The sequence below is a fragment of the Dendropsophus ebraccatus genome, chromosome 12 (genome assembly GCF_027789765.1).
Source record: "Dendropsophus ebraccatus isolate aDenEbr1 chromosome 12, aDenEbr1.pat, whole genome shotgun sequence".
Taxonomy (NCBI): domain Eukaryota; kingdom Metazoa; phylum Chordata; class Amphibia; order Anura; family Hylidae; genus Dendropsophus; species Dendropsophus ebraccatus.
This window is the reverse complement of record NC_091465.1, coordinates 60,775,215-60,919,393: the sequence shown is the minus strand read 5'-3', so window position 1 is coordinate 60,919,393 and position 144,179 is coordinate 60,775,215. Positions and strand designations below refer to the sequence as shown.

General features: G+C 44.8%; 2 protein-coding genes across 4 annotated transcripts; one reads left to right on the top strand and one right to left on the bottom strand.

The window, feature by feature from the left end:
* Positions 1-69,239: 69,239 nt before the first annotated feature.
* BCL9L (BCL9 like) lies at positions 69,240-116,305 on the top strand. Of its 2 annotated transcripts, none has more exons than XM_069947222.1 (8): positions 69,240-69,636; positions 97,021-97,325; positions 105,513-105,635; positions 106,459-106,624; positions 106,735-106,819; positions 109,152-110,703; positions 112,158-112,319; positions 114,958-116,305. In XM_069947222.1, exons 2-8 carry the CDS (start codon positions 97,067-97,069, stop codon positions 115,866-115,868), a joined length of 3,258 nt encoding a protein of 1,085 aa, XP_069803323.1. In that variant the 5' UTR covers positions 69,240-69,636; positions 97,021-97,066; the 3' UTR covers positions 115,869-116,305. The 2 variants fall into 2 exon arrangements, with proteins under 2 accessions (XP_069803323.1, XP_069803322.1); XM_069947221.1 differs by having other exon boundaries at positions 106,420-106,624.
* Positions 116,306-120,731: 4,426 nt separating this feature from the next.
* CXCR5 (C-X-C motif chemokine receptor 5) lies at positions 120,732-143,680 on the bottom strand. 2 transcript variants are annotated; one of them, XM_069947487.1, is made up of 2 exons: positions 143,630-143,680; positions 120,732-122,266 (listed from the first exon to the last, which is right to left on the bottom strand). In XM_069947487.1, exon 2 carries the CDS (start codon positions 122,222-122,224, stop codon positions 121,202-121,204), a length of 1,023 nt encoding a protein of 340 aa, XP_069803588.1. In that variant the 5' UTR covers positions 122,225-122,266; positions 143,630-143,680; the 3' UTR covers positions 120,732-121,201. The 2 variants fall into 2 exon arrangements, with proteins under 2 accessions (XP_069803588.1, XP_069803587.1); XM_069947486.1 differs by lacking the exon at positions 143,630-143,680 and adding an exon at positions 139,343-139,451.
* Positions 143,681-144,179: the final 499 nt, after the last annotated feature.

Sequence of the window (144,179 nt, the reverse complement as noted above, 5' to 3'; positions counted from 1 at the left end):
GTGATTGGTGTTGGGCACTTCCGTAAGGCTTATGCCAAACATTCATGTTTTTGTCTGTATTCACAGTTTGCGGTCTGAAGCGCTCTGAAATGCAGGCCTACGCGGTTTTCCAGATGTCAGTTACAAGAGGTTATATTGGTAGTGGTTATGCGGTATTGCAGCTAAACGGAAGTGCGGTTCTCCAGCGGAAGTCAATTAGAAAATGTGACCGCAGTCTGTTATGCAGATTATGAGCTGGCGTGGAGCCGCGCCTTGTTGTACTGTGAGGAAAAGGCTCCGGCATTACAATTATTCGGAGAATGACAGTGAATGTTAAAAGTCCTCACAATGGAGTAAACAGCCCAACATGGAACCTGGACATGATGAGACCCAGGGACTGTGCACAGTGTAAAAGATGTAAAAGATGTGTTTGGTATCACATTGACTCTTACGCCAAAGCACTGTGTAATGGGACTTATAGGGGATATTCAGCCTGATGATTACACTGCTCTGGGAATACAGTAGGTTCTTTACCAGGCCAGAAAAACCATTGCCTCTAAGTGGACACACTCCGACTCACCAGTAATAGGAGAATTTATACATAGAATGAATGCTCTGATTAGGCTTGAGAGGGGTGTGTATATGAAATGGAAATGTCTGAAAAAATATGGGGAAGGTGGATAGACACCCACGGGCTGCCGTCATCAATATTACATCGCATTTTTAGAAACCCATTTCAGGCGTCTTCTTTTACTGGAGTCATCTGCTTTTTCTTCTCCATCCAGCTGAACCACCACAACAATTTCTAGCTGCATCTGGTCTCTGCAGAACCTAGCAAACATCTTTGGCTGGATCAGCCTGTATGCAGTGAGTTCCCATAGTTCCAAATGCCAACTAGGACCCCTTCACACGTTCGGAAAAACCATCCGGATTTCCAGACCCATAGACTTTAATTAGTCACGGACACGCTTCCGGATTTTTCCGGAAGGGTGTCTGTTCCGGAAAACAGCCGGAAAAAATAGGACATGTCCTATTTTTGTCCAAAATTCCGGCCCGGACGCTCCCATAGAAGTTTATGGGAGCGCCATAATCATGGGCACTTTCCTGATGTACATAAGGAAAGTGCCCGAGATTCCGGATTGCCTGTGCACCCCCCACCGCCTGTACCCCTCTCCCCCACAATTCACCGGCCGTCATCCTGCTGCTGCCGTCCCTGTCTGCCCAGTTACCCCCGGCCTTCTGCTGCCTTCCCCCCGACCTCAGTTTAGCGGCCCCGGACCGGACCTCACGCCCAGCAGCTGCTGGGTCATGATGGGAGTTATACTTCTGCAGAGTGTGGCCATCCAGGTTGCAGAAGTACAATTCCCATCATGACCTGTCAGCCAGGCATTATGGGAGTTGTAGTTCTGCATGCTGTGACCATCCAATTTGCAGAACTACATCTACCATTTTTTTTTCTGATCAGGAAATCCCGAAGGTTTTTCCTGATGGTTTCCTGAAGGTAAAAACATATTACTGTCAGGAAATCCTGATACTTTCCTGATGACATTTTAGGTCTCCTGATCAGGATTTCCTGACAGTAAAAACTGACACGGAGGTGTGAATGGGAATATACAGAATATACAGTACACAGGAGAAGGTGCAGCAACACTTGATCAGCCAAAAAATGTGGCCTGTAATATCTTCTGTCTTCTTACCTGCCATATCCTCTTGTATGCCTCACTGATAAGCCTTTCATATTTCTATTGCATATTCACATTACTAACACATCATTTACAGCCAAAACTCAAATTTGTTTTTAAAATATTTATTAAAATAAGAACTTTGCAATAATTCACGCTACACTTTACAAAATCAAAGATTAAAATCAAGGTTGGTGCAACAATGATCTTCATTCACAAATTTATTAAAAAAAAAAAAAAAAAAACCCTTCCCAGAGAGTTATACTTTGCATTAGCATTATGGGGAGAATTATATCAAATACTATTTACATTCAGCATGCTGGAAATATTGTTACTGTCACTTAAAAAAAACCTTTGAAAAATCACACAGACATGGCACCTACAGCCAAACTGGAGACAAGAGCGGAGCTATCTTTATAAGAAAGTGGCCATGTTTTTCTAACACTGGATAACCACTTTAAGGCCCCACCAATTATTCAATACAGTGGGGAGAAACACGTTGTGGGCTTCACTTTACAGCTCATCACTTAATCTAACCCCCCCCCCCCCTCTACTATATCTAGCGATTGGTGAGACCCAGACTGTGACATTTCAAAAGTTTTCTTTGACAGGAATGTTTTCATGCTCTCTAAATAGACACAGTCCTACAGAGTGGGGTTTGGCATTGTAAGATGCTTCTCATCTTTATTTCACTCAAGACGACAGTTCCACAACTGGTATTAAGGTTTTGTTTCCTGATCAGCTGTAAAATTTTCAGAGCTTATTTTTTGCCTCGGCCACTCAGCACCAGCACAACAATAAGTCCGACAAAGAGCAGTAACATTGCAATGGATAATATCACTGTTATCACCACCATTCCTCCACTACGTGCAAACCCAGTTAGTGGTGCTGGAGAAACTGTAAAAAGAAAGAAAAAGACAGTCATGTGATTGGGGTACACACTGTGCATGTTATGTAATCCGCAATGTGTCAGTGTACTAGACTCTGCTGTCTTACTGACCACCAGGGAACATATGCCAATTTTCACTGCAGAGTGTTGGGGGTAGGTACACTGTATAGGGGCAAGGACAGGTACAATAATTTTAAGGGGCTCTGCATTATTACAAAAAAAATGGCTAATTTAATCTAAAAATAGTTCCAAACCTGTATACAGCTGTTGTGTTGCAGTTTAGCCCCCATACACTAATTATGTGCAACTCTACAAAAGGAAACTATCAGCAGGTAAGGCGGATCTAACCTGCTGATAGCTCTCTATTGCGCAGGAGGTGTAAAGGATGCAGTAATGTCTTACCTTTATCATCAGCGCTCTTCCCATGCACTTAGTCATTTACTCCTTTGCCCAGTAAGGCTGTTAGGAGCATTGTCCCTACCCCCTAACGACGATGCGCCCCGTCCCAGGCCGCCCCCCTCCATTGATGATCATTAAAGGGGGGATCAGCTTTATGGGAGCAAGGCAGTGATCCAAGTGGTCTTACCGGACCATGGAGTAAATGACTAAGTGCATGGGAAGGGCGCAGAGGATGAAGGTAAGAGACATACCTTGCTTCTCAGCACCTGTGCAATAGAGACATATCAGCAGGTTAGATTTGTCTGGTTCCCCTTTAAATCTTTACCATGTGACCCTGGTAACAGCATCCAAGCTCCTCAACAATATCTGATAGCTTTTAATTAGTCCAATTGAGCTCTATTAACCCCCCATTGCCCCCATAGCCTTACTTAGTACAGTTTATGACCTTGTTATCTACTTTTATTTATAGCCTTTTAGTTTGCTGTATCAAAAAGCGTGGTTTACTTTGATTTTTGAGCAACAGAAACATATACATTCTGGAAATGTACTGAGCATGGGGGGTCAGAGGTAGAAACAGTTGTACAGTTCATTAAAGTAAATGGCGCACTGTGAGCACATTGCGTTATACATTTTCCTGCTAATGTACACCAGCTACATACTACCTCCATAAAAGTGGTACTCCAGTGATTTTTCTTTCTTTCAAATCAACTGGTTTCAGAAAGTTATATTGATTTGTAATTTATTTCTATTAAAAAAATCTCCAGTCTTCCAGTACTTATCAGCTGCTGTATGTCCTGGAGGAAGTGGTGTATTCCTTCCAGTCTGACACAGTGCTCTCTACTGCCATCTCTGTCCATGTCAGAAACTGTCCAGAGCAGCAGCAAATCCCCATAGAAAACCTCTACTGCTCTGGACAGTTCCTGACAGGGACAGAAGTGGCAGCAGAGAGCAATGTGTCAGACTGGAAAGAATACACCACTTCCTGCAGGACATACAGCAGCTGATAAGTACTGGAAGGCTTGAGATGTGTATATAGAAGTAAATTACAAATCTATATAACTTTCTGAAACCTGTTGATTTGAAAGAAAAAAAAACATATGCAATGGAGCATAAATCAACATTACTAGAGATGAGCGAATCGTGTTCGAGTCCATCCGAACCCGAACTTTGGCCATTTGATTAGCGGTGGCTGCTGAAGTTGGCTAAAGCCCTAAGGCTATGTGGAAAACATGGATATAGTCATTGGCTGTATCTATGTTTACCAGACAACCTTAGAGCTTTATCCAAGTTCAGCAGCCACCGCTAATCAAATGCCGAACGATCGGGTTCGGATCGACTCGAACCCGAACCCAGTTCGCTCATCTCTAAACATTACTACATGTGGCTGAGGATCTTGAATTGTGGTTTATTCCCTTTGAATATGTATTCAAGGTAAGGGATGTAAGCTTGTTATTGTTTTAGAAGGCCTTGCAGTATTCTTGCATTATGTGAAATTAAAGGACAACTCCGGCGGACCCCCCCCCCCCCCAAAAAAAACCACAGACACCATACTCACCATCCCTCCGGTGACGATCGACACTCCATTCGCCCGCCGTCCGCCTCACCGTCACCTGCGTCCGCCGTCCAGCGATGTCTCTTGCTTCCGGGTCCATAAGAGAGAAAAGGCTGCCGCCCGGCAGCCTTTTCATTGGCTGGAGCGCATCACATGGCTTCCAGCAAGCTCAGCCAATCAGGGCTGAGCAAGCTGGAAGCCATGTGATGCGCTCCAGCCAATGAAAAGGCTGCTGGTGCGCATGTGCACCAGCAGCCTTTTCTCTCCCATTCACTCTCAATGAAGACGCCGAAGAGGAAGAAGACCCGGACCGCCCCCCAGCTCTGACGTCAGAAGAGGACCGTGACGACCGTAATAGGTAATGTATACATTCTTTAACTTCCGGGGTGGGGGGTCGGGGGTCAGAAAGTGGGGGAAGGGGGCCAGACCGGGTATTTTACCACATTACAAAGTTATATAACTTTGTAATGTGTGTTAAATAAGCCAAAATTTTTTGCCGGAGTTGTCCTTTAAGTATTTAAAGGAGAAGTCCGGCCAAAATTATTTTTTTATATGTTATTACTTATGGAAAGTTATACAATTTTCTAATGTACATTAAAGGGGTATTCCCCCCAAGAGCTAAAAAAAATGAAATGCTCCCAAACCTAGCTGGTCTTACTCACCAAGTCCCTCTGAGTATTTTGAGCCTCTCCCATCTTTCTAGCTGCTGCCCTTCCTGAGTTACAAGTTTTTCTAAAAGCCGATCTATATCGAAGATAGAACACTACATTTCCCATCATGCAATGCTTCTGCCTGATGATGGTGAAGTAGCAGAGCTGAGACAATGAAGGAGATGATGACAGTGTAGCAGAGCTGAGATGGCAGTGTCGGTGTAGTAAAGCTGAGTTGGAAGAGACGTTGTAGCAGAGCTGAGTTGGAAGAGACGTTGTAGCAGAGCTGAGTTGGGGGTGACATTGTAGCAGAGATGAGTTGGGGATGACAATGTAGCAGAGCTGAGTTGGGGATGACGGCGTAGCAGAGCTGAGTTGGGGGCGACGGCGTAGCAGAGCTGAGTTGGGGATGACGGCGTAGCAGAGCTGAGTTGGGGGAGACGGCTTAGCAGAGCTGAGTTGGCGGTGACGGCGTAGCAGAGCTGAGTTGTCGGTGACGGCGTAGCAGTGCTGAGTTGGGGGGAAAGGCGTAGCAGAGCTGAGTTGGGGGAAGGCGTAGCAGAGCTGAGTTGGGAAGGCGTAGCAGTGCTGAGTTGGGGGTGACGGTGTAGCAGTGCTGAGTTGGGGGAAGGTGTAGCAGAGCTTTGTTGGGGGGACGGTGTAGCAGAGCTGAGTTGGGGGGACGGTGTAGCAGAGCCACGGACGATTGGGGGGCGGAGCTTGCTGCGGGCGCTGGGGGGCGGAGCTTGCCGCGGGCGATCGCTGGGGGGCGGAGCTTGCCACAGGCGATCGCAGGGGGGCGGAGCTTGTAGCGGGCGATGGGGGGGCGGAGCTTGTCGCGGGCGATGGGGGGGCGGAGTAGTACCTTTTGCTATCCCTATCACCGCCCGCTCCGCCGCTCACACTGGGGCTGCTTTTCATGCCCCCCGCCGCTCCCCCTCCTCCTCCCGGATTCAAACTTACTATCGCGCCGCTGATTCCCCGCCGCCCGCGCCGCTCCTCACTATCTGGCCGGCCGCTGACTCCCGCCCGCCCTTTGCCCACCCACCCGTTCGCACGCCCCGTTCCTCACACTATCTGGCCGCCGCTTTCTGCTCTTGCATGCCGGCTGCGTCAGCCCGCCCCCACCCCGGCCGGGAGCACGGCGCTTCCTGGTGTCCCCGGCCGGGGTGGGGGCCGGCAGACGCGGCTGGCATGCAAGAGCAGAGAGCGGCGGCCAGATAGTGTGAGGAACGGGGCGAGAGGGCGTGCGGGAGTCAGCGGCCGGCCGGATAGTGAGGAGTGGCGCGGAATCACTGGCGCGATAGTAAGTTTGATGCCGGGAGGAGGAGGGGGAAGGGCGGGGGGCATGAAAAGCAGCCCGTGTGAGCGGCGGTGGCGGAGCGGGCGGTGATAGGGATAGCACAGGTACTACTCCCCCATTATCTGCAGATAATGGGGGAGTAGTACTTTGTATATGTTTCCAGCACCGAGCAGGGAGGGGGGAGGTAGATGGCACCTCTCTCCCTCCCTTCTCGGTGCCCAGCAAGTGTATTCATTGAATACATTTATGGGATACTTTGGGGAGCAAGGACACTTGCTCCCCAAAGTATTCCATAAAAGTATTCATGAAGTCACAAAAGTACAGTGCATAACATTACATTACATACACTGTAATTCCTATGGAGTGTCCAGCAGGGGCGCACTATATATAGAAGTCAATGGTACTCATTGACTTCTATATAGAGAGCGCCCCCTGCTGGACACTCCATAGGAATTACACCCTTCGTCGTGACGTCACTGGATCTGAGAGAATTCTAACACTTCCTGATACACTAAATTAAGGGAAATAGCAGTATATGAGCATTTCCCATAATTAATGTACATTAGAAAATTGTATAACTTTCCATAAGTAATAACATATAAAAAAAATAATTTTGGCCGGACTTCTCCTTTAAAGGCTTTTGGCTTTTCCATAATGATAAATATAGTTACTGTTTGCATTATGTTTTGTCACATTCAGCTGTTCTAGTGTGCACTTACCAGTTCTAGTGGTGAAAGTCGTTTGATTGAAAGTCGTTGCGCCAATCACATACTGAGCACTGCAAAATAAAATCATTCATGTTCCATTTGTATGTTTTTTTAAAGAAAAAATACAGAATGATAAGTCTGAGTGTCAGAGGTACTCACGTGTAAGTGGTGCTTTGATTCAAGCCTGGCACCTGGTAACCAACATTTACGGTCTGCGTGTTGCCATTTTGAGGGTCACTAATCACAATAAGGTCACGCTTGGGACGACACTGTGGCACTACAAATGTATAAACTGCAACCACAAAGGTAACCGTTGTTAGAAGCACAATATTTCCATTCACAATTAAAATAGTAACCGTGGGATTAAAGACATGGAGATAAATACTGGTTATCAATTAAAATAAAAAGGACTAAAACATCCAAAAAGATTCCCCAACATGGCCTGTCCTTTTCAATAGATTGCAAGCATTTCTACCTGTTGTTATGGATAACGCCATAGTATGCAATGAAATAGGAGAAAGCAAGCAGAGGTGGCCTGTATGTGCAAGTAATAAAAACTAACTGTATACTGCTGAAGAAGTAAGAGTATATACCTTGACCATTTACAGTAAGTTGTGCTGTCTTTCCGGAGTATGAACATGAGGCTGGTATGTCTATTATCACAGAGGTACTAAAAGGATTCGCCACAAGGCCTTGGCTGAGGGCTGTGTCATCTGTAAAGAAAAAAAAGGGAACATTTAACCTAAAATATTGTGCACAACAACGAAATCTAATAATATGTCCGGGCTGAGGTAGTGATTGTCACAGCGACGTCCTTAGCTAATTCCATGCTGATTCTTTCTATTATCTATTATAGTAATGATTGTATCCGTTGACGCCTTTTTATGTGAAGGCAAAAACAAATACCCTTTCTAAAGTCTCTAGGTTGTAATTCTAAGCGTAAGAACACACATTGCAGATACACTTTCTGTGGCAGAAAATACACCAACGACAGAAGTGGATCCAACTAGAAGGGGCATGTATGACATTTATTTATTATAACCATTTATAACATGTATAACATTTATTTATTATAACCATTTATAACATGTATAACATTTATTTATTATAACCATTTATAACATGTATAACATTTATTATAACATTTATTTCCCTTGCAGATGTATAAACTTCTGTCCTTGTTATATTTTCTAACTCAGAAGTCTGCATTGTATCTGCAACGTGTCCTCCCGACCTAGGGCTCTGTGCACACAGCATTTCAGATGTCACAGGTATACAGCCCCCCTAATGTGTACTTGCACTGCACTTTTCTATATAGCTGAAAAAGCTATGCTGCCATACTTGGGCTGAACAGAGGTAAAAGAGAGACCATTTTGACCTCCAATGGATGAGGCCTTATGGATACGTTTTCTGTATACACCTGAAGCTTTACCTTCCAGCATCTACAGTCAACATTAGACTTAGGTATAATGTGCACAAGACTATTCTGTAGTTTAAGTATTTCCTAAGTTTTATTCAAGTTTGGTGAAAATATAATTTTTTTTAAATAGCTGAAAACCTGAACATGAAACTGTTATGTTGGCATCTTTCCTCGATCAGCCCTAACTGCTTCAATCCAGTATGTAAGGAATACTTCAGACTTACCTCCACATGAGTTAGAAATGAGAAGAAGCAAGGTAGAAATTGCCAGGAGTTTCATGGTGTCTCCAGTGAGTCGCTGCACTTGTTCCCAGTTTGTACATAAAATGCTGAAAACACAGATACCTGTCTTACAAGTGAGTTTCACCTGCAGCGGACCCACCAATCAGAGAGAGGCCAGGGGAAAGAATGTGGACATGCTGGAAAATCACCCCTCCAAACACACCCTGACCTCAGACAACATACCTCCCCCCTTATCTTCTATGTATGTCTATCCCCTCACACTGTTATGGAGGATCTCAAATAAGTTATACCTTTACTAACATAAAATTCAGCACCATCAAACTGTTACTTACAAAGGGGCATGGGTCAGTGATGTGGGATTATATAGAACACTAAACTTACAGTACAAAACATTTACATCCAAAGTCTAATAAAAGAATTGCAAGTAACATCCTCAGAACTAAGAGGCCTTTTACACAGTGTGGTTGTTGGGAAATTGTTTTTTTTTTTTCTATCTAAAAGACTATCGACCAGATGCTGAACAAGCAATTATTTGTCAGATGATTGCTGGGGGAAAAAATTACTCCCCAGCTCACTGCCATCTCCATCTAGTTGCAGAGGACACACAGCTGGGCCAAGATTGCAGCAAGCCGAGAAGTATAATGCACAGCCATGTGCTCCTTCCAGCTGGTTCTGATGATCAAAACTTTTCAAATGTTTGTGTGACATGTCAAAGGTTTTTCTTAATGACAGGGAACAAGAAGAATAGAGGAATTATTTGTGGGGCCCTCATAAAAACTGAGCCATGTAAAAAACTCCTTAAAGGAGACCTGTCACCCCCGCTCCTGGACCCACTCCCGCCGCCGAGATATCTCAGTCCGAAACCTTACGCGCGCGCCAAGAGGTGAGTCCAATGCCCATAGAGAATGACGGCTCCAGTCATTCTCTATGGGTATTGGACTCATCTCTGGGAGAGCGCGCGGCTTCGGACGGAGATATCTCGATGGCAGGAGTGGGTCCAGGATTGGGACTTCTCTGAAGCGGTGAGTATATGGGTCTGCATCGGGGGGTCAGCCAGGTTCCCTTTAAATGAGGGCGGATCTGCTAGATCCACACTTGGGATGGTTATGGGATATCTACACTTGGGATGGGGATGGGTCCTTTCATCTAAAAGAAAGTCCCCTAAGTGAAATTTGCAAATGCCACCTAGTACAGAATGTGACCAAAAGCATTCTGATATTGTGAATGTACATAATCGATTCCTTCTTATTGTAGAAGTAGCCGGAAGGGGCAAGGGGGAATGTAATAACCTATACTAACATACCCCTCCCCCGGCTGGCGATGAGTGGCAGGAATGGCCTTGGGACCCACGCTGGAAGGCATTTTCCCCAAATTTTCAAAGAAATCATCACAACTTGGGGGAAAATGCCCATCCTGGCTGATGGAGAGCCCGCTCAGTGTCAGCGTCCCGCCCCAGTCACTGACTGAGTGAGTCCATCAGCCGGGTCATGACGTGTGCCTGATCCCAGAGCCGGGCGTGGGTCCCAGACTGGCGAGTTAATACTCTTTGTTACTTTCTCCCTGTGCCACTGCCTTTTTTAGAAAAAAAAAAAACGGATGCCAGACTACTCCTTTAATTACTGTAAATGGTAGAAATGGGTTGTACAGTCACTTTACATTTTATGATATTGCCAGTGAAATAAAAATTCTTGTAGATCTATGTTGTTCTTGCCCTTTATTATTCTTAAAGGAAAAGTCTGGCGACTTTGATGTGATGTGTACAGTGATGCCTTGGATTACGAGCATAATTCGGTCCGGGACCGTGCTTGTAACATAGAAACATAGAAGATTGTCAGCAGAAAAAGACCACTGGGTCCATCTAGTCTGCCCTTTTAGTATTTTCTTTCTTATTATCTTAGGATAGATATATGTTTATCCCAGGCGTGTTTAAATTCTGTTATTGTAGATTTACCAACCACATCTGCTGGAAGTTTGTTCCAGGTATCTACTACTTTTTCAGTAAAATAATATTTTCTCACGTTGCTTCTGATCTTTCCCCCAACTAACCTCTCACTGTGTCCTCTTGTTCTTGAGCTTAGTTTTTTTTACTAAAACACTCCCCTCTTCAACCTTATTTAGTCCCTTAACATACTTAAGGGTGCCTTCACACCTACCGACTCGCAGCGTTAATAACGCTGCAAGTCGGCTAGGTCCTGGCAGATCACTGTCAGTACATACACGCAGCGGTCTGAACGACCGCTGCGTGTATGTAAATCTGCCGGCTGCTTAACCCCTTCTGATGCCGACCGGCCGCCTCCCGCTTCTCTCTGTATACATTACCTCCTCGCTCCACGGGGTCCCGGCGTCCTGCTCTCCCGCCTGGCCAATCAGTGGCTGCGGCAGGGCAAAACACTGATTGGCCGGGCGCGAGAGCAGGATGCCGGGACCCCGTGGAGCGAGGAGGTAATGTATACAGAGCTGAGCGGGAGGCGGCCGGCCGGCATCAGAAGGGGTTAAGCAGCCGGCAGATTTACATACACGCAGCGGTCGTTCAGACCGCTGCGTGTATGTACTGACAGTGATCTGCCAGGACCTAGCCGACTTGCAGCGTTATTAACGCTGCGAGTCGGTAGGTGTGAAGGCACCCTTAAGGTTTCAATCATGTTCCCTTCTTTCCTCCAGACTATACAGATTCACACCCTCCACCATTTTTGTAGCTCGTCTTTGGACCCGTTCTATTTTATCAATGTCCTTTTTTAGGTGAGGTCTCCAGAACTGGACACAGTATTCCAGATGTGGCCTCACCAGAGCTCTATACAGAGGGATCACAATCTCCCTCTTCCTACTGGTTATACCTCTAGCTATACACCCCAGCATACGATTTGCTTTCCCCACCGCCTGGTTGCCCTGGTGACTCATTTTAAGGCAGAAATCACTACCCCTAAATCCTTTTCTTCTGAAGTCTTTTCCAACACAGTACTGCCGATGTGATACTCGGATAGAGGATTCCTCCTCCCCAAGTGCATTATTTTACATTTGGAAACGTTGAACTTCAATTTCCAATGTTTGGACCACTTATCTAGCAAAGATAAATCATTTTCCATATTACTGACATGTTACTGTAATCCAAATCCACTGTTAAACCAAAGCAAATTTTCCCATAAGAAATAATTGAAATGCAGACAATTGTTTACACACCCCAAATACAATGATTTTTTTTATTCTGAATAACCTGTAAAACAGATGAAACAATAATTTAGAAACAGCTGAATATGTCATATTGTAAGTTACTGTACAGTAATGGAGAGGATGGGAAACACAAGGGCAGAAAGAGACTCTAGGTAGCATGAAGGAATGAGCAGGGCAGATGTGGGCACTTAAATGCAGCGCTCTGTCTGGTGAGAGAGGGGTTACAACTATGGTGAGATTACCTCCACAGTCCTGTCCCCTGATGTAAGCCCCAGCCTGAAGTGAATCTGCTATGATTTGGAAGGTGAGGGAGACTTCCTGGGTCAGAGTACAGTGCTGTAGACCCCACTATGCAGACCATGCCTCTCCCCCACTCGCACTCCCACCCAGTACAGGAAGCTCTTAAACCAAAGAAATGCTCTTCAAGAAAGTGAAGCCTTGATGCAGTAGTAAGTGTAGGGAGAAAAGCACTTTATGTGCATTTCCCGTAATAAGTGTATATTGGTGATTTGAATAACTTTTGGGGGGCAATACAATACTTTAATAAAAAATGTTCGCTGGACTTCTTTAAAATGTGAAGAAATTCATAAGTAAATAGCCAACTGGGTGGTACCAGTTAGGGGTGTGTCCCTTTATAGTCTGAGGCTATTAAATCAAACCTGTCAGTATTATATGGTAAAACCTTGCTGACTACTTGGTCATATATTTCTAGTAAAAATGTCAAATAGCGCAAGACAGAGTTGTAAGAAAAGATGTTCCAGAATTATTTCATAGGGAATTCAAGGATTTAGTAAAACAGACAGGTCAGGAGAGGCCACAGGTCAACCTCTGGGGTTCAATAAGACTGCATTTATGGACTCTGTAGGAAGACACATGGAGTTCTTCCATAGTGAAATGTATTTACTTACATTCACAAGAAGGAGGCACGTTTGCTATATAAATGTATTTCAAAAGGAAAACAATTCTCTTGAGTTATAAGTATAACTATATCAGTTGATATGGAAATACCCCTTTACGTTCCTCCCTCTTTCTTACAGCTGTATTCATTTGCACATGAACTGTGTGAGCAGTTTCACATAGAATGGGTTTGTTCAACTTTCTTATCTACCCCCTACTGCAAGATTGTCAGCATTGCAAGGAATGTCACCACACCAGTCCGTGCAGCCACATTCTCCTAGTCAGAATGTGACAGAGACAGTTCTGAACAAATATCTGGAATACCTACTTATGGGGGAGTTTGGTAATGGACAGGATGCCAACCTGATTTTTTAGCAGCCTATTAAAAATGACAAACAGTATACATTTTGTATGTCCCAGATTCAAACCTAAAACAAGTTGTAATGATCATAGGTAATATAATCTATAACAATACTGTTATAAGTGTAAAATCAAGGTTTAATTATCTCTATTTTAGAATCAGAGGAAGCAGGGGCTGTGCACACAGAACCCATAGGTACACACCCTGTGGCCCCTAACTTCACTCTTCCATTCGTGCACTGTGTCTGTGTACAGCAACCAATTTGATTAGTTCATTTTGTCTTTATTTTATACACCATGGATTGGTCATCAGTCCATTTTTCTTGGAAAACCCCTTTAAATGTAGACCAGACAATCTTCAAACACATCTTATTTATCTAGCAGCCTTATACTTTCGATAAATCTGGCACATTTGAAGACTATCCATCTATCCATGCTCTTAGAATTGGACAGTTTTAGTAAATCTGTGCCAGTGAGTTGGGGGGCAGACTTGTGAAATGCCGCTGTCACTCCATCACTTTTAACCATCTGCTTGTGGTTTCTGTGACTTTTCTTTTATACCTCATGGTCAGAGTAGTCTGCATGATTCTCACTTAGGGCTGGGCGATTAATCAAATAAATTTGATTAATTCGCCCAGACTTTTAGAATCAATTAGATTTTTAGTGAAAATCGTAAATTCGATTTTCACCAAAAATCTTTGAATGCGGGCAATGCGGCAGTGGATGCATGGACAGACGGGCGGATGGATGCACATCAGGATTGGGGGTCCTGTACAGCTCCAGCACCCGCAGCGACACTACAATCTCTGCCCCAGTCACCCGAACTCGGCCTCCTCCTCCAAAGACGGGGGACCTCTGTGTGCAGCTGGGAGGGTGCCCGGGGTGAGCGAAGGAGGAGGTGTGTGCCCGGGTGGAGTGGGAGGGGGTGGAGGTATACTGGGTATGTGCCCTCCTGCCCTAGTCATCCACAGTCTTCCCCAGCTCCCACAGTCTGCCCCGACTCCCCCAGTCACCCACAGTCTGCCCCAGCTCCCCCAGTTTGCCCCAGCTCCCCCAGTCACCCACAGTCTGCCCCAGCTCCCACAGTCTGCCCCAGCTCCCCCAGTCACCCACAGTCTGCCCCAGCTCCCCCAGTCACCCACAGTCTGCCCCAGCTCCCACAGTCTGCCCCAGCTCCCCCAGTCACCCACAGTCTGCCCCAGCTCCCCCAGTCACCCACAGTCTGCCCCAGCTCCCACAGTCTGCCCCAGCTCCCCAGTCACCCACAGTTTGCCCCAGCTCCCCCAGTCACCCACAGTCTGCCCCAGCTTCCCCAGTCACCCACAGTTTGCCCCAGCTCCCCCAGTCACCCACAGTCTGCCCCAGCTCCCCCAGTCACCCACAGTTTGCCCCAGCTCCCCCAGTCACCCACAGTCTGCCCCAGCTCTCACAGTCTATCCCAGTCACCCACAGTCTGCCCAAGTTCTAATTGCGCATCCCCCAAGGCCCCTGCTCCAGTTGTCCACTCTACACCCCTTGACTCCTGGCTATGCCACTGTTCCTCATCTGTTCCTGTACTTCTACTACATCCCTCATTTATACCTGTACTACTTCACCCCTTATGCACTATACCTCCACTACTACACCCCTCATCTATACCTGTACTACTACTACACCCCTCATCTATACCTGTACTACTACTACACCCCTCATCTGTACCTGTACTACTACACCCCTTATCCACTATACCTCCATTACTACACCCTACCTAGATGGAGGCACAAAGAAGATCTCCTATAATATATGGGGGCACAGACGTGGCTTGTATACTACATGGGGGCATACAGAGAGCTCTGTTACACTGAGAAGCAATACAGTTGTTGCCTCAAACATAATTAAAATAGTATCTGACGCTGCAAGGAGAAAAATGTTCTGTTCATTTAGCAAAAAAAAATAAAAAATGGAGATTTAAATCGAGAATCGTCCCGAAAAAAAAATTAAATCGAGATTTTATTTTTTTGGCCATATCGCCCAGCCCTACTCTAACTATATCTTAAGACTCCATAATTTATTTTGTATTATGTTAATTTTATATACATGTTTTAGTTGTGCCACAAAGAAAAAACACAGTGAAAATGTTAGCACTGGGACACTGGCAAGATAGGCAGACAAGACAAGAACAGTGAGCCCTAAGCTGAGCCCACCTACTGTCCCTGCCTACTTGCCACAAGACAGCCCCAGACTGCGGGCAACCACGGTGCCAGTCCATGCACTGAAATAGGTGGATAACAACACAGGCAACAGGCAAGAGGAAGGTCTAGATACAGGCACGAGCTTCAGGGCAGGCAGCAAACAAGGATAGTCAAAACAGAGAAAGCTGAGGGTCAAACACAGAATGAGAATACAATAACCAGCAAGGATTGCTGGAGCTCACTACTATTTATGGAGGATCAGGGACACAGCTCACCTGCATTGCAACAGGTTAACCCTGAAGCTGCCAAGACATAGCAAGCAAGACGGGTGGGGCTGATCAAACCTAATATACACCTGTGTTCAGACAAGGTTCAGAACACTGCACAAAAACACAAACTCATAAAACTCACAAAATCAGAAGCAACCTTTATAGACACATTTATGATATGGTTAGACAAGCACTGGACTTTTCAATCAATTGCCTCTTTTTTTACCACTTGAAACTACTGGCATGCATCACCTTTGCTATAGAACAATTAACAGCAGATACTTTGTTACTGACTGATTTTTCCCTCTCCTTTGTACTCCTTTTTGGCTCTTTACTATGAAGGTAAAAGAGTAGATAAGCATATAGTGATATGTGAGTGTTTACTGGCCAAAAAAACTTGTTCTTCATGATGATCGTGTTGAGCAACATCAGGTATAGGAATCAGGTATAGGTTCTTAGATTTACCCCTCCCACTTCTATTTATCCATATCCTCTCAACTCTCTACATTGAGACTAATGAGCACATACTTCTTCTTCTTCTCCTTACTATGTAACTATATAAATATGTCTTAGTACTCACTTGTATATAATCACATATGGTCACATCTACTGTATATAGTCAACTTTCAGGAGATGTCCGGCTATTTTTATTTTATTTGGCAGGGGCAGGGGGAAACAATATAGAATCCTAACTTACCTTTCCACGTGCTGGCGCCACTACACAGGCCCCGGGACCGCAGCTGCACAGCATTTCCCCTCCTGATTGTGTCACGCTCAGCCATCAGTGACTGCCGAGGTGTCCTGCCTCAGCCACTGATTTGCTCAATCAACCGGGTCGTGGCAATGGCTGAGAGAACAACCCGGAGCCCGGCGGGAGACCCAAAGTTAAAAAAAAAAAATCCTCCGATACTGCTGTCGGATGGAACAATGTTGAGATCTGAAATATATTGTGTTAATGCTACTAGGGCTCACAGACTCAAAAATACTGAATTAAAGGTGCCCCTACACATGAAATGACAGGTACCATGCTGACTATCTACATGGGCTTGTCCTGATCAGGGGTGGACACAGACTACAGAGGGTCCCTGTGCAAAAAATGTGCTTGAACCCCCCCATAACCTATCCGTACCGCCACCATTTTTCCCATGAGTCACATACAGTGACTCAAAGGTTCTCTCTGAGTCAATGAAAGGTGATATCTGGCTCCAGTCATCAGGAAGACTTTTAACAGCCTTAAATTATCTCAGAAAAATCTGCCCACATATAATATGCCCCTTCTATGCTGCAATATAGTAGTTAGTTCCTCTATATGCCCCCAGTGTTAAGCCCCCTCTATGTCTTTGTATAGTAGTTAGGCCTCCACTGTGCCCCCATATAGTATATAGGTCTGTTTTTTGCCCCCATTTAGTATGTAGGTCCCCTGTGTGACCCTATGTAGTATGTAGGCCCTTCTCTATGTCCCAACACTCTCTTCACTAGAAGTCCCTGGCAGCCTCTATCATTCATCTGTGTGTGTGCCTTAAAGGAACACTAAACAGATGAATATGGCCATGCAGCACAGCACAGCAGGTTGTGGTTACCAGAGGATTCCCTGCTGGTCCCCAACATCAGTGCAGTACTGCATTCCGAGCGGGTCCCAGTGTTGGACTCCCAGCTGAACTGTTTCTGGGGGCCCGCCAATAAGGAACCAGTGAGAAATGACATGCTCACCTGGTCCCATCCTGGATTGATTTCTATCTTTGATCCAAACTCTCTTGTGAATTACAAACTTTTAGCCTAATCACAATTCTTCCCCTATTACAGCCTCCAGTCTTCTTGATTATAATGCCACAATGTGTGCACATTTGGATTTGGGGACTTTCTGCAATTCTTTTCTGCAGATTCTCTTACGCTCTGTCAGGTTGGTTGGGGTCCACTTGTGGAGCCATTTTCTGGTCTCTCATAAATTTTGGGTTAAAGTCTCTGCTGGGCCACTGTGTCTTTTACTCACTTTATCCTTACCCGTGCCTGTTTCTCCGATTTTGCTTGCCTCCCTGACCCTTTCTGTACAGTTTGCCTGAGCCACTGCTGACGGGATTGTCTGACCTCCATCTGAAGCCGCCTGCCCTTATCTTAGGGCCCTATTCCACTGGGCGATTAACGTTAAGATTATTGTTAAATCCTTTGAATCTAACCGATAATCGTTTGGTTGAAATGCAGTTAATGATTAACAACCGAACGAGAAATCGTTGATCGCTTTATAAGACCTGGACCTATTTTTATTGTTGCTCGTTCGCAAAACGTTCGCAAATCGTTCGCATTGAATAAGACATTGTTCGGTCGTTCGCAATAGATACGAACGCAATAGCGAATAAATAGCGAAGAAAAAACTATCGCAGTTACGATCATAAGTAACGATTATCGTTCCATGGAAATGAGTGAACGTTTTCAGGTCTTTCGCAATAGCGGTCGTTTGAAATCGTTAATCGTTAACGATTATACGAACGATAATCGTCTGGTAGAATAGGGCCCTTACACCTGAGTGATTACACTTCTGTTTTATCCCTGATACAGTGCTTATTCTCTGGTTGATGGCCCAGCTGGCTGACTTATTTGGCCTATTCTCCAATGCCTCACACCAGTACTGTCTGGTCCTTGGGGACCAACAGCAACCCACCAGGCCCACCCTTATGAAGCGACCGCATCTAGCCACAAAAGTCCAACTTCCGCATCCTGGGGCGAGATAAAGGTTGAAGACCTAGAGGGAACTTACACTCCTCGCCCTGGTGTGGCCCAAAGACAAACCGGTTTAGTAGCACAGCCGGTTCACATCCGCTGCTCATTACACAGATAAAGTATGTTAGGAATCACATCGGCTACCAAAGAGTGAAAACAAAATGTGAGTTTTTCCTTTTCTAAAACATTTCCAAAAATCTTTATTTTCACATTCTGGTGGTACTGAGGGTAGAATGCTGGGAGGGGGGGGGGGTCCTTAGTTTTTTTTATTCTTTACCTTTTAGCAAAAGATTGCAACATAACTAAATGTGAAAAAAGTTAGAGTCTGAAGACTTTCTGAAGGGATTTTAGGATATGAATGTGAATACTTAATACTTAAAGGGGTTGTCCAGCGAAAATCAGAAAGTTATATAGATGTGTAATTTACTTCTATTAAAAAATCTGAAGTCTTTAGTAGCTAATATTAGTAGCTAATAAATGTCCTGCAGGAAATGTTGTTTTCTTTCCAGTCTGACACAGTGCTCTCTGCTGACATCTCTGGCCTCTGTCTCGGTTTTATATGAATCCCCATAGAAAACCTCTCCTGCTCTGGACAGTTCCTGTCTCGGCCAGAGATGTCAGCAGAGAGCACTGTGTCAGACTGTAAATAAAACACTTCCTGCAGGACATTTAGTGGAGTTTTTTTAATAGAAGTAAATTGCAAATCTATATCATTTTCTGAAACCAGTTGATCTGAAAGAAAAAGATTTTCGCTGGACAACCCCTTTAAATTACCCACTCAAAAGGCACACAAATTGACTCAATTCAGAATCCTCCACAGACGCTACTATTCCTCTCTCTGACTTAGTTGAAGGGCCCGCTGCCACAACCGTGGCAGTAATGGGAGAAATGAACAGTGTCATTGAGGACAAAAATAAGCCACTGCTGGTTAGATGTCTATTCTACGCTAGATTGATAATTTTGAGAAAATGGTTGGCACCTTCTGCCCCCTCGCTAAAGGAATGGTGCAATTTAGTGAACTTGATCAAACAATATGAAGATGCTTGGTATAGAGGAAAGGGGTTTAAGGGAGAGGATAAATTCAACCAATTGTGGTAAGGCTGATAATAAGTGCCACTGGGGAGAGAATGTCTTCTCACATTATGAGCGTAGTAGTACTCCTCCTGGATTAGCTGTGAATCAGGTTGTCCCTCCTGCTCTTTGGTATTATTATTCATTGTTATGAATTCATTTTTTCCTCCCTTCTTTCTTTGTGGTCAAGCTCATGGTGGTGGTGGTCCTGAGGGGGGTGGGGGGTGGGGGTGGGGGGTTGTTGTGAGGGTTAGAGGGATCCAGGATGTGTTTATTTAACTGTCAACTGTAACAACATACATGGAGATTATGTGTATTTGTAAAAAAAAAATAAAAAATTACTCATTTTAGTTCATCAAACTCACAAATGTTGTTTGGTAAACCAAAATGAATAATAGTACTGACATTTATACATACAATATAAGAAATATCAGTACTTTAAAATAAATCTATTACCACAGCAAAATAAAGCAGAGAAGGAGTAAGGTTTAAGTTTCCTATAGGTTTTATGATTAGTTTAAGGCTCCATAAGACAGATCTGGGCTTGTGTGGCAACATAAGGAATCTGAATTCTCAGTGGCCCTGGAAGGTTATTATTTCCATATAATTGAAAACATTTATCCCATTGTAAAATTGAAGTTAGTTGGATTGAGAGCACTTTACAAGAAGAGCTCACAGTTTTTTTTAAATTGTGACTTGGTTTAAGAGCATTGCTTTGGTTTAAGAGCTTCCTGTACTGGGTAGGAGTGGAGGAGAAGCATGGTCTGCATAGCGGGGTCTACAGCCCTGTACTCTGGCCCCCGGAAATCTTTCTCACCTTCCAAATCATAGCAGATCCACTTCAGGCTGGGGCTTACATCAGGGGACAGGACTGTGGAGGTAATCTCTTCACCCCAGACAGGGAGTGCTGCATGTATGTGCCCACATCTACCCTGCTCATCCCTTCAGGCTCCCTGCAGTTTCTGTCAGCCCTTGTGTTTCCCATCCTCTTGATTACTGTACAGTAACTTATAATATCACATGTTCTGCTGTTTCTAAATCTTTGTTTCATTTGTTTTACATGTTATTCAGAATAAAAAAAATCAATATATAGGAATTGTTGTTAGAAATAGAGAAGATTCGACAGAAAAAGCCCACTGGGTCCATCTAGTCTGCCCTTTTAGTATTTCCCTTCTTATTATCTTAGGATAGATATATGTTTATCCAGGTGTGTTTAAATTCTGTTATTGTAAATTTACCAACCACATCTGCTGGAAGTTTGTTCCAAGTATCTACTACTCTTTCAGTAAAGTAATATTTTCACGTTGCTACTGATCTTTCCCACAACTAACCTCTCACTGTGTCCGCTTGTTCTTGAGTTCAGTTTTTTCTAAAAACCCTCCTGAACCTTATCTTATCGTTTAACATATTTAAAGGTTCCAATTGTGTCCCCACTTTCCCTTCCCTTCTTTCCCCCAGACTATACAGATTCAAATCCTCAAGTCTTTCCTGATATGTTTTATGCCTGACACCCTCTACCATCTTTGCAGCCTGTCTTTGGACGCCTTCTATTTTTATCAATATCCTTGTTGTTAATGCAGTTGCATAATATTCATGTGCCATAGATGTCATTTATTACAATCACTTTGATTTATGGTGGTTGTGTTTTACATGCACATTTCATGCTTTTAGACACGTTTGAAAGACCTTATAGCCATGGTGGCATCTCTCCCCCTTCCTACGTCTCATCTGTATAGAATCATCCTTTCCCAGTTGTATTACTAAGCATTGTTTGTTAGTCTACATTTATGTGTCTTCATTTCCTTAACACGTCTCTCATTGCGGTTTCCGCTTTCTTGTTTTCTCTTTCTCTTCTCCCTGCTATGATTTTTGTCCCTGGCCTGTTCAGTTGTTCCAGAGTAACAGAGAGAGAGAGACAGAGAAAAAGAGAGGAGGTGCCTGTGTCACAATAAAAGTCCCATTTGTCTGTAGAAGCCTGCAATGAGCCTGCCATTCCTCAAGACTCAGGAAGGAGTCAGAGGTGCATCACTGCGAGGAGAGAATAGGAGAAAGAGAAAAACACAGGAGACAGCGCAAGACGACGCATGAGGCAACCATATAACCTGACTGGCAACAAGGCTGCTGTCATACATTTATTATAGCATATAATAGTAGTAGGAATATATATAGGAATTATAGAGACTTCATTAATGCCTTCTACTACCGAGCAACCAAATTCATTATATAGTAACTCATATAGCCATGATATATAGTAACTCTTATAGTAACCATGATATATAGTAACTCTTATAGTAACCGTGATATATAGTAACTCTTAGGCTGCGTTCACACTACGTATATTTCAGTCAGTACTGCAACCAAAACCAGGAGTGGATTAAAAACACAGAAAGGATCTGTTCACACAATGTTGAAATTGAGTGGATGGCCGCCATATAACAGTAAATAACTGCCATTATTTCAATATAAGCCGTTGTTCTAAAATAACAGCAAATATTTGCCATTAAATGGCGGCCATCCACTCAATTTCAACATTGTGTGAACAGATTCTTTCTGTGTTTTTAATCCACTCCTGGTTTTGGTGGCAATACTGACTGAAATATACATATACTGACTGAAATATACGTAGTGTGAACGCAGCCTAATTATAGTGTATTGTACACTAATACAACAAGTACACAGTTGCTTGAGGAAGCGTGCAATAGCGAAACGTACGTAGGAACGGCTCGTGCGGTGTCTGATATTATGGGTAGGTGCAATATGTTCTAAAATGTTAGGATGGCCATTTGGTCTGTGCAGCCTATGTGTTTATTGGAACTGAGGCAGTATTAGAGCATTAGGAGATTCAAAGCACCTTATATATTTATATATTCCCATATAGATAAACTGTTGTGGTTAATATACTTCACTGCAGACACTTGTTTTATATTTGATTTTACTGTGGTCATACTTTTTAACTTCATTTAGTATTCAAAAAAGTTTTTTATGTATTGGTACTTGTATTTTCATGAACTAAGCCCATTTTTTTCTTTTATTGTATTCACTAATACAACAAGGACTTTTAATGGATTGTATAATACAAGCACAGATAATATAATATAAATTATTGTAATATGTTGTAATAGATGAGCAAATTTTAAACGGAGGACTATATTAAGGATACCTGACAGAGTAACGCTAAGGACTCCTAGTAACAATATAATTTTAGGGTAGCTTTACACGTACCGGATCCGCAGCGGATTTCACGCTGAGAGTTTGCAGCGAAATCCGCTGCGGATCCTGTAGTGTGAAGTTGAATGGGTCCCATACGCGCAGTGGAAGGGCTGTGTGTATGGGACCGGGCCCCTTTAAACCCCCATCCCCCCCCCCCCCCCCCCCCGCTGCCGTCTGCCGCAGCCCCAGCCCCGAGCATACATTACCTGCATGGCGCAGCGGCTGTGTGTGACGCTTCCGGCTCCCCTTGCTGCCTGATTGGCTGATGGAGAGCGAGGGGAGCGTCACACACAGCCACGGCGCCAAGCAGGTAATGTATGGGCGGGGGTGCGGGCGGGGGGTTAAAGGGGCTGGGTCCCATACAGCTTCACACCACAGGATCCGCAGCGGATTTCGCTGCAAACTCGCAGCGTGAAATCCGCTGCAGATCCGGTATGTGTGAAGCTACCCTAAGGGTTCTCTTTGCTGTTATCGAGCCCCTGAGACCCCCCTCCATGGTGCACAGCTACTTCTCAATCTCTCCATTTCAGGGAACAGGACGAGAGCTGAGCTGTTGGCAAGTACTACACATCCAGGCACTTCCTTTTTCTTTATTTTTCTTGCCAATCACAGCACCTGCACCTTGCTGGTGAAAGTACACAGGACTGAGCAGGCTGCCCTGTCCTGGGGGAGGATTTAGAGTACACTACTATAGATGGTATGTGGGAGGAGAAGAGGTTACTGATACACTCAGTGGCTTATTAAGGGGCTATTTGAGCAGATATGAAGGACACAACAGCACTGCAAGGAAGGGATTTCACTGAATTGCTGCTGCTGATGATGATGATGATGACGACGGCAAACTAACCTAACATGTGCAATAACAATAAGGGTAGTATTACACGGGCCCATAATAACTGTAAACGAGCGCCGATCTGCTAGATCAGATCCATAATAGTCAGGTTTATAATCCAAAAATCTGACACATTTTTGTCTCAGAAAGATAGCAACCATTCACAGTCCATGAAAGCTGAGCAGTTACCAAAATAAATAAATAAATACCACACAGAATTAAAGGTGCTGTCATTACCTTTTTTCTGAATTGAACCACAAGGGGTCACTATAGTGGTGGCAGCCCAAGATTACATTCATAAATGGAGAATACAACCTGTCTAAACAGAAACGTTATATTCTCCATTTATAATTGTAGCATTGGTGTATCAGCACTATAGTGACCCCTATAGTGACTATATTGAATCCAGGAAAGGTAAAAAGTGCTCCTGTAATTGTGTTATAGTGTTCTTATTTTTATGTTATCAGTACAGCAAAATATATGTATATAGTTCTTTTTGCACATTACAAATTTAGGCTATGTTTTTGGCTGTTTCACTGCCATCAGAGCAAGTTACTCTGCCATCAGACCGAGTTATTTTCTGCTGTTCTAAAAATCCATATAATATATGGTCCAGAGATAAGGGAAGTATCAGATATTAAACTGATAAGAACAGATAAAGCTTTAGCTATCCAGGCATGATGGGAGTTGTAGTTTTGCAACATCTGGAGAACCAAGGTTCCTTACCCCTGTCCTAGTAAGCCATATACTAGTCCACACAAAGCTCCAGTGCAGTGCTCTAAGTGGTAAATAAGCTGTAATGTTATTACTGGGACAACTTTAATCAATAGATTTGGGATATTGCCCCAGCCAAACCTAGTCCACATCCTGTGATGGACGGATGAGTAATGAGGGTCCATTTAGACACAGCAATTATCGTTCAAATCTGAGCGATAATGATTGCATTTCTGCGATTATCTGCTTGTATAGGTACAGCTAACAGTCAAGCGACGAGCGAGAAATTGTTTATCGTGGTCTTTCAATATGTTCTCAAATCGACGCTGGTCGTTCGCTGATAATTGGCAGATCGCTGTGCCTAAGCAGTCTTTCAAAGATTCACCCAAGTGTGTGAGATGGCCTTAAGTGATCTGAAAGCGATTTATTTCCTCGTCTAAACGCTGATCGGTATAAAAACCAAATTGTTGCTCCTAAATCGTTAAACGATCAACGTTCTTTTCAGCCTGGGCGGCATTGCACTGAAAGTAATGCAATGCCGCCAGTTCCAATCACACGCCTCCCCGACAACGGCAGTTGTTTGGTGCGGCCATGCAAGAAAATGATCAGCCATGAATAGCGGCCATTATTATCGTTCAGCGCACACATGGATGCAATCTGTTCATCAATGGTATGGAAATGAATGCTTTATTCCAGACACACCCTGAATGGGCCCAGAAAATAAATGTTCTGATGGCCCCAGGAACATAAGACACACCGGACGGTGTTTGACCAGTATAACAACAGTCGTTGCTAAGCAACGGCCATTGTTATACAGTGTGTGAACTTAGCATAATGGTGCAAGACACATTAAAAAAGGTATAAATGCCACCTGCTGGATAAAAGTTGTATTTCTATACTTTTTTTTATCAATGCTTTCTTCTGGAACACCTTTTTCTATCTGTTACAGCATTTGGCGTGGGATAATCTCCATATTTGTCATTGTATAATGCTAGATACTGTTCTACATTTCTCTCCCTGTGTCTGCTCTGCTACTTCAACCAGCTACTCTGCTCACACACATGCACTAGCACCAAACCTCTTAAACGGGAAAACACTAATTTAGGGCTCAATAAAACATGTGCCTTAACCAAGCACATCAGGGGCCCACCGAAGGTAAACTCTGTGCAAGGAGCAGGCTCTAAGGTTACAATCCCAATTTTTACACTTCTACCTGGACATTTTAAAGGATTGGCTTATGCCACAGATAGAGGAACACCTGCCAAACATAGTCTATCAGCAGGATGGGGCACGTCTACATTTCCATTTAGATGTTCAAATGTACTAGAGCTGAATGTAACCTGAGCATGCTCCGATTGTTTGGCATTTAAATACTGGTGGCTGAAGTATTTGGATGCAGGCTTAGGGATTCCAGGAAAACATAGATACAGCCATAGGCCATAGGTTATATCATGTTTTGCCATTCTCCCTAGAGCTGCATCCAACTTCCTCAGCTACCAGTGTTCAAATGCTACATGATCAGACTCGAGCTTTCTGAAGTTGAGCGCATCTCTAGTCTATACTTAAATGAAAATCTCCTGAAACGTTGGATATAACAAATATATCTGTATTATTCACTGTTCAGCAATGTAGAAATGTTTAGTTGTATTTATTGCATGTTTTTATGTTTTGTGCCTTTCTTTTAAAACTTTAAAGGAAAAAGTAATTCATTTCCCGTGTTATTAGGGAATTCATACCCCAGGCCCTCATATAAATCCTTACAGCAGACCCCTGAAATACGTTTTTACTTTAGACCCTGAATAAATTCATACCACAGACTCTTAAATAAAACCATACCAAAAACCCCTGAATAAATGTATACCTCATATTATAGCAAAAGGTACGGCGAGCGAGCATAGCCTAGATAGCTAATTCAGGTGCAAATGGGTGATATTTAAAAACAATTAGAATAGGCCAACAGAGATCTACAATAACCACCCTCTGCCGTCTGTCCCAGATCCGTTCACATCCACCAGCGTTTTTGCTCCTCTTTGACTCTTCTGCTTTCTTCCAGCTGCCGCTGCTGAGGATTTGAATGGGTATTCCCACCCCTTCTGAATAGTTATACTCTAATTAGAGGATGCACTGGATGTGGCATAACTAAGACATCGCAAGGGGTTTGATCAAGGGGACCCTGAATTCTCCACAGAACAGAGCTCCATGCATTCTTTATGAGAGCTGAATGCAGCTTTTGACTCTCTTCATTGGCTCCATAGAATGAATGGAGTTGCAGCGAGCATGCATGGCCTGCAGCTCTATTCTGTGAAGATTTTGCGGTTGGACACCCTGTGATCTCTTGATCATGCCCTATCTATCGCATATCCTGGATAGGGCCTAACTATTTCGGTTAGGAATATCTCTTTAAAGGGCCACATATTTGTGCCTCCACCAATCTTGTACCACCTTCACCTTAAAGTTGCAGCCTGTTCCTCCTTGCCTGATCATTGTGTTCATAGCAAAGGTGTGATCCTGTACTATACAATTTCTTACTTAGATTATGCCTACTCTATTGGTACCGTTTGCCTCTACCATTACCAACTCAGACTGTCTGACCTGTATCTGAAGGTGCTTACCCTGATCCTGCGCCAGATTGACCATGCTGCTGTCTCATTCCTGGTACCCTGCTGTTTCACTCATTGAGGTGCTTAGAATCAGCACTGTCTGGTTCTTGGGACCAACTACTACCCACACTGGGACCACTTTTGTGGAGCAACCTGGTACCGTTTAACTGCATTCCAAGAGCAGGATAAAGGGTGACTTAAACTAGAGGGAACTTCAACCCCTGGTGTGACCCAAAGCCCATTTGGTAGCATAGTTGGTCCACATCCTCTGCTCATTACATTCGTTCTGCAGACCCCCAATAGACCACCAATAAACTTTTACCGAAAACCCCTGTACTCCACACAGCACAACCCCCCTTAAACCGCATCCCTAGGACATGTCAAAAGTCTTGTGAAAGCTCAGTGAACCTTTAAGCTACTTTTGGCAGCTACTTTTCATCAGCCTAAAGGAGCCCTACAGACGTGCTATGTGTGTACATAGACAGCTTTTAGCCATGATGTGAACACAGGCATACATACAGAACTGGCTCCAAGTTTCAGCAGGCCCTTGGGCAACAGAGCCTTAGTGGGACTTTTTCATCACAACTCACCAGGCAGCAGTAAAACAGCAGACACTAAATGTATTTGCTTGGTACCTGCTGGAATCGCACCAGGTCTCCTGCAGCTTTAAACCTTTGCATTGTAAAGTAGTATGTAAAACCTGTCACTTTGCACTGTGTTTTTTTTTTTGGTTAGTTGCAGCAGTACACTGCTACTGTAGATTACAGTGAGTTAGTTGCTGACAAATCCAGTATACCTGGATTAGTATTACAAATAATACCAGTATACAAGCAACAAATAATACCATTACACCATGACGACTGCTATTACTACCATACTGTTACTGAATATAATCTTATATTATATAATGTCCCCCTTGCATAGATACCAGCTCTACACAGTCTCTTCAGAACATACAAATGATAACAGTGCACTTATATCCAGTGACAACAATTGATCACTTTTCTTTTTCTTTTCCATCTGGCCCGAACCACTACTTTTCTCTGTAGAATCTGGTATAGAAACATTTTATGTTCCTTACTCCAGCACATATAGTATTTGGTCCCCCTGTGCCCAACATATAGTACTAAAGCCCCTCTGTGTCTTCATATAGTAGTTAGGTCTCCCTGTACCCTCATATAGTTGTCAGTTACCTCTATGCCCCCATTTAGTAGTAGGGTCCCTTCTTTGCCCCAAAAAAGAGTAATTAGGTTAGCTCTGTATTCCTATATAGTAGGTAGGCCCCCTGCGTCTCCCTGTAGTAGTTAGAACTCCTCTGTGCCTCCATATAGTAATTAGGTCCTTTGGTGCCCCCATATAGTAGATAGACTTCCTCTATGCCCCAATATAGTAGTTAGGTCCCTCCGTGCTCTAATACAGTAGTTAGGTCCAGTCTGTGTCCAGATATAGTAGATAGCTTACCTCTGAGCATCCATATAGTACCAAGATCTTCTTTCTGTCCCCAAATAAAGTAGTTAGGTTCCCTTTGTTCCCTCATATAGTAATTAGGCCCCCTTTGCCCCCATGTTGTAGTCAGAACCCTCTGTACCTCCATGTAGTAGTTAGGTCCCTCTGTGCCTCCTTTTAGTAGTTAAGTGCCTTCTGTGCTCCCATGTAATAGTTATGTACCACTATGCCACCATATGATAGTAAGGTCCTTCTGTGCCCCCATATAGTAGATAGATTCCCTCATATAAAAGTTAGGTTCAGTCTCAGTCCTATTATAGTAGTTGCATTTATATAGTAATTAGGCTATCCTCCCTGTAGAATCTCCAGTTGTAAGTCTGTCTAGTAGTTAGTATCACACTTGTAGGTAGTGCTCCTGGTAGTAAGGTTAGCCCACCCTCTAGTTAATGATATCCTCTATGTTGGTAATCCTCCCTTTAGTAAGTCTCCCCATAAGTAATCCATTTGCCAGTAATGCTCCTGTAGAAACCTCCCTCCCTGTGAAGGTTGTTCCCCCTGTAGTAACAGTTAAAGGGATAGTCATAGAACCCAGTGACTTATGGGCCTCACAAGACCAACAAGCTCCAGCACCTGCCTGGATTCACCCTGTGCTGACACTAGCCCTGTATATATACTGTATACTAGCTGGACTCTGGGCCCCACCACCAGAACAACAGAATAATTGTGTACAGCCCTATTTTTATATCTGCTATTACATGGTCAACTTTGGTTCCTTGCATGCAAAGAAAAAATGTCACATGAGCAGTAGTTACAACACAAAGTTTCACAAAAAACAAATAATTCCATTATTTTAGAACTCTAGTAGCATATGGTTCCCTGACAACTAGCATGACAATTTTAATGTAGAAACGTGAAAACAGTTATACAAATAACAGACAATATTGGCACTCCCTATCTCCCCCCCAAAAATAATCCTTAGATTTTAAGTAAAATAAATAAATAAATAAATAAAACCATGAAACAAGACATTTGTTAATGTGTACAACATATTACAACATAAAAAGAATCAGAATCAAAGATCATAAGATTGAAACTTGTTTAGTCTTTAGAAAAAAATCTTTAAAACCCTGTATTTCCGCTGTTCCCCATGTGGTAAAACTGATATGTTATCTATGTTCCTCAAGTTAGTACAATTACAAGGATAGGCAACTTATATAACTTTTATATTACTATCATTTTTTGTGTCTTAAATTTTTTGCACATATTTCTTGCACATATGTCACTTTTTGATCACTTTTGACCAAAACTGACCAATTTTGCACTTTGTTGGGGTTTTGCGCTTACACCGTTTACTGTGGGAGATGAGGAACGTGATAATCTCTGGAATACTGCCTGTGCCATGCGCATCGCAGGAAAGACAGCGGGAGTGTCAGGACTGGCAAGAACAGACAGGACAGAGACAGTGGGCCCTGAATCTGAACCCACCACTGACCCTGCCTAATTGCCTCGGTCGACCCTAAACGGTCGCGGACAACCACGAAGGCGTTCCCTACACTGCGTAAGTGAAACACAGAACAGCACGGACAGACAAAAACACAATAAAGAATCGTAGAACAAGCCGGGTCAAACCAAACAGACAACGCAGTACAAAGTCGGTAAACAAGGGATAGTCGGGAGTCAGGCTGAGGTCAGAACACGAGTAGTCAGGCAGAAGGGATTAGGACGGGATACGCAGGAAAAGGACAGGGGGAGCTGGGATCAGAATAACTAATAGCCAGCGATTACTAGCTGGCTTTCACTTTACTTTATACTGAACCAGGAGCCCGGACCAGACACTGATTGGCCCGGTCTCCTGATCCAGCAACAATACAGCTGCGGCGCTGCAGACCAAGTGGCAGAGCGATCTGCCACTCAGCCTGCATGAAAGCCGCATCAGCTGTGCCGGACGGCCGGCTGACTATCACGTGAGACCGCGGCGTCCCCGGTTACTAGGGACGCCGTCGGGTCTCCGTGACGTCACTCGGCTCCGGCGGGCGGAGCTCCGGCGCGCTCTCGAGCCGGCCGCCGGAGCAGAGCCCAAGGAAGACGCCGCAGGAGCCAGGTCAGGTGAGTTCCTGACATTACCCCCCCTCTTATGAGGGGCCTCAGGACCCTTATCCACTGGACCGGGTTTAGACGGATTCTGGGCATGATATCGTCGGATTAACTGAGGACAGGCCCGGACTGGTAATCTGGCAAGGCGGGCAAATGCCCGCTGGGCTGGCCAGATTACCAGTCCGTGGGCCGCCCGGGCTGGATAATGAAAAAAAAAAAAAAGATCACCGCTGCGGCCCGCTCACCTCGGCCCGGCTTGCCCGCCCCTGCCCGCTACTGACGTGCTCCTCCAATCTAATCAACGTGGGGCCGATGCGGCCGGCCGCTCGTTAATTGAAGGAGCACGTCAGGAGCGGGCAGGGGCGGGCAAGCCGGGCCGAGGTGAGAGGGCTGTGGTGGCGGGAGGGGGCTGCGGTGGTGTGTCTCCGCCCCTCCTGATCCCCCCCAGGTGCCTAGGCCGCAGACGTGCCGCGCACGCAGGCATGTCTGCAGGCACCTACATCACCAGGCCCCCAGCGGCTGACGTCACTTCCCTGGCGCGCCGCTGAGGACCTGGAGGACAGAGAGGAGAGGGGTCGCTGCCGCCGCCACCGCAAGATGATACAGCAGCAGTGGACGTGGACCGAAGATCCAAGCTGAGGAAGAAGCTGCTGGGGAGCGAGGTGAGGTGAGAATGTTTTTTTTTTTTTTAACCCCTTCACATGTGGCCACACACCGGGAGGGGGGAGGCACGCAGAGGGGGCTATTCTATGGGTGTGTGTGTGCAGGGGGTCTATTCTATTTAGGGGGTGTGCAGGGGGTCTATTCTATTTAGGGGGGTGCTTGGGGGCTATTCTATTGAGGGGTGCGTGTGCAGGGGGGCTATTCTATTTAGGGGGGTGCAGGGGGGCTATTCTATTGAGGGGTGTGTGTGCAGGGGGCTATTCTATTGAGGGGTGTGTGCAGGGGGGCTATTCTATTGAGGGTGTGTGTGCAGGGGGGCTATTCTATTGAGGGGTGTGTGTGCAGGGGGGCTATTCTATTGAGGGTGTGTGTGTGCAGGGGGGCTATTCCTTTGAGGGTGTGTGTGTGCAGGGGGGCTATTCTATTTAGGGGGGGTGCAGGGGGGCTATTCTCTGAGGGGTGTGTGTGCAGGGGGGCTATTCTATTGAGGGGGGATGTGGGGGGGCTATTCTATTGAGGGGTGTGTGTGCAGGGGGGCTATTCTATTGAGGTGTGTGTGTGCAGGGGGGCTATTCTATTGAGGGGTGTGTGTGCAGGGGGGCTATTCTATTGAGGGGGATGCAGGGGGGCTATTCTATATGGGGGGATGCGGGGGGGGCTATTCTATATGGGGGAATGCGGGGGGCTATTCTATATGGAGAGTTGTGCAGCAGGAAGTGGGGGGGCTATTCTATAAAGGGGGATGTGCTGTGGGGGGCTATTCTATATGGGGGATGTATAGCGGGGGGGGCTATTCTATATGGGGGGATGTACAGCGGGGGGGCTTTTCTATATGGGGGGATGTACAGCGGGGGGGCTATTCTATATAGGGTTATGCAGGGGGGGCTATTCTATATGGAGAGATGTATAGATGAGGATGTTGCTGGAGCATGAAGCCTAAAATATCTGTCTGGCAGATCCCGTGGAGAGGAGTCATGGCCAGAGAAGCCTTCATGATGGTCGGAGCCAGATGGAGAAGAAAAGGAAAAGTGGACGTCTCTTCATGCAGAGAAGACTCCTACTGTGAGTGACAGGATGTAACTGCACTATAATCACTTATAATGTCTGCAGAACCGTTACACAGCTGGGATCTACCTCAGTATCAGGGGTGTCACACTTCGGCCCTCCAGGTGTTGCAAAACTACAATTCCCGTCATGCTTTAGCTGTCCAGTCATGATGGGGATTGTAGTTTTGTAACAGCTGGAGGGACGGAGTGTGACACCTGTGTTCTATGGTCACTGCTTTGGGAGAATATTGGTGTTTATATGATGGCTGTTATTTGGTGACAGTATAGTGGTATTATCCAGTCACTGTATGGTGAGAGTAGTGGGCATGGTGTGATGGTATAGTGGTATTATCCAGTCACTGTATGGTGAGAGTAGTGGGCATGTTGTGATGGTATAGTGGTATTATCCAGTCACCGTGAGCATGGTGTGATGGTATTACTCGTCCTGTGTATTCTGGTATTATTGGTAATATTAGTGTTGTATATAGTGGATTGTATTCAGTCACAGTGTAGCAGTATTAGTCATTATGTGGTGATAATGGCCGTGCTCATGGTGTGGTGATATTATTTGTTACTTATATACTGGTAGTATAGGGAATAGTGGTGGGTTTGCTTAGTAACAGTATGGCAGTAATGTGTACAGTATGGGGATAATATTTGCTTACTGGTGTTAACACCTATGACAGTATTATCATGCACAGAAAATTCTTACCTATGTTACCCTTATATATCCTAAAATTTGTCCTGGGGCCCTACTTATACCTGAGATAGATAGATAGATATCCAGTAGGAAATAGCTATCTAGCACCTCATTACGTATCTTTGATTACACATGAGATCACAACCAGCAGACACATTTTAATAATTAAAACCTTACTACTTATACAGCCATTATATGGAGTGCAGATATAGTCAGGATAAAAGGGATTTAAAAAATATAGTAACTTTTGTCCAAAAACAGCACCACCCTGTCCTCAGACTGTGTGTGGTATTACAACTTGGCTCCATTCACTTCAATGGAACTGAGCTGCAATACCTCACACAAACTGAAGAAGAGTGTGGCGCTGTTTCTGGAAGAAGGTGGCCATGTTTTTCCCCTTTAAAGGAAAACTGTGAGGTCCGTACCAGGTCTAGGGTTGTAGATCTCAGCAGACAGGTGTGAGGGAGATATCACTGACAGGATCTTTAGTCCAGTGTAAGCTTTTATAATTGTCCTTTTCATTTCCAACTAAAGTTTCACAACAGCAGCAGCAGCAGCAGCACTAACCTATACATCCATCAGTCAGAGCAGGAAGGGTTGGGGGCAGAAGGTGCTGCTGTGGTTCCACCTCTGTGACACTTCAGGGGTAATGAAAAGAATGGTTACAGAGGTTTACACTAGACTAAAGATCCAGTCCCTGACCTGTACGCTGGGATCTACAGCCGTGTACCTGGTATAGATACCACAGGTTCCCTTTAAGGGCACGTTCATACCTAATCAAATGCGGATTTGATGCTTCTGATTTAATCAGTTGAAATAAATGCATAAATATGCTGCATCAAATCCGCAGCAGATTATGTTATAGCATTATTTTTAGGTGCTGATGGTGGGGTTCACTACTAAGGGAGTAGTGGGGACACGGCTAAATGAAGCAGAATTTGCTACAGTGCGTATTTTACACCGCTATCCATGATATATAGAAAAGGATATGGTATGTGGGCTGCTGGGGTTTGATTGCCAGGGCTGACTTTAAGTCCCAGTCCGGCCCTGACTGAGGAGCGTGTATATCTCTAACTGCCACCCATGTACGCTCTTCTGGTCCAAAACCCTTCCAGTGGACTAGGTATTGCAATGAACCCTGTACCCACCGAGAGTTTAAAATTCTCTCTACCTCATACTCCAGTTCACCCTGGACGACTAGTGGAGCAGGAGGAGGTGACGGGAACACCGGTGGCACATATTTTTTCAGCAAGGCTTTATGAAAAACAGAATGAATCTTTAGGGACGATGGTAGTTTAATCCTGAAAGTTACTGGGTTAATAACCTCTACGATAGTATATGGCCCAATGTATTTGGGCGCCAGTTTTCCTGATTCGACTCTCAATTTCAGGTTTTTAGTTGAGAGCCAGACTTTTTCACCTACAACATATTGATGGCCAGATATGCGTCTTCTGTTGGCATACTTTCGATAGGTTTCTTGGGCTTTAACCAAGCTCTGATGAGCTTGGGCCCAAACTGTGCACAGTTTCGAGAATATATCTTCAGCTAAAGGGTTTACAGATTCGGCGGAGTGGACGGACGAGTATCTGGGATTAAACCCATAATTACAAAAAAACAGCGACATACTAGTAGAGCGCTGTTCATGGTTGTTTAGGGCAAACTCAGCGAGTGAAATGAAGTCACGCCATTTGTCCTGGGTATTAGACACAAAACATCTTAGAAACTGCTCCAATGACTGATTGATCCTCTCGGTCTGTCCATTCGTTTGAGGGTGGAACGCAGAAGAGAAAGACAATGAGACCCCCAGTTTACTACAAAACTCTCTCCAAAATTTAGCAACAAATTGAACACCCCTATCAGAAACAATGTTCTCCGGTATCCCATGCAAGCGTAACACATGATTGACAAACAATGTGGCTAATAAGCGGGCACTGGGTAGTTTACGTAGTGGAATAAGATGACACATCTTAGAAAAACGATCTACCACCACCCAAATGACAGTTTTGCCCCTAGATAGTGGTAGGTCCGTGATAAAATCCATGGATAAGTGCGTCCAAGGCCTCGTAGGGACCGGCAGAGGGTGTAACAACCCCTCCGGTAGCCTACGGGGAACCTTGGATCGAGCACAGACTTCACAGACTTCCACAAACGATTTAACATCTCGGCCCCAGGTTGGCCACCAGAAATGACGTGAAAGCAGATATTTCGTTCCAGCAATACCAGGATGTCCTGCCAACACAGAACCATGAATCTCTTCCAATACTCGGAGACGGAGATTCGGCGGTACAAAGAAGAGAGACTCAGGAGTGTTATGGGGGGCCATACTCTGAGACTGCGTGACTAGAGTCACTAAGTCTGGTTGCAAAACAGATATTATAACCCCAGGCTTAAGTATCGTATCGACACGGTTTTCGGGCATAACTTCAAAATCAAAGCTGCGGGAGAGGGCGTCAGCTCTGATATTGCGAGAACCGGGTCGATAGGTGATTTCAAAGTCGAACCTAGAAAAGAACAACGCCCACCGGGCCTGCCGTGGAGAAAGACGTTTAGTAGTATCAAGGTAAACTAAATTCTTGTGGTCGGTGAGTACCGTGACTTTATGTTTGGCCCCTTCCAAGAAGTGCCTCCATTCATCAAAGGCCATCTTGATGGCCAACAGTTCTCTATTACCGTGTTTCCCCGAAAGTAAGACAGTGTCTTACGTTCTTTTTACTCCCAAAAGTCCCACTATGTCTTACTTTTGGGGTATGTCTTATATTGGACAGGGGTGTATGACTGTATAGGGGGGGGAGACAGGGGTGTATGACTGTATAGGGGGGCGGACAGGGGTGTATGACTGTATAGGGGGGGGAAACAGGGGTGTATGACTGTATAGGGGGGCGGACAGGGGTGTATGACTGTAGTCCCCTCAGTAACAGTGCAGGACTGTAACATAGGAGGAATGGATGTGCTGCAGCTGGCAGGATAACACACACAGCTATAAGTTATCCCGCCTGCTGCAGCCCATTATTCCTCCTATCCTGTACTGTTACTGAGGGGATGAGATGACAGGTCAGCTGTCACACGTTGTCCTGTGTGTGCAGGGAGGCGGCCATGTCAGAGCTGGAGGAGCAGCAGCACGTGAGGGCGGCTGTCCTGTACTCCCCTCAGTGAGCAGGGACGCCGGACCGGACGGGTGGTGGGCGCATGGACGGTGCGGCAGGACGGGGCCTCAGAGAGGGCGGACAGGTGCGCGCACGGGGGGTGGGGGGAAGGTCGCTTGGACCAGACGGGGGCGGTGCGGGCAGTCACCTGGGCCCTGCTGCTCCTTCAGCTCCCGCACCAATACCGGCGTCCCTGCACATGACGTGCAGCGCTCGTGCCGGGCCGCGCGTGTGTGTGTGTGCGCGCGCGTGCGAGCCTCTGACAGGACGGGCGCAGGGACATAAAAGTACAAAAATACTGCCCTATGTACTATGTCTTACATTCGGGGTATGTCTTACTTTAGCCCAGCCCCCGAAAGTCCAACTATGTCTTACTTTCGGGGGTGTCTTACTATCGGGGAAACACGGTACCAATATCATAGTTGCGTTCTGCCTGCGAAATTTTTTTCGAAAAGAATGCAACCGGCCGTAGGTGGGTAAGGGTGTCTGACCCTTGGGACAAGACTGCCCCTACTCCCACCTCGGACGCATCTACTTCAACAACAAACGGGCGTTCGAAATCTGGCTGGGTCAGTACTGGAGCTTCTGAGAAAGAATGCCGAAGTGTGTCAAATGCCTCAATAGCCTCTCTGGACCAGTGTACAAGGTCTGCTCCCTTCTTGGTCAAATCGGTAAGAGGCCTAGCTATGATGGAAAACCCCTTAATAAATTTCCTGTAATAATTAGCAAAGCCTAAAAACCTTTGTAAGGCCTTCAGGTTGTTAGGTCGTTCCCAATTTTTTATGGCCGCCACCTTGACCGAGTCCATACTAAACGAATGGGGAGTAATATTATAACCCAAGAACGAGACCTCCTGGAGGCCAAACTGACATTTCGACAACTTGGCATAAAGATTATTTTGTCTGAGAAGCTCCATTACCGTACGGACATGCAACACATGGGAAGACCAATCTGGGGAAAAGATTAAAATATCATCGAGGTACACCACAACAAACCGTCCCAGATACTCCCGAAAAACATCATTTACAAAGTGCTGGAAGACAGCCGGAGCATTGCATAACCCAAAGGGCATGACGAGATACTCAAAGTGACCCTCTGGGGTATTGAATGCGGTCTTCCACTCATCACCTTCCCTGATGCGGATTAGATTGTATGCTCCCCTCAGGTCCACCTTAGAAAACCAATTAGCTCCTATGATTTGGTTAAACAGATCGGGAATTAATGGCAACGGATGCTGATTCTTAACCGTAATCTTATTAAACTCCCGGTAATCAATACAGGGACGGAGACCCCCGTCCTTTTTCCCGACAAAAAAGAACCCGCCCCCATGGGAGAAGAAGATGGGCGTATATGACCTTTATGCAGGCTATCCTTTATATATTCCCTCATAGCTTCCCTCTCTGGACAGGACAGATTGAAAATGCGACCTCGAGGGTATTTGACACCAGGAAGTAGCTCAATGGCACAATCATACGGTCTGTGTGGCGGTAATTCTTCTACTGCTTTTTCGTCTAATACATCAACATAGTCTGACAAAAATTCCGGAACCTCCCCTTCTCCGGAGGAGCATTCCGCAAGAGACACAGCATTACACTGGGAGGCACACCCAGGCCCCCATCGTACCAGCTCCCTATTGGGCCAGTCAAAGACAGGGTTGTGAGTCTCCAACCAGGGCAACCCCAGAATCACGTCAGATAACAGGTTATGCATGAGTAAGAAGTTGAGTCTTTCCACATGGACACACCCCACCTTGACCTCAAGACAAGGTGTCACATAGCGTACATTCCCCTGGGCAAAAGGGGCAGAATCTGCTCCAGTGACATTAACAGGACGCTGGAGCAGCAGGGGACATACCTCCAAACCAGAAAAAAACATAGGATTAACAAAGTTGGTCGAGGATCCAGAATCAACCTGGGCATACCCATTAATACTTTTATTCCCCACAGACAAAGAGATTGGCAACAATAACTTATTTTTGAAGGTTACCTGTGCGCCTGAGAGACCCCTTCGACAATCTCTCAGGCGCTGAAGTTTTCCAGCGATGGGCCCGGCCTGGAAGGGCATTGCCGAACTTGGTGTCCTGCCCTTCCGCAATAAAGACATAAGTTATTCTGCAGGCGATGGGCACATTGGGCTTTAGCATCGGTGACATCCAACTGCATTGGCTCTTCGGGTGATGGTAAGACTGGGAGGGATGGTTTGGGGTGTGAGAGCGGTGATACGGGGGCTCTAGGGTGGTAAAGGGTACCCTTCTCTCTCTGTCGGTCCCTGAGTCGCCGGTCAACTCTGATGGCTAGAGTCATGCTGTCCTCAAGCGAGTCAGGAGTAGGATATGCCACCAACATATCCTTCAATCTGTCACAGAGACCCACCCGAAACTGATATCTGAGAGCCGAATCGTTCCACGTGGAGAGACCGCTCCACTGCCGGAATTCTGAGCAGTAGTCCTCTACTGGACGTCGGCCCTGTCTCAATCCAGTCAGCTGTCGTTCAGCGTTAGCTGCACAGTCAGGGTCATCATACAGTAGACCTAAAGCCGAAAAGAACTGGTCGGGGCTCTGTAGGTCAGGGGAGTCAGTTGGTAGAGAAAATGCCCACTCCTGTGGTGGCCCTTGAAGGAGGGACATGATGATGCCTACCTTCTGAACCTCATCCCCTGATGAAGTAGGGCGTAACCTAAAATACAATTTACACCCTTCCCTGAAGGAACGGAATTTCCTCCTGTCCGCAGAGAACTTATCAGGAAGCTGAACAGGTGGCTCAGGAGGTGTGGGGGAGGTCACCGTGAGCTGTCGGGGTGCCGTCTCCTGTTCCTGGACCCTTACAGCAAGCTCCTGAACCATTGTGTTGAGTTGCTGCATCTGGTCCACAATATTAGTCAGGGCTGTCCGGTTGTCCATGAGGCAAATGGCGGTAAGGGCTGGCTATTCTGTCAGGACTGGCAAGAACAGACAGGACAGAGACAGTGGGCCCTGAATCTGAACCCACCACTGACCCTGCCTAATTGCCTCGGTCGACCCTAAACGGTCGCGGACAACCACGAAGGCGTTCCCTACGCTGCGTAAGTGAAACACAGAACAGCACGGACAGACAAAAACACAATAAAGAATCGTAGAACAAGCCGGGTCAAACCAAACAGACAACGCAGTACAAAGTCGGTAAACAAGGGATAGTCGGGAGTCAGGCTGAGGTCAGAACACGAGTAGTCAGGCAGAAGGGATTAGGACGGGATACGCAGGAAAAGGACAGGGGGAGCTGGGATCAGAATAACTAATAGCCAGCGATTACTAGCTGGCTTTCACTTTACTTTATACTAGACCAGGAGCCCGGACCAGACACTGATTGGTCCGGTCTCCTGATCCAGCAACAATACAGCTGCGGCGCTGCAGACCAAGTGGCAGAGCGATCTGCCACTCAGCCTGCATGAAGGACGCATCAGCTGTGCCGGCTGGCCGGCTGACTATCACGTGAGACCGCGGCGTCCCCGGTTACTAGGGACGCCGTCGGGTCTCCGTGACGTCACTCGGCTCCAGCGGGCGGAGCTCCGGCGCGCTCTCGAGCCGGCCGCCGGAGCAGAGCCCGAGGAAGACGCCGCAGGAGCCAGGTCAGGTGAGTTCCTGACAGGGAGCTTAGGGAGTTAAATGCATGGCTCAAGTCGTGGTGTAGAGAAGAAGGGTTTGGGTTTTTAGAGCACTGGGCTGAATTTTCATTGGGTTACAAACTGTTTTCCGCAGATAATTTGCACCTTAATGGAAGGGGGTCCGCTGTGCTGGGGGAGAGAATCCTAGAAGGGGTGGAGAGGTTTTTAAACTAGGGATGTGGAGGGAGGACAATGTAGTATGTAATGTAGTAGCAGATAGGTTAGAGAGGGGACAAAACATTAATGTGGGAGGAGAAGGGTCCTGTGGGGGGAGGATAAGAGCAGTGCATAGGGAGATCCATATGTTGCGGATGAACAGTGGGGATGATTGTAGCCACAGCACAGTAATAAATCCTATTTCTTATAATGACGCAGTTAAACATGATGGTAATATAAAGTGTATGGTTACTAATGCCAGAAGTCTAGCCAGCAAGATGGGGGAGCTAGAGGCCTTGGTTCTGGTGGAGTCCATTGATGTGGTTGGTGTGACTGAGACATGGCTGGACACCTCACATGACTGGGCTGTCAATATTCAGGGATTTGCGTTGTTCAGAAGGGATCGGGTGGGCAGAAGGGGAGGAGGAGTATGTCTGTATGTCAGAAATGATATTAAAGTGAGTGTAAAAGATGCAATAGTGGGCGATGACTGTGATGATGTGGAAGCATTGTGGGTAGAACTACAGAAGGAGGTAAAGAGTGAAAAAAATATTCTTGGTGTAATCTATAGACCCCCCAACATTACTGAGGAGGTAGATGGCCAGTTGAATAGACAAATAGAGCGGGCTGCCCGGGAGGGAACAGTAGTGGTAATGGGGGACCTCAACTACCCAGTGTCATGATCGCGCCTGAAAAGGCATCAGTGCCACCCTCTGCTGCGAAGTTTCGACCTCTGCGCCAAAGACAGCGCTTTTGGCCATGATCCGTTCCTTGTTTTACTGTGTTTTCTGCTTATGTCATCTGTGTTCCGGTCCATGTTTTCTTAGTTCTCCCTGCACTTTCCTTGCTGTGGTCTGTTCACTATTGTGTCTGCTGTGGTGTGATTAACAGGTCTCTTCACCTCTGGCTTTGTGTGATTTCTTGTGTGTTTCTCCTGCTCCACCTATCCGCTTGGAGTCCGGGACTTCTGTTCCCTTATAAGCTTCTCCCTCCCTTCACTCAGGGCTCTTGATAGTTTTGCAGCTTGTCTGTCTGCTAGATCCTGCCTTTGTGATATTGTCTGTATTTCTGGTTTCCTGATCCCTTGCTTGTTTGTTAGCTTCTTTGTCTTTTGGTTCAGTGTTCTCCTTAGTCCTCAGTTTACCTTGTTTAGTGCTCAGTTCTTCTTGCTTTATCTCTGGCTTTGGCTTCACTGTTCTGGCTTTGGCTTCACCGTTACCTGGTTGCATCTCTGGCTTTCGTCCTCCGTTCGTTTGGTCCTCCGTTCCTTGCTGCTTTCTTGGTCCTTTCCTTCTGTGTGTCTTTGTGACTTTGCCTTGTCTCCTGTCATTGTACCTTGTTCTTCTGTACTGTGTCTTGTCTGTGTTCACTCTTATTTGAGTGCAGGGATCGTCGCCCAGTTGCGGACTGGTTGTTTAGGACCTGCACTGCAAGTAGGTAGGGAGAGTGTGGGGGGTCTTAGCTATAGGGCCCACTTGTCCTGTGTGTCTTTGTTCCCGGGGGCCCTGACACCCAGATATAGATTGGGGTCACGGTTCAGCTAAATCCACAAAGGGGAGGGAATTTCTTAACCTCCTGCAGGATAATTTTTTGGGCCAGTTTGTGGAGAAGCCAACTAGAAGTGATGCCTTGTTGGATCTGGTTATTTCTAACAACGCTGAGCTGGTTGGGGATGTCACTGTCCATGAACACCTGGGTAATAGTGACCACAATATAGTGACTTTTAGCTTAAAGTGTAGAAAAGAAAAACATGTTGGGAGGGCAAAAACTCTTAATTTTAAAAGGGCCAATTTTCCTGGGTTAAGGGCTGAACTTCAGGGCATAGACTGGGAGCGGCTGCTGTCACATACTGATGCAGCTAATAAATGGGAAATCTTCAAATCCACATTAAATAACTGTACTGCCAAATATATTCCTATGGGTAACAAATATAAACGGTTAAAATCCAATCCCACATGGCTTACAACCGAGGTTAGAGGGGCTATAAATGAGAAAAAAGGGGCATTCAAAAAATATAAATCAGAGGGGTCAGCTGTAGCCTTTAAACATTACAAAGAAGTCAACAAAATCTGTAAAAATTTAATAAAAGCAGCAAAAATTCACAATGAAAGGCAGGTAGCCATAGATAGCAAAAGAAACCCCCAAAAATTCTTCAAATATATTAATGCAAAAAAACCAAGGTCAGAGCATGTAGGACCCCTAAATAATGGTGACGGGGAATTAATAACTGGGGATCAGGAGAAAGCTGAGTTACTTAATGGCTTCTTCAGTTCTGTATATACAAAAGAAGATGGAGCTGTGGTGGGTGGGGCCAGTACTGAGGTGGGTGGGGCCAGTGCTGCTAACACATGTAATGTACTGAACTGGTTTACTATAGATATGGTCCAAGATAAATTAAACAAACTCAATGTAACCAAAGCTCCAGGGCCTGATGGATTACACCCCAGAGTTCTTAGGGAACTCAGTTCTGTAATTTCTCTACCCTTGTATGAAATATTCAGTGATTCTTTGCTTACTGGTATTGTGCCGAGGGACTGGCGTAAGGCAAATGTAGTGCCGATCTTCAAAAAGGGCTCTCGAACTTCCCCAGGTAACTATATAGACCTGTAAGCTTAATGTCCATTGTGGGGAAACTATTTGAGGGGCTTATAAGGGACTACATCCAGGAATATGTAGTGGCTAATAGTATTATAAGTGATAACCAGCATGGTTTTACTAAGGACAGAAGCTGTCAAACCAACCTAATATGTTTCTATGAAGAGGTAAGTAGAAGCCTGGATGGCGGCGCGGCTGTGGATATCGTGAACCTGGATTTTGCAAAAGCGTTTGACACAGTTCCTCATGGACGTCTGATGGGTAAGTTAAAGTCTATCGGTTTGGAAAATTTAATGTGTAACTGGATTGAAAACTGGCTTAATAATCGTACCCAGAGAGTGGTGGTCAATGATTCCTACTCCGAATGGTCCCCGGTAATAAGTGGTGTACCCCAAGGGTCAGTACTGGGCCCTCTTCTGTTTAACTTGTTTATTAATGATATTGAGAATGGAATTAACAGCAATGTTTCTATCTTTGCAGATGACACCAAGCTTTGTAGCACAGTACAGTCTATGGAGGATGTGCAGATGTTACAGGATGACTTAGACACCTTGAGTGTTTGGGCGTCCACTTGGCAAATGAGGTTCAATGTGGATAAATGTAAAGTTATGCACCTGGGTACTAATAACCCGCATGCATCATATGTCCTGGGGGGAGTTACTCTGGGAGAGTCGCTGATGGAGAAGGATCTGGGTGTACTTGTAGATAATAGACTACAGAACAGTACACAATGTCAGTCAGCTGCTTCTAAGGCCAGCAGGATATTGTCATGCATTAAAACAGGCATGGACTCACTGGACAGGGATATAATATTACCGCTTTATAAAGCTTTGGTGCGGCCTCATCTGGAGTATGCCGTCCAGTTCTGGAACCCGATTCATAAAAAGGATGTTCTAGAGCTGGAGAGGGTACAAAGACGGGCAACTAAACTAATAAGGGGAATAGAGCATCTTAGTTATGAGGAGAGATTAAAAGAATTACATTTGTTTAGTCTGGAGAAGAGACGTTTAAGGGGAGATATGATTAACTTATTTAAATATATAAATGGCCCCTACAAGAGATATGGGGAAAAGATGTTCCAGGTAAAACCCCCTCAAAGGACAAGGGGGCACTGCCTCCGCCTGGAGAAAAAAAGGTTCAATCTCCGGAGGCGACAAGCCTTCTTTACCATGAGAACTGTGAATCTGTGGAACAGTCTACCACAGGATCTGGTCACAGCAAAAACAGTAGAGGGCTTCAAAACCGGCCTAGACAAGTTCTTAGACCAAAATAATATAAATGCATATGTATAGAACCTATCACCCCTCCCCCTTCCCTGTATCCATCCCCTCCTTGGTTGAACTTGATGGACATGTGTCTTTTTTCAACTGTATTAACTATGTAACTATGTAATAGTTTAGGCAATTCTGCACACAACAGTACCAAATTTAAGTGACTCTGTACCCACAATCTGCCCACCCAAACCGCTTGTACCTTCAGATAGCTGCACTTAATCCAAGATCTGTCCTGGGGTCCGTTCAGCAGGTGATACAGTTATTGTGCTAAAAAAAACAACTTTTAAACTTGCAGCCCTGTGCCCAACTGGCGTGGTTTGGATTGTCTGTGCATTAGGCTGGCCCTGTCCTTTTCATTAGGAATGCCCCAGGCAGGTATTCTCCTATTTATCAGCTGTGTGAACACTGCACATGGGCTGGATCTTTAAGGCTCCTGTGCAGTGTTCAGTGCAGAGGAATAGGAAAAATCCTGCCAATGGCATTCCTATTGATGAAGAGGGTGGGGAGGAGGGACGGAGGGGTGGTACAAGATTAGGGCACAGTTACTCTAGGCCACGGCAGTTTGACACAGGGCTGCAAGTTTAAAGTTGTTTTTTTAGGACAATAACTGCATCACCTGCCAAACGGACCCCAGGACAGATCTTGGATTAAAAGCAGCTATCTGAAGGTACAAGTGGTTTGGGGGGGGGGGGGGGGCAGATTGTGGGTACAGAGTCACTTTGAACTTTTATTACAATTTATTCATATGTTTAGAAACTAGGTTTTTTTTGTTTGTTTGTTTTTTTACACATTTTTGTCATCTCCCTAGGGAACTTCTATAAGTAATACCATATTTGCTCGAATGGATCAATGCTGTACCCATGTACTGCATTGATCCATCATTTCTGTACTCTATTGCCCTCGGCAGCCTGTAGCAGTTGCTGATCTCAGGCAGCCCAGAGGGCCTCATAGAGGCCTTAGACTGAACTGAGAACGCATCTGCTCCACACAATCTCGCTGCTGGGAGCCAATCCCCCTACTGGATCACCAATTAAGATAATCCAAACTATATAAATGCTGCAGTAAGTTTTGACAGCGACATTTAAATGGTTAAATATCCAGCACAAACATGCTCTATACATTGTTGATGGCACCAGGATAAGCATGCTTGTCCTGTGTCGTCAACTGGTTAGAGGGAACATGATCAACCTATTTTAAGGGGTATTCCACTCAGGTAAAATACATGTTGAATGCCATTCCTTCCTAGAGATTAACAATTTGTTCATTACATGTTTTTATCTATTTAGTCTCCTTTTCCTATTTCTGAGCTGCTGCTTTGTGGTGAAGACGCAAAAAAACTGTGTGTGCTCTGTTCTCTCCGTCTTTGCTCTGAACCCCCTCCTCCCCTTTTCCTTCCGGGATAGCTCATGTAAACAGTGTCCCTGGATGGCTTTCTCTGCACTGTGTAATGCTGGAAGGGTTAATCACTCTAAGGTCACCAGATAAACCCTCCCAGCATCACAGAGTGCAGAGACAGACAGAGAGGTACGCTGTTTACATGCGCCATCTTGGAAGGTAGGGGGAGAGGAGCGGAGGGAGATTGGAGCGGAGATGAAGTGAACAGTTCACACACAGGGGGAAATTTATGAAACTGGTGTAAAGTAAAATTGGCTTAGTTGTTCCTAGCAACCAAGCAGAATCCACTTTTCATTTTCCAAAAACCCTGTGAAGAATGAAAAGTGGAATCTGATCGGTTGCTAGGGGCAACTGAGCCAGTTCTACTTTACAACAGTTTGATAAATCTCCCACACAGTGTTCTGTGTCTTTACCAGAAAGCAGCATCTCAAAACTGGGAGAAGGAGACTGAAAAGATAATGACAAGTATAGAAGAAATTGTTAGTCTCTAGGAGGGGGGTGATTCAACATGTATTTTACCTAAACAGACTACCCCTTTAAGTATATAAATATGGTGAAAAGGAGAACAACAAACCTAAGTGACCATGAATATTTTCATTTTTGAAATTCTACAGAGCCATATGAGAGTTTGTTTGTTATGGCACCAGCTGTATTTTGTAATGACATAATTTATTTTCCCATAAAATGTATGCTGAATATAAAAAAATATTTGTGGAGTTAAATGAAATTATTTTTTTATTTTCTTCTATTTTTTCATCTACAGAGCTGTGTGGGGGCAGGCTATATTAGTACAGTCTACATGGAAGGCATGGAGACCTATATAAGGCTTCCATCTGCCATGGTACTCAATCAGCACTACACAATTACGCTGCCATAATTACGCCTGACAGTTTCCACACCTGTCTACATGCTGCAATCCCTATTGATCTGGCAGTGTGATTCTAGCAGTTGCAGGCAAGTGTCAGCTATAATATACAGCCAGCACCTGCCGCATGCAGAACTCCTGAGCTCCACTGTAAAAGGCATATTGGCATTAAGGTGTTAAAATCAATGCTACCAAAAGTTAAAACTAAAAATATTTGCAGATGTGTCAGTCCTCACTATTCTGCACAATTTTGTTCAGTACTTTCAGTGCATTCATCTGCCGTGCTGCAATTCACATGACAACCACAGAGTGATCACCAACAGAATATAAAGGACAGAAAGAGATCTGCTAATTCAGATTAAAGCTATAGGTAAGAAAATTAACTACCATACTATTTACTTGATCCTTTGCATAAACTGATTTGTTTCCTAGGACTATATCTTTAATAATAAATCATTATGCAGTGAGTTCCAGCAGTGGCAACAGGAGGAATGTAATACTGTTCCCGCACTGGGGAGATTTATTAAAACTGGTGCAAGCTAATGAATGTATTAGAAGGCCCGACTGGTGGGTTAAGTGATCACTGCCAATTACATGGCTCGATAATCGTGCAGGCAGGGCTGCACGGACATTGCTAGCAAAGTCTGTGCAGCCCTTACTTTAAAGTGGTACTCCTGTGTCTGTATATAGAAAATAATAAAGATGTTATACTTACCTCTCTACGCTCCCCTGGTGTCCTTTTACCATGTCTCAGGTCCTCCATTGACCAGTGCCACCACACCAACGCAGGGGAACCCCTCTCTTCAGTGACAGCTTGCTCAGTCCGAGGCAAGTCAGTGCTGCGACCAGTGATTGGCTGACCAGGCCGTCACTGCAGAGATAGGTTCTTCTGCGCAAGTGGCAGTAGTCAGTGAGGGACACAGAGACATGGCAAGAGTACATCAGGGGAACGTAGAGAGGTAAGTATAACATATTAATTATTTTTAATATAATGACTGCGGAGCGGGGAGTTACTGCAGAGATGGGCTCTTCTGCGCAAGTGGCAGCGGTCATGGGGGACCCAGAGACACGGAAGGGGCACATCTGAGGAGCATGCAAAGGTAAGTATAACTGTGGTGTCCCACCACAGGTGTTGCTATTGGTTACACTCTTCGTAAAAACCTGTACCAGTGGCAATGTAGTAGTACCAGAGTTTTGCCACAAGATGTTGTTATTGCAAGTATGTATACCTAGATATTGCATGGCTGTAGTACCCAAATGGTTATTTTTTGTTTGTGTACCACATGGATCTACGCACCAATGAGAGTTCTTTCTCCTCTTCACCTATCATCTTTCTCTTTACTTTCACATATGCACTGCTCACCCACTCACAGCACACCTTACAGGGGCTATAGGAAGGAAGTCACATGGATGGAGGAAGTGTAGGGTCTTTTGCCTTTGGATTCTGTAGAGGAAGGACGCAAGCCAGAACGCTCTCTACAGCAGTCAAGTTGGGCCCTGGCTCCTGCCAGGTCCCCAGTCTAAGTTGTGCAGTCTAGACGTAGACCAGAGCACATGCAGCTAGATACAGTTGTCGCTCAAGTAAACTCACTCCACACTATGCAGTGTTAAATTTCAACTAGAGAGGACAAGTCAGGGATCATCCTACCCCTTGCCGTGGACAGGGAGGAACATAGTGCAGGACAGGATCCATAACAAAGTAAGGAACTAATCTGGATAGAGCAAAGTTGCTAGAAGCCTATGAACTGTATCTTGCAGTATGGGTGTCAGCAAGGAACCCTCAGCATTCCTCTCATCCCAGGTAACAAAGTCTGGGGCTTGCGTCACCTTCTAGGACAGGTCACTCGACACTGGTAGGCAATAGGTGGTGCAAAGACCAAAGAGTCAAAACACAGGCACAAGTATTCTATCTACTTTCAAGTATTCTTCTATTTCTACCTCCGAAGTTCCGGCAGCGCACAGTACTACATTGGGTTGGGACTCTCTCGACATCCTCCTCTCTACTGTTCTGATCTTCTATTTCACCTCTCATCACGCAACTCAGTCAGCACGACTGTATCGCTCCTTCTACTGCAGATCTGAACTCTACAGTATTAAGTAGCCTTTTGAGGGTAAAGTATCATATCAAGGCAAAGTTGCATTATCTGCTGCCTACCTCAAGTATCTTCAGAGTAAACAAGATTGTATTTATGCTAAAGAGACTCTGTGATTCCTTGTCAAGCACCGACACAGCACACACACCTTCCTTGGGTCATCTCCCCTTTCTGTGGGTGGCAGTATCAATAGTCCGGGTGGGTCACGACTCCACTCCGGACCACCGTGATAAGTACCCAATGGACCCCGCAAGAACCCGGCGGGTCACTGTACACAGGGGAACAAGGTATAACCAGCCCATTAAAATAAAAGCAGGTGTGCCACCATACCTGTGTGCCCAACCAGCACTGGCGCCACAACACAATACCACAAGGCAAGGCTATATCTCGGCCAACCACCATAGTGACCGGCCGTCTGTCCCTGCTCACCGGTGGGGCAGTCACCACTTGAAAAATTTATTATTTTCTATACACCCACTCCGGAGTACCCCTTTAATAAGCCATCGGCTATGTCTAAGCTATTACATGGTGCGATGCATGGCCGTCAGCGGGTGACAATGATCAGCCAACAAGCGAATGATTGCTCGCTTCTTAGCTGATGCTTGTCTTTATTACATGGGGTGATAGCTACCTGATTGGGCACATAATTTTTTTTTTATGTAATTGGGCCTAAAGAGTGGAATGATTTCTGGTAATAAAAATAGGGGACATTTATTCAGTGTCCATTGAAGAAAATGGATGCATCCGTGATTACTTTGTAGGTGGATGAGCGAGTAGAGATTATAGTGGTTGTAATTCTTATCACAGTGAATTCAGGCCACTGAAATGAATGACACCTGCTGCTGTATGCCACAGTATAGACTAGCATCTTGTGCTCATTCGATGTATACATGTGACAGACTGCATAAACCCAACACTTTCATTTGAACATTCCGAGCTGTAGAAATCTAGAACTACCCTCCTTTATGATTTATTACGAATTGCAGGTTTGAGTGTACAAAATATTAGCTGTCCGTGCTTTTTTTATGTTGTCTAGGCAACCCTGATGGCAACCAATCAGATTTCAGCTTGGATTTCTCAGAGGCCCTTATGCATAGTAAGTACAATTGAAAAAAACATACCTGTCCCTCAAGCTAAAGCAGGGAAGGGAAAAGTTGTGCACAAAGTGAAGGGGAAGACATTTGCTTTAAAAGGAAAAAGTGGCATTATTAATGTGTAAACAAATAATCTCACAATTTACAAAATGAATGTTAAAACTAGATTACAAACCCACATGCATAAAACACAGTATAACACAATATGTCTTTATACTGATAGTAATGATTTTTATTTGAGTTTGCAACAAATTTTTTAACATTAGGGATTTGACACTGTCTTGTCAGGTAACTAGGGGAAAGAAATATATGCTATAATTGGATGATCTGGAATTAGAAAAACATAGCTGCTGTTTTCCAGGAACAGCGCCACTCTTGTCCTCAGTTTGGCTGTGGCATTGCAGCTGAGTTCCAAGTAAATTGAGCTGAGTTACCCCTGAGGTATCTGCTTCTAATGTCAACTGGTCAATTAAGATAGAAAGACATTCCGATTAAAAACATGAGTCGTTCGGTAAAGACAAGAAAACGTGGGCGCAATGGCTTGATACCCTGGGTCTGCCCCCCCCCCATGCTTACTGTGAGATAATCTATTACAGAATCCAACTACTGACTACAGTATTGGGCTAGGAAAATACAGATGTGCATAGAAAGAGAACAGTTAATGCCCATGACAGTGTGATGATCCCCCTCCTCTGTACCGCCATGACAGTGTGATGATCCCCCTCCTCTGTACCGCCAGGACAGTGTGATGGCCCCCTCTTCTGTACAGCCAGGACAGTATAATGGCACCCTCTTCTGTATAGCCAGGACAGTATAATGGCCCCCTCTTCTGTACAGCCTGGACAGTATAATGGCCCCCTCTTCTGTACAGCCAGGACAGTATAATGGCCCCCTCTTCTGTACAGCCTGGACAGTATAATGGCCCCCTCTTCTGTACAGCCAGGACAGTATGATGGACCCCTCTTCTGTACAGCCAGGACAGTATAATGCCCCCCCCCTCTGTACAGCCAGGACAGTATGATGGCCCCCTCTTCTGTACAGTGTAATGACCTCCCCCTCCTCTGTACAGCCAGGACAGTGTAATGATCCCCCTCCTCTGTACAGCCAGGACAGTGTAATGACCCCCTTCCTCTGTACCGCCAGGACAGTGTGATGATCCCCCTCCTCTGTACAGCCTGGACAGTGTGATGATCCCCTCCTCTGTACAGCCAGGACAGTATGATGGCCCCCTCTTCTGTACAGCCAGGACAGTATAATGGCCCCCTCTTCTGTACAGCCAGGACAGTATATGGCCCCCTCTTCTGTACAGCCAGGACAGTATAATGGCTCCCTCTTCTGTACAGCCAGGACAGTATAATGGCCCCCTCTTCTGTACAGCCAGGACTGTATGATGGCCCCCTCTTTTGTACAGCCAGGACTGTATGATGGCCCCCTCTTTTGTACAGCCAGGACAGTATTATGGCCCCCTCTTCTGTACAGCCAGGACAGTATAATGGCACCCTCTTCTGTATAGCCAGGACAGTATGATGGCCCCCTCCGCTGTACAGCAGGACAGTGTAATGACCTCCCCCTCCCCCTTTCTCTGTACAGCCAGGACAGTATGATGGCCCCCTTCTCTGTAAAGCCAGGGCAGTATGATGACCCCCCTCCTCTGTACAGCCAGTACAGTGTGATAACCCCTCTCCTCTGTACAGCCCGGACAGTATGATGGCCCCCCTCCTCTGTACAGCCAGGACAGTATGATGGCCCCCCTCCTCTGCAAAGCCAGGACAATGTGATGGCCCCCTCCTCTGTACAGCCAGGACAGTGTGATGATCCCCTTCCTCTGTATAGCCAGGACAGTGTGATGATCCGCCCTTCTTTGTACAGCCAAGACAGTATGATGGCCCCCCTCTTCTGTACAGCCAGGACAGTGTGATGGCCCCCTCCTCTGTACAGCCAGGACAGTATGATAATCCCCCTCCTCTGCACAGCCCGGACAGTGTGATGATCCTCTCCTCTGTACAGCCCGGACAGTGAGATGACCCCCTCCTCTGTACAGCCTGGACAGTGTGATGACCCCTCTCCTCTGTACAGCCCGGACAGTATGATGGACCCCCCTCCTCTGCACAGCCAGGACAGTGTGTTAAACCCCTCCTCTGTACAGCCAGGACAGTGTGATGATCCCCTTCCTCTGTATAGCCAGGACAGTGTCAGGGCCGTCTTAACAGCATTATGGGCCCCTGGGCAGAGGTGCGAATTGGGCCCCACCCCCCGCGGCCGCCGCCATCAAATCCCCCTCCCCCCATCTTTGCAACCCCGCCCCTAGCCAGTACAATTACGTACAATAAAAAATAAAAATTATTGTTAACATAAACTTTAATTCACAACACAGTCTTTCAGCAGCGCAAAAACAAAAAATAACCGTGCGTGCATGCCTCACCAAACCAGGCCAGGTTGGCTTTAAAGTATCCAAAAAACGCAATGGAGACAGCACTTCCAACAGCAATCTGCAGGGTTTATTGTCACACCAGTGCAACATGTCTCATATATACAGAGGGGCAACAACATGACTATTATATATGAGAACCATGTTGTCTCCCTGTATGTATACTGTATAATACAATATACAGGGAAACAACATGGCTTATATATAGAGGAGGGCAAAACAACATGTCTCATATATACAGAGGGGCAACAACATGACTATTATATATGAGCACCATGTTGTCTCCCTGTATGTATACTGTATAATACAATATACAGGGAAACAACATGTCTTATATATACAGAGGAGCAACAACATGACTATTATATATGAGAACCATTTTGTCTCCCTGTATGTATACTGTATAATACAATATACAGGGAAACAACATGGCTTATATATAGAGAAGGGCAAAACAACATGTCTCATATATACAGAGGGGCAACAACATGACTATTATATATGAGAACCATGTTGTCTCCCTGTATGTATACTGTATAATACAATATACAGGGAAACAACATGGCTTATATATAGAGAAGGGCAAAACAACATGTCTCATATATACAGAGGGGCAACAACATGACTATTATATTAAATATGAACCATGTTGTTTCCCTGTATTCAGAATACAGGGAAACAACATGGTTCATATATAATATAATAGTCATGTTGTTGCTCCTCTGTCTATATGAGACATGTTGTTTTGCCCTTCTCTATATATATGCCAGATAACAAGCAACAAATATTACCATCACATACTGACTAACACCACCGCTGCTACTGACTAATCCACTGTACACAGATCACTATCACCTCATCCAGTCATATAGAGGTACCCAGCTCTACACAGGTTCTGTACACCATATACATTACAGTGCAGATACATCAAGTGACTCACATGGGACGTCTTCTCTGATCGGAGTTCTTCCCTTTTCATCTTCTTTTCCATTTGCCCTGTGCCGTTATGAGAACTTCTCCGAGCCACGAATCCACAGAATCTGCCAGACAGACATATTAGGCTCCACACTCTGTCACCATCCTCATCTCTCTACACACTGCACATCTGTATTGGCCCCTTATAGATAGCTCCCCCTGTATTACCCCCTTATAGATGGCTCCCCCCTGTATCCCCCCCTTATAGATGGCTCCCCCTGTATCCCCCCGTATAGATGGCTCCCCCTATATTACCCCCTTATAGATGGCTCCCCCTGTATTACCCCCTTATAGATGGCTCCCCCCTGTATTACCCCCTTATAGATGGCTCCCCCCTGTATTACCCCCTTATAGATGGCTCCCCCTGTATTACCCCCTTATAGATGGCTCCCCCCTGTATTCCCCCCCCCCTCATATAGATGGCTCCCACCTGTATCCCCCCTATAGATGGCTCCCCCCTGTATCCCCCCTCGTATAGATGGCTCCCCCCTGTATCCCCCCCCTCATATAGATGGCTCCCACCTGTATCCCCCCTATAGATGGCTCCCCCCTGTATCCCCCCCTCTCGTATAGATGGCTCCCCCCTGTATCCCCCCCCTTATAGATGGCTCCCCCTGTATCCCTCCCCCCCTAGTATAGATGGCTCCCCCCTGTATCCCCCCCTATAGATGGCTCCCCCTGTATCCTCACCCCCTCGTATAGATGGCTCCCCCCTGTATCCCCCCTATAGATGGCTCCCCCCTGTATCCCCCCCTATAGATGGCTCCCCCTGTATCCCCCCTATAGATGGCTCCCCCCTTTATCCCCCTATAGATGGCTCCCCCCTGTTTCCCCCCTATAGATGGCTCCCCCCTGTATTACCCCCGTATAGATGGCTCCCCCCTGTATCCCCCCTATAGATGGCTCCCCCCTGTATCCCCGCCTATAGATGGCTCCCCCTTTATCCCCCCTATAGATGGCTCCCCCCTGTATCCCCCCCTATAGATGGCTCCCCCCTGTATCCCCCCCTATAGATGGCTCCCCCTGTATCCCCCCTTATAGATGGCTCCCCTGTATTCCCCCCTGCACAGCAGATAAAAAAAACAAACACCCAACTCGCCTACCAGCGCTCCCCCGTCGCTGCTTCCTCTCCTCTTCTGCCCCCGGCTGATGCGTCGCTCCCTGGGGGATTCTCCGGGAGCGCACACATCCGGAAGCTCAGTGTGCGCCCAGGCCGGGACTTCCGCTACAGGAAGCCCCAGCGACGCGCACTGAGGTTCCTGATGCGTGCGCTCCCGGAGAATCCCCCAGGAAGCGACGCATCAGCCGGGCCGGATTTCCTCTTGCGACCGCAAGCAAGAAAGTGCTTGCGGTCACAAGAGAAGGGGGGGCGCGCAGGGCCGTCTTACCCATTGGGCATGGGAGGCGGCTGCCCGGTGACCCTTGCGTACTAGGGGGCCCCTGCCCGCTGTCACAGCGGGCAGGGGCCCCCTAGGACGCAAGGGCCCCTGGACAGCCGCCTACATGCCCAATGGGTAAGACGGCCCTGGACAGTGTAATGACCCCCCTCCTCTGTATAGCCGGGACAGTGAGATGACCCCCTCCTCTGCACTATGTCACCTGTAGGTCACGCAGTCTCACAGTATCTCACAGCAGCCCCTCAGCTCAATAATATAAAGCTGTTACATGTGATGTGAGTGAGGGCTGGTGTTTATAAGGCTTCGCTGTTCTTACAGCTGCCAAGCGCCATCAGTTCTTTACATAACTGCTGCATGGATGCTGGGGACAGAATACTTGTAATCTGGGGCAAAGGGGACACCTAGAACTAAGAGTCATCTGTATGGGTACAATGGGCTGTATTTCAGTGTAAGCCCCTGTTCTTGTCATCTGGGTCACACATAAAGTAAGCAGCATCATTGGAAAATAGCAGTGGCACAGACTTTACTCACCACCATGTCATACCTCCCAACTTTTTGGATGGCCAAAGAGGGACACTTGTGGTTCAGTCTAGGAAAATTTTACAGACATTTCTATACTTTTTAATTCAAGGATGCATCCACACATACAGGATCATTTACTTACATTTACTTACATTCATATCTGCAAATCTGCAGCAAAGCCACAATGCAACCTGACTGTGTTATATAAGAGTAGTCTTAGGTAGACCTTAGGGTGTCCACTGCTTTTTTCTAGCAAGTATAGGTCGGTACTATGTGTGTATGTTTATACTCTGAGACTTAGGGCTGTGGTATGTTACTCCCGCCACTTGGTGTCAGTGTCTCACAGTATACTATTCAGGTTCAGCTAAAGTCAAGCTACACAAGGGTCAACTGTTGGATTATGTGTTTTGGCCTTTCAAAAGGTTCTATCCTAAGCTGTCTGAAATCCAATCCCTGTTGAAGGTACCTCTAACAACACCCTCCTCTCACACCCATTCTATCAGAGGCTTTAGATCCACTCACACAGTGTTTCCCCCAATCCTATAGCTTCCTGGGGATATACGAGTAGAAGTAAGTTTCAGTTTCCATTAATAACCAGCTACTAGTCTGAGGAGAGAGCATAGACTAGGTTCCAGTAAGAAGTTATCTAGTATTGCTGTCTAGAGACTGTCAGAGGAGTAAAAAAAGAGGATTGTCTAAGAAATCTTTAAGTCAAGCCAGCAGTTAGCTGAGTTCACTTTTCAAGCCAGGACTCTGCAGCAAGTTGCTAGTTTTCCTGAAGGGTCACCCTGACAGCTAGCTTACCTGTATTTCGGGCCTGCATCCCTGATCGTGTGTCACTCAGTGCCCACAGGATAGCTGTTAGGAGCCAAGCTGCTCGGGCTCCTAGAGATGCCGGCGGTGTTCTTGGTAATATGCAGGGTCCGTTGTTAGGGGTGCGCTGACGGTGTCCCTAGCACCTGGCCTGCTATGATGCGCTGCGGCGCTTTTGATTTGTTGCTGTGGCCGGGGTTTTACTAACCCTGGTCGATCAACGCTAGGTGTGTTAGATTTGGTTGATTGTAATTGACAGCTGACACTGCCAGTCAGCAGTCAATACTGGGAGGCTAAGTGCTATAAGTTCCTCCCCAGCCTGCTATGCTTTGCCTGTGAAAGTTCCTTGCTTGTCTGGTAATACTTGATCTAGCTTCCCTGCATTTCATATTGTGGTTACTTGACTTCTGGTTTTGACTATTTGACTATCCCCTTGGACACGACTTGATACTTCATTGCTCGGCTGGTTTTGACTCGGTTTTCTGACTTTCCCTTATTGTGTGTGTATTGTCTTGTATTGTTCTGTGTATCTACTTTAGTAAGATCAGGGACTGCCTCTAAGTTGTCCGTTTGCTGCTAGAGCATCTGAGGCAAGTAGGTAAGGACAGCAGGGCAGGTGCTAGGTTCAGGGCTCACCTGTCCCAATCCTAACAATAGCCAAGGCGGACATTCATTCCTGTGGCAGCATGTATTTTCTATCACCACTTCCAAGGTGGTCAGGGCCCTTTGTTGTTGAGAACCTTTGGGTCTGGATAAGCCCCCTTCCCCTGAGTAACTACACTGCACCAAGCTAAAGCCAAGTCCTACATAAACCCTACAGCATCTGGCAGCTGCTTACACTACAAACTTATTCAAGTATACCCAAAGGTCAAGCTCCATCCATGGGATCTATTCTATCTACTGTACCGATTACACTTGTAATCAATAATTGCATAACTTGTACTGCACTACAAAGTTTTCTTCAGTAAAGACTTTACCTATTTAACCCCTTAAGGACAGAGCCTCAAATTACCTTAAGGACCGGGCCAATTGCCACTTTTGCGTTTTCGTTTTTCCTCCTCGCCTTCTAAGACCCATAACACTTTAATTTTTCCACCTTCAGGGACATGTGAGGTCTTTAAAATGAATTACGGAACCCCCAAAATATCATTTATGGGTTGAAATTGGGTCAAAAATTGCAATTCAGCAAATTTTGGGGGGCTTCCATGTTTACGTAATGCACTTTATGGTAAAACTGGCATTTTTTCTTTATTCTATAGGTCTGTCTGAACACAGCGATATGAATGTTTACTAGGTTTTCTAATGTTTTACTATTTTTATTAGGCTCTATTTGGCTCTATTGTAACTCCTATAGCACTTTTCTCACCTACGGGTTGTATGGGCATCATTTTTTGCGCCATGATCTCTAGTTTTTATTAGTAAAATTTTTTTCTAAATCAAACGTATTGATCGCTTTTTATAAAAAAATTTATACGTAAAATGTAATTTAAAAAAAGCAATCTCGGCTTTTTTTTTTCACGCCATTCACTGTGCGGGAACAATATTGTTTTATTTTAATAGATCAGACGGTTACGCATGCTACAGTATATGATATGTTAATTAGCTTTATTATTATTATGTGTTTTATGTATAAAATGGGAAGGGGGGTGATTTTCACTTTTATTGGGGGAGTAGCTTTGGGACATTTTAAAACTTTTATTTTTTTTTTACACTTTTATAGTGCCCTTAGGGGACTTTTACATACATACATTAGATCAGTAACACTGACCACTGCTATGCCATAGCATAGCAGGGATCAGTGTTATCGGAGATCTTCTGATAGAGCCTGACTGTGGCAGACTCTATCAGCAGATTGAATACCTGACTGCACGGAGGAAGGTAAGGGACCTCTGACAGTCAGGCCATGCGATCGGGACCCCCGCAGACACTCTGCGAGGGTCCCGATTGGTTAAGTGACCGGAGATGCTCTATCGCTCAGACCAGTCGCGGTGCAATCACAGCATTTAAGGGGTCAATGGTGGGGGGGCTTCATGATCGCAGCAACCCGCCATTGAGGGTGAGGGCCTGACTGCAGATAGCAGCCGGTCCTCACCTGCTATCGGGAGAGCTCAGTTTCTGAGCCCGCTCCATAGCCTGGTACCCCAGCGGGGTGTACATTTATGTCCATTTACGCCAAGGCCCAGGCTGCGGGGGCATAAATAGGGTACAGCCCGCACAGCTCGGGTCGTGACATCACCATTTTATCCAGAAAGTGAAGCCTTGATGAACTACTAAGTGCAGGTAAAAAGCACTATATAAGCATTTCCCGTAATAGGTGTATATTGGTGATTTGTATAACTTTTGGGGGGCAATACAATACTTTAATAAAAGTTTTCACCGGACTTCTCCTTTAAGTTATTGGAACCCAGTATGCACTGCTACCCCTGCACTACACCAGTTCTATTCCAAAATACAAACAGCTGTGTGTCAGTTTATCCAGGGCTGGGCAAACATACCACTCCTGACAACCGTGACAAGTGCCTTATTTGGTACTACAACAACCAGCCCAGCCACATTACACCTGCCCCCCCACGGTTGCTGCAGTAGCACTTATTATCTAGCGCCATGGGCTTGACTTTGTTTCCGATGCAGCACAGCAGTTAGTGGTAAATCACAAGAGCTACCCGTGGTCACTAACACTGCATATGTGATTATAAGAATAGAAGGGCAGGCTTCACAGATGCATTCACCACAGGAGCCTGCTTGCTAACAAATCTGTTTATCTCAAGAATGGCTGGTAAGTGTAAACTATGCCTCTATGCAAACAACTTTTAGAAGCCCTAAAAGGATTTGTTATAGACATGCCAGAAGCTGAAAAAGGCCACAAAAGCTTTGCAACATAGATAAATTTAGCTTCAGAACTTAACGTGCCACTGTTGTTTAAATTTTTTTTTGCAATAATCAATAGTACAGGCGATTTTAAGAAAAATGCATTTTTATCATGAAAAAGCAGTTTAAAGCTCTCCCCCCCCCCTGTCTTCATAGTTCTCTTATGGATAGGGGAGGGGTGGAGGGAGATGAGGCACCAAAACAGGACAACAAAGAGTTAATTTACAGCTACATCACCGGCTATCTCCTCTGACAGTCAGCACTGACCTCTCTGACCTCTGAATACTGGCTTTCACACAGTTCCACACCGTGTAATCCTTTGTTCTCTGCTCTTTGCTGCCGACTAATTTCCCTCCTTCCTCCTCCCCCTCCCCTCTCCATAGCACAGGCAGGATCTGACTGATGTAAAACAGTTGAGATTTCCTGATTATGAGCAGTGGATGAGAGAGAGGAGGGAGGGGGGACCTGGGGAAAGGGTTTTTAAATGCAGATAATGGCATGTTTGCCTAATAAACCCAATTACAAAGTTTCTTAAAATCGCTTTTACTATTAATTTCTGCAAAAAAAAATTTAACCGCCAGTGACACTCTAAACATACACCAGCCTTAAGCCCCGCTCACCTGATGGGTGGCCTCCTCCTGTGCCTGATTTACACCTGCTAGCAGGCTCAGGAACAGGTGTAGGTTTCTGCGCCTCTTAGTAAATCTGATTAAGTGAATGGTGGGTGGCTTGATTTAAGACTGGCATACTCGTATACTGGCCTTAATAAATATCCCCCTATTGACCCCAGAGACTTACAATGAAAGTCTGTCTAAGTCACCAACAGCCCCATGACAGCCGCTGCGAGCGGAGGAAGCCCCTGTTCGGAGGGAGGAGGCAGAGCAGAGAAGTGTACCAGATGGCAACATCCCCCGACTCAAGGCAGCTCTCCACCAGCACCCCCAACAACCCCCCCCCCCTGAACACAGTTCGCCAACAGCGCTGATGTATCGCTGATTTTGGGGGTATCAGTCATTCTGAGATCCGCTGCTTCGTTCCCAAGTGACAGACTTGTATGCTAAAATACAATAGTATATGCAGAAGGCCGTAACTTATAGCTTTGCTTGCAGCCCGGCCCAAGGAGGTAGGTGTTGTCTATTAACCGCTATCCCGCCGGGCCAGGCTGTGAGCTGAAGATGCTGGAATGGGGGAGTTACTTTTTCTTCCCTGTGCCTGCATCTTGCCTTCCATCTAGCCCAGCAAGGAAGGGGGGCATTTATAACCTATCTTGCTGGTATAGGTTCAGTGAGAGATCAGTGTGGCTCCCAGTAGATCCTCACTTAACCCCCTAGGGGTCACATTGTTCAGTGTGGTACCCAAAGGGTTAAATAGGGATGCAATGCATTCTTACTTAACCGCATGTGTGTCAAACTGTCTGCAGCTAGGTGTAAAGATGCTGCATACTGTAATAAGCAGAACACCTGTAAAAATGATGGGTGTTCTGCACCTGCCTTTTTTGTTTGTCTCTTTTTGTTTTTCAGATATTTGCATCCAGAGGATTACGTGGAGTACGTCGATGACCAGCGGATTTTTTTTTTAATAATATGGTCAATGAGGGGTGTGGGGTGTTATTTTTTAAATAAAAAATATTTATAAAATATGTCTTGTTTTTTTTTCTTCTTTGCTTTGTAGGCTTAGTGCAGGAAGCTGTCTGATATCTGATGTCTGAATCCCGCTGTTTGCCTGCTCCGTGGAGAAGGTGGATACAGCCTGAGGACCGCCTGGAAAACTGTGATACAGCTGTAGCCATAGGCTGTATCCTAGTTTTCTAGGCGGTCCTCAGGCTGTATCCACCCTCTCCACGGAGCGGGCAGACAGCAGGAACCAGAAGCCGAGAGTTCAGGTTCATACGAACCCGAACCTCGGCCGGTTTGCTCATCCCTACCAGGTACCAGTAGTCCCAAAGCATCAAAATTGGTGCTCCTGGATGGGGCGTGGCCTACATGTACAGCTGCCACCCCCAAGATGGCCCCCCCCATCAGCTACTTCCATAGTAGTTGCCTTAGATCATAATAACAGAATTAACAGCACCGCTGTTAATTGTTTTTGGTTATAGGTTATCTTTAGGTTATCTTTAAGCACTGCAAGATAAGCTATGTCCCTGTGGCTTTTCTCTGCCACTGATAAGCTTGATTTTCTGGTTGTTCCCAGGCTATTCTTAAAACTTTGTCTAAAAGACCAGAGTACATACTTATTTTTTCATGGCCTTGTCCTCAGAGTGAGTGCGTGTATGTGTGTGTGTATCTGGTTATGCAGGTCAGTTCCAGGAGCTGAACTGCAATACCACACAAAAGTTGTGGTGCTGTTTCTGCAAACAAGTTTCCTTATATTAGATAACTCCTTTAAACAAACAAATACCAACTTAGGCCATGTTTCCACACAGTCTTTTTGCTCAGTATTTTGCAACCAAAACCAGAAGTGGATTAAAAACATAGAAAGGCTATGTTCACACACTGTTGAAATTTGCATATATTTGCCATTATTTTAAAACAATGGCCATTATTTGCTATTTTATGACGTCCACCCACTCAATTTCAACAGTGTGTAAACATATTCTTTATATGTTTTCAGTCCACTCCTGGTTTTGGTCGCAAAATACTGACCAAAACACTGAGCAAAAATACTGTGTGGGAACAAGCCTAATAGTAAATCTTTACCTAAAATCTGCTTAAGTAGATAAGGTAAAGGTCCTTGTTAACTTTATACTTACATTGTTCCATAGTTAATAAGGTTGAAAAAAGACTTCATCAAGTTCAACCTTCAGTCTACCTTGTTGATCCAGAAGAAGGCAAAACCCCCCATGAGGCAGATGCCAATTGCCCCATCGCTGGGAGAAAAATTCCTTTCTGACTCCAATGGCAATGACAATAAATCCCTGGATCACTGTCCTATCACATGAAATCTAGCGCCCATAACTTGTAAAGCACCCAGGCCTCCCTTGCGCTTATTTAATCAGCCATGACATCATATAGCAGAGACTTCTATAGTTGCACTGCTCCTGTCTATGCTGATGTGGAACCTTCTTTTGTGTAGACATGGAGGATGTCATGGTTACAGGCCTAGGTGTATAAAGATATTTGTACTGTCCATTCATATATTTAAACATCTGTACATTTGTAGTATACAGTGTATGGGGCTCTCCCAACACTCCACCAGAAGGTTTGGCTGTGTATGGAGAGGACATGAGAGATAACTGTTGGACGAAAAAAGTTTGACCAAAAGCTATTGAATGTGTATGCCCACTTTAACATTCCACCCTCACTCTTGTCTTCCTCCTCGTTGCCTCTTCTTATTCTCTTATTCTCTTGTCTTTTGCCTCAGCCTCTCTTCTTATCCTTGTAGTACATACACTGCTCAAAAAACAAAGGGCAGTGAGACATGTTGAACGTGGATGTCACAAAGGAGGAGGTGGCAGCTACCACACTTATGGCACAGGTGTCGTCAGTGTTAGCAGATTATTTTACTGACATATTGCTTACAGAAGTTATCCCGACCACTGCTAGGCTTGCCCATATTAAGGTCCTCCCAAAGCCTGGGCAGGACCCTTTAGACCTGGGATCATATAAGCCCATATCCCTTATAAACCAAGATGTCAAAATAATATCTAAGATTCTGGCAGACAGGCTGGCCACCTTACTGCCAGAATTGGTGGGAGACCATCAGGTTGGTTTTGTGAGAACAAAGTCGGCAGTGACCAACATCCGTAAGGTAATCAAGGTGCTGGATCATGGTGTCAGGCACCGCCCCTAGCCAGGACAAAGCCCCGCTATGCTAACATTGGATGCGGAGAAAGCATTTGATAATGTACAATGGGATTGGCTGGGATCGGTGCTGGACAGATTTGGAGTCACAGGGGCCTTCTGCGCCTTTCTGAGTGGCCTGTATACAGATCTCACAGCACGCATTCACACCCAGAGTCTTCTATCTGCACCCATCATGTTGGAAAAGGGGACGAGGCAGGATTGCCCCCTGTCTCCTCTCCTATTCGATCTGGCCATAGAGCCCCTGGCTAGACACCTTGCCCAGTCCACAATATTTGAGGGGATAGCAATTGGCACACAATAAGTCAAACTAACAATGTTTGCTAACGACCTCTTGCTTTTCCTCGGTAGATGGGACCAGCATCTTCCAAAGGGGCTGGATTTCTTGACCTACTTTGGTAGCTTTTCTGGCTACAAAATAAACGTGACAAAGAGTGAGCTCTTACCTTTGGGACCAGGCAAGCCAGATTGGCCTAATTTTAAGCATCTAAATGGTAAAGTTGTCTCCTCCTCCGTGACCTATCTGGGTTTAAAAATAGAGAAACCCGCAGACACCCTCTACTCTCTAAATTACTTACACCTTATTAAGAAAATAACCACATAACTGAAGAATTGGGAGAACCTGCCTTTAAATCTGTCTGGTCGTTGTCATCTGATAAAAATGATCAGTTTCTCCCGCCTGCTTTATCCGCTTCGGACCCTTCCCCTTCTACTTAAACACAAGGACATCACCGTGCTTAACAGGGCTTTCACTAAGTTTATTTGGAAGGGGAAGGGGAGAGATTGTCCAATCTCTTAAAAGAGGCTCTTCTATTTCTTCCTTATATACGGCTTTTCGCAATGAAGTTCATGCTAAACGACCTGACAAGGATGCGCTTTTTAAAACTTGGGCAACCTGGACGCGTGACCCTGACATTGCAGGCACTATTTTGGTAGGGTGGGCTAAGGTTAGGAAATGTATCCTTAGGGTATAAACCCACACACCGTATATGCAGCGTATTTACTGCTGCGATACGCAGCAAACTCGCAGCAAACTCGCAACAAACTCGCAGCAGATTAGATCTAAATAACTGAACACAGCATCAAATCTGTACCAACAAATCTGCTGCGTATTTGTTGCATATCTGCTGCGTATACGGTGTGTGGGTTTATACCCTTAATGAGAGATGGCGGGAAACCTTTTTTAAACTTGCCCATGGGGCTCTGTATGGTTTCAATATACTACCGTCCCCCTCCTTCACGGACAGAATCACTGCCTGCCCCAAGTGTCAGATACCTCTGACAAACTTATGGCATGGGGTGTGGAGCTGCCCCTCCACTGCGCTCTTCTGGCACCAGGTGACTGACTACGTCCACATTTACTGGAAAGTAAGGCTCCCACTAACCCCACAGGTTCTGCTGTTTCACCAACCCCGTCCCCCTGATGACAGCGATAGTGTCAGCTATACTCCCCAATTAGTTCATGTCATACTGGTGGTAGCTCTCCGCTGTCTGTTCTTCCTCCCCTCCGGACATCCCCATGGTCATAGAACAATTAAACATTTTCCAGAGTAATGGTGTGGGGTGGCATTACTTTGGAGGGCCACACATCCCTCCATGTGCTCACCAGAGGTAGCCTGACTGCCATTAGGTACCAAGATGAGATCCTCAAACCCCTTGTGAGACCATACGCTGGTGTGGTTTGCTCTGGGTTCCTCCTAATGCCGGACAATGCTAGCCCTCATGTGGCTGGAGTGTGTCAGCAGTTAGTGCAATATGAAGGCATTGAAGCTATGGACTGCCGCGCCCATTCCCCAGACCTAAATCCGATTAAGCACATCTGGGACATCATGCCTCGCTCATGTTGGACATCATGCTGGGAGGAGATCCCTCAGTCGACCATCCGCCACCTCATCAGGAGCATGCCCAGGTGTTGTAGGAAGGTCATACAGGCATGTGGAGGCCATACACAATACTGAGCCTCATTTTGACATGTTTAGTTGTTTAGTGCGGCGCTAAACAATTATTCACTAAATAACACACATTTCAAAGTTATACAACTTTGTAATGTATGTTATGTTAGTGAATCGCCAGACCCGGAAGTGTAGTGCTCTATACATACCTGCTTCTTGCCGACCCCCGTCTGCCATTGGCTGAGCACAGTTATGCTCAGCCAATCACGGCTAAGCACAGTTATGCTCAGCCAATCGTGGGTGAGTAGCTGATGACGCGGCAGAGGGCGGCCGGCACTAGGGGCGGTTGGAGTGGTTTGGCCGGTCGTCCGAACATGACATCATTGGCACAAGATGGCGGACGGGGGTCGGCAAGAAGCAGGTATGTATAATGCACTACACTTCCGGGTCTGGTGTGGGTGGGAGGAAACACGGGGAAGGGGACGATTCACTAACATAACATACATTACACAGTTGTATAACTTTGTAATGTGTGTTATTTAGTGAATAATTGTTTAGCGCCGCACTACCCCTTTAAGGACATTACATCAAAGTTGGATCAGCCTGTAGTGTGGATAATATGGGTGCCAAAAAATTACAATAAGTACAAAAATAGCAGATTTCATTGACTTCTATTGGTGAATCCGTAATAAAATATGATCATGTAACTGACCCAATTAAAATCAGTGGGCAATAACTCAAGTACGTAATTGCAGATCTGCAATTGCAGATACAATAATGGGATGTGTGAATAAGGCCTCAGACTCTTGTCTTCCTCCTCAGCCTCTCTTCCTATCCCTTTAGTAGCTAGTCTTCCTCCTCAGCCTCTCTTCCTATCCCTTTAGTAGCTAGTCTTCCTCCTCAGCCTCTCTTCCTATCCCTTTAGTAGCTAGTCTTCCTCCTCAGCCTCTCTTCTTATCCCTTTAGTAGCTAGTCTTCCTCCTCAGCCTCTCTTCCTATCCCTTTAGTAGCTAGTCTTCCTCCTCAGCCTCTCTTCCTATCCCTTTAGTAGCTAGTCTTCCTCCTCAGCCTCTCTTCCTATCCCTTTAGTAGCTAGTCTTCCTCCTCAGCCTCTCTTCCTATCCCTTTAGTAGCTAGTCTTCCTCCTCAGCCTCTCTTCCTATCCCTTTAGTAGCTAGTCTTCCTCCTCAGCCTCTCTTCCAATCCCTTTAGTAGCTAGTCTTCCTCCTCAGCCTCTCTTCCTAGCCTTTTAGTAGCTTGTCTTCCTCCTCAGTTTCTCTTCTTACTCCTTTAAAAGGGCATTTCACCCCAAATCTTTTTTGCAGTGTTAAATAGCCCACATATAGCTGCATATATTGCTCAAAGCAAGTAATTACCTTTTCTGAGTGGTTTTGAGGCTATTTCTGACTCACCCCCTCTCCATGCAAAAATTTAACTAAGCAGAGTCCACTCCGTGACGCTCCTTCCTCCTGGACCCCACCTTCTGAGACATGGATCACCTCTGTTCAGTTGGGATGACAGCGCCAGCTCCCTCCCTGCTGCTGATGTGGGGATCAGCTCTGAAACATCATGTGAGGATCTGCTTTGTGGGGAAGCGCTGCCAGCAACTGTACGGGGGGATCCTACCCATAGTGGAATACATATTGGTGATGTGATGCACATTAATAAAAAAAAAAACAGTCCCGTGTTTACTGTGCAATAGTAATGACAGCAATGAGCAGGAAAGAAAGCTAAGGGGGTGGGTATGCAAACAGACCAATCAAGGAGAAGGACGGCATGATGGGAAAGATAGTTTCCTAGCTGGCGCCATATTGGGTATAGACTGGCTTTGCTTTTAAAAAAACTTGTATTAGTTTTCCTTCCTTCTTAGCTTTTTTTTTTATCCCCGTCCTCCACCTCAACCAGTTTTACGCCCCTTCAGTCTTTTCCTTAACTGCCCAGCTGATTCCTCTACCCTCTGCCTCTCTTTTTAGGGCTGTAGAAGAGGGCCTGAGTCTGTCAGTAAATGAACACGTCTTGCTGATCTGTGCTCATTTACAGAATCTTCACACGGCTTGAAGGGGTTGTCCAGCGAAAATCTTTTTTTTTTCTCAAAGCAACTGATATCAGAAAGTTATATAGATTTGTAATTTACTTCTATTAAAAAATCTTAAGTCTTCCCATACTTATCAGCTGCTGTATGTCCTGCAGGACTTACAGCAGCTAAAGTATGGGAAGACTTGAGATTTTTTTTATAGAAGTAAATTACAAATCTATATAACTTTCTGATATCAGTTGATTTGAAAGAAAAAGATTTTCGCTGGACAACCCCTTTAAACGGTTGTGTGGCCCTTTGTGACTATCAGCTGATGGCTGCACATACCCTATCACACTGGGAGATGTGTGGCCGCGACTGATGATTTCTTAGTGGGTCAAAACAAGCTGATCAGCGAACAGTTGCTCATTACACAATCAGTATCAGTGTATGTAATGGCATCCTTACTCCAGTACACTCTTGATCACCCCTTCAACCACCCTTCCCATTCCTGAATTCTCTTGTCTTCCTTTCAACCTCTCTTCTTATCCCCATAGTCTTCGTCCTCAGCTTATCTTCCTTTTCCCTTAAGGCCCTTTTACATGGGCCAATTATGAGATAAATGAGCGTTCTTAGCAATAACTGTCCAGCAAAAAAGAGCCAGTAATCAGCCGATAAACTAGCAAACGTTCATTCATCAAATGACTGAATCTTTTGTGTGGCCGTTATTGTCATTGGCTGCACATCCTCCTGTCTAAACAGGATATGTGCAGCCGATAACAATGAATTTAAATGGGCTACATGATTGATTGAGCCTTATAGGCTGTACAGATAAATGGCGTTCTTGCTGCCTCCTGTCACACAGCTTTAAAGGACCCTAGACTTCCCTCAGCCACTCTTCTATTGTCTTCCTCCTCAGCTTCTGGTCCTACTCCCTAGACTCTTATTTCCTCTTCCCAGCAGCCTCCCTTGTGTTTCTCCTCTGTATCTCTTCTTATCCCCGTAGACTCCTCTCTATCTTCCCAAGGAATTTCTTATCCCTGTTGATTATCCCTCTAGTCTCATCTTCCCCATCACCCTTTCTTATTGCTGTAGACTTGTCTTCCTCCTCAGCCTCTCCTCATATTCCTATTGCTTATATACCCCTCAGCCTCTCTTTTTGTTATTGTAATATATTCTCTTTCGCTTCAGTCTCCCTCCTTATCCCTTTAGACAAGTTTACTTCCCAAGTTTTGTCCATCTTCTTAATTTTATAGTCTCTTGTCTTTCACATCTTCTTCTTCTTGTAGTGTCTTGTCTTTCTCCACAGCCTCTGTAGTTGTCCCTGAATTTCTGGTTCTCCTCTTTGGCCTCTTTTCTTATCCCTTTGAACTCCTCCTTAAGTCTTCTTTTCCTGAACATCCACTTGGCCCTTCATCCCCATCAGCCTACTCTCTGATCCTTAGACTTAACTTCCTCTTCTGCATCTAGTCTCATCTTTGTAGACCATCTCTCTTCTTATTCTCATAGGCTCTTGTTTTCCTCTTCAGCTTCTCTTCTTATGCTTGTATCTCATCCTTCTCCTCAGCCTCACGTCTTATCCTGTATCTTCCCGCTCTTTTCGTATCCCTATAAACTGTTGCCTTCCTCCTCAGCCTCCATGTACCCTCTTCAGTCTTCTCTCCAGCATGCCTCACACCTCTTCTTATCTTTGCAGCATCTCCTGCTCCTGTCTCTCTTCTTATACTTAGTTTTCTTCCTCTGGTTCTTTTCTTATCCCTATATTCTCTTCTCTACCTCTCAGTCGCTTCTCTTATCTCTTAGCGTCATCTTTCCCCTCAGCCTCTCTTACTTTTGAAGTGTCTCATCATCAGAATTCTTCTTACCCCCACAGACTATTGCTTCCTTCTCATCCTCTCTTCTCTCTTACACCGGCCTGACTCCCCTCTTCCCTCGTCTTTTTTTATTCCTGTAGTCTTATTTGCCTCCTATTTGCCTCAGCCTCCCCGTCTTCCCTGTCTTCCCCCTAGTCTCTGACATCCTCCCGTTTTCCCTACAGCCTTCCCCCAGCCCAGGGCTCCCCCCCCCCCCCCCAGCCTCTGACATCCTCCCTAGCCTCTCCTGTCTTTCCTTAGCCTTCCCTGATTTCCTTTCAGCCACCCCCCCTTTAGTCTTCGCTTCACACAGCCTCTCCAAATTTCCTGTCCTCTCTCAGCCTCTCCTGTCTTCCTCCACCCCCTTAGCCTCCCCTGTTCTCCCTCAGCCTCCTCACCCACCATCCTCCCACAGCCTCCTCATCCCCCACCCCCACAGCCTCCCCTGTCTTCCCCCAGCCTCGCCAGTCCTCCAACCTTTTCTGTCTTCCCCTGGGCTCCTCTTCCCCCATCCCCTCAGCCTACCCTGTCCTCCTCCAGCCTCTTCTGTCTTCCCCCATCCCCTCAGCCTTCCCTGTCCTCCCCAGCCTCCTCTGTCTTCCCCTGGGCTCCTCTTCCCCCATCCCCTCAGCCTCCCCTGTCCTCCCTCAGCCCTTCAGCCTCCTCTGTCTTCCCCCGGGCTCATCTTCCCCCATTCCCTCAGCCTCCTCTGTCCTCCCTCAGACTCCCTTGTCCTACTCCAGCCCTTCAGCCTCCTCTGTCTTCCCCCGGGCTCCTCTTCCCCCATTCCCTCAGCCTCCTCTGTCCTCCCCAGCCTCCTCTTCCCCCATCCCCTCGGCCTCCCCCGTCCTCCTCTTACCCCATCCCCTCGGCCTCGCCTGTCCTCCCTCAGCCTCCCGCGTCCTCCCTCAGCCTCCTCTGTCCTCCTCAGCCTCCTCTTCCCCCATCCCTTCAGCCTCCCCTGTCCTCCCCCAGCCTCCTCATCCCTCATCCCCTCAGCCTCCCCTGTCCTCCCTCATTCCCTCAGCCTCCCCTGTCCTCCCTCATCCCCTCAGCCTCCTCTGTCTTCCCCCATCCCCTCAGCCTTCCCCTGGGCTCCTCTTCCTCCATCCCCTCAGCCTCGCCTGTCCTCCCTCAGCCTCCTCTGTCCTCCCCAGCCACCTCTTCCCCCATCCCCTCAGCCTCCCCATCCCCTCAGCCTCCCCCATTCCCTCAGCCTCCCCCATTCCCTCAGCCTCCTCTGTCTTCCCCCGTCCTCCTCTTCCCCCATCCCCTCAGCCTCCTCTTCCCCCATTCCCTCGGCCTCCCCTGTCCTCCCTCAGCCTCCTCTTCCCCCATTCCCTCGGCCTCCCCTGTCCTCCCTCAGCCTCCCGCGTCCTCCCCCAGCCTCCTCTGTCTTCCCGCACCCCCTCAGCCCCCCTCGTCCTCCTTTTCCCCTATCCCCTCAGCCTCCCCCGTCCTCCTCCTCCCCCATCCCCTCAGCCTCCTCTTCCCCCAGCCCCCCGTCCTCCGTCAGCCCCTCGTCCTCCCCCGTCCTCCCCGTCCCTGGCTGCGTGTCCCAGGTGTGCGGGAGGCAGGGAAGGACTGAGCACAGGAGACAGGAGGAGGGAGGGAGGGAGAGAGCAGGAAGCAGTTAGAGGGGAGAGGCTCTTATTTTGACAGCGGGCAGGCTGAGCGGCTGTCGGCTCCAGTGTCTTCCCACATCCGAGATCAGAAACCCCGGGGAGCTGGGTTATCAGTCCTGCGCCGCCGGGAGGGGGGTCGTTCTTCCCGGGGTCCCCCTCCGTTCTCTGCCGACACATGCCCGGACTGTAAGCGAGGAAGTAAGCGGGGCAGCCTGGTTACATGCCCGCCGTGCCCTGCAGCTCGGAGGAGGGGGCAGGATGAGAGGGGGCACCGTGCTCGCCGCCTCGGCTGCGGCTCTCTCTCCCCCTCAGCCCCCGAGCTGCGGCTGCTGAGAGGGAGAGAGGGGAAGATCCCCTACAGGAGGCCGGAGACCGAGACCAGATGGGAGGCCGCAGGGGAGAGCGCTGAGGAGAGGTAAGCAGCAAGGACAAGCCGGGCAGGTGTAGTGACTGGCAGCAGGCACCGTGCCCATCTGTCACCACCTGCTCACCACCCATCTGTGCCGCCTGCAGACTATCCTGTCCCAGTGCTGGTGGCATCCCATGCACCACAGTCACCACACACACCAAATGACCCCCATATTATAGTATCGCCATAGATGCCAGGGACACAGGACGGCTACGGGATGGGCTAACTGGGCAGATGGTGCAATGGTTACCAATTATTCCGTCTGTGGCCTCGGGACAGATGGTAAAGGTTATGGAAGCTACATCCAAGCTTTAGGGCCAGATGTGTAGGACTGGCACATGGGATGTAACCATTCTCAGTCACACATGGGTCCGCGGAGTAGTCATGTGACTATTAGTGCCCCACTATTCCCCATGTGTGAACAAGGCCTGAGGGTCACGCTGACAGCTGGTACCTGGTGTTGTGGCCAGCACTGAATCATCATTGGGACAGTACCCACAATGCATCAGCCAGTGCTGTTATGTATACACCACAAGGTACTATTGTAGCGAGGGATCATCGTACTTACAGGCCTAAAGATGGGTCTGGTCTGTGGTCATCACATCCTCGCCACAACGTTTTATCCGAGTCCTATATGTGACGTGCGGCCTCCACAAATCCGACTTTCCAGCACAACCCACATGGTGGATGGGACTGAGGTCTTAGGAACATGGACACCAACAATTTGATCTCTTTGTCATGTTCCTCAGAATATTCCGGAAAACTTGTGTTGTGACTGGGACATTTCCCTGCTGCTAGAGGTCACAGCCATTAGGTGATACTGCTGCCATGGAGAGGGGTTCTTGGTCTGTACAATGTTTAGGTGGGTGGTACATGTCACAGTAACGTCCATCTGAGACCTAGGACCCAAGGTTTTCCAGCCTTCTCGTGTTCTTCCCATAATACATCCTGCTGCCATCTCTACCCTTTGTATGCAGGAAATGCAACGCACCCAACTTTAAGAGTAATTCAGATCCTTATGTATGCCCTGCTTACAACATACTTAAAGGGGTTTTCTGGTAAAAATGGATTGATTGGCACCAACACCTGGTACCCGCACTGATCAGCTGTTCAGTGTGTATTGCACCAAACAGCTGATGGACTATCCTATGGATAGGACATGGGTTCATTTTGCAAGGAAAACACTGTCTTATGGTGTTTTTCATCCGGATTTGTGGCTGTTGGTGCAGATTTGCTGGTAAGAATTTTGATGTGGCGTCTGAGTAGAAAGAAAATGAAGAAATGTTAAAGCAGTATATCTAACGGCAGATTTGACTTCATCTTAGGGTCCTATTACACGGAGCGATTTTTAACAATTAATGACTAACAAGATTGTTTATCGTTTACCTGAAATCGTTCACCATATTACACAGAACAATAGTAGTTAGTTAAGATCATTACTGCGATCGTTACTATGATCGTTTACTCCTTCTGATACCAGCAAAGCAATGGGCAATGTGCAATTACACTGAACGATTAGTGAACAAATGTGGAACTACAGCAAATGAATGTGGAATTACAGCGATTAGCGAACGATTAACGATAATTTTAGGTTCAGATCTAAATAAACGATCAACGACATAAAAACGGTTTTTGATCGTTGCCTGCAATTACACAGAACAATTATCATTTATGTTCGAACGATATAACGATTTTTTGCACAATAATCGCCCCATCTAATAAGGCCCTTAGATCAAGGTAGTTAAGGGTATGGGTAGGTCACACACTCCACAAATATATAAATGGACAGAACAGAGAACTTTCTAGTGATTTTGCTTTTCTTAAGATTATAAGTTATGGGCACTAGATTTCTGTTGATAGGACATTGATCCAGGGATTTATTCTGATTATGTAAAATTAAAAAGCAAATTTTCCTTCCCCTGTGGTATGGGGCAATCCGTATCTTCCCAATAAAGCTTATAGTTAGGTTATAGGCTGTCTTTTTTCAAGTCAAAATGAAGAAAGTTAAAAGAAAGTCTATCTATCATTTAAACAGACATGTCAGAGGTTTGTATTAGTAGGGTCTGGGTGCTGAGACCACCGCCAGTCACTAGAACGCTCTGCCCCTTTATTTCTGCTCTCACTGCTAAAGTACCGGTGGACAGTGGATTATAATGGAGTCTAGAGAACTTCTGGTAGACACAATTGCCACAAGTTTCATAGGCTCCCATTAGGCTCACTTTAGCAGTGAGAGCGGAGATGAAGGACCAGAGCTCATGCTACTGCACATGTCTGCCCCTTCATTCTAGCGATCGGCAGAGATCTTGATGATCAAAGTTCTGATATGTCACTATGACTTGTCAGAAGTTTGTTTAAATGATAGGTTCACTTTAAAGTGACTCTGTACCCACAATCTGCCTCCCCAAACCACTTGTACCTTCAGAAAGCTGCTTCAAATCCAAGATCTGTCCTGGGGTCCGTTTGGCAGGTGATGCAGTTATTGTCCTAAAAAACAACTTTTAAACTTGCAGCCCTGTCTCAAATTGGCGTGGCCTAGAGTACCCATGCCCTAGGATTGCTACACACCTCCGTTCCTTCTCCCCGCCCTCTTCATCATTAGGAATGCCCCTGGCAGAACTTTTCCTATTCCTCACTTGTCTGAACACTGCAGAGGTGCCTTAACGATCCAGCCCATGTGCAGTGTTCACACAGGTGAGGAATAGTAGAAAACCTGCCTGGAGCATTTCTAATGATGGGGAGGAGGGACGGAGGAATGGTGCAAGCCTAATGCACAGATACTCTAGGCCACACCAATTTGACACAGGGCTGCAAGTTTAAAAGTATTTTTTTAGGACAATAACTATCATCTGCAGAATGAACCCCAGGACAGATCTTGGATTAAAAGCAGCTATATGAAGGTACAGGCGGTTTGGGGAGGGCAGATTGTGGGTACAGAGTCACTTCAAGATCTCATCACAGGATATCTGCCCCAGTGTGAACATATCCTAAAGTTTATAGTGCTCAGTAAGGACTGAAATGGTTTATTCATAGAGGGCCACAAATATAGAAACAAATTCTACTACAGTAAAGTGCTGCAAGTAAGGTTGGTTTCACACGGCTGTAGCAGTGTCCATCGAATGCACTGTGTATGTTGGATGGACTCCTCATCACTATAGATGAGCGAACCAGGTTTGGGTTCGAGTCTATCCGAAGCCGATCGTTCGGTATTTGATTAGCGGTGGCTGTTGAACTTGGATAAAGCTCTAAGGTTGTCTGGAAAACATGGATACAGCCAATGACTTTATCCATGTTTTCCACATAGCCTTAGGGCTATATCCAACTTCAGCAGCCACCGCTAATCAAATGCCGAACGTTCGGGTTCGGATGGACTCGAGCATGCTCAAGGTTCGCTCATCTCTACTCATCACATTCTTCTGTTGTATACCTTCAATGAAAACCAAAATAACATCATTTCTTCCTCCATCAGGTAAAGGGGGACTTAGATCTGTTAAATGCACGTCATGACCTGTCCTGGTACTTCCTGCACACCTGCTTAGTATGCCTATCTGGGACACTTATGGCATACTCACTGGAGTGAGTATGTCCTCTAGATGCGATGCAGGTTCCTCCCCAGGTTGAAGGTTTTCTGGCACCCTTTGGCCTGTTTGTGGCCACCAAATGTGGTCAGAAGGCCACAAATAGCCAAATCTGGCTAGTTACACAATTTGTGTAACTCCCATTCACTTTAATGGTAGCTGCATAAACCTCAGAGTTACCAAAAGGGCGTAGCTCATAGGTTATAGCATTTGAATAACTCCTATTAAAGGCAATGGGAGTTGTGCAAAATGCATACAGGCCAGAGGGGGCTGAGGAGCCCTCTATCTAAAGATAAGATGCGGGTCCCATTACTGGATCTCATGAAGGGAGTTGCATCTCTAGAAATGTACATGAGGCGAAAACTATATGGTCAACAAAAGTATAACGTGTATGGGGACCTTTAAACATGTCAAGAACGTCGCCAGCCCAACCAGTGGCCATTGATCAGAGTGACAGTTCTTATGCTCACGTTGATAAAGTACTTTGTGGTGATCTGTCTTCCCATTAACCTCTTAAGCACATATGACGTACCCGTACCTCATATGTCCTCATTAGCACTTCAAAGCGGGGCCCGCTTTGAAGCGCCACGGTCCCGGGTGCCGCGTGTAGCCCGGGACCGCCGCTATTAGCGGGCACGGTCTGATCGCCGTGCCCGCTAATTAGCTAATCGGAGGCAGCTGTCAAAGTTGACAGCTGCCTCCGATTACCGGAGGCAACCTTTCCCTGGGGTCTAGTAGGGGAGATCGCTCCTCCAGGACGTTGTCCCGGAGGAGCGATCTCCCTGTCTGAGGCCGGCCGGGGACTCATCCAAGATGGCGCCGTCCCCTCCTCGGCACTCGTTTGTTTCCGGCTGCAGCAGCCGAAAGCAAACGAGTGCCTATCTCGTTGATCTTTGCTGTATATCTATACAGCAAAGATCTCAATGAGGGATCAAAGTATATATACTAGAAGTCCCCCAGGGTATGTGTAAAAAAAAAAAAAAAAAGTGTTGTTTATAGTAAAAAGCCCCCTCCCCTAATAAAAGTCAGAATCACCCCCCTTTTCCCAGGTTTTAAATAAAAGTAAACTAATAAATAAATAAACATAATCGCCCAAACTATTAATTAATCACATTCCTGATCTCGCACGGTAAACGGCGTCAGCGCAAAAAAATCGCAAAGTGCAAAATTGCGCATTTTTGGTCGCATCAAATCCAGAAAAAATTTAATAAAATGTAATAAAAAGCTATCAAAAAGTTGTATATGCGCAATCAAGGTACCAATAGAAAGAACACATCATGGCGCAAAAAATGACACCTGACACAGCCCCATAGACCCAAGAATAAAAGCGCTATAAGCCTGGGAATAGAGCGATTTTAAGGAACGTATATTTGTTAACAATGGTTTGAATTTTTTATAGGCCATCAGATACAATATAAGTTATACATGTTATATATCGTTTTAATCGTAACGACTTGAGGAACATGCATAACAAGTCAGTTTAACCCCAGGGCGAATGGCGTAAAAACACATTTCCCCCAAATAAAAGAAATGCGTTTTTTTTTTTTTTCAATTTCACCACACATTGAATTTTTTTCTGGTTTCGTAGTATATGCAAAAATTCAGCCTGTCATTGCAAAGTACAATTAGTGACGCAAAAAGTAAGGGCTCATGTGGGTTTCTAGGTGAAAAATGCAAGTGCTATGGCCTTTTAAACACAAGGAGGAAAAACCGAAAACGCAAAAACGAAAATGGGCCCCGTCCTTAAAGGGTTAATACAATCACTGGGTACCAGTGAGGTTCCTTGGCACTCAAGAGCCTAAGGGTGCCTTCACACATACCGTACCGCTATGTATTTTATCGCTGCGAGTTTCTCGCACATAAATCCACAGTGATACTGATTGCTATCAAGTCAGTGTATTCTCATTGCGTGTAAATGCAATCTTTACATGCGAGTTTTGATTTTCACAGGCAAGTTCAACACCACAGAAAACGCAGCTACTTTCATGCGAGTTCTGTGCTAGAAATACGCAGCGATACGACTCGTGTGAAGGCACCCTTAGGGTTCTTTTAGACGGCTCCCAAGGAAGCAAACGAGCACAGATTAGCGAGACCGTCGCTCATTTGCAGTGCCTTTACATGGCACAACCAATTAAACTGCTAGACGACAGGAACAATCTTTTTATGGGCCATTTAAATGAATAGCTAATGGCCGCACACCTCTTGTTTACACAGGGATATGTGCGGCTTGTAAACAATGATTTGTTGGCCTGCTTACAAGCCAGCGTTTTCCTGTTCCTTGGCTGATCGATGACACTTTTACACGGGCCGATTCTAGTCTGAATGAGCGTTTCTAGCAACACTTGCCAATAATCTGCCAGTGGAAAGGGCCCTAAAGAAGGACCTCAGGTCTGCCATGTCTGTGCCCTTACCTGGTAATGCAGGGTTATGATAACTGGCATAATACACTGCCTTACGGTTGTGTCAGTCAGGACATCACTTTATGGGACTAATAAAAAGTAAACCAAATCAAGTTTAATAAAATAACATAAAAGCCCCAGAATTTTCCCCTAGAAAAGCATTTTTTTTACACAACACGTAGAAAAAAATGACACTTATTTAGCCACCACATCAGTAATGACCTAAGATGTCTCATTTATTTTACACAATAAAAATATAAAAACAACACCAGAACTGCTATATTTTGTTAAACTGCCTCCCAAGAAAAAGAGGGAAAAAAGCTAACAAAGTAATTTAAAGCAAAAATGGTAGAAGTAAAATCTGAAAGAAATAAAAAAAAAACATACACTATGGGAAGCGAATCATAAAAGAGTTATGGCACTATAGGCAAAAAAAAAAAAAAGGTCTAAAACTAAAAAACTATATAAATTTGGTATCACAGTAATTGTACAGACCTAGAGAATAAACTTTAATATTACTGGAGAGTGAATGGCATACATTTTAAATGTAACTATTATTGCCGTGGATTTGTGGTACATATTTCACTGTTTGCATTTCACAGGGTAAATCTGTGGCATAAAATTTGGCTTTATTATTGAAATGTCCATCTGACCATCATTATGTCGATAGATGTAATGATTCAAAAAAGAAGCTGAAGTAACATAAATAGCTGCCACTCCGATAGGTATCATTTTATTTATTAAAGGGGTTATCCAGCGCTAAAAAAAACATGGGCACTTTCTTCCAGAGACAGCCCCACTCTTGTCTCCAGCTTGGATGGGGTTTTGCTGCTTAGTTACATTGAAGCGAATGGAGCTTAATTTCAAACTGCACCTGAACTGGAGACAAGAGTCGTGTTGTCTCCAAAAGAAAGTGGCCATGTTTTTGTAGTGCTGGATAACCCCTTTAACCCAAACAACACACACACACAGTTAAAATCCTGCATGCAGCAATAAAGAACCTACACCCCTCTCTATCTGGAACATATACAGGCAAAAGACCCCAAACCCCCAAAAAAACATAAACAGAGACAAAGAATATGATGACTCTTAACATGAGCACAAAGTGCAATATAAAATAGAAAAAAAAAGATATAAATTACCAAAATATAAATATATCTAAATACCAAATAGAACCATATGCATAATAAATGTGAAAAATGGACAACATTGAAAATTATATCCACCAGTAATTGTATGAAAGCTTATACTGTTTATGTTTAAAGCAAATGCACCAGTTGAAGTAGTGAAAAAAGTTTTCACTATTACTTGGTGTCTGCGCAGGGATCCTGGTGGTGCGGTTTATTTTTCAATACAACTCCAGGTTTCTGTGATTTGTGCTGATTTCTTCACCAGTTTTTTTTAGTAAAATATACCTATACAAGTCTCTGGTAGAGTATGGTAGTGGCACAGCATATATTCCTGCCCACGTGCTTGGTGCTTGGCCTAGCTTTCTCAGGGTCTTCTACACTTAAGCATGCAGATTTATTCTATATCTGCAGGGACTCGGTTCATTTGGCAGCCATACATGTCCATGCCATAACATTGCCTCCACCATGTATGACAGATGATGTGGTACTCTTTGGATCATGAGCTCATCTTTCCTTCATCAGTTTTCTTTCCATCATTCTGTGACAATTTTTTTCTGGGAATTTTACATTCATAGCCTATAAACACTCACCAGTAGTCGCTCTGACCAGTTCACAATTACATACCAGTTTGTTGTTCACCAATTCATTCCCCAAATGTTTACGAAAGTCATGAGGGGGTATCCACTATACACAAAATAGAATACAGTGTTCCCTCAACATATGATATCATTGGTTTCAGGACGACCATTGTGTGTTGAAAATATTGTATGTTCACACCAAAATTCTATGGAAAACTGTTAATTGGTTCGAAATTCACTAAAATGTCATCCCAAAATAATATTTAAAGGAAAACAAGCAGATAATTAATATGGATAAAGCAAATACTTAGAAAGAGCGACTGGAGATGCACAGAACACTCAGGGTCCCAGAAATATAAAAGGAAGCCGTCCTCACCTGCTGCCTAAAGGAGCAGCTCAGGCTGGCAAAGTTAATGAGCAATACAGAACATGTAGTATCACATTATTCTCTAGAGAATCACTACTAGACAGCCAACCAGTGTAGGCACTTCACTAATAGTTTTACCAGTAAAATGAACAGTTTCATTGGGTGATCATCTAGTTATTCCATGTGCCACAGATCTGGACTGTCTGTAACATTGTATGTTGAGTCTAGTCTCAAGTTACAATGGTCCAGAAAGGGACATTGTATGTTAAAAAAATATTTCATCTTGAGGCCATTGTAAGTTGGGGGATCACTGTATATATAGATGTAAACTGCCCCCCCACACACTGTATATATAGATGTAAACTGCCCCCCCCCCCAAACGAATAAAGCACTGTATGGGGGACGATTTATCAATCCTGTGCCTGGCATATGTCTACAAGAAATCACAGATTTTATGGCAAAAAAGCAAAGATATAGTGTAGATTTCTGTAGCTGCCGCACAGCAGCCTCAGATTGGTGTGGAAGTATGCTGCTCTTGATAACTCCCCCCTGTGTGCGCACAGCCAGTAACCCATTACTTCTCTATAGGGATTTCAAACATTGCCTAGTTCAGTTGTTGGATTCCCACCAGTCAGCTTGTTATTCCATGTCCTATCCTAGAAAATAACATTCTAAGTTGTGAATGCCCCTAGTCAAATGCCAGGTTTTCGGGTTTGGAATAACATTGCTGAACCCAAAGTTTTGGCATGCTGAACTTTCCACACTGTGTCAAACTAAAGAAAATATTCCACTTCCTGCAAGGACATGACTTGATATTTTAAAATAGAAGTAATTCACAAATCTATATTTCTGGAACCAGTTGAATTAAAAATATTTTTTTCTCCAGAGTACCCCTTTAAAGGAATTGTCAAAGGAATACTTTTGAGATTATTATGTGGCTAGACTAGGGTAAAAAAAAAAAAAAAAAGCAAGAAAAAGAAGTGTACTCTCCAGCCCTGCTTCCACACACCCATTCTAACAGGACCCAGTCCACATATACAACACTTATTTGATATAGTACAAGAAGGTGCTTGCTGATTGGTAGATTATGTGTGATAGACGATGTCCAAATGCATTAACAATAGGTTTAAAATATAACTAAATAAAATGTTAATATCTTGTTGGACATGATGTAGAGATTTTAAGCAAGCAATACCAAGGTACTCCAGTTCCCCACAGCACTTTTATTTCACCACCTCTTAAACAAACCATCTGTCTTATATAAATTTACATCCAAAAACATGAATACATTTGCCCCCAAACTAAGCTACAAACCTTAGGGGACGTTTACTATTGAGTCTAAAATGTGTGATTTTCCGTCAGAGTATTCGTATGTTTTTTAACCCAGCCAAATAGGACTAATTTTACAAACGTTTCATAAATTTGTGAATATTCGCAAGAAATTGCACAAACATATTCACTTGGTACTGACCAGATGTAGGCCTGCACTAGTTTGCCGCAAATGATACATTTGGCTTATACTAATTTTTGGGGGTGAATACTTCCCCCCCCCCCCCCAAAAAAAAAATAAATAAAAAATAAATTGCATTAAAAATATTCGCCCGTCGAATGCTGGTTTATAAATAGAACCAAAAATGGGCAAAAATCAAATTATTCACCTAAAAATAGGTGCAAAGTCCCTGATAAATGTCCTCCCTTGTGTTTTATAATTTTTTATGTAATTAACATGTTCAACGACATCTCTTTCTTCACCCGACTATTATCATGTACATTTCTATGTATATGTAGACTATAACCATAAGTGCATGTGCCGTAGAGACTTATTAGAGATGTTATTAATAAAGTTACTTTCAAAGCAGATTAGCCAAAGAGGTTCCCGTCATTGTTCCAGTATGTTGATGTTTTTCTACCATTGTCATATTGTATTCTAATATACACATTTTGCGCATGCATAAAGGCTACTGTAACTTCTCATATAGAAGATTTTATACTATTTTAGGTAACTCTTTAGTATTGGCCGAATGATGGCATACTTTCCTAGGTATGTAACAAGCAATACAAATATAAGGTCAGGGAGGCAGTAAGCAATCCAAAACTTGCCATGAACAGATGCCCAGTGCGATTTTCAAAATTCTTGTGTAATCAATGGGTTCATAGGATATAATCAATGTTTTAGATAAATTACCAGTTCAACAACCCCCTTTAATAAAGATGGTAATGTGTAATAAAAATAAGATGTATATCCTTTCTGTTAGGGGCCTCTTATATGAGCGGATGCATACCCTAAACAAGCATCAGTCTCATGGGTCAGCACTCCTTTAAGGAGCCCATTACATGGCTCCTTGATTGTTAATACGGCCCTTTATTTCCATAATTTGTTGGCTTAACATCCCCATGAATAATGGCCCTATTCCACGGGGTGACTGGAGGGGCAAACGAGCGATGTCAACGCTCATTTGCCCCTCGTTCCCTGCTCGCTGCCGCTGAATGCAAAAGGGTGAGTCCGGGAGGGGGGCCCAGAGAGCTGTGAGGGGGCTGCCCGGGTGATCGCTAGATTGTCCGGGCAACCCATAACATATAGCAGTGGTCTGCTGCTGCTGCTTCTATTCCACGTAGCGACGGCAGCATTTCGCTTCTATATGATTCATTTGTCTTTTAACATGTTGAAAGACAAACGACTGCAACGATCAGCCGACATCGTTCATGTCTGCTGATCGTTGCCTTCTATTATATGGGACGATTATTGGCCGAATACGGCCAATAATTGTTCCGTGTAATAGGGCCTTAAGATCAAATGACAAGATCACCCAGCGATCGGGTGTTTTCTCATTTGTCAGCTGTTCCCTGGGCCTATTAAAAAGGGCAATATCAACCTATAATTGAATATATTTAAAACCACACCACTTATAGTTGCTTCATTGTATTTTCTTATTTAAAGCATAAAGTCTACAGGCATATTCACCCACAGCGCTGAAAAGTCACTAGGATACAGTCCGAGGCAGTTCACTGGGGTCTCAGCGGTGAGATGACGCCACATATATTGCATACTAGAAAATGTACCCGGCGCTGCCCGGGTATAAAGTGTCAGTGTGTATAGAGGGTCCTGTATACCTGTAGTATAGAGTTGGTGGAGGTGCTGTATACCTGTAGTATAGAGTTGGTGGAGGTCTTGTATACCTGAAGTATATAGTTCGTGGGTCCTGTATACCTGTAGTGTATAGTTTGGGGTTCTGTATACCTGTAGTGTATAGTTTGGGGTTCTGTATACCTGTAGTATAGAGTTGGTGGAGGTGCTGTGGTAGTGTTATCCAGTCACAGTATGGTGGTATTGGTCAGGTCTGGTATGGCAGTGTTATCCAGTCACAGTGTGGCGGTATTGGTCAGGTCTGGTATGGCAGTGTTATCCAGTCACAGTATGGCGGTATTGGTCAGGTCTGGTATGGCAGTGTTATCCAGTGACAGTATGGCGGTATTGGTCATGTCTGGTATGGCGGTGTTATCCAGTGACAGTATGGTGGTATTGGTCAGGTCTGGTATGGCAGATTCATCCAGTCACAGTATGGCGGTATTGGTAAGGTCTGGTATAGTCGTGTTATCCAGTCACTGTATGGCGGTATTGGTCAGGTCTGGTATGGCGGTGTTATCCAGTCACAGTGTGTCGGTATTGGTCAGGTCTGGTATGGCGGTGTTATCCAGTCACAGTATGGCGGTATTGGTCAGGTCTGGTGTGGTGGTGTTATCCAGTCACAGTATGGCGGTATTGGTCAGGTCTGGTATGGCGGTATTATCCAGTCACAATGTGGCCGTATTGGTCAGGTGTGGTATGGCAGTGTTATCCAGTCACAGTGTGGCCGTATTGGTCAGGTCTGGTATGGCAGAGTTATCCAGTCACAGTTTGGTGGTATTGGTCAGGTCTGGTATTGCGGTGTTATCCAGTCACAGTATGGCGGTATTGGTCAGGTCTGGTGTGGCGGTGTTATCCATTCACAGTATGGCAGTATTGGTCAGGTCTGGTGTGGCGGTGTTATCCATTCACAGTATGGTGGTATTGGTCAGGTCTGGTGTGGCGGTGTTATTCATTCACAGTATGACGGTATTGGTCAGGTCTGTTATGACGGTGTTATCCAGTCACAGTGTGGCAGTATTGGTCAGGTCTGGTATGGCAGTGTTATCCAGTCACAGTGTGGCGGTTTTGGTCAGGTCTTGTATGGCAGTGTTATCCAGTCACAATGTAGCGGTATTGGTCAGGTCTGATGTGGCGGTCTTATTTCGTATGGTATGACAGTGTTATCCAGTCACAGTATGGCGGTATTGGTCAGGTCTGGTATGACAGTGTTGTCCAGTCACAGTATGGTGGTATTGGTCAGGTCTGGTGTGGCAGTGTTATCCAGTCACAGTATGGCGGTATTGGTCAGGTCTGGTGTGGCAGTGTTATCCAGTCACAGTATGGTGGTATTGGTCAGGTCTGGTATGGAGTTGTTATCCAGTCACAGTATGGAGGTATTGGTCAGGTCTGGTGTGGCGGCGTTAAATGTGACGTGTGGAGCTATTACCTACCTATCCTGATGCTAATTGGTGAGTGAGGATGGGGCGTCCTCAGGTTTAATGCTTAGGGCAGCAGGAGCTGGTAATACTGCCCTGTATACCTGTACTGTATAGATGGAGTAGCGGGTCCTGTATACATCTACTGTATAGATGGAGTAGGGGGTCCTGTATACATGTACTGTATAGATGGAGTAGGGGGCCCTGTATACCTGTAGTGCCCTGTATATACATGTACTGTATAGTTGGAGTAGGGGGTCTACCAGTTATTTCTGTGGATGTTGGGAGGCAGCTTCCCTAGCAACCACAACTCCCTGTGAAAATGAAAGCAGTAATCCTATTGGTTGCTAAGGTTCCCAACTGCCGTTTACTGCTGGAGACATGCAGCTAATTATATCACCTGTGTTTGCAGTGTGGAGATTTTCCCATTCATCTCTATGGGGCCCTGCTCCTCCCCCTCCCCCTCCTCTCCTGTACATCTGGCAGGGACGGGATGTATCTGTGTGCCAAATTTGGGGTCAAACTGTTCAGGCGTTTGGAAGTCTATATGGGACAGACAGACAGAAAGACAGACAGACAGACTTTCATTTTTATGATATAGATACAGTGGTACCTCGGTTCTCAAACTGCTTGGAACTCAAACAGTAGTTTGCTTTGGTTCTCAAACACTTTTCAGGCACCCAGTCTTGAAGTACAGTAATACCATGATATTCAAACGAAAATTTACTTGGAGGTAACGTTTAGAATTCAAACTTGCTCAGTATCTGAACATTTTTGCGAGTGTGGATGGTGGGTTGTACCTGGGGAGTTTAGCACTGGTAAGGCTTCACATACAGTAGTATAGTATAGTTCGTGGGTCCTGTATACCTGTAGTGTATAGTTTGGGGTTCTGTATACCTGTAGTGTATAGTTTGGGGTTCTGTATACCTGTAGTATAGAGTTGGTGGAGGTGCTGTGGTAGTGTTATCCAGTCACAGTATGGTGGTATTGGTCAGGTCTGGTATGGCAGTGTTATCCAGTCACAGTGTGGCGGTATTGGTCAGGTCTGGTATGGCAGTATTATCCAGTGACAGTATGGCGGTATTGGTCAGGTCTGGTATGGCAGTGTTATCCAGTGACAGTATGGCGGTATTGGTCATGTCTGGTATGGCGGTGTTATCCAGTGACAGTATGGTGGTATTGGTCAGGTCTGGTATGGCAGATTCATCCAGTCACAGTATGGCGGTATTGGTAAGGTCTGGTATAGTCGTGTTATCCAGTCACTGTATGGCGGTATTGGTCAGGTCTGGTATGGCGGTGTTATCCAGTCACAGTGTGTCGGTATTGGTCAGGTCTGGTATGGCGGTGTTATCCAGTCACAGTATGGCGGTATTGGTCAGGTCTGGTGTGGTGGTGTTATCCAGTCACAGTATGGCGGTATTGGTCAGGTCTGGTATGGCGGTGTTATCCAGTCACAGTATGGCGGTATTGGTCAGGTGTGGTATGGCAGTGTTATCCAGTCACAGTGTGGCCGTATTGGTCAGGTCTGGTATGGCAGAGTTATCCAGTCACAGTTTGGTGGTATTGGTCAGGTCTGGTATTGCGGTGTTATCCAGTCACAGTATGGCGGTATTGGTCAGGTCTGGTGTGGCGGTGTTATCCATTCACAGTATGGCAGTATTGGTCAGGTCTGGTGTGGCGGTGTTATCCATTCACAGTATGGTGGTATTGGTCAGGTCTGGTGTGGCGGTGTTATTCATTCACAGTATGACGGTATTGGTCAGGTCTGTTATGACGGTGTTATCCAGTCACAGTGTGGCAGTATTGGTCAGGTCTGGTATGGCAGTGTTATCCAGTCACAGTGTGGCGGTTTTGGTCAGGTCTTGTATGGCAGTGTTATCCAGTCACAATGTAGCGGTATTGGTCAGGTCTGATGTGGCGGTCTTATTTCGTATGGTATGACAGTGTTATCCAGTCACAGTATGGCGGTATTGGTCAGGTCTGGTATGACAGTGTTGTCCAGTCACAGTATGGTGGTATTGGTCAGGTCTGGTGTGGCAGTGTTATCCAGTCACAGTATGGCGGTATTGGTCAGGTCTGGTGTGGCAGTGTTATCCAGTCACAGTATGGTGGTATTGGTCAGGTCTGGTATGGAGTTGTTATCCAGTCACAGTATGGAGGTATTGGTCAGGTCTGGTGTGGCGGCGTTAAATGTGACGTGTGGAGCTATTACCTACCTATCCTGATGCTAATTGGTGAGTGAGGATGGGGCGTCCTCAGGTTTAATGCTTAGGGCAGCAGGAGCTGGTAATACTGCCCTGTATACCTGTACTGTATAGATGGAGTAGCGGGTCCTGTATACATCTACTGTATAGATGGAGTAGGGGGTCCTGTATACATGTACTGTATAGATGGAGTAGGGGGCCCTGTATACCTGTAGTGCCCTGTATATACATGTACTGTATAGTTGGAGTAGGGGGTCTACCAGTTATTTCTGTGGATGTTGGGAGGCAGCTTCCCTAGCAACCACAACTCCCTGTGAAAATGAAAGCAGTAATCCTATTGGTTGCTAAGGTTCCCAACTGCCGTTTACTGCTGGAGACATGCAGCTAATTATATCACCTGTGTTTGCAGTGTGGAGATTTTCCCATTCATCTCTATGGGGCCCTGCTCCTCCCCCTCCCCCTCCTCTCCTGTACATCTGGCAGGGACGGGATGTATCTGTGTGCCAAATTTGGGGTCAAACTGTTCAGGCGTTTGGAAGTCTATATGGGACAGACAGACAGAAAGACAGACAGACAGACTTTCATTTTTATGATATAGATACAGTGGTACCTCGGTTCTCAAACTGCTTGGAACTCAAACAGTAGTTTGCTTTGGTTCTCAAACACTTTTCAGGCACCCAGTCTTGAAGTACAGTAATACCATGATATTCAAACGAAAATTTACTTGGAGGTAACGTTTAGAATTCAAACTTGCTCAGTATCTGAACATTTTTGCGAGTGTGGATGGTGGGTTGTACCTGGGGAGTTTAGCACTGGTAAGGCTTCACATACAGTACAGTACTGTATAAGACTGCTGGAGTGCATATACAATACAGTAGTAGTACAGTCAGTGCTCTGCCATCTCCCATCCTGTACTGTATAAGACTGCTGAAGTGCATATACAGTACAGTAGTAGTACAGTCAGTACACCACCATCTCCCATCCTGTACTGTATAGGATTGCTGGAGTGCACATACAGTACAGTAGTAGTACAGGCAGTGCACCACCATCTCTCATCCTGTACTGTATAAGACTGCTGGAGTGCATATACAATACAGTAGTAGTACAGTCAGTGCTCTGCCATCTCCCATCCTGTACTGTATAAGACTGCTGGAGTGCATATACAGTACAGTAGTAGTACAGTCAGTGCACCACCATCTCCCATTATGTACTGTATAAGACTGCTGGAGTGCATATACAGTACAGTAGTAGTACAGTCAGTGCACCACCATCTCCCAACCTGTACTGTATAAGACTGCTGGAGTGCATATACAGTACAGTAGTAGTACAGTCAGTGCACCACCATCTCCCATTATGTACTGTATAAGACTGCTGGAGTGCATATACAGTACAGTAGTAGTACAGTCAGTGCACCACCATCTCCCAACCTGTACTGTATAAGACTGCTGGAGTGCATATACAGTACAGTAGTCGTACAGTCAGTGCACCACCATCTCCCATCCTGTACTGTATAGGACTGCTGGAGTGCATATACAGTACAGTAGTAGTACAGTCAGTGCACCACCATCTCCCATTATGTACTGTATAAGACTGCTGGAGTGCACATACAGTACAGTAGTCGTACAGTCAGTGCACCACCATCTCCCATCCTGTACTGTATAGGACTGCTGGAGTGCATATACAGTACAGTAGTAGTACAGTCAGTGCACCACCATCTCCCATTATGTACTGTATAAGACTGCTGGAGTGCATATACAGTACAGTAGTAGCACAGTTAGTGCACCACCATCTCCCATCTTTTACAGTGCTGGGATGGGGGGTACTCTATACAGTAAAGGATGAGTTAGGAGTTAGTGACTACTGTACTATAATTGCTGGTTTTGTTGAATGTTTCTTGTGTATAATGTACGGTACAGTATAGTGCTGTTCTGTAATGCACTGTAGTGATTAAACTAGGCACTCTTCAATGTAATATATGGGCACTGTAGGTAATTATTGGTGGGGGCTGGAACCAATTTAATACTTTTACATTATTTCCTATGAGAAGACACTGCTCGGTTCTCAAACTGCCTTCCGGAACCAATTAAGTTCGAGAACCGAGGTACCACTGTATTGGATTCTGTATTGGGGTTGACAAGCTCTGGCAGATTTTGTTGATTGTTCAACCTATAATCGGCCTGTGTAATCGGCCAATTTATAAAAAAATATCTACTATAGAATAGAAGCACAGTCAGATGAAGTTTTCCTTATTGGCCACAATATATTCAATGTAATCGTTTAGGCTCACTTTATTGAGGATTTTTCAGAAGTTTGTTAACTATTCAGACTGTTTCCAGGTGCCAGTGGCTGTGACTGCAGTACATGAATGAGGTAAGATCTAGGGCAAAGCTTCCCATCTACACCTCAGGAACTGTAGCAGTCTGGGTTCTGAGGTCTTAATGGGAACATTTGCCCTTGATTTAACCTCAGCTCATGTAGACTGTCATATTACGTGCTGTAATCTGCAGTATACACGTACACACAGCAGCCTGTCAGTCACTGCAGAGATTTCGGGGGGGGGGGGGGGGGTTAATAAATACAGTGGACTCATAACATTGGGTTTGCTGTATATTTTAAGTGTGCATCTTAGCCTGAAGGTACAATGTTTTTTTTTTATTTTGCCATTTTGGAAACAGTGTAGCTGTGAATACAGTTTTAAAACTTTTTTTTTGCCATCCTGCTGTACGGGGGATAGTGTGGTAGCCTGCAACAATGTGTCTGGCAAACCTGACGTTCCCAAAATGGAGACCAGTGTGTGAGGCCTTTTCCCTCAGTCTTTTTGATTCTATTTAAAGCGACTCTATACCCACAATCTGACCCCTCCAAACCACTTGTACCTTCGGATAGCTGCTTTTAATCCAAGACCTGTCCTGGGGTCCGTTCAGCAGAGGATGCAGTTATTGTCATAATAATAACTTTTAATACAGCAGCGCTGTGTCTAACGGCCGGGGCTTACATTTGTATATGCATTAGGCTGGCACACCCTCTCTGTCCCTCCTCCCCACCCTCCTTAGCATTAGGAATGCTTTAGGCAGATTGCTTCCTATTTCCCACCTGTGTGTATAATGAACATGGGCTGGATCGTTAATACACCTGTGCAAAGCTCAAACAGCAGTAAATGTTGAGGAGGGTGGAAAGGAAGGACAGAGAGGGTGTACCAGCCTAATGCATATACAAATGTAAGCCCCTGCCGTTAGACACAGCGCTGCCGGATTAAAAGTTATTTTTTTGACAATAACTGCATCCCCTGCCGAACGGACCCCAGTACAGATCTTGGATTAAAAGCAGCTATCCGAAGGTACAAGTGGTTTGGGGGGGACAGATTGTGGGTACAGAGTCGCTTTAATGTGTGTGCTTGGTTTATCACAGCGCTTAAAGGGAATCTGTCAGCTGTAATTTACATTCCCAACTGCTGACACTGTTAGATAGCTGTTAGGACAGGGATACACATGGTACTTTTCATATACTGATCTGTCTGTATTTCCTGGATGTAGATAAATGCTTTTAATTTACAATACAGAGTCAAATAGCTCTTAAAGGGCAGCAAGCTGTAAACCCTCCTCAATCCTCAGCTTGTAGCTTTTCAGGAGCTTGGGAAAGCCTATTTGACTTTTTGCTACATAATAAAAGAATCTTTCTACAATTTGGAAGCACAGCTGGATATATGACAGGTACCATGTGTCTGCCTGACTTAACAGCTATCTAACAGTGTCAGCCGTTTGGCACGTAAATTACAGCTGACAGGTTTACATGGAGGCTGCTGGATCACTGCTTAATGCAATATGAACCCAGCCTAACTAGTGGACGTAAAGTAGTTAAATCAGACGACATTCCAAGGTTTCTCCCTTAACGGAGACAGACAAGAAACTGAGCTGATGTGGCACTGATATTACCTGTGGTGATGGGGAAGATTTAGGGTTTTGTCTGCTGAGTGAAAAGGACAAGACTGGCTTTAGCATCTAAAAGATGGTTATTCTGCCATTGGCTGCTACACTCTACCTTGTATTATTGCATAGACAAGAAATCATTTCTCTAACTTAGTAATTTATTATTCCACCTCTGTTGATTTATTTGGTCCTACTTACTCAGTCACTGCTATCCAGTGGTTATCTTCTCAGTCACAGTTATCTAGTGGTTATCTCCTCAGTCACAGTTATCTAGTGGTTATCTCCTCAGTCACTGCTGTATAGTGGTTATCTCCTCAGTCACTGCTATATAGTGGTTATCTCCACAGTCACTGCTATATACAGTCATGGCCAAAAGTTTTGAGAATGATACAAATATTAATTTTTCAGTGATTGCTCCATTAACACAGGTGTGGGTGTTGATGAGGACAGGGCTGGAGATCAATCTGTCATGATTAAGTAAGAATGACACCACTGGACACTTTTAAAGGAGGCTGGTGCTTGGCATCATTGTTTCTCTTCTGTTAACTATGGTTATCTCTAAAGAAACAAGTGCAGTCATCATTGCGCTGCACAACAATGGCCTAACAGGAAAGAGTATCGCAGCTAGAAAGATTCCACCTCAGTCAACAATCTATCGCATCATCAAGAACTTCAAGGAGAGAGGTTCCACTGTTGCCAAAAAGGCTCCAGGGCGCCCAAGAAAGACCAGCAAGCGCCAGGACCGTCTCTTAAAAGTGTTTCAGCTGCAGGATCGGGCTACCAGCAGTGCAGAGCTTGCTCAGGAATGGCAGTAGGCAGGTGTGAGTGCATCTGCACGCACGGTGAGGCGGAGACTCTTGGAGAAAGGCCTGGTCTCAAGGAGGGCAAAGAAGCCACTTCTCTCCAGAAAAAAACATCAGGGACAGACTGATAATCTGCAAAAGGTACAGGGAGTGGACTGCTGAGGACTGGAGTAAAGTCATTTTCTCTGATGAATCCCCTTTCCGATTGTTTGGGACATCTGGAAAACAGCTTATTCGGAGAAGACGAGGTGAGCGCTACCACCAGTCTTGTCTCATGCCAACTGTAAAGCATCCTGAAACCATTCATGTGTGGGGTTGCTTCTCAGCCAAGGGAATCGGCTCTCTCACAGTCTTGCCTAAAAACACAGCCATGAATAAAGAATGGTACCAGAATGTCCTCCAAGAGCAACGTCTCCCAACCGTCCAAGAGCAGTTCGGCGATCAACAATGCATTTTCCAGCATGATGGAGCACCTTGCCATAAAGCAAAGGTGATAACTAAATGGCTCAGGGAACAAAACAGAGATTTTGGGTCCATGGCCTGGAAACTCCCCAGATCTTAATCCCATTGAGAACTTGTGGTCAATCATCAAGAGACGGGTGGACAAACAAAAACCAACAAATTCTGACAAAATAGCACAGTTATCCAGTGGTTATCTTCTCAGTCACTGCTATATAGTGGTTATCTCCTCAGTTACAGTTATCCAGTGGTTATCTCCTCAGTCACTGCTATATAGTGGTTATCTTCTCAGCCACTGCTATATAGTGGTTATCTCCTCAGTCACTGCTGTATAGTGGTTATCTCCTCAGTCACTGCTATATAGTGGTTATCTTCTCAGCCACTGCTATATAGTGGTTATCTTCTCAGCCACTGCTATATAGTGGTTATCTTCTCAGTCACTGCTATATAGTGGTTATCTCCTCAATCACTGTAAAGGCCCTATTACACCAAGCGATTGTTGGCAGTTACGGCCAATAATCACCTAGTGTAATATCTCCTGTTAAAAGGCAATGATCAGCCAAAAACGATCAGTACAATGAAAACCGCCGTAATCTCCTATGAGCTCCTCAGATGGTCTAAAGATCATTCAGGATGCCAATCCAACCCCCCCCCCCCCCCCCCCCCCCCCGCGCACTTACCCATGGAGGGTAAAAGGGGGTGGGGAGCTAAATAACTGGATAACAGTGACGGGGAAGCTAAACCACTGGAAAGCAGTGACTAAAGAGATAACCACTGGATAAATGACAAGGGTGATACACCAGTAGATAGAAGTTACTAAGGACATAACCAGTGGATACTCAGATTAAATATTCTGCAATGCACCTTCTAAAGTCTCATCAGGGAACATTTCTCCATTTTCAATAATAACCAGACCACATCAGTGCCAGACACATACTTATACACGGCAGCTCCTAAAATTCTAGTCCCTACAGTGAAATGATCGTGTGGGCACAAAGCCTCAACAGCTAATACCTGGCTTAAATAATTGCAAGTTATACATATTTTTTGTAGTATATCAAAGGGACAGTAAAAGCTGATGGTAACCATTAATGATCTGATTTTGGCAGATTGGGGTTTCCATGTATGTTCCAAGGAATGAAGAAACGATGCACATTAAATTTTTTCTTCAACCCTTTTCAAAAATGACTGGGCAGCTGGGAAAGGCAGGAGTTCCCCAGAGACGTCATTGTACACTGTGTGAGCGAGTCTCGGCCTGACACTGGCCCATGTGACCGTTGAGGTCAGTGATGGCAGCCATGCATAGTGTAAGTTGGCATTTCTGGGACACTCCCACTGGGCAGTCTGGAACAGCAGCAGCAGACAGAGTGCAATCAGATTTTTTTTTTCTATCCTTCCTTGCTACCAAGTTATTTTTTTTTAAAAGGGTCTGAAAACCCATTTGAAAAACAGGGTTGTGCTCTGTCATCTTGTTTTATGTTGTAGCCTAGACTTTCCATTTGATGCAATCATATATACCTATAACAGCAGTAACATTTATATTCTCAACAAGTCTGTGAGCTAGACTCTGGTAGACATCCTATGTTCTTTTGATAGATGCATTATTGTCCCTGCTTCTGAGTATAATGCATATTTTATAGTTGCGGAGTGTGACTTGAGCAATGCTGTGTCATGACTTTACTACTTTAGCTTACATGCAGAATCCACTGCACCACTTACCATCATGTGACAAGGACAGTGCGCTGCAGATAATAACACATAAGTCTGTCCCGGGGGCACCTTTATCATTGTGTTTATCAGACTTCTACAAATAACCCTTCTCAAACAATTGTGCTTTGCAGATCTCTCAGGATGACATACGTGTCTCAGTGAATTTTACATTTCATCTAAGAAGAACGTACACTGCCACTATTCCTTCCTTATCTGCACTTCAGAGTTTGTATGTCCCATTCTGGTGGACAGCAGTCACTGCACAGCTCATATTAGAGGTCCTTTTAACAGGAACGATCACTGGTCAACGAATTTTCAAAAGTTGTTTGGTTCAGAAATAAAATAATCCATTTCTTAATGATTATTTTAATGTGCTGAATTCAAATATTACAAGGAAAAATGTTAATTGGCTCTAGTTTCTATAATATGGAAGAGTTCTCATTTTATTGTTTTGTGAATTGTATAGAATACAGTACAATAGCCGACATATTTATTACTTCTGCAGTCATAAGGAGGCAAGTTTATTGTTCAAAAACTTTTGAAATATATTCATAGGAAACTTAGTTCTATCTGAAAGCAACTACAATTTACAGGCATATCCAAGAATTTTTACAAATTAATTATGTTTATTGAACTCTGGAATGTAGGTCCTTATTCAATGGCTACTCGGTGCATTTACACATGTCTTTTGTATTCATACATGGGATTGTCTCTGATAACTTTCCAACAGTAATCTGCAAGCATTGATGGGTTCCATTTACCCCGATACCTTAGGCTAGGTTCACACTGCGTTTTTGCAATCCGTTTTTTGCAAAAAATGGATGAAAAACTGATGCATTTGTGTGCATCTGTTTTGATCCGTTTTTCCATTGACTTTCCATTATTAAAAAAAAACGGATCGAAACGTATCCGTTTTTTCTAATGGACACAAAAGTAGTATTGACACTACTTTTGTCTCTGTTAAAAAAAATGGATCCGTTTTTTTTTTATAATGGAAGTCAATGGAAAAGCAGATCAAAATGGATGCACACAAATGCATCTGTTTTTTTCATCCGTTTTTTGCAAAAAAACGGATGAAAAACACGGATAGCAAAAACGTAGTGTGAACCTAGCCTTATACCATAACTATTGGTCATTCTAAGATGATGCAATATACCAGTTGATGATGCAAACTTTTCCCAGTATTGTATCACAGGCTATGAGAAATATAGAAAGTATGTCTATATCTTGAAAATTAGAGCCAATTTCAAAATTTGAACATCATTTTCGATCTCAGCACCCCAAAATTAGTTAAGTTCAACTGCTTTCATGTCGGAACCTTTTTGGCTGTTGACCAGTATCGTTCAAATTTGTGCGATAGCAATCACAATTATCTGCTCGTGTAAATAAAGCTAACGATCAAGCGACGAACAAGAAATTGTTAATCATGGTCTTTCAACATGTTCTTAAGGGGGACCTGTCACCCGGCATTGCAGTGCAGAGCCCACCCAAACCCCCCGTGGAGCCCTGGATTCTTATCCTTTGCTGCAAGTCGCGGTCCTGGATCCGGTCCCCGGACAGAGATATCGGCGCCGGAAGGTGAGCGCACGCTGTATGCTAATTACCAGAGATGAGTCCGATGCCAATAGAGAATGACTGAAGCCCCTCACGCGGTTGTGTCAGTACATTAGCTGGAAGATTTGAACAGATTCGGAGCTCCTGGCATCATAATGACACATGATTCTAATTCCAGGCTTCCGTTTCACACTCTGTAGCTTCTATGATTCACGGGGTGTGTGAACTCAGCTAAAGACATGTGGAACAAAAATGGAATGAAAAAACAATGGGGAAAATTGTGTGCAGAGAGACAGAAACCAATCAGATTCCAACGTTCAGTCTTCGGAGGCCTTTTTTTAAAAAACAAAAGTTGGAATCTGGTTGGTTGCTATGGGCATAATTAGTAAACGCCAGTTGAAGTTTCAGCACGTCTTGGTATCGGAGGAGCAAGGGGATAGTTTATTAAGTGAATAAAGGAATATGGAACCATCTTTGGAGTTCAGCTACTATTTTATGTATTAAGGCGGGAAAATTAATGAGACGGTTTCCCAAAGTATTTTATGGATTTGCTCACCAACCAGACCAGGACAGGAAGAGGGTCCCTCCTCTGTTAGGTCAAGGAGGACAAATCAAGCATTTCACTTTTCTCAGTGTTGACCTTATACTCAGAGTCATTGCCAAAGTGCTGTAGATTCTGAAAACCATAGGCTAGTCTTGCCTAGTATGGGCCAGAAACAAGAGCAAGTCATCAGCGAAGAGTTCCGCCTTCACCTCCTTGCAAACCACTTTTATGCCTCTTATTAAGGGATAAACGATAAGGTGTCTGGCAAGGGGTTCAATTGCTAAATCAAAAAGCAACGGGGATAAGGGACAACCCTGACGGATTTTCTTTTTGCACCTTGAAAGGGAGAGATAAAGAACCTAGAGTGGAGATCCGGGCCATAGGCCTATAATACATAGCCTTTAGCGGATTATGAAAAGCTTGTGGGAAACCCATCCCTCCCAGGACCTGATGTATCCATCCTCAGCTCATGTTATCAAAAGCTTTTTCAGCGCCCAGAGATTACATGGCTGGGAGTGGGTGCATGTTAGTATCGTCTAGTACTGCAAGCACTTTCCTAAGATTTACTACTGCTGCTCTGTTCCATACAAATCCCACCTAAACTGGGGAGATCAGCCGTGGTAAAATAAGAGCTAAGTGATCCGCCATGACTTTAGAAATTGTTTTGTGTGGAATAAATAACAGTACTTTTTTGGTTTGCGTCTTATAGGGGTACTAATATGGCAGACTGGGGGATCTCTGGCAGACCCTCTTTTTCTAAATTATTTTAATGATGCATTCTCTATTGATAGCATCTAGTTTAGCCACTCTTTGCAAGGCTTTTTTTTTTTTTTTTTAAATAGCAATGATTAAACTTTGCAATATTTTACTATACGGTTATGATTATTTCTGCCACGAAGAGTGCATTACTGACAATCTGCACCCACGATCGCTGGCCCATCCAAGCCATACTGCAGCAATCCCGATGACATGGCGGTATATATAAGGGCTTGTGACCACACAAAGTCTCCTCCATTACCTCTGTGCTGGTTGCTAGCACACAGTGTATTCCTATGGAGGAGACTAAATGACGTAATGGTCACATTACAACACCTGGCACTTCCATTGTTCTGGTGTTCGGCAGAACTGTGGCTCTAGCATGTAATAAACAGGACAGAAGATAATTGAAGTTGTGTGCAGTAACCCAGTTCCACCACTACACTATGAATGGAACTGCTTCAGGCCCCGTTTATTGTGTGTATGCTGGAGCCATGGCTCTGCTTAACAGCTGATTGGTGGGATAAAAGACCCAGAAAACCTCTTTAACTTTGGGATTTACATAACCAAAGTTTAAGCGTAGCCACCCTGTTAGTGCAACTTCCATTAAAGTCATGCCAACTTTGGCTTTCCAACCACCCCTGACAGCTGCAAACAGACCAGAGGGGAGCCACCCCTTTTAGCGCTCTAAAATTGCAAAAAAAAATAAAAAATAAAAATCTATTCTACACAGGATATATATAAATAGAAAATCATACAATAGAGCCATTAAAAAGCAAGATAATTGCTAAAAAAATTGCTAAACTCTGGTTGTTTTGCTAAGTTCTGATTATGACCATTTATCACCATTAAGCTGAATTGAACCCTTTAATTTTTTTATAGTGTTGAGTATTTCCTGTCTCTGCTTACATCGGCAGCTGCAGGAAGCCGTGCAGCTGATTTAGCAATGTGTTTTGGATACTCGCGGGAAGACGTGTGTAGTATGTGACAGCTTATGGAACGTACAACAGGAACAGTTTGTTTGTAGCATTTTCTGTTTAGCATCCTTGTCGCTCCTCAATCTCCCCACTGTTGACTATTGAATGTGTCTAACAACGTTCTGCAGCCACCTTGCCAAATCACAGAACATGCAGACTAATGGAAGCGAACAGCACACAACAGCCGGGACTTGTGGAGATTTCTGGGCACAGAGCTTAGATTCTCCTTTGCTTTTATGCATTTTGTAATCTGATCTACATCCCTTTCTGGATTACAAGCTTCCAATTTTGACCAGTCTCTTATGGTAGAAGGGAAAATAGGGCATCATGTAATGACGGACAAGGGGCCAGTCCGGCACAAATATAGGATGGTATAATATATAATACAATTACTACTTGTTGTCACTTGCGCAATTATGAAACAAATAATCTATACCAGTAACCGCCACCATTTATAATAGAGAGAGATATTATTTGTGCAATTTTATGTTCTTCTCAAAATATTTTAACATATCAGTAGATGACAGTGGTTAGATTGGCTGTGACCTTCTCATGGATGCCCTCTACAGAATAAAAAGGCAAGCCCCTACTTTAAATGGATTATCCCAATATTATATCATCTCACTGCTGAAGACAAAGTACAGTGCTTGGCTATACTCATCAGTCCTATAAAAAATGAACTAAGTAAGCATTAGTGTGTACAGCAGGGCTATCTTAACAGCATTATGGGCCCCTGGGCAGAGCTGTGAACTGCCCCCCCCCCCCCCCCCCCCCCCCAAAACCTTGCGACCCCTCCTGCCTTCCCAGCCACATCTCTCACTGCTTTTGAGGTCGAGGTGCACACACAATGATTATGATAATGTAATTGTTCTGTGTGCGGATTCAACAGCCCAGTGTTGCAGGGATTTGTGAAGCGCAGCCACCTCTAAGTGCGGCGTGGGGGGATCAGTAAGACAGCTCCCTGTGGTGCGATCTGTGGCCCTGTTCTTCCTTTAAAAGAGAATGACGTTGACAGACAGAGGAGAGAATTGCTCATCGCTCCTTTGTCACTGTTAGTGTTTTACAGTCAGTTCAGAGCGCAGAGGGGCCCCTTATGAGTCATGGGCCCCACGGAAGCCACCTACCCTGCCCAGTGGAAGAGACAGCTGTGTGCATGCTGCTCCATTAACATAAGGGGTTCTTATTCTCATGATGGTTGGGGGTCCCATCGTTCATATCCTAAACCAGAAAATATTGCCCCATGTGAAAGAACCGCTAGTCAGCTGACAGACAAGTCTGGCGATTGAGTGACCCTAAAATCAGCTGCACATCACCCCGAAGAAATGAGATGCACAACCATCACAATGATGCAGCAGGAACCCATATGATTTCTAGAATTTGTCTTTTATTGCATACAGAATTTGTGATGTATTAAAGAAGAAGTCTGGCAGATTATAAAATAAAGCAGCTGGCAGGGGAGAAATTCATTACAAGTACTAACCTACTTCTCCCCGTGCCCGCGGTGAGTGGCAGGAGCGGCCATGGGACCCCTGCTGCGCTCCGGGATCTTCAGAGCTGAAATATCACTACCCGGCTGATGGGTGGGACACTGCTCCAGTCACTAATTGGCTGAGCAGCCAGGCCATCAGCCATGACAGGCCTTTTTCCCCGAGTCATGACATCATCACAACTTGGGAACAATGCCCTCCGGCAGAGTCCCGCGGGCAGTCTCGGCACTCACACGGGGAGAGGTAAGTTAGTACTTGTAATCAATTTCCCCCCTCCCCCTGCTGGATTTTATAGTCCGCCGGACTTCTCCTTTAACTAATATTATATTATTGTGTATAAAGCACTGATACATCTGATTTGTCTGATTTCCTTGTCCAGGTCGCAGACATCCCTCTTAACATCAGTGTAATTCTCTGCCAATCAAATGCACCCTGAAAGCAAACTGACCAATCATGGGAAGGCATCTAGCAATGGTGGACAATCACAGCCTGCAAATGTGAGCCAAGGATCCAAAGGGACAGGGCTGCTTGGCCCCAAACCCAATCACATGTCCCCAAGTGGTGTGGGTGTGAAAACCACACAGAACCAGGGTCCTAACCATGGGAACGGGCAAAGAGAGCCAGCTGGAGAGGTAGCAGAGCAGAAGGAGCCAGGGACTCCCTCTCTGGACCCGGAACCAAAAGGTAAGCTACGATAAATTATGTTATTTGGTGTTTTTATTGTTATGAATGTAGACTTCTACCATTATTTCTTATAAAGTGACTGCATTCATTACAGAGTACAGAGAGCAGACTTTTTACCACCTAGTTCTGTTTAATCAATAAAAACATTCTGTTTATTTGATCATTTCTTTCTGACCTCCTTGAGAATATTCCAGGGTGTTCCATAATAATAATAATAATGCCCAGTAGTGCAGAAGTATAACCCCCAGACCCCAACAATCAGCACATGAAAGAACCAATGGCTCTTATAAAGGTTTTGCATCTTCTTCATTATTCACACTTCTCCATAGCGGTGGTTGTGCTTATAACTGCAGCCAGGTTCCATTCACTGACAGTCAGGTGGGGTTCTGAGGGTTGGACCCCTGTGGATCAAGCATTGATGACCTTCTATAAGGATAGGCTGTTATTGCTTATGCCATTGAAAACACCTTTAAAGAAAATCTGTCGACAAATGAATGCTTCTGCAACCCTATGCAGCATAAATAACCACAAGGACCTATACATAGAGTAGGTTTTCTTCTTTGTTTTATAAACCTAAATTCATGTAATTCAACCTACCATCCTATGATATTGGAATCTTGCTTTGGTACTACGCATTTGTTTAGGGACCATTTTTGGGAGCAGGTTCAGATGTTGCTTATGATGTCTTAAAGGGGACCAGTCACTGTGAAAATACTATCTATTCCTCCATTCGCACCAGAGCTCCAAAAGCCTCCGCCAAGAGGGAGGAGTGGTTGACCGCCATAATCTCAGTATGATTTGCTGGGTTGCCAAGAGGAAGAAGCCCAGTAGGCCCTTCTTAATCTTAGGCAGCGAGCCAGGTAAAATAGAAATAGGGCTATTTCTGGCATTAAAGTCAAGTTTTGAGAAGTGACCGTGTTGTACAGGATCTGAACTCCCTGCCTCAAAGAGTATACAGGCTGGCAAGCCCACCAAGAGTGGACCATAGAGCCCACTGACTGGGAGCACCTCCAACATGTATCAGGTAAGGAGGGAAACCATTTGTGGAGACGTTCAGGCGTCTGGTACCACTGGGTCAAGACTTTATAATTCAGTTCTTGTATCCTAGAGGACACAGTAAGTTAATAGGTTAACGTGAAAGCTTTCAACCACTCCCCAGAGAATACCTTGCCAAGATCCCTCTGCCAAGCGAGCTGGAAGCCCAGCATCTGGTCATCCGCCTCCTTAGACAAAAGAATGCCATACAATAAGGATATTCTGTGTTCAGGAGGCTCTGCAGCCACACAGATCTGCTCGAAGGTGGTCACATCAACACAGAGCTCCCCAACCGGCGCCAGGGATCCCACCTGACTTTGCAGTTGGAAATAATGTAGCCACGTCCCGGATCTAGGTCCCCTATCTCCTTCAATATCTCTTAGTGGCCTCATTCTAGTGGCCTGAACCACATCTCTGATCCTAGGTGTGTGCATGACGGACAGAGGGAACAGCGAAGATCCACTTAGCAGCCCAGGGAAATGGGGATTACCCAACAGGGGCGTGAGGGGGCCCGAAGCAGAAACCAGGCCTGCTTTAACTGCGAAGCCCTTTCAGATGGAATATAACGTCCCTAATAAAGGGGAAAGATCCAATCTCCGTACATCCACCTGGTTGGGGATCCAAAAGATTCCCTGTGCTTCATGGGTATTGAGTGCATGTTCTATTTCGACCCATAATTTAGAAGTTGTACTATGGAGGAGATCCAGAACGCAAGCGGCTATGGATGCTCTGTAATATATTGTGAAGTCAGGCAAGCCCGCTCCACCCTTTTTCTCCACCCAGTTACTTTCTGGTGAGAACTGAGTGTCGCAGGCCTGCCCAGGATGTCCCCCACACAAACTGGGATCCTATCTGCTATCTTCAGGAAGGAGCACGAGAGGTGGATTGGAAGGGTCTGGAAGTAGTATAGGATCTTCGGGAGAGAATCCATCTTAAGTACACCAAGTCTGCCAAACCATGACAGCGGCAAAGTACTCCAGGTCCGCAGATCCCTCTCAAGATTTAATAGGAATGGTCTGTAGTTTAGGTCATATAAGTGAGCGTGGATGCAGACGCCTAAGTATTTAATATCGTCAGATCTCCACTTAAATGGGAAGCTAGTTTGTAACATGTTCACATCCCCGGCTGGGATGGTAATGTTCAGAATTTCCGACTTCTGTAAATTAACTTGTTACTGAGAAGTCCGAATCTCCGGAATTGTACCATAACATTAGGGAGGCCCACCCAGGGAGAGGACATGTAAATCATGAGGTCGTCCGCGAACAATGATAGTTTATGTTCTCTCTGCCCCACACACACACCTTTAATGGCAGAATTACTTCTAAGGGCATTCGCCAGGCTCTCCATGACTAGTATGTACAAGAATGGGGACAGTGGGCAGCCTTGGCGGGTGCCTTTAGACACCCCAAATGGGCTGGATAGTGAACCATTTATGTGCACCTGAGCTGTAGGGCACGAATACAGGGCAAGGATCCTCCCCACCATTTTATGACCCAACCCCACTGCTCGGACGGTCCCCTCCAGGAACCCCCAGTGAACCCTATCAAAATCTTTCTCAGCGTCTACTGTCAGGAGGCACAGGGGGTTCCCAGAGCGACGAGCCCCGGAAATCAAAGATACCATTTTTATTGTGTTGTCCCTGGCCTTGCGACCAGGGACAAAACCCACCTACTCTAGGTGGATCATACCTGGAACCCAGGGTTCAAGGCGCAGAGCTAGTATTTTAGAATAGTTCTTAAGATCAACATTGATCAATGAGAGAGGGCAGAAATTTCTGCAAACTGTCACATCCTTCCTGGGTTTCGGTATAACTGTTATATGGGCCCTTAGGGCCTGCTGTGGAAACAAGCAACCTGCGGAAATGGCATTAAAGGAGCGCACCAGGAAGGAGGTAATCAGGCCTCCCAAAACCTTACAGAATCTTGGGGTGAACCCATCAGGGCCTGGGCTCTTTCCGGTTTTCAGATTCTTGATGACCCCCAACACCTCATCAGGACAAAAGTCTGCTTCCAGGTTTTCTGCCGCCTCCGCAGGGACCCGCACGACCTACCCGCTGAGGAATCCATAGCCGGGTCCATGCAGAGGTTGACATTCCCGGCCAGGAGAATAGAGGAGCCATCCGCAAAGGAGACCAGTTCCTGCAGAGCCCGAAGACCGAATTCCACCTCTCCTTGATTAGGAAAATACAGATTAGCCAAGGTAAGTACTGAATTTGCTAACTTAATTTTCACGAACAGGTAACGCCCCTCATTGTCATGCAAAGTTCCCACTAATTCATGTTGTAATGATCTGTGTAGGGCTATGGACACCCCACATTTTTTCTTTTCAGGATGACAGCTATGATGCCATGTGGGGTAATATCTGGAGGTACCCTTTGGCTTACTCAGTTCGCTATAGTGTGTTTTCCTGTTGCATCGCTATCTGCACTTTCTTTCTATGTAGGCGATACAGGATCTGACTACGCTTAGATGGACTATTCAGGCCTTGTACACTGTACGAGCAAAACGTTATGTCTGCCATGGTGACATGTTATTAAGGCACGAAAACCATAACGGCACTACCCAGGGGCTTCTGTACAGAGATGGGCACCCACATAGAAAGAGTAGCAGGAGGGGGGAGAAGAGGAGTGGAGAGAAGGGACACATACAGACACAACACACAAGACACAGACAAACATATAAAAGGAGGCCAAACTCGCCACCCGAAACATCACTAGTTGTCAACTGACAGTAACAGCTAAAAGCTGTCGTCCCTAGGTGGGGGAATAGGAGACCAGACGGGTAGCGTTTGGGCCCACCCCAGCCTTAGTAAGAAACCCATAATGGAAACACAGATATGAACCTAAGCACAGGACTTATGGAGAAAACAGGTAAGGTTATGCATCAATGAGTAAAAAACATGGATAAGCAAGTAATACTGATGTCCCTCCAGATCAGGTTGGGGCCTCCCGTCTCATGCGGGCCTTCTTCTGCAGCTTGGGCGCGACCTGTTGCCATCTTTCCCTGGGCAGTGGTATAGGAAGACTGCAGACCGACGGCCAATCTGACAGGGATATCAGCAGAAGCTCAAAAGTCCCCAGAAATTTCGGGAGGTCCCCCAGGGATCTAAATGTGGCTTACTTGCCATCCTTCTTAGGAAATAATTGAAAGGGATACCCCCCGCGCTTCCAGGACCAGTCTCAATGCTTTGTGGAGTTGTAAAGTACGCCAGGCTAAATCTGGAAGCACCAGCAACTTGTTGCCCTTGTAAGATAAGTCCTTAGACTCCCTCGCATTCTGCAGGATGGCCTCTTTGTCCTTGCAAAAATAGCAAACTATATCCCTGGGGCGTGTGGGATCAGTCGGTTTCGGACCCAGAGATCTATGTATGTGGTCTATTTCAATGGTTTGGTCCAGGGGTCTTTGTAAGAGATGCAAAAAAAAGTCCATGGCCCAAGTCTCTAGTTGATTAGGGCCAATCTCCTCAGTAAGGACCCTGATGTGCAAGTTATTGCGACAATGACGATTTTCCAGATCGTCTACATGGGCGAGTAACTCAGAGATCTGACGTGAGTTGGCCTGTATGGCTTGTCTATGCAGATCCAGGGTAGTCAAGGTCTGTTCCTGCACTTCCTCCACCTCCACAATTCTCTGCCCCACTGTCTGCAAATCTTTATGAAGAGCAGCAATGTCCTGCTTGTGGGAGAATTCCAGCTTAATAAACAGAGAGTCCAGTAAAGACTTAGGGTGGGTTCATACTGAGGAATTTTAGGATAGCGGAATACGCCAGCCCTTAGAGCGGTGTCTATGGAACCGACGGAAAGGCGCGCGGCAGTGTGCACGGACAGACAGCTGAATTCCGCGGACATTATCCGCGAAAATTCCTCAGTATGAACGCACCCTCAGTTGGTAAAGCTTCAAGATGGGCTTTCCAGTCCCATTCCTCTTCAGTATCAATCAACTCCTGGTCTCCCCCACTGACCTGTGACATGGCGGGTGCTTGTGGCGCAGCTTCACTAGCCCAAGATGGCGCCCGTCTTCCCTCACCACATGCGGAAGGCGCGTAGGCCCATACGGGAGCTGGGGAAGCTGTAATGCCAGGGTCTGGGAAGCCTGAGTCGTGTTCCCTGGAGTCACCTGTGGGTCTGGAGGAGCCAGAGGCGTTCTGCGAGGCTGACAAAGCTGGTGGAGACGCTGGAGCTCCCGCCTGCTAAGAGCTGACATGGCTGTCCTGTGAGGAGACTGACCTCGCGCTTCTCAGGTACCTCTCCATGGCCCCGGAGTCTGTCTTCTGTTGGGAATCCGTCACGAGAGGCTTCCTTCTGCGGGTGCAGGGCATTTGGGTGCTTTTGGTGCAAATAGTGCTGAGGTCTGATAAATAAGCTGGGTGGGACCGGAGCTCCAACAGTGTGCTGCTCACTCCGCCATGACCAGGCCACGCCCCTTTATAATGCTTTATAATGCTTTTTAGTAGATGGAGAAGGGTTCTCTTTAAGTGAAGTGCTGCTCACATACCATATGAGCCATCAATACAGAATATGAAAATACCCTTTAAAGGGGTTGGCCACTTTATAGTAAAATAGGTCAGTATAAGTATTGGTAAGTGTACTCACTGTATATACTGACAGCAGCTCCATGTGTACCTCATAGAGCTAAAATCAGACTCCCCTTTACCATGCTGTGGTGCCCTGCTCTGTTTTGTTTCAGTCTATAAAATGGCCGACATGGAGGAGCATGTGACCATGCCCTGTCCACTGTGTTCTCCATAGACATTTACAGGCTCAGTGGTGGACACTGGGGTGCGGGGCCTGGTCACATGCTCCTCCATTTCAGCAATCTTATGGACCAAAACACCACAGAGCAGGACAGCCCAGCCTGGAGGAGGGGAGTCTGATATTAGCTCCATGAGGTACACAGGCACCTACTGTCAGTATATACAGTGAGTACTCTTACTAATACTGTACACTGAGCAATTTTACTATACAGTGGCCCACCCCTTTAAGTAAAAACAAAATTAATTCTGGTGAAATAACATTATCCCTAGACATTGTAGGTGTTTTCCCAGCATTCTTACAGGCCTAGGTATGAAAAGAATAAAGAGATAGTTTGGCAGATTTCCGAACTGACCATTGTTATGGCCGATTCAGAATAAATTAGGTCACCTCTTATCATCTTTATTTCCAAATTAAATCATCTAATGTTAAGTGCTTGGCACTAAAGAAAAATGTCAACATTATATTATATATGGTAAAACACTAAATAAAATTTACATTAAAATGAGTGTTAGCAGATGATGAAATGAACTTTAGCAACTTATGCCAGGCAGCAGCTGCCAAAGGGATTCAGGTAATGGGATGCATTAAAATGAACATAATGTAGAATATAGCTGCTTACTAGATCATGCTCAGAGCTGCAGACAAAGGCAGATAGCTGATAGGAAGATAAAGCACACGATACCTGTCCCTTAACTGATAGTTGTTTGCAAAGTTATAAGGTTAAGAGTCATGAAGGCTATGCTGAGCTGCAGTATGCACACCTCCTCCTCCTTACTGCATCTCTCTCTACTCTGCTCTATTGATGTACAGGATTTGGCTTCCTGCACTGAGCCATGTTCCCCAACTAGGCAGAGCAGGGAGGAGTGGGAGAGAAGGCATGCATGCTGCTTTTCAGCAAAGCTGCCAGGACTCTTACACTTGATGACATGATTTTATAACTTTACAAGCAACCATCATCTAAGGGTACTATTACACGGAACTCCGTGTAATAAATGCAACGATCAGCCGATGACAACGATCATCGGCTGATCGTTGATATAGTTTAGACCCTATTTTTGTCGGGCGCCGACCGCGCACCGCTGCGTGTAATAGCGGTGTGTGGCTGGCGACTAACGATATACATTACCCATCCACGTTCCAGGGCTGCTCCTGCCGTCCGCTTCTCCCGGGGTCCCGCGCGCGCTCTAGCTTCACAGCGGCCTGTCAGCTGATAGGCCGCTCAGCCAATCACAGGCCGCGGCGGTCCCGGCCTGTGATTGGCTGAGCGGCCTACCAGCTGACAGGCCGCTGTGAAGCTAGAGAGCGCGCGGGACCCCGGGAGAAGCGGGGACCCCAGGAATAAGAGAACGGGGGACATTTATGAAGTCCGACTTTTTATACGCCGGGCTTACAAATGTCCCCGCAGCTCCGTAGCTTAGGATTTATGTAGAGGCACATTAGGCATAGGTTTCAGTATCATTTTTCCCCGGGAAAAATGATAAATGCGGCACACGCATAGGCTGCGCCCCCTCTGCGTGCTGCCACACCCCTATAACTATAAGGTGGCGCAAATCTGTGCAATGCGAATAAAATATTCGCAAAAAGACCTTTTGCGAATATTTTTCCGATTGGGCCAGTCTGCGCTAAAAAAAGGCATTTTCGCAACATGTTTCAGTACCTGGCTCTGATGGGAAAAAAAAAGAAAATTTAGGTCATAAATTCTCTTTAATACAGTTGGAACCTTTACATCAGTACTGCTGACTTTAGCCTCTACCTGTATTATGCTGGTCCAACTAACATAGAGATTGCTTCAGCACATTATATTTGAAGGTTTTTTTTATGGCTTTTAAGCATATAAATTAATATATATATATTTTTTTTATTTTTTTTGCCAAAGGGCAAGGTATGTTCAGTGCAGCATTTTGCATAACCCATTTGACCCATAAAGCCATTTTTTATTACCGCCATTTCAGAAGCTCTTGTATAGAATTACAGAAGCATGCAGCATCCCAAGTTATTTTGTTCAGTTGCATAATTGGATTTTAGCATTCATAAATCAGCTTATAGGTAATATATAAAGCTGATACTGTGTGAATCCATTTACTGCACATATTCATTCTGAGCTGTACTTTTCACTCTAGGTAGATGAACTGTTCCTCATCCTGGTTTCATTCCAATTTAATCAACAGTAAGTGATTTTTGCATGTCTGGGACAGAGATAAATCCATCCCAGGGAGAAGAAGCCAGTTAGGTTTAAAACTGAAAACAGAAAATATATATATAAAAAAAAAGATTCTAAAGAAAAAATAACAAAATATACTTTATTCCTATGCCTAGTTCTGTTTTCATGACCCAATTGGCTATAAAAAAAATTGTAATTATGTGTTGTAATTTCGTACCCTGTTTTTAACTTTTCCTAGGAGAGTTGCTCCCCCGTAGCAAGAGGCGTTGTGTTTTGGAACGTAAACAGCCATATAGTGGAGACGAGTGGTGCTCGGGACCAGACAGTGAAGAGGATGAGAAAAATCTAGTGGTCTCTCACAGTAAGCCAGTTCTATTTCAATTGATTTTTTTAATTTATTGCAATACAATGATAATACTTTCAGAAAACAATGATCATCTAATGATCAATGCAATTAATTAAACTGAATTATGAGCACTAACCTGCCATCTGTAATATATGGAGACAGTCTGGGATTGTTTATCCATGTAAGCTTAAGTTGTTATACTGATCATTTACCAATAATGCAATCCTTTACAGCATGGTTTATTTTTTTAAACTTTCATCGATATTTTGCTTTTATTTTACTGTGTGTGAACATAGCCTTATTGTAGTTTTCTTGGGTAATGTTCATCAAGGACATAAGGAATCGAAGATATAAATTATAAACTATTTTGTAAATACATTGCATAGATTGAAAATTAAAGGAGAAGTCTGATGAAATAAAAAAAATACAGTATAGTATACTTACCTATCCTCGTGCCCCATAGTGATGCCTGAATGATACGGACTGCCACCAACCTCCAGCAGCTCCTCCTTCTGGAAAGTCACATATCCCGCTAATGGATTGGCTGCTCACCCAATCATGATTTGGGCAAACACTGCTGCAGTCACTGACTGACTGAGCCTGCAGTCTATCAGCTGGTCCATGAAAATCCAGCAGCGGGACCTGGGCCGCGACGTAGGAGGAAGCCGGGCAAAAATTACACATACACCCCCCTTCCTGTATTTTTTAAATTTCATGGGAGGTCCTTTTTTAAATTTTGGAAAACAGGATATGTATAAGACCTATTACTCAGTATTATTTTCTGTCTCCTCCTTGTTAGACTGTAGTGTTAGTGATTCTACAATATCCGCTCCTACAGTGCCAGGATCAGGATCAGCTTCCCTTCCAGGACTCAATGACTCCAGTTCTTCCAGCACAACCCATGGGGCTAGCCAAAGCTTACATGGAGAGGGAGGAGGGCCAGGAGGGCCACCCAAGGCTCCCTCACAATACGTTTATGTCTTCACAACATATTTGGCAAACACGTAAGTGGTTTTCTCTTTGTAATTATGACAGATGTACATTCATTAGTGCTGTATCTCTATGATGGGATTCAAGGAAGCTTACTCTCATTTCCACCTTTTTTTGCTCGCAGGGCGGCCGAAGCTGTTTTACAGGGTCGCGCAGATTCCATTCTGCTTTACCACCAGCAAAATGTTCCTCGAGCAAAGCTGGATGAGGTATATCTACTGTATTTAATTTTTAGCAACATGACTGTTACGTCATTTTCTGACGACTGCTAGGACAGTTATACCCAGACGTGGGAAGTCCACAGCTCCCCCATCCATTGCGGTATCTGTGACCGAAATGGACTTCTTGTTCCGTATGGAGTCCCTGATGGTGGAAGACCACAACTGGGGGTCCAAAGTTGAATGCTTATGGCTACCTTGGTCCTCTTACAAAGATAGCCCTGCTTTTGCACTGCATCTTGCATGAATACTACTGGGGTGCTTTTGTCTACTCTGGTTGAACAATATTCATTGCTTTGGATACTGTCCTTTCCCCCTTGTACCTTCTTTCCCCCCTCCCATCTTTTCTCCCATCTCTATTTAATTATTTTTTTTCTTTTTTATTTCTTACCCTTTTATTCTTATACTTCCAAACTAAGTTTGCTTTGTATTAATATATAGCGTTAATGCCAGAGCTCCTTAACTAGCGCTATGCCCTATATGTGTGTGTCTTTATAACACACCACCAATTCTTTTGGGCAGACAGGAGAGGATACAACCCTTGTTCTACAGTATCATGCAAAATATCACCTCCTAATTGACACTGCAATTGCCTTAGAGTTCGTAATTTTAGTATTATCTTGTTTTATATTGTTTACAGATTCTTATTGCAGGGACTGTGTCCCTTTAAGCATATTCTTTCTCTTTTCAATTTTAAATGTAAAACATTCTTGATAAAAAAAATTTTTTATAGCAACATGAAAATAATTTATTTTTTACTGAAAATAAAAGAATTAAAATATAGTATAAACCAATCATGAAAGGATACTCCCAATTCATCTTGTTGTCCCCTGTTCACAGGAGAGAGCATAACAAGCTGATCACTTGGGGTTTAACCATCGGAACCCCCACTTGTATTGAGAAAAGAGACGCAATCAACTCTTTTCTCGATGAATGGAAAGCTCATAGCGCCTGCACAGCTACCACGGCCTGTGCTCCTTTCATCACCTATTGGGGTTAACTAATGTTTCCTAGTCCTGAACCAGGAAATGTTCAGCATCCCTATAGAGCCTAAATGAGCGTAAGCCATGGTAAAGTGCAGGGAGTTCTCCATTAATTATAGAGATGATTGCAAGATGAGGTGGGAATACCCCTTTAAGTGTATACAGGCATTGAGAGATGATGCAAGCTACATTTAGAAATTTCCAAGTCTTGCTGAGCTAAATGGATCCTTCTGTTTGCAGCCTTCTTGAAAAACAAACTCAGCACTGGAAGACCAGTTGGTGTGTACAATACACCCAGTACATTCTATTTATATGGGCATCTTAAGGAAGCCATAAAATACATAGCTGTCAAGTTGGCCAGAGACATGAAAAGGCAACTTTTTTATTTGTCTTTTACTGTAGGACAATTTGTCTTTTACTGTAGAACAATTCAGTTAGCTGTGACTAGTCACCGGCGGCTCCTCACCCAGATGACTAGCTGCCGCCCCTCTCCCGGCCTTGCGTGGCAGAATAATACTTCTTTTTCACCTTCATAAAGCTACTGCTGCAGACAGGGCTAGTATGCTCTGTGAGCTGCACAGTAGCTCTATACTGAGCTGCAGGGAACTATATCAGCACATTCTTGCTGATTTGTTCCTTTTAAGAGGTTAATATTCTCTTTGTAAGTCTAGGAATATCCTACAATAACACAGGTCAATATAAAAAAAAAAATTTACTGGTGTCCAAAATATTTTAATGATTTTGGGGTATTTTTGGGGTGCTGATTCTGAATATGCTATCAGTTTTGCCAGATTGGCTCAAGTTTTTTTTCATGTCTTGTTCATTTTTGAAGATTACTTTCTAAAACTAGTTAAAATAAACTAAAATCAACATTTACTTTGTAAAATTTATTGTATTCATGACAATAGCAATAAAGTTAATGCGCGTGTAGCAAATTACGTCTTTTTTTTTTTACACATTTCACGAAAATTCTCAAAAACTTGAGCCAATCTGGCAAAACTGATGACATATTCAGAATCAGCACCCCAAAGTTACCCTAAATTCGTTGAAATATCTTTGGCCCCAAAAATGCTGTTGACCTGTGTAATTGGTTGAATATTTTATTTTAGATTACCCCCACCTATGTAATATATATTAAACTCTGAATTTCGACCATAAATTGAAAACATAGCAGATTTTCCTTTGAAGAGTGTGCACTTGTTTTCTTTATAACTCTCCTGTGCTTTTTTTGTTCGGAAAATGTATAATTTACACAAATGTGAATTTGTATAATTCAGAAGTCACACACAATCTAGATGACTATTAACACAGTTAAAATATTTATATTTTCATTTATTCAGGAAACGCTCCAGAAACCACCCAGCACTCCAGATACAGCAGTAGAGGATTCTGTGCCCACGCTACCACCTCCTACTTCACCTGCACCAGCCAGTCATCCAACAATCACGCCTCTCCAGGCTCCTCCCAATGTATTACAAACGGAAGTAGCAGTGGAGGAGACAAAACAAGAATTGACCCCAAACACAGTGGGAAATAACAATAGTCGACCTGCTAGTAGCCACTCCAACCCACCACCACCTGCATCTTCTGCCCCATTACCTGTCGATGACCCTGGACTCTTGGAAAGTACACAAGAGACCACTGTCCCTCTGAACACAGAGGGTCTTTCAAGGGAGCAGCTTGAGCATCGGGAACGATCACTTCAGACTTTGCGAGACATAGAAAGGCTGTTACTTCGAAGTGGTGCTGAAAGCGAGTCATTTTCAAGGCATAACACCAGTCCAGTAGAAGGCTCTGTACCTTCTCATCCTCCTCCTCATGTCCCTTCAAACCCACCAACCCCAATAAAAAAGTATGAAGAACCCCTGCAATCTATGATCACGCAAACTCAAAGTTTAGGAGGTCCAGGAATTGAGCAAGAAATGGGAGGTCCTCCCTCAGGACCAGACATGGGTCATCAGATGAGTCTTATGATGCAGAGATTAGGACAAGACAGTCTCACACCAGAACAGGCTGCATGGAGAAAACTTCAGGAGGAATATTATGCTGAGAAAAGGAGGAAGGAAGAGCACATGACTATACATGGGAGGTCAGCGCCTGATTTGATACTCAGGGGACCTCCTCCACCATACCACAACAAGCCTGGCGAACAGTGGGTTGGTAATCGGTTGCCTGGATCCCTAGAGGGACAAGAAGTCATGCAACTGAGAGGTGGAGGGATAACATTCCAGGGTCCAAGATTTCCAGGTAGATATGGACTCATGCAAAATATTCCAATGGACAGCATGGGAACCATGCAGAGACCAGGTAGATGGCCTGAAGATATGACACCAATGGGTGGAGGGCAAGGCAGCTTTCCACAAGGTGGATTGGCATACCCTGGAGGAGGACAAGAAGTGGAAAGATTTCTAAATCCTTCTTCCCGCGATGAGTTTCTGAGACAACAGCTATTAGAGAAACGTTCACCTGTTCTGCAGAGACAGTTGTCAATACCTAGTGGACAAGGCACAGATATGGAACGAGTGATCATGCAACAGCGTTCAGGGGATCCTTCTATGTTCCAAGGAGATGGATTGGGTAGTGAACCTACAATGGGCATGGATTTTGGAGGGTCCCGAAACATGGTAAGCCCCACCATGGGGCGTCCAGGGCCAGGCAGGGAACTGGAATCAGCAGGAGGAGGTGGAAACCTAAATATGAACATGAGTGTCAACATGAATATGAACCTTAACCTTCAGATGACACCCCACCAACAGATGTTACTGTCCCAAAAAATGAGGAATGAACTCATGGGTTCCCAAGCAGGAGTAGGATCTGAAGATATGGTTCGGTCAGCACGAGTGCAAAATGGCGGTGGAATGCCAGGTGGTGGCCAGAAGATGGTTGTTCAAGGTCAGTTTCCTCAAGGTCGGACAGGCTGTCTCCAAAGGCCAGGGCCCATATAATTACATGCAACAAGAATTAAGTATGTTTGAACTAGATCACAGTTTTGTGGGGAGCATAACACATTGCCCAATGGCCTTTACAGCTGGTTCAGATTCAACTGGCATTTTTCCAGTGCATATGACTTCAAACAGGAGTATAACTCACAGACCATGAAAACTTTTTTTATGTAAATTTAGTGACATCACCTTTTATTAGCCATCTTACATCTACTTTTAAACAAGTCAGTTCATCCCCTGTCTCTTCTGCTCCAGACAATCTCAAATCTCAAACTGCAGGAAAGCTTATTGCAGTGCAACTCACACAGCAGCTGTAAACCTACTAGTACCACCTGCTGTAATTGCCAGTACTAACATTACTGTTACTGAGAAAAAAGTCCTATACTATATTAAGACCAATGTCCCCCTAACCAGTGACCATATATTGGTAGATACCAGCTCTAAACAGGATGTGCAGACTGTACAAATGATAACAATGCACTTTTATCCAGTGACTCACAGGTGTCATCTTCTTTTAGTTGTTCAGTTTTTTCACCCATCTCGTCTGAGACTCTTCTCTTCAGAATCTGCCAGAGAACCTTTTATGTTACTTGCTCTAGACATAGGAACAAAGAAGGGGCATAATATTCTATGTAGTATTTAGGCGTTCCCGTGCCCCAATATAGTAATAAGGTCCACTCTGTGCATACATATAGTAGTTAGGCTCCTTTGTGCCCCATAGAGTAGTTATGTCACTTTTTTGCCTCCATGAAGTATTAGCCCCTCTGTGCTCCCATATAGTAGTTAGGCCACCCTGTGTACATAAATTCACAGATTCCCCAGCAGGTAATATCCCCCATATAGGCATACCCTAGTTGGTAACCTTTCGGTAGTGATTTCCTCATGTAGGCATCTGTAATTTAAAAAAAAACCCTCATACTTACCTGGCTCCTGTGCAGTCCAATGACATCTTCGCTTCCTCCCTGCATTGCAAGCACACGAATTGTCAGTCAAGCACTGGGGAGGAGATCAGCCCTTTGAGATTGTAGGAATAATGCTGCCCGTGGCCACAAAAATGATAAGAATGACGAGAAGTGAATGGCTCTTTGCCCTGTCAGTCAGAACACTGCATTTAACTGTAATGGCTTGTTACGACATGATTAGAGTGAAAGGGCTGAGCGCAGCACCTGGGGGCCCTTTTTTGTGCTGACAGTTGTCTCTACTTATGCTCATACAAGCAAGATTGTCAGTCACTGAGTATGGACGTCCACTAGACGTCAAAAACCAAACTATACTGAATATTTTCCTCAGCATATGCTCCTTCTAAGCATTATGGAGGGCAATGACAGTACATATCTAGACCTATACTGTGTCTTTTAGACTTTATCATACATTCTATAAAACTTAATCTTATTTTTCTTTTAGATGGTGCACCAACCCAGAATCCTTTATCCTTGATGATGTCCCAGATGTCCAAGTATGCCATGCCTAGTTCCACTCCACTTTATCACAATGCAATTAAAACAATTGCTACTTCTGACGATGACCTTCTACCAGACCGGGTTCTTCTTCCACCTGGTCAGCAAGGTGAGAATTTTCACTGCCATTATGTAACCTGATGAGTTTCTTTGACAAAATTAAAGTGTCTTATTGATATCATAGGAAGAAAATTATTTTTTAAAACTTTATTGGATTCTTAAGTACATGTGAGCTAAGTCCTAGAGACATGTCAAAAGTTTTGATGGGTCTGGTTCTGGGTGTTTCACTGCCTTTTCAGTCTTGCTGCTCATCTTGCTGATGTCATTGTAGGTAAATTATAAGCTGTATCTTGCAGCATCACTGATTGCAGCAAGCCAGGGAGAGAATCAGCTCAGCAAGTCACACAGCATTTTGTTGGGTTGAAAATATGGCCATATTTTCATAATTATGGCCATAATTAATGCTCATGATCATTATTTATGGCCATAGTTATGAAAATTCTGCAGTATTTTCATCTTTAAGGGGCTATCCAACGCTACAAAAACATGGCCACTTTTCCCCCTACTGTTGTCTTCAGTTCAGGTGTGGTTTGCAATTAAGCTCCATTTTCTTCAATGGAGCTGAGTTTCAAAACTCCACCCAAACTGGAGACAAGAGAGGGAGAAAGTGGAGATGTTTTTGTAGCGCTGGGATAACCCCTTTTAAACATTGTTTGAACATAGCCGAAACCTCCATTTACAGTATTGTGCAAAAGTAAAATGTGATCTAGCAGTTTATATCCCCCAACCACCTTCATGCTGTCTTGCACCAAATAGTAATAAAAGGGGGAAAAAAACATCTGTGTCATCTCTATCGTCTTTAAAAAAAATTGAGCAGGAGGTACTTTTTATGGGCTGAGCAGAATTTTATGGGTTTTTTTTTTGCATAAAAATTAGGCACCAGTGCCTTAGTAATTCTTGCACATTTTTTTTGCTTAGTTTTGGGCTAAAACAGCTTGGCTAAAAAAAAAATATGCTAGGCTAGGAGTGGAGTACTGCGCAATTTGTTGTGCAAAAAGTAGAAAAATTGCACATGATTAAGCAGCCGAAAAAGGTAGCTAACCTGAAACCACGCTCCCTCCTAGGACAAAAATTGAGAAATGGTGAACCTATACAAATCTACCTAATTTGCCTTGATGTTGCACAAAAAAAATACACTGTACGCAAAAGATTACAAAAAAAAGCATGCAAATACATTGATACATTTGCCCCTAAAAATTCATGTTTGTGATTAAATGCCCCACTCGACAGATGTGACTAAAATTCTGTGTTTTAAAAAGGTTATCCAGCGTTAGAGAAACATGTCCACTTTCTTTTAGAGACAGTCTCTAGTTTGAGTGCAGGTTTTGCGACTTAGTTCTATTGAAGTGAATGGAACTTCATTGCCAACCACACCTGAACTAGACACCTTTTATAGCTTAGCGGTACATCATATATGAGCCACTTTCTCTTAGATCACTGGCACCACAGGCAAACATTTTTCCTGTACCACAGTATCTCATATAGCAGTAGTACATAATGGCATTTCTAGTTAATATCACAGTAGGATGTTGGCCCCACATTTTACCACTAGATAGAGCTCTACCAGCATGTATACAGATATAAATGACAGTATTTTTTTACACTGTGCTATACCTGATTTGTGTTTTTTTTATATTTACATGGTATATCTTGTTTTTTTGCCTTATGTTTTTTTTTCCTTTTCATTCTAGTAGGTGTGGGAAGGCAAGAGTGGCTCTATTTCTATGTGGCTACATTGTCTTTTTTTCCTTGACAATTGATGACTCAACCTACTTAAAGGGGGTTATCCAAAAAACATGGCTAATTTCTTGCAAGAACAGCACCTCACCTGACCTCAGGTTATGTGTGGTATTAAAATTCAGCTCCATTTACTTAAGTAGAACCGAGCTACAACACTGCATCCAAACTGAGGACAGGACTGGTGCTGTGTCTGAAAGAAAGCAACCATGTTTCTTTAAGCCTGGATAACGCCTTTAGCTAGACTAGCTGGGAATAATTGTTCATGGCGACTATCAGTGCATGTTAATGTCATGTCTAACATTTGAAATTTGGTTGGTATTATTCAGTATTTATTGAACATTTTTTCTTCATGATCACAGAACATTTGTAGACGGATAAATTAATAACTCAAGGACTCGATATTTACTTTACACCTTTAGGGGCGATTGACTCCAGATACTGGGCGCCAATCACTTGATCGTTGGTGCAGCCAATAAACTCATCACTATCACCCACATATCGATGTGCGTCCGATAATGATTACTATATTGGCCACACAAAAGACAGATATATATCTCCTAATTGGTGAATAGGGAATAAGTGCTTAGCATTGGAAGTCTGAACAATGGGGCCATGCTTGATCTTAAGAACATGATTCTGAATGGAATAGCAAAGTGCAGACTCTATCTTCATTCTTTTTCTATGGGAGTGCCAAAGACAGAAAAGCTCTGTACTTGAGTGGGGCAAGGGTCTACACGTTGCCGCTACATTCAGAGTTCTGTAAGGAGTCCTGTTCTTGTGATCAGGTAGGGTGTCATACCACTGGGGGTCCTGTGGATAGGGGGTGGCTGTGGTGGTAAAACCTTGATGAAGAGACTTGGTTATGTATTTGTCCTGTATTGCTAATAGAGCGTGGATTTGGGGAGTTTGTAAACTTATATTTACTGGTGATATATTATTTGTTTCAGGCCCCGGGATGAATCCTCCTATTTCTCTGCATTTGAATTTAAGTTCATCACAAAGCCCAATAGGAAACATTGGTCTCCAAGGACAGCCACCGCTCTCTCATGAGCCCCCTAATTCAATGCTCAATTCACCCGGTCCTCCCATGCACCCATCAATTGGCCCTATTCAGACACCTTTGATGATTCCTTCTGTGACTCAGGATTCTTGTTGTCCAGGTCCTGGTTCACAAATGATGTCCTCCAACCCCTTGGTCTTCCCACCACGTCTGCAGCCTGGGCCTCCGCACAATCCATCATTACCACAAGGAGGTGGAAATAATTCCATGCAGCAACACTATCCAGATGAAGCACCTAATCAACCACGTATGCCACCCAGGATAGCAGAACCCTATGGCCCCGGTCTTCCTGCCATGCTCACAGACCCAGAGCTAGGAGAAGTAATCCGACCATCACCCAGTGGTATTCCAGAATTTGACTTATCCCGTATCATGCCATCGGAAAAGCCAAGTAGTACTCTGCAGTACTTTCCAAAAGGGAGTACACAACCTCCAAAACCACACCCTACTAATATGCACCTCCTTGGCTTGCAGAATATGATGGTCGAGCAACATTCGGGTCGTTCAGGCCCAAGTCTTCCAGGCCCACAAAGAACCCTGGGAATGCCACCTATGCACCCTATGGGTAGGACAGGAATGGCACCTCCATCTCAGACAGTGCAACAGAACTTCATGTTAATGAAGCAGCGGAGTGTGTCAGGAGAGATGTACCCCCAGAGTTCTAGTATGTTGTCACCACAGGGTGCTCTTGGTGGGCATTTGCATGGACAACAAAGCATGATGGTTGGACACCAAATGAGACAGCGGAGTGTATCTTTAGATACGTACATCCCAGGACCAGGACACTTACCATTTTAGTGTCAGAGACTCACTAGCACCAACCTAGTTCTTTCTTCCATGATTCCATTTAAAGATGGCTATTACGGCTGGACAGTCTATAGCAGCTTCCTTTGCTAAAAACATATTTTTATGTCGGAATTTTAAAAGAAAAAGTTAAAGGGGTTGTCTTCTTTTGATTGTGTCTCCTGAGCTGCAGTGTGTTGGGGGTTGAAAAACTTTGTCTTTTCAGTGCAACCTTTAATCCTCCGGGAAAAAGAAGATCCTTCTAAACCATAGATATTTCAGTTTGGCTTTAGTATATACCAGCATTTTTTTCAAAAGGTCCTAGCAGATTTAGGTAAAATATCTCCTATGAAAGCAGAATGTGATGTTGTGTCATCTTGGGAGACACCTGAACAAAACGCGAAACCATTTTAATGGATGATAGAGCATAAAAGTACTTTTCTGTAATGAAACTATTGTGTTATCTGTTTGCATTTTTGATTGTCTCAGTACAGTCTTTGGTATAACATTGCTAGAATATGCCATCAATCTCCAACTGATGAGAATCAACTGCTGTGTCCACCACTGACTGCCAGGAATAGGTGACAGTGCAGCTAGGAAATTGGTAATAATTGGCTCTTAATGCCCACACACCAAAATTTTATGGCAGAATTACTTACGGACATATTTTATATACTGTATATTATTGCAGCTGTGACCAGTATTTTTGGCTATTTAACCCCTTCACTTTCACAATACGTATATATACGTTCCTGCTGCAGGTGCCCCTTACATCTATAGCGATTGCAGTGTTTAAGGAAATCAGTGACAGGTTAAGCACCTGTCACTGACTGATCGGGCCATCTGTGCTCTCAGGCAGGATCTATGCACAGATTGCCAATAACGCCGGTAGACTCATTGGCTGACCATGTGGTCTGGAGACAAAGTGGCGGGAAATGCTTACACACAATTTTTGAACAAAACATGCTGAAAAAAGTGTGCATGAACAAAAAATGGCAGGCTTCTTCGCATTTTTGTTTTCATTTTAGTGTATATTAAAATAGGTGTTTTCTTCTAATGTTCTATCCCCTATATATTTTTTTCATAACAAGTAGAGATGAGTGAAATGTCCGTCTAAACGAAGCATAGCCCTTCATTTGATCGGCTTATCAGCCACCTGCCTTTTAACTCTGTTATTATTTTTATTTTTTGCGAAAAAACATTTGGTATGACATCGCCCTGATTGTGCTTTCCTACTACTGCTGCCATTTTGTTCTAGTGGTCAGATTGGGGATAGAGGTCAGCCCCCTATGGTAGGACATTGATGGTATGTCTAACTAAGGGTCCATTTACACAGAAAGATTATCTGACAGATTATCTGCCAAAGATTTGAAGCCAAAGCCAGGAATGTATTTGAAAAGAGGAGAAATCTCAGGCTTTCCCTTATGACCTGATCTCTGCTTATAGTCTGTTCCTGGCTTTGGCTTTAAATCTTTGGCAGATAATCTTTAATTCAATCCATCATTTGGAATTATGGGACATCTATTTCTATAAAATTGTTTGGCGAATATTTTTTCTCTTGTCTTCTACTTATAGTGTTTCTATTCTAATTCTGCTACTCATTGATACATTAATGTCATCTACATAGTTTGGTGGCCACAACACACATTGGTAGTGAGCTGTTGTAAGCTGTTAGAGAATATTGGATGATAAACAATGTAGCATTTAGCAATTGGAACAATTCCATCCTTATAGTATTGCTGAAAGTTTTATCCTGTAGTTTGATTTTCAGTATCTGCTTGCAGGTGAATTATTGATGATATCTGCTCCAGGTTTATGTCTTCTATCATTTCCACGGTTCATTTTTCTTTTGCTAACCTTCCTTCATCCACCTTGATCATCTGACCATTCTGTATTTAAAGAGACCCTGGCACCAAGGTATACTTCTATGGAGTCACTGCACATTGCCCTATCAGACCTTGACTAGAAGGTGCAATTGTATTGGTTTCTTAAAACACTGATCTTAGGGCTAGAAGACATGAGCTATATCCCACTTCCTATGAAACAGTCCTTTATGCATGATTTCTTTGAAATATATAAACATTTAAGAGCCCATCCCGATCATTTAGTCATATATGTTGTATGTCTTGCATCATAGCATATCTCATATAATCATCTTCTTGTTTTTAAAATCTTCCGCCCAAAGCATGTGGGCACCATGTCTAAGTAGTAAGTTTTGTCATTTCAACTAAATCCATAGTGACCAGGTACAGGGAGTACAAGGTCTTTCAACATAGCACTATCCCAATATGCTTCTCGTCAAAAGGTCCCTATAAACCTTATATAGAAGTTAACCAAACCTGCAAACTATCTGAAGTTGCTGGTTGGATTATAACCTCCTACCCCTGACGAAAGAAAAGCTGCAGCAGCAGCAACCTACAGCTGCTTTCTCCATTAATAATACATGAACATTCCGCCATGCTATTAAAAGTATATAGCCAACTTAAGGATGGCTTCACATGTCTGCTGTCTGGCAGTTTCCCTCTAGCACTGGGTCAGATCTGAAAACAGATCAAAATTTTCTGACAGATGCCCATAGGTCTTTTGTTTTGCCCCATTTTAACCTATAGAGTGTGGATGAAGGGACCCAAGGTACAGTGCATCCATCTTATTTTATCAGTACCCATATAGTGTGGCTATCCAACACACTGGAAGCAATGATAGCACACTTCATCTACATCTACATCTTGATGCATTGGGTTTCCGTAACCCAAAAGGCAAAGCAAATCTGTAATTAGAAAAGGGGAATATTAATATCTCAGTGTGACAGAGACCTGTACATGAAGTGAACTCCATCGGCGTCACTGGCGCTATAGAGCTCTAATCTTAGCCCCATCAACAACCATCAGTATCATTTGGAACATTGGCAAACCTGGCTACACTTCCCTGGTTACGTGTAAGACTTCATGCTTTTTGATGTGTTGATGTCAAGCCCCTAGACCTGTTTGGGTGTCAACTCCACAATGCCCAGGATATTGAATAATCACTTACAGATATGATGTTCAGGTGGCTACATATGTTTAGGTTTTTTATTTCTGTTTCCAGCTGATGCCATCATTCATGTACTTAAAAGCCAAATTGAGTCATTGCCAGTAAGAAGTTTTTATGGTGAGAAGAAGCAGTGGAGTTGGTGCAGTGTAATGTCTCTGTACAGTGCTGTCTCTTCCTATGTATACCTTTTTTGTGAGCGTGGCTTTTATCTTTTTTTTTTTTTAATCAAAGCAGTGAAATGTGAACATTTTTGGAAAAAAATGTAAATACAAGATATGAAATGTGAAAATTGTGTGCTGCATCTTTCATTTTTGTACGTATGGCATTAGAATATAAGGAAGAAGAACATGCAGTTCTTTATCGCTTATAAGTAACAAACTGGTCACTTTGTAAGGTCCATCGACTGTGACGTAGGAGTTTGTTCACAGGTGAAAAAGTCATCTCAACAGCCCGAAAAAACGACGCTCTACAGATGTATAACTTCTGATTCTGAGCTGTAAGCCTACTAGATTCTTTATTGTGGCAATCACCGACACACAACAGTGGGATACAACAATGTGGTAGCAGGGCTGGTCCACAGGCATTTGTGTCGGTGATTGCTACAATAAATGACCTTACTGCATGAAATCGCGGGTGCCGCTGGTTTTGTTTACAAGTACTTTATATAGGATCTACTCCTTCAGCAGAGCACCGCACTGGTCACCCGACACCTGGATCCATTGGGTTGGCTCCTAGCTCCATACCCACCTGATACAGCTTATCCTTGAGTTGGGCAGTGCCGGATTACAATTCTTTCACTGTTGTATCTACTAGATTCTTTGGTTCAGAAATTGGTGAGCCAAGTAAGTCGTGTTGAGCAGAGAGGCTGAACTGTTTAGGACGCAGCCCTAGGGAGTTGTGAAAAACATGGATACAGCCTATGGCCTATATCCATGTTTTCTAGGGCTGCACCCAACCTCTTCAGCCCCAGGGAGTCCAGTGCCGAGCATGTTGCTGAACCCCAACAGTTTGGCCTATTACATTACTTACAGACTCTTACTCATCAAGAGGAGGGGAGAGGTATATCCTAGTGATGCCCTCACTATTTTCTCCCCACTTCAGCGATATCAGTCTAACGCTCATCACTGCAAAGCACTGGATAAATATGTATAAGGAGGGGGTGGATTGGTCCATTGAGGGTAGTAATTCCACCCCTGACTGCACCAAACCTGTCTAATTTACTATTCGTTTTCTAGAAGCTTGTCGTAACTCCATCATACATGTAGCATAGTACCCTGTTTATGTCCACAGTTCCAACAGGTTTCCATCATGGAGGGGAATGTATGGCGCAAGTATGTTAGGTCTCTACCACCTAGTGAGTGATCTTTAATTTTTTTCCCTGGTTAGATCAGAATAAGGATAATTTATATATGAACAGAAAGGATTTTCACTCTGAGTGCCCACGCTTGGTGCAATAGTCCAAAGCTGTCATGTAAATTGGCTGTGTGAGCAAAGACTTTAGAATAGAAAGATTTAGGGTTACTGATTTCTGACAACCTCACAATGAATCAATAATAGGTGGTTGGGAAAGCTAATCGTATGCTAGGCTGTATAGCTAGAGATATAACCAGTAGGAAGAGGAGTAAATCGTGATCCCGTTGTATAGAGCTCTACCACATCTGGAATACTGTGTCCAGTTCTGGAAACCCCCCACACAAAAACATGATATAAAATAGAACGGGTCCAAAGACTACAAAAATGGTGGAAGGCGTGAAGCATAAACATTTGATGGAATAGATGGAGGTAATAAGAACTTTTTTTGTTGTTAAAAAAGCAAAAAACACACAATAACAATAAAAATGCCATACATAAGAGCCTTGCATTTTATTAAGCAAATTTACTTAATAGTGCTATATTAACGATTATAACATTTCAGAGCCATAGGCAAAGTCATATGTGGCTATATTTCTCTAGATACCACTGGATTATAGAGATATTTTCTCCTAGAAGCAGTGCCACAATTTTCCTTATGTATTGTACATTATTGGCCAGAAAGCTTACTATAGATGCCCTGTTACAGCTCTATAACTCAGCACTTGCATAGAGCGATAATAAGGTAATGTACACGAGCCCCCACATGACACTATTTTATCTGCTATGATCACTTATATATTGTCACCACATCTATAAAATGTAATACAGCAATAACAAAAATGGAGAGGAATGAAATGTAAATGGAACTTATTGTATGTATATTACAGAGCATAGTCCTCTATTATTCATATGTTATAGTTAGCTCTAAGTGATGCTTGAAGATCATAGCCGTAATGTGGAATCATTTAGATGCTAGAGATGACTGTTCGACTTTCAGATTCGGTGGTGCTGCTCTTTCTACTCAATGTTGCAACAGGGAGAAACAACTTTGATTTGGAGCAGCCCATGAGTTTTAAGACCTTCAGAGCATCATTCCTGAACTTTGCCCCCACAAAGGCGTAGAGCAAGGGATTTAAACAACAGTGCGTCAATCCGAGTACTTCTGTGACTGTTATCACTATGGGCAGATTGACCTCAACCGCACAGCTGTGTATCAATTTATATTGATTCAGAGTATCTATAAATACTGCCACGTTGTATGGAGTCCAGCACAGGAAGAAGACACCAGTGATAACTATAGCAACTCTCACAGCTTTTTTCTTCTCTCTTCTTGGGGACATATATAGGGTGGCTATAATGTGGGAATAGCATATAGTCATGATGACCAAGGGGATTAAAAATCCCACAATGTGATTTACAAATCGTTCACCTTGCCACCAGAAATTGTCCGAAAAATTGATTTGATGGTACGTGCACCATGTACCATTATCCGTTTTGTTAGCTCCCAAGCTAAAAAACTTTGGGACTGAAAGTAAAAAACAAAAAATCCATATAATAAAGCAAGCCAAGTGTACTGAATGAATACTTCGTTTTCTGAAGGTATGAATGGCGTAGATTATGGACAGATAACGGTCAATACTAATGCACCCCAGGAGAAGGCTACTGCAGTAGAAATTCAAGGAGCTGATGGCTGCCAAAACCTTACAGAGGAAGTCTCCAAATTGCCACCCGATCATGACTTCTATAATGGTAAAGGGGAAGGTGAAGAGCATCAATAAATCAGCAATTGCCAAGTGAAAAAGGAAACTGTCAGTACTGGATCGAGAGTTATGGTTCCTCATTAGAATGAAGAGGACAAGGCTGTTGCCCACTGCTCCAACCACAAAGACAAGGGTGTAGAGTATTGGGATTAGAACACGATAGACTTGACTGTCTTCATTTTCTCCTTCATTCAAGTTTTTGTAGCATGTATAATCCTCATCGTACATTGAATAAGAATTAGTTGTTTCTTCAGAAGAATTAGGGTTTGGCTGTTTGTAAAACACAGAGATGGAGAAACATTACTAGTCATGTACAATAAACAGTAATACCATTGTTCTCGAACACAATCGGTTCTGGAAGGCTGTTCCAGAACCGAGCTGTATGTTCCCGTAGCAAACAATGTAAATGTGCTTAAAGAGTCACTGTTGTTTTTTTTTTTTTGCAGAAATCAATAGTACAGGTGATTTTAAGAAACTTTGTAATCTGGTTTATTAGGCAAATATGCCATTATCTGCATTCAAAAAGACTTTTCCCAGGTCCCCCCTCCCTCCTCTTTTCCATTTTTTGCAAATTATAAGGAAATTGTGTCTTGTTGCATCAGACATGCTATGGAGAGGGAAGGGGGGAGGAGGAAGGAGGAAGAAGGGAGATTAGTCGCCAGCAGAGAGCAGAGAACAAAGGATTATGCAGCTCTGAGCTGTGTGAAGCTGGTAATCAGAGGTCAGAGAGGTCAGTGCTGACTGTCAGAGGAGATAGCCGGTGATGTAGCTGTAAATTAACTTTGTTGTCCTGTTTTGGTGCCTCATCTCCCTCCACCCCTCCCCTCTCTATAGAGAACAATGAAGACAGGGGGTAGAGCTTCAAACTGCTTTTTCATGATAAAAATGCATTTTTCGGCTAATAAACCCAATGACAAAGTTTCTTAAAATCGCCTTCACTATTGATTTCTGCAAAAAAAAATTTAAACGACAGTGACACTTTAATTGTTTGTTACACTTCAAGGATAGGTGCAGATTGTCCGGCCCACAGAGTGTAAAGAGTTAAAAAACAAGGGGGCACTGCCTCCGCCTGGAGATAAAAAGGTTGAATCTCCGGAGGCGACAAGCCTTCTTTACCATGAGAACTGTGAATCTGTGGAACAGTCTACCACAGGATCTGGTCACAGCAAAAACAGTAGAGGGCTTCAAAACAGGCTTAGACAAGTTCTTAGACCAAAATAACATAAATGCATATGTATAGCACCTACCCATCATCCATTCCCTTACTTGATTGAACTTGATGGACGTGTCTTTTTTCAGCCGTACTAATTATGTAATTATGTAAATAACTGTGTACAAAAATATAAAATCATTGTGATCTATTATAGTCAATGGGGTCTTTTGGTGTCCATCATGTGATCCTGCCCTGCTGTTATTTGATATTTTGATAATGTATTTTTATGTATGCCATGGTACAGCCACAGGGTTCAATAGACCACATGTAGTCTACATGTTTTTCTCTTTTACACTGGTATACATTTTGTTTTGCATGACACTAAAGTGAAGTGCTTTTGTTAAATCTATATTTGTGAGCAAGACAAACCAAATGCAGTTACAAATTAACTATGTTTGGTCTATTAACCCCTTAAGGTCAAAGCCTATTTTCGTTTTTGCGCTTTTGCTTTTTCCATTTTAAGTTTAAAAGTCCATAGCGCTTGCATTTTTTCACCTAGAGACGTATATGAGCGCTTATTTTTTGCGAAACCAATTGTACTTTGCAAGGACAGGCATTATTTTTCCATAACATATGCTGCGAAACCTGAAAAAAATCATTTGCGCTGTCAAATTGAAAAAAAAAAAACGAATTTGTTTTGATTTCGGGGAGTTTTGCATTTACGCCGTCCGTCCTATGGTAAAACTGACTTGTTATACATGTTCCTCAAGTTGTTACGATTACTATGATATATAACATGTATAACTTATATTGTATCTGATGGCCTTTAAAAAATTCAAACCATTGTTAACAAATATACGTTCCTTAAAATCGCTCCATTCCCAGGCTTATAGCACTTTTATCCTTTGGTCTATGGGGCTGTGTGAGGTGTCAGTTTTTGCGCCATGATGTGTTCTTTCTATCGGTACCTTGATTGCGCATATACGACTTTTTGATCGTTTTTTATTACATTTTTTCTGGATTTGATGCGACCAAAAATGCGCAATTTTGCACTTTGGAATTTTTTTGCGCTGACGCCGTTTACCGTGCGAGATCAGGAATGTGATTAATTAATAGTTCGGGCGATTACGCGTGCGGCGATACTAAATATGTTTATTTATTTATTAATTTATATTTATAAAATGGGAAAAGGGGGGTGATTTGGACTTTTATTAGGGGAGGGGATTTTTTATTAATAAAAACACTTTTTTACTTTTTTTTTTACTGTAACTAGAAGCCCCCCTGGGGGGCTTGTATATACATAGCACTGATCTCTCATAGAGATCAATGCTGTGTATATACACAGCAAAGATCGATTAGATCGGTCATAGATTACTATGGCCTGCTGCAGGCCATAGCAATCTATTGCCGAGCCGGGATCAGCGTCATTCCGACGCTGATCCCGAAGAAGAACGGATCTCCCCCCCGCGATCGCATCGCGGGGGGGAGATCCGTCCCACTAGACACCAGGGACGTGAGGTCTGAAGCCTCTAAGTGCAGCTGTCAGGTTTGACAGCTGCACTTAGAGGCTTAATTAGCCGGCGCGGGCACTGCCCGGCTGCACGTGTCAGCCGGGATCAGCGCCGCTCTGAACACCCCGAGCGGCACCATGACGTATCAGATACGTCATGGGTCGCTAAGGGGTTAAACCCTATAGATATGCTGTAGACAAACTGTATATATTTAAAGGAGAAGTCCGGCCCAGACTATTTTTTAATATGTTATTACTTATAAAAAGTTAGACAGATTTCTAATGTACATTAATTATGGGAAATGCACATATAGGGCTATTTCCCTTAATTTAGTCGATCAGGGAGACTTCAGATTCTCTGAAATACTGTGACGTCACGAACCGCGGGTGTAATTACAATGGAGTGTCCAGCAGGAGGCGCACTATATATAGAAGTCAATGAGTACCATTGAATTGGAATTACAATGGATGTGTATGTAAATGTAATATACAGTATGTTTTTGATTGAATACATTTATGGAATACTTTGGGGAGCAAGTGTCCTTGCTCCCCAAAGTAATCCATAAATGTATTTAACCAGTACATTTGGAGGGCACCGAGCAGGGAGGCAGAGATGTGCCTATGCATCTATCTCCCCCCTCCCTCCCTGCTCGGTGCTGCTGCTGCATACTGTATATTACATTGACATACACATCCATTGTAATTCCAATGGAGTGTCCAGCAGGGGCGCACTATATATAGAAGTCAATGGTACTCATTGACTTCTATATATAGTGCGCCGCCTGCTGGACACTCCATAGGAATTACACCTTTCGTCGTGGCGTCACTGCTTCAGAGATAATTCTAACACTTCCTGATACACTAAATTAAGGGAAATAGCAGTATAGGAGCATTTCCCATAATTAATGTACATTAGAAAATTGTATAACTTTCCATCAGTAATAACATATAAAAAATAATATTTTGGCCGGACTTCTCCTTTAACAATGGATGATGTTTGATACTCTCTACAACAGCCAAATAATGCATACCCTGTGTGAACACAGCCAAAGGGTGCATTAACATATACTTAATCCATTGCAGATCCCATTCTATGGATTTGATGCTGCTGATTTAATCAATATAAACACTTAAATTCTGCAGCATCAAATCCGGAGAGGATTAAGTAAATGTAAACGTGCCTTAATGATTGGCCACTAGTCACGAGCTAGTGCTGTGTGCTTGCCCCCCTCATCCCCAGGCAAAAATTAGCCAGCCAGCCCATGGTGGCGCTGTGCTTGGTAAAGAAACAAAGAGCATGTGGCCCTCTTTTGAGTACAGTGTCCCATTCATTCATTGGTCCTTCAGTCAGTTCATCTCCAATTATATCATATTCTAAGGAAAGGCCATTAATATTATAGTCGTGGAAAACATTTTTAAATACGGGCTAGGGCTATGTTCACACAACGTATATATTTTCGTAAAATCACGGCCGTTGTACAACAGCCGTGAATATTGCGAGAATATACGTTGCATTGCTGTCTCTGGGATTCCGACCGGAGCTTATACACATGGTATACGCTCCTGCCGGGATCCCTAGCGCCGCCGCAAACAACTGACATGTCAGTTTTCTGCAGCCACTATTTTTGAATAGCGGCCGTAGAAAACCATGTCAGTGCGGCCGGAGCTGCTCACTCCATAGTGTGCTGTGGGGAGTTCTGATGTGGGCGCACATGAATGTGCCCTCATCAGAACCCTGCGGCCAAAAAGATCATCCGGCCGGCACTGCAGTATGGCCGGGATGATCGATTCAGAGACTGGCCATTCCGTGACCCGGCCGGGTCACAGAACGCCCAGTCTCTTACATTGTTTGAACATAGCCTAATTCTGTATAAGGCTATGTTCACACTACGTAAAACTACAGCTTTATTTGCAATGGGATCCCGCCCGAAGCGTACACACATCCTATGCGCCCCGTCCGGGATCCTGTGCGGCGGCGGAAAAAACTGACATGTCAGTTTTCTGCGGCCGGAATTCAGTGAATTCCAGCCGCAGAAAGACCTGTCAGTTCACACAGTGAAGCAAGCCCGCATCAGAGCTCCGCAGCCGGAAAGATCACCCGGCCGGTACTTAAGTACCGTCCGGGATGATCCGGGCTGAGACCGGCCGTTCCGTGACCTGGCCGGAGTCACGGAACGGCCGGATATTCACGTAATGTGAACATAGCCTAAAGCTTAAAGGGAAATAAAAGGCAAATGTAAATGAGAATGCACACAAAGCAGAAGTAAAATCCCCTTCATGAAATGACTAGTAATGTAGTGTAAAAACCCAGGTTTGTTTACATTTGCCAGTAACACCCATGTGGTGGTACAGTCAATAATTATCTTGGGCTATTTTCAGTATTCTCATTTCCTTTAATTAAATGTTGTATTTTCTGCAGGTGAAATCCAGAGAGACAGTCTGGTAGTAAGAAGACAAATCTTGACATCTGGTGGTGTCTGTGACATTTTATTTCTTCTTTATATATTCATTTAACACAAATCAACATTGCAATACCCTTGCAGATGTCATTAACCTCTTCACATCAGCCATACATCTATATACGTTATCTATATACGCTCCTACTGCTGAAGCCCCGTGCAGTAGGAACATGTATAAACGTTCCTGACATGAAGGGGTTTTAATGTGTGTGGGGCTGCCCCCTGCTGGACACTCCATTGTAATTACACCCCCGGTTCGTGACGTCACAGTATTTCAGAGAATCTGAAGTTTCCCTGATCTACTAAATTAAGGGAAATAGCCCTATATGTGTATTTCCCATAATTAATGCACATTAGAAATTTGTAAAAAGATATTAAAAAATAGTTTTGGCCGGACTTCTCCTTTAAACATGTTTTTGACAGAATTCTGCCATATGCCCACCATGCATATGATGTGAACAGAAATTTGCTTTGGACCAATTAGAGAAATAAAAGGGTTAAAAAGTTAGGAATACATTTATACACAAATGATTACATTTAGCACTTGAAAGCATCAGACAAAAAAAGTAAATTAGTTCTATTAAAAAATCTTAAGCTCTCCAGTACTTCCACTTGCTGTATGTCCTGCAGAAAGTGGTGTATTCTTTCCAGTCTAACACAGTGCTCTCTGCTGCTACCTCTGTCTGTGACAGGAACAGGTAGCAAATCCTCATAGAAAACCTCTCCTGCTCTGGACAGTTCTTGACATTGACAGAGATGGCAGCAGAGAGCACCTTGTGAGACGTGAAAAATATACCACTTCATGCAGGACATACAGCAGCTGATAAGTACTGGAAGACGAGTTTTTAAATAGAAGTAAAATGCTAATCTGTATAAGTTTTTGACACCAGTTGATATGACAACAATTTTTACTGGAGTACCCCTTTAATTATCATATGAACTATTTTACTACCTGCTATTTAGCTTGATATAAACTTTTACATTGAATTCCCAAACACTATAGAAGAAATGTAAGCAAAGTTTAAGTCAAGGAAGGCGTATAGCTGAACATGGAGGTTGGAGCTGGATGTGGAGGGGAAGGATGGAGGGATCTGATAGATGATGAGGTTATCCTGTAGTTCACATCAAATTAGCCACACAGGAGAGAACACTTGTTATACATGAAAGCATGTAATTTTCTGGTTCTCAGACTGGAGATCACATGACTTGAATGATGAAATAAAATGTATTAATGCAGCTGAGCAGGGCTTAAAGGAGTACTCCAGCGCGCTGAAAAAAAAAACCCAAAACACAGACACACACAGCTTTTATACTTACCATCCCTCTGGTGACAATTGCTGCTTGAATCTCCCGCCAGCCACGTCCATGTCATGTCTGCCGGCCGTCCTCAGATCTCCCTCACTTCCTGTTTGCAGAGTAGTCAATGGGAGAGAAAAGGCTGCTGGTGCAGCGGCAGCCTTTTCATTGGCTGGAGTGCATCACATGGCTTCCAGCTCCAACCAGGGATGAACAAGCTGGAAGCCATGTGATGCGCTCCAGCCAATGAAAAGGCTGCTGGTGCGCAAGTGCACCAGCAGCCTTTTCCCTCTCCCATTCCCTGCTGTGGAAGACGGCAAAGAGGAAGGAGACCAGGCCCGCCCCCTGCTCTGATGACATCAACCCAAGATGGCGCCCTGTCTATGACATGTCAAAAGTTTTTTATGGTGGCAGTGACACTTTAACCCCTTGATGACCCAGGATGTAAATGTACATCCTGGCGCCGCTAGGGAGGTTCAGAGGGGGGCTGCGCTGCAACCCTGCTCTGAACTGCCGCGCTCCCAGCTGCTATTAGTAGCTGGGGACTGCAGCAGTTAGCGGGAACAGTCCAATCGCCACACCCGCTAATAAGCCATTTAAATGCAGCTGTCAAAGTATATTAGTAAGCTGTGTACATTTCTATTTAAACAGTAAGTAACCTTTAGGTATTTTTTTAGAACAGCAAAATTTTATTACATATACAGTGGTGCCTTGGATTACGAGTATAATCCGTTCCGGGACCGTGCTTGTAATCCAAATCCACTCTTATACCAAAGCAAAATTTCCCATAAGAAATCATAGAAATGCAGACAATTGGTTCCACACCCCAAAAATAATGATTTATTTTTCTGAATAACATGTAAAACAAATGAAAAAAAAATTCAGAAACAGCAGAATCTGTGATATTATAAGTTACTGTACAGTAATGGAGAGGATGGGGAAACACAAGGGATGACAGAGACTGCAGGGAGCATGAAGGAATAAGCAGGACAGATGTGGGCACAGTATAGCAGCACTCTCTGTCCGGGGAGGGAGGGGTTACAGCTATGGAGAGATTACCTCCACAGTCCTGTCCCCTGATGTAAGCCCCAGCCTGAAGTGGATCTGCTATGATTTGGAAGGTGAGGGAGACCTCCTGGGTCAGAGCACAGTGCTGTAGACCCCGCTATGCAGGCCATGCCCCTCCTCCACTCGCCCTCCCACCCAGTACAGGGAGCTCTTAAAAAGCAATGCTCTTACACCAAGTAGCAATTTTGAAAAACTGTGAGTTCTTAAACCAAGTTACTTTTAAACCAAGGTACCACTGTATATTTGTTACTACATGCATGTAACTAAGTTTCCATATCTTAGGTACCGCACTGCTAACACTTTGTCTACTGCATGTCTTTATATGAGTAGTATATTTTATATGTAAATGTTTTCTTTTCTTACCAGAATTTATAACTAAACAGGTGGGAGGCGGCATACCAGAACAGTCATACAAAGGAAATGTTTGGGAGCTTGACAGTAATTTATCTGGTTAAAGATTAGCTCTTCAAAGGATAAACTACAATTATTAATGTCGTCACGTTCCGTTGTGGTTACATATTGTCACCTGTCAGGATTTAAATATGTAAAGTCACAATGGGAAATCTGTATGTACAGATGAAGTCATAAGTTTACATACAATTAGGTTGAAGTAATTGAAAATGTTATGTGTTACAGAAGAACTCCTGACAGTAAGCAGTATTTGTCTGTACCAGAGTAATAGATTGGTTTTTTTAAATGGTCTGGTTTTAAAGGGGTATTCCAACTTAAAACACTTATCCACAGCATAGGTGCCAATGTCAAATCACGAATATGCAAAAGAAGAGCCCGTGGAGCCTCATCAAAGAGTCTCAAAACACAGGACTAGCCAGATATCCCTCCAGGAAGGACCCAGCCAAGGAACCAGCCCATCTGGCTAGTCCTGTGTTCTGGACACTTTTGTTCCCTCAGGCTATTTAGGGATCCCAAGTGCTCTGTGTCTTTTTGTTTGATTATTTGTCTTTTCCTGTTGTGTAGTTCAGTATATATGAAAAGCAAATGACTTTAAAGGGGTAATGCAGCGTTTAACATTTATTCACTAAATAACACACATTCCAAAGTTATACAACTTTGTAATGTGTGTTATTTAAGTGAATGGCCCCCTTCCCTGTGTTCCCCCCACCCCGGAAGTGTGGTGCATTATACTTACGAATTCGCTGTCGACCCCGGCCGCCATCTTGGGTCAACAATGTCATCTTCGGGAGGCCAGGCGGACCGCTCCAGCCGTCCCTCATGCCGGCCCCCCTCTGGCATGTCATCAGCTGCTCAGTCGCGATTGGCTGAGCATAGTTATTTAGTAAATAAATGTTAAACTTCGCACTACCCCCTTAAAAGGGCCAGTTTACACGGAGTAAAACTAACAGAATTGTGCTGTGGAATCACGCCAGCCTTTGTGTCTTACTGGCAGTCTATGGGAGGCTCGTGCCCCTCCTCTCTCTGGGCAGAAGAATTGTCGCTCTAGCCTCTAGACTGCCAGTATGACACGGAGGGGTTAACCCCCTGCCACCGCAGCTACATGTGAGGCTTCCAGCTCCCATCGGTCCCGCTCAGCCAATCAGTGCACGGTTAAAAGGGGCCGGGGGGAGTTGCGACGTCGCCGCTGCCGCCACCGTTGTGCAGGCCCAGGGCATCCGGGGTGAGCTCCTTCCGGCACACACTGCTTCTATCTCAGGCCGGCACTCACCCCTGCAGCCCCGCGGTGCCCGAACTTCTTCCTGCTCGGCGCGATGACGTCACAAGTGCTGCAGCAGGAAGAAGTTCGGGCACCGCGGGGCTGCAGGGGTGAGCTGCCGGCCTGAGATAGAAGCAGCGTGTGCCGGAAGGAGCTCACCTTGGACGCCCCGAAGCTGCTTTGGGGGGACCTGACCGGTCTGCCTCTGCCCCCGGCTGTTCCCTCTTCCCCCCCACAGCTTCTCCCCCTGCCTGTGCCCCCATCTGCTCCCCCTGCCCCCATCTGCTCCCCCTGCCCCCATCTGCTCCCCCTGCCCCATCTGCTCCCCCTGCCTGTGCCCCCCATCTGCTCCCCCTGCCCCCATCTGCTCCCCCTGCCTGTGCCCCCCATCTGCTCCCCCATCTGCTCCCCCTGCCTGTGCCCCCCATCTGCTCCCCCTGCCCCCATCTGCTCCCCCTGCCTGTGCCCCCCATCTGCTCCCCCTGCCCCCATCTGCTCCCCCTGCCTGTGCTCCCCCTGCCCCCATCTGCTCCCCCTGTCTGTGCCCCCCATCTGCTCCCCCTGCCCCCATCTGCTCCCCCTGCCTGTGCCCCCCCATCTGCTCCCCCTGCCCCCATCTGCTCCCCCTGTCTGTGCCCCCAGCTGCTCCTCTGCTTCCCAGTTGCTCCCTCTTCTCCCCTTGTCCCCCCAGCTTCTCCCTCTGCCCCCCATCTTCTCCCCCTTCCACTCCAGCTTCTCCCCTGCCACCCCAGCTGCCCCCATCCTCTCCCTGCCACCCCAGCGGTTCCCCCTGCCCCCTCAGATGCTCCCCCTGCCTCCCCAGATTCTCGCCCTGCCCCTGCCACCCCCAGCTGCTCCCCCTTTTCGTCACCCCAGCTGCTCCCCCCGTCACCCCAGCTTTCCCCCTGTCTCCCCCAGCTGCCTCCCTTCCCCAGTCCCCCCCCCAGCTGCCTTCCTTCCTCAGCCCCCCCCCCAGCTGCCTCCCTTCCTCAGCCCCCCCAGCTGCCTCCCTTCCCCTGTCACCCCCAGCTGCCTCCCTTCCTTAGTCACCCCAGCTGCCTCCCTTCCTCAGCCCCCCTCAGCTGCCTCCCTTCCCCTGTCACCCCCAGCTGCCTCCCTTCCCCAGTCACCCCAGCTGCCTCCCTTCCTCAGCCCCCCCAGCTGCCTCCCTTCCCCTGTCACCCCCAGCTGCCTCCCTTCCCCAGTCACCCCAGCTGCCTCCCTTCCTCAGCCCCCCTCAGCTGCCTCCCTTCCCCTGTCACCCCCAGCTGCCTCCCTTCCCCAGTCACCCCAGCTGCCTCCCTTCCCCAGTCACCCCAGCTGCCTCTCTTCCTCAGCCCCCCCAGCTGCCTCCCTTCCTCAGCCCCCCCCAGCTGCCTCCCTTCCCCAGTCACCCCAGCTGCCTCCCTTCCTCAGCCCCCCCCCCAGCTGCCTCCCTTCCCCAGTCACCCCCAGCTGCCTCCCTTCCCCAGTCACCCCCAGCTGCCTCCCTTCCCCAGTCACCCCCAGCTGCCTCCCTTCCCCAGTCACCCCCAGCTGCCTCCCTTCCCCAGTCACCCCCAGCTGCCTCCCTTCCTCAGCCCCCCCCCAGCTGCCTCCCTTCCCCAGGCACCCCCAGCTGCCTCCCTTCCCCAGTCACCCCCAGCTGCCTCCCTTCCCCAGTCACCCCCAGCTGCCTCCCTTCCTCAGCCCCCCCCCCAGCTGCCTCCCTTCCCCAGGCACCCCCAGCTGCCTCCCTTCCTCAGCCCCCCCCAGCTGCCTCCCTTCCCCAGGCACCCCCAGCTGCCTCCCTTCCCCAGTCACCCCCAGCTGCCTCCCTTCCCCAGTCACCCCCAGCTGCCTCCCTTCCTCACCCCCCCCCCCAGCTGCCTCCCTTCCCCAGGCACCCCCAGCTGCCTCCCTTCCCCAGTCACCCCCAGCTGCCTCCCTTCCTCAGCCCCCCCCCCAGCTGCCTCCCTTCCCCAGTCACCCCCAGCTGCCTCCCTTCCCCAGTCACCCCCAGCTGCCTCACTTCCCTAGTCACCCCCAGCTGCCTCCCTTCCCCCGTCACCCCCAGCTGCCCGCCTGCAGACGAGTTGTGGTCAGAGAAGTCTTCATGATGCTGCGCCAGATGGAGAAGAAAGCAAAAAGTGAGCAACGGCAATGGGAGAAGACGTCACCTGTGAGTCATTAGTAACTGCACTGTAAACACTTCTATAGTGTGCAGAGCCTGTGTACCATTGGGGTCTAAATGGGTCAGTGTATTGTTTGCGGTAGTGTACTGACACAGCCCTGCGGACACTACAGTACACTAACCCAAACTTTTAAACTAGAATCAAACTACTGAGGGCTATGCTGAGGGCTGCTGACTGTCAGTACATGCTGGGAGTTGTAGTGCCTGCAGCTGTTGTAGTTGGGCCCTAGGTGGCATATAAGAATATATAGATCAGTGGGGGCTCAGTGCAGGGAAGTGACCCCAGAACATCACTAATAGGGGATAGAACAAAAACATCTCCCCCTACCATATTACTGATATTCTGGGGTCACTTCCCTGCACTGAGCCCCCACAGATCTCTGTATTATTATATGCCACACAGCATCCAGTGTATGATGCACCTAGGACCCAACTACAACAGCTGCAGGCACTACAACTCCTAGCATGTACTGACAGTCTGCAGCCCTCAGCATATGCTGGGAGTTGTAGTGCCTGCAGCTGTTGTAGTTGGGTCCTATACACTGGATGCTTTGTGGCATATAAGAATACATAGATCTGTGGGGGCTCAGTGCAGGGAAGTGACCCCAGAACATCACTAATAGGGGATAGAACAAAAACATCTCCCCCTATCCCCTATTAGTGATGTTCTGGGGTCACTTCCCTGAACTGAGCCCCCACAGATCTCTGTATTCTGATCTCCCACAAAGCATCCAGTGTATAATGCACCTAGGACCCAACTATAACAGCTGCAGGAACTAGAACTCCCAGCATGTACTGACAGTCTGCAGCCCTCAGGATATGCTTGGAGTTGTAGTACAGCGTAGACAGATGTATTGCTGGACCTTCAGGGCTGATGTCACCCACAGATTGCATCCTCCAGGAGTCTCTGCACACAGTGATTTATTACAGGGTTGTCCTCTCAGAGACTACAACTCCCAGCATACCCGGAGAGCTGTATAAATGTAGGGATTTGTCACAGATACAGATGAATTCAGGAAAGGACGGGGTCAGCATGTCGTGTCTCACTGGATCTATATTGGTGGGCCACAGGTACCCCAGTCCCACACTGGACAGAAGCGGCCCCCGAACTAAGACGTCCCCGGCCTCCTTCCTTCCTCCATCACGTCTGTTTGATGAGAATAGCGGGCATCAAGCAGAGCGGCACCCAAGTGCCAGGGTATATACCATGCATGTGACCAGCCAGTGCCGGGGGGTGGCTAGGGCAGCATGAACTCTAAATACAGGCCTGAATACAGCCGTCCCCTTAACCCCTTCGACTCCCGCTCCGCTCTCTGCAAATACATTACCTCTCCTTGCAGCACGGGGTCCCAGCTTCCTGCTCTGCTGCTCAGCCAATCAGTGGCTGAGGCTGGGCAACACACTGATTGGCTGAGCGGCAGAGCAGGACGCCAGGACCCCGTGCTGCAAGGAGAGGTAATGTATATACAGACAGCGCAGGAGCAGAAGGGGTTAATGGGGCGGCTGCATTACATACTCGCAGCGGTCTTTCAGACCGTTGCGAGTATGTAGTACTGGGAGCTGCCAGGACCTTGACTCGTAGGGGATTTCATTTCCGCTGCAAGTCTGTACGTGTGAACCCACCCTTAATCAGAGTGGCAGATGTGTCTGACAGCTGCATACTAGTGTAGAAACTTAAGTGTAGGAGGAAGATTTGAGGGGGTTTCCTCAGCTGCAGACAGAATATGAATGAGACAATGATTTGATGTGACTGTTTAGGTGCCTATTAGAGATGAGTGAACCTGGAGCATGCTCAAGTCCATCCGAACCCGAAATTTCGGCATTTGATTAGCGGTGGCTGCTGAAGTTAGATAAAGCCCTAAGGCTATGTGGAAAACATGGATATAGTCATTGGCTGTATCCATGTTTTCCAGACAACCTTAGAGCTTTATCCAAGTTCAGCAGCCCCAGCTAATCAAATACTGAACGCTCGGGTTCGGATCGACTCGAACCAGAACCTGGTTCGGTCATCTCTAGTGCTTATGAATCAGCTGCTGGATGGGGCCACAGACTGTCCTGTGACTTCCTGCTGTGAGAAAGGTGAACAGAACTGATCATTCCGTGTCTGGACTTTACCCTTTACACGTAAATGATGCAGGAAGATTACTGAGTGAAATATTTGTACACTGAAGTAATAACGAAGACCATATCAGCTAACCTTGGTACGTAGCGGGGCACGGCTTGTCTGTAGTACAAAAATCCTGATCAGCCAGCAGATTGTAGGAAAAAAAATTTTTTTTATTAAATGTAATTTAAAAGCATCAGATTTTAGGTAAAAACACACCAGAATGTACATATATTATAGCTAAAAATTAATGATCAATTATATCCAAAATGCATTCATACAGTGAGTTTCTCCTATATTTTTAATATATGTAAATTCTGGTATTGTTTGGATCTGAAATGTTATATTTTTTGCTGCTGTTCGGAACCAAGACTGGATAGTGGAAAGGACTGGAAGCAGCTGGCTCCAATTACTGTGTAATTGTGCTCAGCTGCTATTCAAGTGAATGGACAGTGCAGCGGGCAGCGATTGGCTGAGTGGGCTGTCACTGCCAAGACAAGTCGGTATCAGAAGTGGTGGAGGACGCGAAGATGCTGAAGAAAGGTCCCGGGGGAGCATGGTGAGGTAAGAATAGACTCTTTAATATTTTCTATATAAGTGCAGCAATATATAAAAATGTTTAATAGCATCCTTGTTGCAGTCAATTTATCTACAATTTGCAGCTGCACAGTTTACAAAACAGAAATTCAGATTACAATCTAGTTTCACATGTAACATGCGCTTCGTAAATGATATGTAGGGGATTCGTTTTTTAGATTAGTGCTCGCAGTATGTGTCACACTTCTTGTAACGCGCCCTTCTATTTTCATATGAAGTGAAGCTTATATCCACTCATTTGTTTATTACAGCTGCAGGGTATATTACTTCTCCATACGCCTACATAGTACCAACCTTTTAAGTTGTTCAATGTTTACTGAAAATGAAAGTTCCCATTTATCGCTTCATTAGGTTACCTACTATATGACTGCAGAGTTATATCACTTATTATATGATCAAGGATAAAGGGGTTGTCTGATGTAGAAAAATAGTTTTAAATATTCTTTTAGGGAATTCTCGGTTAAAAAAGGAAATCCCAACTTTTCTCTATTAGGGCCCTATCACACGAAGTAATAATCTGCTAAATTAGGCCGATTTAGCAGATTATCACTCCGTGTAATAAAGACAATGATCAGCCAATGACAACGATCATTAGGTGATTGTGTCTATTGACCCTGACCTAAAGTCATCAACTGCCGACCGCACATTATTACGTGTAATGGTCATGTGTGGCCGACAGCTGATGAATCTGTAAAACAATAATAAAGTTTATACATACCTGATGCTTCTGCCCGCTCCCTGGTATCTTCCTAGCTCCTGCCCACTGCCCACAGCTGCCAATCACTGGCCGAGACTGGATGGTGCTGCTGACAGTGATTGGCTCTGCAGTTCTCCCGGCGGCTGCGAGGACCAGGCAGAAGCCAGAAAAACACCAAGGAGCGTGAACAGGTAAGTATATATTTTATTATTTTAGGTAAGGGCTGCACAGACATCGCTAATGATGTCCTAGAGTGGAGAAGGGCAACAATGAGCGTCTCTTACTCTGAAATACATAATGGGAATGGGAATATAAACTAATGCTCAAATTTAAAACTTTGCAACATGGTCTCAATATCCATGCCAGCTTCATATCGGCCTATGTGTGACCTGTTCTGGCTATAAAGACCATTAATTACTATTAGGCCATTAATCTGACAACAATCAGATAGCAACAAGAGCTTACCATCCTCTTGTCATGCCTCATGAGCTATAGTTTATGGACCTGTTGTAAATAGCAGACCCTGTGTATATATTACATTTTGTTAATTCCAAAGTTTCCTAAAATCCTTTGATGAGCTCTGTTTAGTGTGTATATAAGTCTGTGATTTTTTCAGTTCAGTATAACATCTTGTCTGACGAAGGGAGCTAGACTCTCGAAAGCTTACACTCAAATATACTCAGTTAGCCTCCAAAAGGTATCGCCTGATTTCTTCTCTATTCTTCTGAAATACATAATGAGAAAACACTTACAGGATCCCCCACAGGTTACACTTAATCATTGAGGGTCCCCCAGTGGTATGCCTTATAATCGGAGGGGTTGATTTTCTAAGCTGTATTAAGCTACTATTGACCTTAAAGGCAAAGTTAACACGTATGAAAAATTTACACAACAAATCTGAGCTAAATCATGAAGTTTTTCTGCGATATCTTCTTCTGCAGATTCTTAAAAAAGAGAAAAAAAGTCAATCGGGGGAATTTATCATTGAGTTACGTGTCAGAAATATATACTTACCTGTCCTGCTTCCCTGCAGCTGCCGAATCTCAGGCTGGACGTTCTCTGCTGCTGTGGAGTGTTTTAGAAACATCCTGTGATGTTCTTCTCCCTTTCGGAAATGACCAGTCATCATAGATCCATTTCCAGAGGGAGCAACATGTCACCGGATGTTTCGAAGACACTGACAGCAGTGGAGAATTGGCAGCACAAAATCTAGCAGCTGTGTGGTAAACATCAGCCCCATCAGGATCCGCAATTATTAAATTACCCTGGACAACCCCTTTAATGTGGCCCCCTGATTTATGGACCCAGTTGCAGCTGCTGCGATCCCTGTAGCTATGCAACTGGAAATGTCCACATCAAAGGTCATTTAACCCACAGACCTTTTTTGCGTAGTTGAGATTAGAACGTACAAGTTCACTAGAGACTTCAATGAGTACTCTTCAGAATTAGAGTGATATTTATACATACGTGAAAGTAATACTATTTCCAGGATAACAAGCATGGGTGGTGGTCTCGTGTTAACTAATGCTTTATCAGTATGTTCCTATGATATTTTTCATGTTCTTCTAGACTGAAGCCACTAAAACGTGTCCTGTTTGTTACAGTTTTTCTCAGTATGGAGCGATAATCTGAGACGTCACGTCTCGGGCCCGCGTCAGACACCAGGAAGCGGCAGGGAACTGGGGACCGGAGTGCCACGATGCGGACCCGCCGCTGGAAACAGGGAGGTGAATGGGCAACAGGAGTTCACTAAAGACCAGTGTGTGAAATACTGATCTTAGCAAATTCCCCCTGTTCACGCAGTGCAGGATCTACTGTGTGTACATAGACTCTGCTTTATATTTATACAGTATATTAACTGAATGTATCCATTATAGACTCTAAAGTAAATTCTTAGCATTATTATTATTGTATTACTGAAATACTGAGAGTAGAAAAATCACAAAATGACACTTAAACCACATTAAAAGGAAACTGATTATATCTACAGTGCATGAAATAGTACAATACATAATTATTTCATGTATGCCTGTATGTGAAAAGCTGTAAAGCCTATAGGCAGAATCACTAAAGATTAATGGTCTCCATCTGTGAGGGCATGCTGGGAATTATAGTTTCATACCAGCCGGAGAGCCACAGGCTGCAGACCACTGCTATAGATGCAGAAACAATACTAATCAGCTTCCTGTTCATTGTCCAACAAGGTAGATTTACACCTTTGATCCATACATAAATGTATAATGGCATCAATGATCACAGATGTATCCTTCCATAAACACAGGATCCGCAGCGTATTTTCCGCTGCGGATCCGCAGCAGATTTCATTTAAATAGCTGAACAGAGCAACAAATCTGCACCATCAAATCTGCTGCAGATCTGCTACGGATCCTGTAGGTGTGAACGCACCCTAAACATTTGCAATGACCAATTTCATCCAAAGATTCATCACAGTTCATCTCTCATTTGTTTGGCTCTAATGATATTACAGGGTTTATGTTACATCACAGTTATCACTATGCATAAATGATACCATTCCAGACAGTTGAATAGGATCGGTCTCACTACATCTGTAAATTGTAGCTTTAAGTCTATAAATATTTTTTTTTAAAAATATACTTACATAGAACTTCAAAGGTTCATTCTTTGGATACATGCTAAATTGAGACATCGAGCCCAGAAGGTGCGCAGAAGAAGCAGAATCCAGTAATCAAACCTCAGCCAAAAGGTTTAAACAATAAAAGTGACTTGCTCAACCGAAGAACAGTATGTTGTAATAGACTCCTATCAAACGTGAAGTATTTTAGGGAAATGTGATACACATTGATGAGAGTCTCTGTAAGCTATTCTATATATGCAAATTGTGTGGGTAAGACTCCCAGCTGCTCTAAAACAAATCAGAAGATGTGAGAGACCTAAAAATGGAAACAGAAATTTTAACCAGGAGGACTGAGGTAATGGTCACCACCGAGCCAAGTAAAGTCTTCCTGATAGGTGAGCAAATAATAGCTGTGCTGTGGTAAACCACTGATTAACAGGTTGTGTTCACACCACTTAAAGGGAGTCTTTCATCTGTAATTCACGTTCTAAACTGCCAACACTGTTAGTGAGCTGTTAGGTTAAGGAGACACATGGTACCTTTCATATATCCAGCTGTGCTTCCAGAACATATAAAATATTTTTATTCTCTGGTACAAAGAGGCCTTTTCAAGCTCCTGAACAGCTGCAAGCTGTAATGTCTCCTCTCTTCTCCCCCTGCTTGATTGACCCAAGCAGGGTCAGGTATGGGAGGGGCAGTAAGCAAGTGTTACAGCTTGCTGCACTTCATGAGCTCGGTAAAGCATGTTTCACTCTTTGTACTATAGAATTTAGAAAAATTCTATGTTCTAAAAGCACAACTGGATATAAAAGTATTCCAAGCACCCAGCTCACTACAAGAGATCTTAGACAGTGTCTCTAAACTACTGGAAGACTGTTATAACGTGCACTGTGCCTTTAAGATGTTTAGTAAAACATTACACCTGTCTATCTGGCCCAGTCATCATAAAGACTTCTCCTGGCAATGCTTTGTCTGTGAAGAGTCTGGCAGACAAAAAAAATTAGTTTTTTTGCTTTTGCACAAGCCTCACCATCTGTAAAAAGTCTCTGTATTGCTCCATACTGTAACTCTGTCACTCTGCCACTCTGTGCCCCAACACTCTGTGTTTAGGCCCAATGTGGACCCTCAAATAGTACTTAGGCCCCTTTGTCTCCTGATAGTAAGCCCCTCTCCCCTCTCATATAGGGCATTGTCTCCTGGTAGTAACCCCCACTCCCCCCCACATATAGTCATTGTCTCCTGGTAGTAATCTCCACTCCCCCCACATATAGCCATTGTCTCCTGGTAGAAAGCCCCCCCCCCCCCCAATGTAGCCATTGTCTCCTGCTAGGGGCTGTATCACATCCGGACTGACCGTATCTGGGACGGTTAGGAGGTATGCAATAACCCCTTCACTAACCTAGACCACCAGGTAGAAAGGCACTAACCATTTCATTAACATATTGTAGACAACAGTCATTTATACTTCTACTACCCTAGACCACCAAATAAGTAACCATTCCACTATTGTCTGCCTGTAGAGTAGCAAGGATGTATCCCTCCACTGCCAGGGAAACAGCCATTGAGAAAAAAAATTCTATATGAAGATCGCCAAGCTTCCTGCACAAAGGTAAGTATTAGACCTCCGGCAGACACAGAAATGATTGGGACCCCCACAGTCACACGTCATTGTAACATTCAAGGGGTAAATGATGGGCAACAGCATGATAGCAGTTGGTCCTCACCATGATGCATCGGGAAGCCATGATGCCAGAACCCACTGCCTTTTATGACATCCCGGGATGTCATTTTGTGGTAAGGGATTAAAGAAAACCTGTTGTTTTATCCTAGGCATATGTCAAAAGGTTTGATCAGTCAGGGTCAGACCACAACTGATGTATACCTTTCATATATTGCTATGACATGTCGAATCTTTTTGGAAATGACATTGCCCTTTTAATATTTTTATTTTTCTGTGAAATTTGTCACTGCTTAACCTGGTGTAAAGCTCTTCTTTTATGACTCATCAGGCTAGGCAGTTAGGAGAAAGTTTCAGGTGTGAAACATCTTTCATATTTACATAGACCGCTATAGCACTTTCAGAAATCTTCATCTACCAACATACCTACTGAAGTCAAAGCCTTACTTATTTTCACGCATCCAACACCCTTCCTCCCAATATGAGCCCACATTTTCTCTGAACACCTAACCGCACCGCCAAAACTCTGTGTCAGCTATTCTCTTGGTAACCTAGTAGGATACATTTTACTCTCTGGTACTCATAATGTTAAATTCCAATCACTGGTGGCGCAGCATGTGGGCATTTAGTCTTGGGTGACCCACAGGTCAAGCATTTTTCCATGACATACAGTACATGCATGTCATTTTTTATTTCCTTTTTTCCCCACTTAGAACCACCAGTACGGTGCACAGATTGTCACCATTCTAAAAAGATACTGGCCCTATGGCATCCTGTGGTGAGCAATTCAAATGATCCTTAATCCCTAACCTGATGGCTCCACTATGTCACAATCCTCAGAGTCCTTTGGGGACTATGATGTCCAGATTATTTGAGATCCCTAACATCACACATCTCAAATTTGTATATTTTAGTACTTCTGATGAAAAATAAACATTTTTAAATTGCTGATTTCCAAGTGACATAACTTTTATTTAGATTTTTCCATCAATGTGTCAGTACTTTTTTTTTAACATATTTTCACAACATAAAACCCATTTTACTGTGTACTTTTTATTATTATTACTTTTTATTTTTTGTATTTATTTTGTGTTTTATTTTGTTTGTCAGAATTACATACTAATACCTACTGCAGCTATGGCAGTCCTGGGGCCTTTGTCAGGCCTCGGGCTACCATGGCACACAGTGATAGTAATTGGTGCATGCTGATGGTGACAGTAAAGGCACTGCACATCACGCTGATCAGCGCTTGCACAGTCCTTGCATGGTCCCATATCAGGCCGCGTAAAAAGACCCTAAGGTGTTAAACTACCAGGGACAGTTTCATTTCTGTTCCTGGCCCTTTCAGCAAGTCACTTGAATGATTGGACCGGAGGCAGTGGGGTATCAAGAATGTGAGTATCTCTTATTTTTTAAGCACTCCCACGCCCTTTAAAACATTTTTCTTTCCCTGGACAACCATTTTAACTAGATCCCTAAAGAGAGTTGGCTGCCTCTATAACCCTAAGATGGGTATAAATCTACAAAGTACAGGAAGCTTATTAGATGGTATAGGACTCCAATGAGAATACACCACATTTTCCAGGGATCTATGCTTCACACCTGGCTATTAAAGACTATGGCAAGACATAGGGGGACATTTATTAAGTAAAAATGTCCCCGCAGCTTCAGAGCAATGCGCCTTCACATAAATCCCGATTTCACGGAGCCTCTCCATGCAAAAAATTTTGAAACCTACGCCAGCTCAGACCTGGCGTAGGTTTCAGTATAATTTATTGTCGCGAAAAATGATAAATGCAACGGAACCAGAGTGGTGCCGGGCCCTGGCGTCTTGGCACTGATGTCCACTTGTGTAGAGGAGCCAGGAAAGCCTGGGGAGCGGGTGCAGCATTGACCCAGAGCACGGGACACCGCCGCAGCCGTGACACCTTTAATACTGTAGACTCACTCATGTTCAGAGCACACACCATATGGTCTGAGACATCAGTGAATTATTTTAATTTCAGCCACTGGAAGGTTTCGGGGGGAGCCCCTTTCATCTGGTGCAGACGGTTTCTTGTGATTAGAAGAATAATACTGCAGATATAGGTAAATGTCTGCTTTCACAATGTAAAGACATGTCTTTCTTGTTTTAATACTAGACTGTCAGCTTTATAATGTTGGGTACAGTAACTCAGCACTAGGCCTCCTCACACCACCTATAATGCACTCTCTAAAAATGTCATTTCTAGGTGCTGCTGTTGGAGATGAAAAGGCTGCAGAAGGCTTTGTGTTTGTTCTGTATATATTACAGGTACACAGAAATGTAGGGCGGCACAGTCCTAATATTTATTCAGAATCTAAAGGGTATTGTGTGTGATGAAGTGATTTAAAATGCATTTCTATCTCTTTCACTGTGTATTCAATTTAATGACAGCAAGCATATGCTGAATGCAGGGGCGTTGCTAGGGTCCTAAAACACCGGGGCATGGGCCCCCTGAGTTGACTTCTGCACTGACGTTACACACACACATACACATACTATATATATGTGTGTGTGTGTGTATGTATATATATATATATATATATATAAACTTTTTTTTTTAACAGATGGTCATATAGGCTAGTATTTGAAATAGTTACTTGTGACTCACAGTTGATGTCTTTTCTGATCAGAGTCTCTCACTTTTCTCTTCTTTTTCCATTCGGCCCAAGCCATAAGCCTTCTCTTCAGAATCTGCCAGGAAAAACATTTTAGGATCCTTGCTCCAGCACACACAGTAATATAGAATAGTTCCCCCTGCTGTGCAGCCAGCATCCCCATATAGAATAGCCTCTCCTGCTGTGCAGCATCCCCATATAGAATAGCCTCTCCTGCTGTGCAGCATCACCATATAGAATAGCCTCCTCTGCTGTGCAACATCCACATATAGAATAGTCCCCCCTGCTGTGCAGCATCACCATATAGAATAGTCCCCCCTGCTGTGCAGCATCCCCATATAGAATAGTTGCCCCTGCTGTGCAGCATCCCCATATAGAATAGTCCCCCCTGCTGTGCAGCATCCCCATATAGAATAGTTGCCCCTGCTGTGCAGCATCCCTATATAGAATAGTCGCCCCTGCTGTGCAGCATCCCCATATTGAATAGCCTCCCCTGCTGCGCAGCATCCCCAAAAAGAATAGCCCGACCCTGTTGTGCAGCAT

What these genes read in the sequence shown, in the direction of transcription:
- BCL9L (XM_069947221.1), top strand. Translation starts at nt 97,067, where the DNA reads ATGCACCCTGAAAGCAAACTGACCAATCATGGGAAGGCATCTAGCAAT. An exon ending in TCTGGACCCGGAACCAAAAG is followed by an intron (nt 97,326 to 105,512) that starts GTAAGCTACGAT and finishes AACTTTTCCTAG; the next exon opens with GAGAGTTGCTCCCCCGTAGC. An exon ending in CTCGAGCAAAGCTGGATGAG is followed by an intron (nt 106,820 to 109,151) that starts GTATATCTACTG and finishes TCATTTATTCAG; the next exon opens with GAAACGCTCCAGAAACCACC.
- CXCR5 (XM_069947486.1), bottom strand. Translation starts at nt 139,390, where the DNA reads ATGTCTCAATTTAGCATGTATCCAAAGAATGAACCTTTGAAGTTCTAT. An exon ending in ATGAACCTTTGAAGTTCTAT is followed by an intron (nt 122,267 to 139,342) that starts GTAAGTATATTT and finishes TTTTACAAACAG; the next exon opens with CCAAACCCTAATTCTTCTGA.